Source organism: Chiloscyllium punctatum, chromosome 15 (assembly GCF_047496795.1).
Source record: "Chiloscyllium punctatum isolate Juve2018m chromosome 15, sChiPun1.3, whole genome shotgun sequence".
NCBI classification, from domain to species: domain Eukaryota; kingdom Metazoa; phylum Chordata; class Chondrichthyes; order Orectolobiformes; family Hemiscylliidae; genus Chiloscyllium; species Chiloscyllium punctatum.
In genome coordinates, this window is record NC_092753.1 from 57,934,834 (window position 1) to 58,079,012 (window position 144,179).

At 41.2% G+C, this 144,179-nt stretch overlaps 1 protein-coding gene across 5 annotated transcripts; it reads left to right on the plus strand.

The window, feature by feature from the left end:
• Positions 1–17,485: 17,485 nt before the first annotated feature.
• mab21l3 (mab-21-like 3) lies at positions 17,486–80,309 on the plus strand. 5 transcript variants are annotated; one of them, XM_072585206.1, is made up of 8 exons: positions 17,486–17,616; positions 29,496–29,665; positions 34,376–34,516; positions 43,008–43,079; positions 46,804–47,095; positions 54,013–54,194; positions 78,008–78,202; positions 79,563–80,309. In XM_072585206.1, exons 2-8 carry the CDS (start codon positions 29,618–29,620, stop codon positions 79,794–79,796), a joined length of 1,164 nt encoding a protein of 387 aa, XP_072441307.1. In that variant the 5' UTR covers positions 17,486–17,616; positions 29,496–29,617; the 3' UTR covers positions 79,797–80,309. The 5 variants fall into 5 exon arrangements, with proteins under 5 accessions (XP_072441307.1, XP_072441306.1, XP_072441309.1 ...); XM_072585205.1 differs by lacking the exon at positions 17,486–17,616 and adding an exon at positions 28,797–28,899; XM_072585207.1 differs by lacking the exon at positions 17,486–17,616 and adding an exon at positions 28,917–29,301.
• Positions 80,310–144,179: the final 63,870 nt, after the last annotated feature.

A 144,179-nucleotide genomic window follows, 5' to 3' on the forward strand; every position in this document is an offset into this window, starting at 1 on the left:
TCCTGGAGCTTAAAGTGACTATTTTCTAACACAACATATGGCATAATCATCGATAAGAGAAAGAGAGCCTACATTTCATCTGTCATACTGGATTGCACTGAGCTTTCAGAAAGGAAAAGAACTGTCTTCCCACACAATGTACCACTTCCTTTTATTACTCATATCTTTGTTGTCTTCACAAAGTGATTGAATTAACTGGAGTTTAACTTCAGTTTTGAATCTGTGCAGATGGTATGCTCTTGACAGAATTGACTGCTATCCCTGAATTTGCACCAGAATCTCTATGAAAGAGCAAGCTTATACAAGCTATGCAAATGGACAGATTGTCAATGGCAGGTTCTCAGACTAACAATTTGATCAGGCCCATTAGCGGGTCCAGAGATCATGATGTATAATTGCTCAATGTCTAGTTGAATTGAGGCAGAGAGCATATAAATATTGTGCTTCCTGCAGATCTCAATGTCTGTGCTGCACAGTCCAGAGTATAATGGACTGTGGACTGGCTGCATGCTCAGTAAAGGGCCTGGGTGTGTACTCTTCTAGCAATGACTTAAAACTACCCTGTTCTTCTTAAAGGCAGCTGCCCCTGTCAAAAAAGAGGCACACTCATCTGACAGCAGCAGCTGGAGCTGTGTAGACAGGCTTTGAAAAAAGGAAGGAGGTTGTAAATGTAACATCAAGCCAGAGACAGAGCATCCTTGTTGATGTTTTTTGATGTAGCACTTGATGCCTTGGTTGTGTATAGATGATATGAAGTGCATAAATGAGGGTAGTTTATAGGGAATTCAGTAAGGCCTTTGACAAGCGCCAATATGGGATATCTATTAAGAAGGTAAAAGTATATCAGATCCAGGGTAACTGGGAAAGCTGGATTCAGAATAGGCTCTGTGGCAGGAGACAGAAGGTGGTGTTAGAAGGCTTTTTGTGTGACTGGAGCCTGCTGTGCACTGACATACCATAGGGAACAGTGCTAAGTCTCTTATTGTCATTTACATAATTTATTAACAAACAATGTTGGGGTGGAGTAGGTGATGGTAAGTAAGTTTGTAGATGACACAAAGGTTGGCCAGGTGTTTGACAGTGAGGAAGGTCTTCGGTTACAGGAGAATATAAATGGATTGGTCAGGTGGGCAGATCAGTGGCAAATGGAATTTAATTCTGTGATGCACTTTGGAAGAAGGATCAAGGCATGAATATGCTCATTGAAAGGCTGGCTACTAGGAAGTTCAAAGAACAGAAATGCTTTGGATGATTGTTGACAGATCCTGTGAGGTGGAAGGACAGGTTAACAGAGTAGTTAAGAAGGTATACAGGATATTTGCCTTTATCAGTAATGATATAGATTATAAGAGCAGGGAGATTATATGGGAGCTGTACAGAACTTTGGTAAGGCCACAGCTGGAGTACTGTGTGTAGTTCTGCTCACCACACTATAGGAAGGATATGATTGCACTGGAGGAGGTGCAGAGGAGATACACCAGAATGTTGCCAGGGATAGAGCATTTTAGCTGTGAAGAAAGGCTGTACAAGCTTGGGTTGTTTTCTTTGGAGCAAAGATTTTGGGGGGGGTATTGGTAGAGATATATAGGATTATGAGCATGGACCGGATGAGTAGAAGGCAGCTTTTCCCCATGGTTGTTAGGTCAAGAACAAGGGGACACTTTTTAAAGTGAAAGGCAGGGGGTTTAGAGAGGATTTAAAGAAAGCTTTTCTTAACCTAGAGGCTGGCGATGGTCTGGAATGATAGTTGAAGCAGGTAATCTCACCACCTTGACAAAGTATTTGGATGAACACTTGAAATGTCATTTCATTCAAGTCTAGTGTGGAAAAATGAGACTGGTGTAGGTATTGGTGTATTTTTGACCATACAGACTCAATGGGGCAAAGGTCCCCTTCCTTGTGGAATGATTATTTGATGAAAAGGAAGCAAGGTAAAGGTGGAGGTGAAGAATTGTTAATCAAAGATGGCATTTATGCAAATAATTAGAAATGACCTTGGCTCAAGAGATCAGGTTATGTAATCAGTTTGTGTGGAGATGAAGAGTAGTGGTGTAAGAAATTATTAATGGGAGTTGTCTACAGACTCCTAATAGTAACCACAATTTGAGACAAAGCATACAAGAAGAAATAGTGGGTGCCTGTGATTAAGGACAAAGCAATAATCATGGATGACTTTTATATACTTATATAGAAGAAAATCAGATTGGCACGTGACCCTGGATGAGGAGCTTATTGAATGCTTTTGAGATAATTTCTTAGAGAAGCATAATTCTGGAAATGACCATAGAGCAAGTTATTGGTGTTCTGTAATGTGACAAAATTATTGAATGATCTCTGAGTAGAAGTACCCCTAGGTCACAGCAACCACAATAAGATTGAATTTTACAGCCAGTTTGAAAGGGAGGAAAATGGTCTAAGACTTGTATTTTAAATATAAATAAGGACAATAATGCAGACTTTAAAGATAAACTAGCTGAAGTGAACTGAAATACTAGGCTAGGAGATAAATCAATAGAGGTACTGAGGCAGACGTTTCAGAATACCAAAAATAAATATGTTTATACTTAAAGGCAAATTCTAGAGGTTAATTAAAGAAATTAGGGACAGCATAAACTTAAGGAAAAAGCATATAATTGCACAAAGATGAGTGGCATGTCAGACTGGTCAGAATGGCAGAGTATGACTAACAGATTAAGCAAGAAGAAGAAATTAGAGTATGAAAGGAAGATAGCTAGTAATGTAAACATGAATGACGAGAGCTTTGATGAGTGTATAAAGAGTAAGTAAAGTGACATGTCGATCTCTAGAAAGTGATAATAAGTAGTTAAAAGCAGATAATAAAGAAAAGGCAGGTAAAATGAACAAGTATATTGCTTCTATCTTCAGATCAGAGGATACAAAATAAATCCAGTGATAGTGTAAATCAGGAGTTGGGAGGTGATGCTAAGTAAACTGATGGAGCTGTCAAGTTTTCAGGTTCACATAGACTTCAGTCTGGGGTCTTAAAACAGATGGATACTGAGCTAGTGAATGCATTGGTGTTAATCTTCCAAACTTGCCTCAATTGAGGAAATGTTTCATCAGAAAGGAAATTGCCAAATACAGCCCATCCTTTCAAGAAGGGATTGTGCCAGGAAACTATAGACAGGTTAGACTGATGTCTGTCATGTGGTTAGTGTTGAGATTGATCATCAATTGTAGCTTTACATTTAGAAAAACTCAAGATAACTGGGAAAACTCAGTATAGTTTTGTGAAGTGGACAAAGGGGAGCCAGTAAGTGTATTGCATTTGGGTTTCCGGAAGCCATTGATTAAGGTGCCACATCAAAGTTTACTGCAGAGACTAAAACCTCATGGTGTAGGGAGTAACATATTACCATAGATATATGATTGGCTGACTGATGCAAAACAGTATATGCCTACATGGGTTTGATTGGCATGATATATTATGTTGCATCCTACAGGAGTGTTCTGGAGCCTCAATCATTTGCAATTTACATCAACAAGTTAGATGAAAATAACTAAGTCTGCAGATGACATTAAAATAAGTAGGAAAATATTATGTAAGTAAGACATAAGGTGCAGGCAAATATAAATAGATTGAGTAAGTGGACAAAGATCTAGCAGATGAAGTATAATGTGGGAAAATGTGAAGTTGTTCATTTTGTTAGTAAGAATGGAAAAGTGGACTATCTCTTAAACTAAGAACAAATGTTGAATTTTGAGGTGAAGAGGGATTTAGATCTTCGAGTGCATGAATCAAAAAAACTTTAGAATTAGATTCAGTTACATAATGAGAAAAGGCTAATGAGATGTCAATCCTTATTGCTCGAGGAATTGAACATAAATGTTATTCATGCTATCACATCTCAAATAGTGTATGTGGTTTTGATCTCTTTAGTGAAGGAGAGATTGTCACAGTCGAAGGATACTGGGTAGAACATTGAGGACTGAGATGTGAAGAAACATCATCACTCAGAGAGGGGTGAGCCTATGGAATTCACTATCACAGAAAGAGTCATGACCAAACTATTGCATGATTTCAAGAAGGAGTTGGATATAGCATTTGGAGCTAGCAGGATCAAAGGATGCTGGAGCAAAGTCAAAATGAGCTATTGAGTTGGATGATTAGCCATGATTATAATGAATGGTGGAACAAGCTTGAAGAGCTGCTCCTATTTGCTATGCTTCTTTATTTCTATGAATGATTGGTTTGTCTTCTGGGGATGGTACAGTTCAGGCTGGGGTTGTTTCCACTGGAATTTCGAAGAGTAAGGAATGACATGATTGAAGTGTAGGTCTAGGGGGCGCTATTTTAAAATTGAGGCTCATTATTTTAAGACAGAAGTTAGGGAAAAAAATGGTCAGATGGGCATGACCCTTTGGAAATATGCATCAGAAAGTGGTGGAAGTGTGCCATTAAATATATTTAAGGCCTATGTAGATAGATTCTTGTTAGTCAGTAGAATCAAAGGTTGTCAGGAGTATTTGGGAATATGGCACTTAGCATTCAAACAGATCAGCTATGATCTTATTGAATGGTGGAGCAGATCTCAGGTGCTGAATTGTCTAAATCTGCACCTCTTTTGTATGTTTGTATTTGACCATATTTCCCCATTGAGGGGAGACACTGGTTCTGCAAGATGTACAAAGTTTCCCTAACTTCTTTGTCTTTGTGTCTCGGAGTTGTGGTGTGCAGGCCCTTGATTTTGAGGACAGTGCATCCTGGTCTTTGTTGTTTTAATTTGGATGTCTGCTTCTTTAAGCCATTCAGAATTATCCACTAAGACTGTGACTCTGGCCCCTGTGTCAAGTTTAAATTCTCCCCAGAATCCTTTGATTTCCAGTTCTATTGGGCAGAATGTTGTATTTCTCTGAGGATATTTTCAGCTTCAATGTCTATATTTTGATTTCTGACATTCTGTTTGTTGGAAGCATGGTTTAGCCTTCTTTCTTTCAAGGACTGCAGTGATTCAAGAAGACAGCTCACCGGCACCTTCTCAAGGGCAACTGAGGAAATTCAATAAGTGCTGGTCCTGCTCCCACATTGAATTAAAAATTAAAGCAAGATAGAAGTTTAGATTTGTGGAACTGTTTAAAACATTGCCACTGCTGGACATCTAATTCTGCAATGAGGTACTGTGGTGCCACATCAGGATTATTTCAAAATGGTTGAAAGGGTGGTTCTAGATCTTTCAGTTGCTTGTGTGGGATTTTTCATTGGTTTCTCAGTGAAGAGCGCTCCCAATTTTGAGCTCACATAGTTGATAAATGCCTTGGAACCTTAGAATATGGCACAATTCCGTTTTTGCAGCTTTACCCACTTCATGTGAACAGCTTGCTCGAACGTTAAATCCTCTCTAATTTGCAGGAAATATTATCGGAGCTGAAAAATGTGTTGCTGGAAAAGCGCAGCAGGTCAGGCAGCATCCAAGGAGCAGCAGAATCGACGTTTCGGGCATAAGCCCTTCTGTCTGACCTGTTGCGCTTTTCCAGCAACACATTTTTCAGCTCTGATCTCCAGCATCTGCAGTCCTCACTTTCTCCTAAGAAATATTATCACACTTGAGAAAACATGCCAAGAATTATAACAGACATAAATTAAGTAATCTTTTAAGCCTTTGTAGCTGCATCTATTTATTCGTCTGTAGGAGCCATCTGTAAATGAATTAATGGATTCTCCTGTCCTCTGCCTTCTTTGGTTGAGCCAGACTTATCCCGATGCTGAAATAAGCATTAGATATACCCAGAACTTCATCATAGGATGTTGGGGTCTCCTTATCTCCTTGCCTCCCCATGCTTTGTTAAGAAAGCATTTGGTGTTTTGGCTTTCATTTACAAGGGGATCAAATTTAAGAGCTGCAAGGTTTTGATACAGCTCTACAAGTCCCTGGTGAGACCACACTTGGAATATTGTGTCCAGTTCTGGTTGCCCTACTATAGAAAAGATACAGAGGCTTTGGAGAGTGTGCAGAGAAGGTTTACGAGGATGCTGCCTGGACTGGAGGGCTTGCCTTATGAAGAGAGAATAAGTTTGAAAATTTCTCTCTGGAGAGAAGGAGGAAGAGCAGTGACCTGATTGAGGTATACAAGATAATGAGAGGAATGGATAAAGTTAATAGCCAGAGACTTTTCCCCAGGGCAGGGTTGACTGGTACGTGGGGTTTTAAGATATTAGGAGAAAGGTATAGAGGGGGTGTCAGAGGAAGGTTCTTTATGTAGAGAGTTGTGAATGGTGGTGGAAGCAGAGTCATTAGGGACATTTAAGCAACTGCTGGACATGCACATGGATAGCAGTGAGTTGAGGGGTGCGTAGGTTAAGTATTTTTATTTTACATTAGGATTAACTCTCGGCACAACATCATGGGCCAAAGGGCCTGTTCTGTGCTGTACTTTTCTATGTCACCATCTGCTATGGGCCCAATGACATACAGAAGAGTACAGACCTGGGGTTTCAGTGCCTTGGATTGAAATTATTCAGTGCTCTTCAACCTTGCAGTTCTCTTGCTGCCACCCTCCGTATTTCCGAATGACCAGAGAAGTGGTAGTGGCTGTTAAAGTAGTTTTGAACATCCTTACTGGTACGCTTTGTGGCCCCTTTGTTTTCTTTGCTTCTTTCTTCCTTGCGATGTCAAACTTAAATCTTTAAATCCATGTTTCTCGGTTTCCACCTGTGGGCTTCAAATCTGTGGCATCACTTATTCTAAACTCTTGTCTCCCACGCCGGCACCATATTCTGACATCATTGTCTTTTTGTTTCTTGTGAATCTTAGCTGATCTAGATTTCTGTTACTCTGTAAGTGACTTTGACATAAGCTGGTAGAGTTTTCTTTAATGTATTTATTTATAGCTTTTTACATCGAAGACCTCATAGTAAGCAATGTGACTACCCCATTCTATATGGCTGACCTTCAACATGGACCCCTATGATTATAGCATTATTCATTCATTGGGTATGAGCATAACTGTGAATCCGTGCCTCTACAGTAAGTCAGGCCTGATATTAAAAATCCTTTCACTTCTTGTTCTGTATACGGCTTCCTTTCTCTGTTTCCCGACTTCCACATAGCTATTGTTTTGCAGTCCAATAGGGATTATAATTTATATACGTTGTATAAGTTCCGCTGACAGAAAGCTCAAAACTCCTCTGACCTCCTTGCCAAAATCCAGCTCCCTTCAGAATCCCTTTTGAATTCTTCCAACAATGTAAAATTGTGTAGTGGCAAAAATGATTCAGTACTTCCAGTAAAAATAATAATTGAGGCCTAATCTTCCCACTCATCCTGTATACTTCAAATGGTGCTGCAGTGTAACCAGTAACTTCATTTCCATGTATTACCGGTGTTTTATTGTTTCTTTCCCATACTCTTATGGCGATCCCTTCATATAGTGGTATTGGGATTGATTGTTGCAGTGGACCTCATGCAGCTGAGCATACATTTACCGAAAACGTTTATTAGACGCAAGTAATAGGACTGACAAGGTCCAAATGTGGGTAAAGCACCAAATCAATATTAAGCAGTGCTTCTGGTCGTGGTTACCCACTTTACTTTCTACTGGGAAATTCATGGTATTCCCTATTATGGCACATCACACTTGGGGCTGTGCTGGGATTGGCTGAAAGCTAGACAGTCTGGATTAATGCAATTTCGTAACAAATGTCAAGTTGTAGAGCCTTCTATGTTCCCTTTACAGTTCAGAATTGAGCTATATAAACCCCGATGATGTTTTAGCTCCTTGCTGATTCCAGGGATTGATTTGTTTTTTGATTGACACATATTGTATAGTCTTGACTATAGATAATTGAGTGCTTACATCATTGACATGTTACAGATATATTTATTCAGTATTTATGCAGCTTGTTCTCTTTTTAATTTTGTCCTTTAGATATCGCATCAAAATAATAGTGTTCGGGGTTTCTGCTGGTTGGAGAGAGTTTGGAGCACAGTATTGATCACTGTGACTGTCATGTCTAGAGGGCTGGAAGTGATTGATTTTTCAGTGCTAGTGTGTATTAATAGCTTTGATCATTATGCTCAAAAAGATTGACCACTCAGCTTCCGAACAAACTGTTAGTGTTGTGCTTTTACATACACAGAAAAATCATCAGATGAAGAATTTCCTAGTTTTCAAATGACACTTCTCTGTACATGCACGTGACACTTAAGCAAATTCAATTTGATTCTCCTCTAGAAACACAATCAAAAACATTGAATCATTCAATACTTCTGGCAAGCGGATTCTTAGATTGTCTATTCCTTCTCATGTTTTGGATTGTTAAAGATCTTACATTCAGCAAATTGGAATTAAATTGTAACATCCATTTGCAAAAGTAACCTTGCCACTGACCTAGAACTATTAATTGCCCATGCCAACCTCAGCAATGTCATTCTCAGGTAACTCTGAGTTTATTATTATTGTTAGATCTTAATTGCCAATGTGGAAACATGACTGAGTCAAAGAATCAAAAATCTAAGATCATCATTGGTGTACCTATTCCCCATGGACTGCTAAAATTCAAAAATGCTGATAGTGCTGGATAGGTTTGTGCCACTGAGGCAAAGAAGGGATGGTAAGGTGAAGGAACCTTGGGTGACCAGGGATGTAGAACCTCTAGTCAAGAGGAAGAAGGAAGCATACTTAAGGTTGAGGAGGCAAGGATCAGACAGAGATCTAGAAGGTTACAAGGTAGACAGGAAGGAACTGAAGAATAGACTTAGGAGAGCTAGAAGGGGGCATGAAAAAGCTTTAGCAGGTAGCATTAAAGAAAACCCTAAGGCATTCTACATTAATGTGAGGAACAAGGGGATTGCCGAGTGAGGGTAGGGTCAATCGGGAATAATAGAGGGAACTTGTGCCTGGAGTCAGAGGAGGTAGAAAGGTCCTTAATGAATACTTTGCTTCAGTATTCACTACTGAGAGGGACCTTGTCATTTGTAAGGACCAGGTGAAACAGGCTGATATGTTCGAACAGGTTGATGTTAAGAAGGAGGATGTACTGAAAATTTTGAAAACATAAGGGTAGATAAGTGTCCTGGGCCAGACCAGATATACCCAAGGTTACTACAGGAAGCAAGGAAAGAGATTGCTGTGTCGTTGGCAGTGATCTTTGCATCCTCACTCTCCACAGGAGTAGTGCCAGATGATTGATGGGTGGCAAATGTTATTCCCTTGTTGAAGAAAGGCAATTATTGGAGAGGATTCTGAGAGACAGGATTTATTGTTACTTGGAACACCATAGTTAAATTAGAGATAGTCAGCTTGGCTTTGTGAGGGGCAAGTCATGCCTCACAAGCCTTATTGAATTCTTTGAGGATGTGACAAAACACATTGATGAAGGAAGAGCAGTGGATGTGGTATACATGGATTTTAGCGAAGTGTTCCTCATGGTAGGCTTATGCAAAAAGTAAGTAGGCATAGGATATAGGGAAATTGGCTGTCTGGATGCAGAATTGGCTGGCCCATAGAAAACAGAGTTGGTTGTAGGTGGAAAGTATTCTGCCTGGAGCTTGGTGACCAGTTTTGTTCTGCAAGGATCTGGGATTCTGCTCTTTGTCATTTTTGTAAATGATTTGGATGAGGGAGTGGAAGGGTGGGTTAGTAAGTTTGTCGATGACACGAAGGTTGGTGGAGTTGTGGATAGTGTGGATGACTGATATTGGGTACCTTGGGGTCCATGTCCATAGATCCCTCAAAGTTGCCACTCAAGTTGACAAGGTTGTTAGGGAGGCATGTGGTATATTGGCTTTCATTAGCAGAGGATTGAGTTTAAGAGCCATGAGGTTATGCTGCAGCTCTACAGAGCCCTGGTTAGACCACACTTGGAATATTGTGTTCAGTTCTGGTCACATCATTATAGGAAGGATTTGGAAGCTTTAGTGAGGATGCAGAAGAGATTTACCAGGATGCTGTCTGGACTGGAAGGCATGTCTTATGAAGAAAGGTTGAGGGAGCTAGGGCTTTTCTCGTTGAGGTGAAGAAGGATGAGAGTTGACTTGATGGAAGTGTACAAGATGATGAGAGAAATAGATAGAGTGAATAGTCAGAGACTTTTTCCCAGGGCAGAAATGTCTCTCATGGGGAGGCACAGTTTTAAGGTGACTGGAGAAAGGTTTAGGGGAGATGTCAGAGGTAGGTTCTTTACACAGAGAGTGATGGGTGTGTGCATTGCACTGCCAGCAGTGGTAGTAGAATCAGATTCATTAGGGATATTTAAGTGACTCTTGGATAGGCACAGTAAAATGATGGGTATGTTGGTTAGTTTGATCTTAGAGTAGGACAAAAGGTTGGCATAACATTAAGGGTCGAAGGGCCTGTACTGTGCTATACTGATCTATGTTCTATGTTCTAATGAAGTTCACCTTCATCATTTCTAGGGCAATTAGGAATGGGCACCAAACACGAGCCCAACCAGTGATGCCAACATTTCATAAATGAATGAAAAAAGCAGATTTAAGGAACAGCTTACATTAGAGCAGAAAGAGTTATAAGACTGAGGAATTGGAGGATTATAAAAATATGACCAAACCAATGTTTAAGGAAGAAAATGTAATAGGCATCAGTTTTTTTTTGGAATTCAGAAAAGTGAACATCATGAGAATGGTAAAATAAAATGTAATTGATATAGAAGTTTAGCCATGATTTTATTTAATGGTGCACCAGGCCTGAGGGACCAGATAGTTTATTCTTCTCTTATGTTTTAAGCTCTTCTGCTTTCAGTCTGTCTGGAGTGGCAATGCTCAGAAAACCTGTTAACAAATGTGGAAACTCAACAAAACCATCACTTGTCAATACAGCAATTCTCAGTATTAGATTGCTCCATTTTAAGTCTTTTTGCATTAGTGTAAGTCGGTTAACAAGTCCTGAATTTGCATTTGGCATTAGGAGAATTGTTTTAACATTGTTTACTGGAGGATTGCACTGCCCATCAGTGTCATTTTAACATGACCTCTCCTGCTCACTGGGCCTTCTGGACACACAGCTGCTCTTCCCTCTGTCTGACCATTCAGGTTACTATTGACCTTCCCTTTTGCTGAATCTTCTTTTTGAAAACACATCTGGTTACTGTTGACCCTGTCTGTTGCTGCTGTACGTCCCACTTGCTGTCTCTGCAAATTGTAATACCTTTGTAGTACTGCAACTCCAAATAGTTCTTCTGCTTCTTGTTAATCAACTCACCAGTGCTGGATCAGATTCAGGATTCAGGAGAGGGAGGTGGAAGATTCTGCTTGTCTCCCTCTCACAATCAGCTGTGACTGGGAGAATTGGGTAGGGGGAGAGATATCAAATAGGAGAGGCAGCAAACCAGAGGATAGGGCATGGGAGAGATGCAGAGGATCAGAGGATCCAAAGCTGAAGAACTAGCAAGCCAGTGGTAAGTAGAAAGTCAGTGTAGTTTTATTTTCAAAAGTACTGTACTTTAGAAATTATTTAATTTACCAGCATAAGAATTTAACAACTCAATTATTTCAAGTTGAGAAAGACTGCTGACAACCCTGGGAAGCTCTCAGTAACATGTGCAATACATGTTCACACAGTATTCTGCCAGTGCTGAAGAAAGCTCATTCCATTCCGCTCACTCATAACAACTGTGCTTATTTGGGCTCACATTTTTATACTGGCAGGACATTTCACAAAGTGTGCATGTGCAAAACTTTCCACGTGAGCAAAAGAAACCTTTCAGACGGTGTCAGGAAACACAGTCTTCCATTTTACAGAGTATTGAATTTTAATGTTTTCATTTGATCCTGCAGAATCTAACTATACTTCTGCATTAGTTGCAATGGAACAATCTGATTCACTTAGTGTTGATACGTTGAAAGTTGCACTTTTCAGGAATGTAACTATAACATTAAGTGAGGATTTCCATACTGACCTGTTGCCTCATCTCCAATGGCCAAGGCAACCCTGCTGGGTCCATGATGAAAAGTCATGGACAGGGCCCTCAGAATCTCCAAAACCCAGTGGATACCAGTCAAAAAACATTCCAACAGTCAGAGTAAGCATCTAAGCTAACAGTCTGTCCCTTTGCAGAAACCACAGGAAACAATAGAAAGTATTAGTTAAAAATTTGTTATTCACTAGGAATGTGAACATGGGTGTTTGGCATAGAGATGGACAATAAACATTGGCCATGCCAATGATGTCCATACCTTAAGAATAAATTTAAAATCTTACGGTTTTGTGTTTCTGTTTTCATGGTGTTAAACAAGCAACACTTTCTAATCTTTCCTGTTATTACATCCAGAAAGCCAGCTCCCTGTTTTACTTGTTTCAAGGTGAATGCCAAGTCATGAGAGGAGTCAGTGATGCTGCTGAGAGACATGATGTGGAAGTGGACAGGGTGAGAAGTTACATGACACCAGTTTATAGTCCAACAGGTTTATTTGAAATCACAAGCTTTCGGAGTGCTGCTCCTTTATCAGATGAAGGAGCAACAATCTGAAAGTTTGTGATTTCATATAAACCTGTTGGACTATAACCTTGTGGCATGTGCCTTCTAACCAGCTGAAAGTCAGTTTTGAATGAAGTTGGGAGGGCAATGGTGGAAAATGGAATTACCTTTCATTCATTCTTTGTTCTAGTCAGATTAACTTGCAAGCTGGCAGCTCTGGTAAACTGGGCAGCATTTCTGGGGTCTGGAGCTGTGCACTCTATCTTCATAACCAAGTTCCTGCTCTGTGCTCTATAAGTTAAAGATGAGCAATAAGCCCTTTTTGCAGTGCCTGTAGCTGGGCAACGGTGTGTATGATAGAGAACAGCATTGCCATTTTAGATATACATGTAGCTAAGTACTGAAGGCATCTGTCAACTGCTAGAGCCTCACCTTCTTCATTTGAATGGCTTCTTCGATTGGTGAACATGTGACTCTTGTAGCTTTTCTGTGACCTAATAGTGGACAATTAATGGCCATTTATGAACTGCTTCCTGTCTGCTGCAATTTTGAGGTCAGCTAGAAAAGATCAAGGAGGAGGGAGAAGCTGGTAGGTTACCCTGCTTGGCTGTCATGTAGGAAAACAGAGGACTGTTTCCTTCACTGGCCCAATTATCCAACCCTAGATATTTTTTCCCACTGACCTCCATCATTCCTGACTCCCACCCCTTGAACGCCTTTCCTTTCCAAAAACAGGAGGACAATCTAATCTGGCCAAATACCAGCCCATCAGTCCATTTTTAATCTTCAGCAAAGTGATGGAAGATGTTGTTGGCAATGCAATCAAAAGTTATTAATGCAGCAACAATGTTCTCCAACACTTAGTGCACATTCCAATAGGAAAACTTGACTTCGGATCTCATTACAGTCTTAGTCCAAATATGCATAAAAGAATCGAATGCCAGAAATGAAGTGAGAGTTAGCGAGTTTTGAGAAGATTTGTAGCTCACATTGAGGTTCTGGATGTAAGTTTATTCTCTCAGCTGGAAGGTTTGTTTTCAGATGCTTCATCACCATACTAGATAACATCATCAGTGAGTCTCCGGTGAAGCGCTGGTCATAGAGTCATAGAGATGTACAGCAGGAAACAGACCCTTGGGTCCAACCATGCTGATCAGATATCCCAACCCAATCTAGGCCCACCTGCCAGCACCCGAACTATATCCGTCTAAACCCTTCATATTCAAATATCCGTTATGTTCCGCTTTCTATTTATGTGTTTAGGTTTCCTTGGATTGGTGATGTCATTTCCTGTGTTGGTAATTTCACTTCCTGTTCTTTTTCTCAGAGGGTGGTAGATGGGGTCCAAGTCGATGTGTTTGTTGATAGAGTTCTGAGTGGAATGCCATGCTTCTCGAAATTCTCGTGCGTGTTTCTGTTTGGCTTGTCCGAGGATGAATGTGTTGTCCCAGTCAAAGTGGTGTCCTTCCTCATCTGTATGTAAGGATACTAGTGATAGTGGGTCCTGTTCATTAGTTGATGTTCAAGTATTGTGGTAGGTTAGTTTTCTGCCTGTTTGCCTAACATAGTGTTTGTTATAGTTCTTGCAAGTATTTTGTAAATGACATTCAATTTGTTTTTGTCTGTATAGGGTCTTTTAAAGTTCATTAGCTGCTGTTTTAGTGTATTGGTGGGTTTGTGGGCTTACGTGATACCAAGAGGTCTGAGTACTCTGGCAGTCATTTCCAAGATGTATTTGCTGTAGGTTACATCCATGAAGTGAGAGTGAATATCCTTGACACCAGCAACATTTGATCAACTGAAAAACTTATGGAATTCTTATGAAATTCAAGTCAATGAGAATCAGAGGAATAACTCTGATTGGCCTCTATCATTTTTAACACAAAGGACAATTACCATTTTGTGGCTATGTTTGCTGAGCTGGGAAGTTGATTTGCTGACATTTTGTCCTCTGCCTAGGTGACAGCATGAGTGCTTTGGAGCCTCCTGTGAAGTGCTGCTATACCGTGGCTGCTGGAATTTATTTGATTCCATTCTTGCTATTTCCTGATTGCCAGTTCCGGTTGTTCATTGTAGTGGCCAGTATCTAGGGTCACGGTCTATGTGCTTGTTGATGGAGTCCATGGGTGAGTGCCATGCTTCTAGAAATTCTCTGGCTGTCCTCTGTTTAGCTTGTCCTACGATCATTAAGTTGTCCCAGTCGAATTTATGATCCTTGTCATCTGTGTGTGTGGTTACAAGGGACAGCTGGTTGTAGTGTTTAGTGGCTAGTTGGTGTTCGTGGATCCAGATTGCTGGTTATCTGCCAATTTGTCCTATATAGTGTTCCATGCAGTCTTTGCATGGGATCTTGTAAGTTATGTTTGTCTTGTACTGATGGGTATAGCCATACACATGGACCAATTCCGGAACTACAACAATGAACACCCAAACACACACAAGAGAAACTGCATTAGGACCCTATTCAAAAGGGCTACAAGACACTGCAGCACTCTCGACCTACTTAGAGAAGAAGAAGAAGAAGAAGAACACCTCCACAGAGTATTTACTAAGAACGGATATTCCCGCAACTTCATCTGCAGGCACCTAACAGACAAAAAATTGTGAAGACAACATACCACGACCTAACTCAATAGCAATGCTACCTTACATAAAAAAGTCCCAGAACTAACAGTCAGACTTCTCCACTCACTGGGATCCATGACAGCCCATAAATCAACAGGCACGCTCAGACAACAACTCACCAAAACAAAAGACTCAATATCCATCATTACTAGACAAACATAATTTACAATATTCCATGCAAAGAATGCAGAAAACACTACATAGGACAAAGAGGCAGACAACTAGCAATCTGCAACCATGAACAACAATTAGCCACTAAGCGCTACGGCCAGCTGTCCCTAATAGCCACACACACAGATGACAAGGACGAGAAATTCAACTGGGCCAACACAACGATCCTATGACAAGCTATACAGAGGGCAGCCAGAGAATTTCTAGAAGCATGGCACTCATCCACAGACTTCAGCAACAAGCACAAAGACCTAGATCCAATAAATGACTTGGATGAAGAAGTGGAAGGGTGGGTTAGTATGGTTGTCAATGACACAAAGGTCAGTAGTGTTGTAGATAGTATAGAGGCCTGTTGCAGGGTACAACAAGACATTGACAGGATGCAGAGCTGGGCTTAGAAGTGACAGATGGAGTTCAATTGGGATAAATGAGAAGTGATTCACTTTGGAATGTCGAATTTGAATGCTGAATATAGGATTAAAGACAGGATTCTTGGCAGTGTGGAGGAACAGCAGGATCTTGGGTCCATGTACATTGATCTCTCAAGGTTGCCACAAAGTGGATAGGGTTGTTAAGAAGGCATGTTTTGGCTTTCATTAACAGGGAGTTTGAGTTTAAGAGCCGCAAGGTTTTGCTGCAGCTCTATAAAACCTGGTTAGACCACACTTGGAATATTGTGTTCAGTTCTGGATGCCTCATTATAGGAAGGATGTAGATGCTTTAGAGAAGGTGCAGAGGAGATTTACCAGGAAGCTGCCTGGATTGGAGGGCATGTCTTATGAAGAGAGGTTGAGTGAGCTTGGGCTTTTCAAACTGGAGAGAAGAAGGAAGAGGTGACCTGATAGAGATGTACAAGTGGTTGCCAAGGTAGGGTTGTATGGTGTTGTGCTCGAAGGAACAGACATTTCCGATAACATTTTATGAATTCCTACTCTGGAAATAAAACCAGTCTGACTCAAGGTTGGGACACAGACAGACTCTATTGTCACAACTTTAATTCATTGTCTGAGCTGAGATGTCACTTTTTTTTATAAAACCTTACGTGATCTCAGGAGTGTAACTTAGAAGTTCTGGGATTTACATATTAATGAGTCGAAACCTGCAACCCATTCTAAGTGATTAAAGACTTAACAGCAATCTAGGTTTATTCAGTACATTGCATCACTTGTTTGACACTTTGATCTTTTACTATAAATTCTGTGTCCTCTGATCCTGCCCTACTTGGCCAAAAATCTTTCAAGATATGTCCCTTACTCCTGTCATTCATCACGCCCCTATCACTATTCATACTTGCACTATTCATTCCCATAACGTTTGTATTTCAAGGTACGATAGTCGTGCCAATATTGTGAAGAGTGAGAGAGAGAAAATATTAAAGAGAGTATCAAGAGCATTATGGGCTATACAAGGTGGGTTGTATTGTGCTGCAGTGACTAAAGGGGATGCTGCTAGTTATGACAAGTATGCATTCATTGAAGCATTTCAAAACCAAAGGTTCGGAATTGAGGGAATGCTGTGAAAGGACACCATCAGCTCCTCCTCTATGAGTTATATCAGCGAGTTGCTCGCAGCCATGACAGTTCACTGACGAATTTTAATCTTTCAATCAACATTACAGACAACAATTTATCTCGCCACAGCTATATCGCTCTATGTGAGGGTTCACACTTTGAAAATGATCATGTTTCCTCCATTATAATGAAAACTTCACTTTAAAAGCATTTCATTGTCTGTAAAGCATTTTTGGGACATGCTGAGATTGTGAAAGGCAGTATAAAATGGAGGTCTTTGTATTTTCTTTTAAAACCTGTATTAGACTAACTCAGATTTTCCTGGCCTCCATTATATGTGCTGTCCATCAATAGTGCTGATATTTTAAGATAACTCACCAATTTTTCACCTTGGTTATGCCTAAAACTCAGATGAATTTCTACCCCTTTGTTTCATTCCCATATCAGCGGCTAGCTTTCATAAACACAATATATTCTTACAATCTTTGTTGAGGTTATTAATGGATTTTAGGAACAACTAAGGCCTTTGGGCTGGTCCCTGGGGAACTGTGTTGGTCACAGCTGTCCAATTAGAATTATTACCACTGGCAATCCCCTTTTGTTTCCTATTATTGAGGCACTTACTAATCCAATTTACATTTTTAAATGACAGCTGCCTGCACCATCAGTAATATAACATAGATTCTGGGGAGGGAAAGTATTGTTTCAATTGCTCAGATAGTAAAAGCTGCTGAAGAGTTCTGCCACTTCTGTTCTCTTCCTCTGAGTGTTCTGAGTTTAAATATAGCATGCATATTCAAGATGTACTAAAATATGTCAATCCTGTGATGTAAATTAAATCGAAGTTAAAGCAACTGCTGGATTGATTTTGAATCCAAGGGATGAGTAAGTGGAAAAGAATGAGTGGACTGGCAGGTAAAATACAATATAAGGATTATTTGGACTTCTGGATATCAGTATTATACTATTGAACAGTTAATTCAAATGTGACATACGTTCTATTAGTTTCAGCACTCACAAAAAGCCTCTAAATTTGTTTGCATTGAGACAGGTTCAGATGATAGGTTTAATCTCAGTATGAGTGTAATCTGTTCTCTAGAAATCACTATGTAAAGGTGAAGTATAGTCCCAGAGAACCTTACAGCAAGATGACTGGTGGTGAGTTTAATCTGAGGGTTGCAACATCTCATGTGAAGGGCAAGGTGGTAACCTTCATGGTAACCTCAGTTGGTGCAGGAATTGATCCTACCCTAGTGGTATCACTCTGCATTACAAACCAGCCGTCCAGCCAACTGAGCTAACTGACACCTAGATAAAGGCTTTAAGAAGATTCTCACCTTGACCCACTTTGAGATTATAAGGACTAGGAAAGAAGTAGCTGAATAAACACCAAAACAAAATATTCATTCATGAGACGTGGGTATCATTGACAAGGTCATTGTTTATTGCACATCCTTAAGTGCTTTTGAGAGGGGGTAGTAAGCCAGCATCTTGAACTGCTGCATCTGTAATGTTATTAATAAGGGAACTCCAGGAGTTTAATTCAGACCCAGCGGAGGAGCAGTAATGTGGTTCCAAGTCAGGATGGTATGTGGCTTGGAGGGGAACTTGCAGATAGCGGTTTCCTTTGTATCTGCTGTCCTTTTCTTCTGGGTGAAAGAAATTCAGGTTGGAAAGAGCTATCAGTGGAACCTTGGAGAATGGAATTGAACATTGCAAAATCATACCCATCTTATGCTGGAAATAAGGCCACTTATAACACAGCTGAAGATGATGGAAACTAGAACATTACCCTGAGATATACCTGGGTAATTTCCTGTGACTGAGATGCTTAGACTCCAGCACTAGAAATATTATCCCTTGTTCAAGGTTTGTGTAAAGATATCTAGGTCAGGTGCTAGCTTCTGGAGTTGTGGGTATGTTTGCTGAGCTGGGAAGTTGATTTGCAGATGTTTCGTCCTCTGCCTATGTGACATCTTCAGTGCTTTGGAGCCTCCAGTGAAGCGCTGCTGTACTGTGTCTTCTGGAATTTAGTTGGTTCCGTTCCTGCTCCTTCCGGTTGCTGGTTGTTTGTTTAGTGGCACACATGTACGCACGCATACACACACACACTCTCTCTCACTTGCACACACACACACATATAGTCTATGGGGTGAATTTGTATTTGCAAATACATTCTATTTTTTTCAAAAACCACACAATCTATGAGATCAGACAGTACATGAGCACAATCATCTTCCCTTCACTCCAGTCTGCACGTAATCTCTTTCTTCTCTGGCTGATCTTCCTCTGTTTGCCTGTGTATCTCTGTCAGCTCATTAATGGCTGAATGCAGAGGCTCAACTTCTCATCAGGGCCCTGCAATCCTCCGAATGTCTTCTCTAACTGCAGGCTTGTGTCAGTGCTGTGTTCACTAAAATGGGACCCTGAGCCTAGTCCAGACAAATGACCTGTTAAGGTGAATATCTCTACAGTCTATATAAGGGGTGGGGAGGAAGGCCTACGCAATACATTCTCTGAGAATCCCAACTGGTCCACTTCAGAGATGTGATTTGGGGGGTTAATGAAAATGGGTCTGAGGGTTGGGTGCTTATGTTATTGTATCTTGGGATCTGGAAGTTGCATAGAGAAACAAAGATTTGTTAGTGTTGCAAACTGCCATCCTACCCAAGTTTTCATTAAGACATTGGTGCCTGATGTGCAGCTGGCAGTAGCAAATTCAACGTTTTTTCACTGGATGGCAATAAGTGTGCATCCTCCCCTCAGGACAGGTACCTTGCTAGTATATTCAAGCTTGTAGACTTCCTTAATACTTGCCTTGCTGCCTGTGTTTTACCATCTTGTTGGTCACCTGTGTTTCATTCTGGAATTTGGCTTGACCTTTGGAACTACATTTCCTGCCCATGTGCCAAATACTTTTTGGTGCTATAGACTTTATAGATATCATAAAGAAAAGGCAGCTTTCCAGTCGGTTATAAATCATATCTGTTAGAGATTTTTCTACTTGGTGCACTTTGCTGACTGAAACAATAATGTTGGCTGCTCCTGAAGCATGTGATTGTTATTGGTTTGCCACTATGACTTCATACCTGTGTCTATCCTCAATGATGTATCAATGGTATGGCCCTTTATCTTGCCCAAAAGATCTTTCATAAAAGGTTTTTTTTCTTTAGAAATGATGACTAACTCAATGAGCTAACGAAGGATATTATTAATTGGCGAGGGTGCAGAAAAGACTTACCAGCATGCTGCTGAGACTGGAGGGTGTGAGTTATAAGGATAGGCTGAATGTGCTGGGACATTTTCACTGGAGCATAGGAGATTGAGTAGTGATCATATGGAGGTTTATAAAATCACGAGAGGCATAGAAAAGGTGAATAGCAAAGATCTATTCCCTAGGATGCGGAGAGTTCAAAACTAGAGGGCATTATTTAAAGTTGAGAGGAAAAAGATTGAAAAAAGAACCTGAGGGACGTTTTTACACAAAGTGTGATTCGTCTGTGGAATCAGCTACCAGAGGAAGTGATAGATGCAGGTACAGTTACAATAGTTTAAAGACATTTGGATAAGTACATGAATAGGAAAGGTTTAGAGGGATATGAGCCAACTGTAAGCAAGTGGAATTAGTTTAGTTAAGATTATGGTCAACATGGACAAGTTGGACTCTATGATTCTATAAGGCTTTTATAGATGACCATTGTTGTTATCATGGTGTGAATAGCTACATGATAATGCTACCGTAGTCCAAAGAGGTGTTTAATCTTGTGTGACAATAGTGATGGTCTTTCATAACATAAGGAATTGGATCAGAAACGGGGACAGAAGTTGGGACCCCAGTGCTGCTTCGTATTAGGTCCCTGCTCCCATCCCTGGCCCTTGACCCAAGCACAGCTGCCCTGCCCCTGACCCCAGCACAGATCCCAGTCTCTAGATCCCTGCTTCCCAGTTATTGAACCCTGAGGGACTTGCCTGTCTTGAGTATTACCATCGATATCATGGTATTGAAGAATCCAACCGACATTTTTCAAAGAAATGAAGAAATATGTGCAGGAATAGGAACCCTCATGATTGCCACTCCATCTATTAAGATCATGGCTATTCTGCCACAGGTCTGAATTTCTATTTTGTACCAGCTCTGCCAACTCCCTGATATTCAAAAATGTATCTGTCTCCTCTTTTATTTTCAGTTAATCACCTCTTCTCAAGTCCCTGCAGTTCTTTTTCATTCACTCATGGAACGTTGGCATCACTGGTTGGCCAGCATTTATTGTCTGTGGAGAAAGTGAGGACTGCAGATGCTGGAGATCAGAGCTTAAAAATGTGTTGCTGGAAAAGCGCAGCAGGTCAGGCAGCATCCAAGGAGAAGGAGAATTGACGTTTCGGGCATAAGCCCTTCATTCCTGAAGAAGGGCTTATGCCCGAAACATCGATTTATTGTCTGTCTCTAGTTGCCCTTGAGAAGGTGGAGGTGAGTTGCCTTCTTGAACCATTACATGTGCTGGAGTTAGACCTATAATGTTGTTAGGGAGGAATTTTCTGGATGTGAATCCACTGACAGTGCTTCAGACATCAAGATAACAGGGAAAGAATTCCAAACATCCACTACCCTCAGACCCCTTCAGATCTCATTTTCAAATGAATGCCCTCTAATTTTGTACTAAGTCCCCAGTTTGAAATTCACACTCATGGAAACATCTTCTCAACACCTACCCTGTCAAGCCACCTGAGAATCCTCTATGCTTCAATAAGATCAACCCTCATGCTTCTAAATGGTAATGAATAAAGACCTAACTTGTTTGACCATTCTCAGTTAATCAATCTCTTCATCCCAGGAATCAGCCCAGTGATCCTCTTTAAACTGCCTCCAATGCAAGTATATCCTTTGTTTTAAATATGGGGAAAAACTGTACACAATACTCCAGTTGTAGCCTTATCAACTCCCTGTGCAGTTGTGACAGAACTTCCTTGTTTTTAAACTCCAAACCCCTACCAATAAAGGCCAAAACTCCATTAATTACTTGCTGCACATGTACACTAACATTTTGGTTTCACACACAAGAACACTCAGAGTTCTTTGTGCTGCATTATTTGAAGTCTCTCTACATTTAACTAGTAGCTTGCTTTTTGGTTCTACCTACCAAAGTTCATGATCTCACACTTTCCTACATTAAACTCCAGCTGCCAAGATTTTGCCCACTCTCTCAACTTATCTATGTCCCCTTGAAAATTCCTTCTGCCCTCAAACCCTCTCACCTATTTTTATATCATCAGCAAATTGGATAGATTGCACTCTGCCTCCACCTCCAAGTTGAGGCTCTAGGACTAATCTTGTAGCATTCCACTGGAGACATCTTTCCATCCTGACAAAGACTCATTAATCCTAACTTTCTACTTCTGTGTGTTGAGCGATCCGTAATCCATTCCAAAACATTACCCTCTCATTCTGTGAACTCCTGTCTCATACAAAAACCTTTTATATGGCCCCTTAATAAATGTCTGCTGAAAATAGAATACACGACATCACTTGCTCCTCTTTATCAACTAGGCTTGTTTTACTATCAAAGAAGTTAATAAATTTGTTAAGTATGATTGCATCTTCATAAAATCATGCTGACTGTGTTTGATTGTGTTAAGATTTCTAAATTCCCTGTTATTTGTTTTTTTAATAATGGACTCCACCATTTTCCAAATGATTGATGAGAGCCTTATAGTTTTGTACTTTCTCTCTCCTTCCCTTCTTGGACAGGGTGTCACATTTCCAATCTACTGAAAAGCTCCAGTAAGATCTGAAATATTTTGACCAATGTTTCCACTTTCTGTGCACCCACTTCTTTTAAAATCCTTGGGGGCAGGTGATCAGGTCCTGACAACTTTTCTGCCTTTAGTCCCATTTGTACATCAAGTACTTTATTCTTCATAATGGAGACTTTACAAAATCTTTCCTCCAATCAGGCCGTTCTTATCTAATATCTTTAGGATGATTACGATGTCCTCACCTTGAAGACCACCCAATACTAAATATTGGTTTAAGTTATCAGCAATGTCCTTGTTCTCCATTATCAATTGCATTCTCCAAGCGTCCCACACTTACTTTAGATATTCTCTTCTTATATACCCATATAAATTCTTGCTGTTTGTTCTTAAATTTCTTACCAATTTACTCTCATGATCAATATTTTCCTTCTTTTATAGCCTTTTAAGTATCTGCCCCTTGTTCCTAAAATTTCTCATTCGTCTGATCTGCTAGTTTTTGCCATTTTGTGTGGTTTAAACCTGTTAGTGTCCTTTACACATGCAATCATGCTGAACGTCCAACAAATGTATATTTCATTTCATTTCAAATAATTAGTGGCAATTTTCAACAGATTGTTGCAGATGAAATACCTGCAAAATTACTAGATGCTAATATCATTTGTTTGCAATTTTGAAGGCAAATAATCTACAAAACCTAGGAAATCTTGCAATCTATACTAAATATGGAATTCTGATTTTGTTACTGCATTTGAACATCAGAAGAAAATTCAAAGAAGCGCAGCCCAGATAAAAGTCTTGAATTAGTGAATTTTGAAGTGAGAAAGTTTTTTTTAAGTTAATTGTGGAGTAAAGAGTGCTTAAGGAAATGGAGTGAAGGTGATCAAAGTTTCAATTTCAGAAATAATTACTTGCGTGGAACCAGAAAGTAACTGATGAATATAATTCTAGTGGAAATGACAGCTAAAAAAAGTTCACTTAAGGAATTGTCACATAACCAAATGAATGAAAACTTAAAGGAAGTAGATATAGTATCTGAAATAACTGAACAGATATATAGTGTTAAGGTTGGGAACGTAATGCTGAGATGATGAAAATGTTTACTTTCAGTCATGACCATGGGTTAACTGACTGGACAATCTCGATGAATTGAATAATTTCCCCACTAATTACTAAGACCACTGTACCATTTCTACAAATCAATTTGATGATCAGCTTTAAATTATTGTTTTGATATCTTCTATTCCATAAACTGATTTACGAGAGATAAACCTTGCAACTATTTGTCTTGTCCTCAATACAGACTGGTTTACATTGCACTAAGTAACAAAGTGATGACATAAATCAGCTTTTTAAAGGAAGTTTCAGGGAATAAACTTTCTCCTTTGCAACTGAATACATTTATAATGTGTATATTATTTTATACATTATTTGGGTATACATTATAAATGCATTCAATTGCAATGCACAAATTTTATATATATATATATATAATACATAGATAAAATAATTTTTGTTCCATTTTTGCACATGCATAAAATTTTAGATGGAAATTGAAGAAAACAGTTTGCTTTGAAACTGTATTTGAAGAAAGGAAGTATTAGGAATTATTTGATAGTATGTAATTGTGGAGAGGGAAGGAGTTTCCTAATGTTGATAATCTAGCAAAGGAGATACTGACCTGAATGTTATGCTTCTTCCAGATAGCAAGCAGAGTAGTGGCTTCTGTATAGACCAAGTAATACAAGAGTTGCTTCAAATTAAAATTGAGGTATTGTGACAGTGAGGATAGAATCCACTTTATATAACTACAGTTGCATTATTTCTTCTGCTGACCATCCCACTATATTGCTCTTCTACTGTGAAATTACAATTGGAGATTGAACTTCAAATAGTAATATGTATAACAATTCATTAGTATGTTATTAATGTATAGATTGAACATTATCACCCACTGGATATAGGTTTGCTCACTGAGCTGGATGGTTCATTTTCAGATGTTTTGTCACCATACTAGGTAACATCTTCAGTGAGCCTCTGGATGAAGCACTGCTGGTGTTTCCTGCTTTCTATTTATATGATTGGGTTTCCTTGGGTTGGTGATGTTATTTCCTGTGGTGACGTAATTTCCTATGGTGATGTCATTTGCAGTTCTTTTTCTCAGTGGGTGGTAAATGGGGTCCAACTCAATGTGTTTGTTGATAGAGTTCCAGTCGGTATTTCCAGAAAGGAATGAATTAACAATGAGATACAGCTCTTGAATTTCTTTTCCTAACTATATTCATTTCAGTACTGACTAATTCCTGTTTTTTTTAATCATTCCATGAGCTTGGCTCAACCTAGACAAGTAGTCACTGCCACCTTAAATCAATGATTTCCCTTTCTTAAAAATATTTTAATCATGAAAGGTCCCAGGTATTAAAATCAGATGACGTAAATGTAAAATTGATTGTCTATTTTAATCATTATTGTAACACTATCGCACCATGAGGAACAAAAGCAAATGTTTCTCCCTTGCAGTTTTGGTGCAAGGTAGTTGTGAAGCAACAATACAAAAATGCACATACATTTTTCATTCACTCCCTTCATTCTAATCTGCATTCTAAATCTCTTTTGGGAATAGCAACTGGATTTGTTCCCTGAGCTGTGCCATTTTTCCAAATTATAACTGTTCACTGCCCAGTTCTTTAACCAATGTAATGGATTCAAACATGTTGTACAAATGTGATTTCCAGGAGTACACCAAATTAGTCTGAGGTTTTCCTCCTGTAGGGTGTCCAGTCTAGCATCATGGATGTCACTTATATCAATTTGGATTGCACCTACTGAGGTTTGAAACTTCATTTTGTTTATTTGATGTCCCAATGGGTAATTCTGTTTTTAACCTCACTGGTATGCCCCCGGTGGTTACCTTCAGTGGTGTCTGCTGTGTGGTATGTTCCCTTTCCTTTACCCCTTGTTTTAGGATTGGGTTTTCCTCTAGCCTGTTCAAATTTCCCTGGAATACTATTGGCATCAGGTGAATATTCCGTTTCTGTTATACTCTTTGTGGCTAATCCTGTAAGTGAGGCTTCACTTACATTTCTTCCGGGCTCTTTAGATCATTCCAGAGGGTCCTCCTGTATATCTACCACAAAGATATCTGTTAACCAGAACTCAGGCCCTGTCCTGTTGTCTCTTGTCACATTCATCAATCCTTTTTTTCCCCTCCTTTCATGGATGTCTTCTTCAGCCTCTGTCCTGATCCTTTTACTCCTGCTGGCCTGTTTAATTGAAGTGATCCATAGTGAGCTACCCCAAACCTCATGGGTTTTACTGCCCCTATTGGGCTTTTGAGCCTCTCTCAGTACCACATGCCTCTGATTTAATTCAAGTGACCCTTGATAAATCCAGCCCTCACAGGTTTTCCCGCCCACTGTCAAGCGTTTAAATGTCTTTCAATTTCTGCCACTTGCTGCCGGCTCTCTTCAGCATTTCCAGTCTCCCTGAGTTACTTTGTCTTGTTGAAGGGATATATTTTATGACCAGCCAAATTCTTCCCCAGTAATCTATCTGTCCTTGACATTGGCAAACTTGCGGCTACCACACATTACCAGATCCGCAATTAGTCCACTCTTTAGCTTTAAACTTTAACCAGTGGCATCTTTAAACTCTTTGCTGCAAGATCTTTTATCATCACACTGGAATCTTTTATATTCCCCACTAGTAAGGGCTGTGAGTATCTGATGCTACTTTCTCTCTCTTTTTTTTAAACAGGCAGTGGTCACTATTTCTTTGAATCCAAAGCTATCTTGGTCAACAGTTAAGCCTGAGCAGACACACTCTACAGATTGAATTGAATTGAATTTATTGCCACGTGTACCGAGGCACAGTGAAAAGCTTTGCCTTGCGAGCAATACAGGCAGATCACAGAGTTAGGTCGCATAGATAACAAATAATAGGTAAACAGCAGCGAAAACAAAAACACAGGCACAGGCAAATGTTAAGAATTTGTGAGTCCATTCAGTATTCTAACAGCAGTAGAATAGAAACTGTTGCGAAACCGGCTGGTGCGTGTGTTCAGGCTTCTGTACCTTCTCCCCGATGGTAGAGGTTGTAGAAAAACATTGCCAGGGTGGGATGGATCTATGAGAACGCTGGCAGCCTTTCCTTGATAGCGGACCTGGTAGACAGATTCTATAGATGGGAGGTTGACCTTTGTGATTGTCCAAGCTGAGTTCACCACTCAATCGTCTCCCATCTTGAATGGTACAGTTCCCATACCAGGTAGTGATACATCCAGACAGAATGCTCTCGATGGCGCTCCTATAAAAGTTGGCAAGGGTATTCGCCGTCATGCCAAGTTTCCTCAACTGCCTGACGAAGAAGAGTCATTGATGGGCCTTTGTAACCAGTACATCCACATGAAGAGTCCAAGAAAGTTTGATGTGGATGACCACTCCCAGGAGCTTGACACTCTTCATTCGTTCCACCTCTGTGCTGTCAATGTGTAGGGGAGCCTGAGTAACATCCCATCAAAAGTCCATAATGAGTTCCTTGGTTTTGCCGGCATTGAGAGCTAGGTTGTTCTCAGTGCAACGTTTTTCCAGGTCTTCCATCTCCTGTCTCTAGTCTGTTTTGTTGCCATCTGAGATTCAACTGACTATGGTAGTGTCATCAGTGAACTTGTAAATGGCAATAGTCTGGTATTTGGTGATGCAGTCATGGGTATACAGTGAGTACAGTAGGGGGCTCCAGTGTTGAGTGTTAGTGTGGATGAAATATTGTCCCCAATCTTCACTTAATATGACTGTGAGTCAGGAAACTGAGGATCCAGTTGCAGAGAGTGATGCTGCCAGACCTGCCGGTTTTTCCTAGAACTCTGTGTTTGTTTCTGATTCCCAGCATCTGCAGTTTTTTGTGTTTATTTAGCTGAGCAGGCACTGACTACTTTTAATGTTGCAAACTGCAGAATGCCAGAACTAATAATTTTTCTTTATGTGCCCTGGCTTCCTTCAGGAGAAAGTGAGGACTGTTCCTGAAGAAGGGCTTATGCCCGAAACGTCGATTCTCCGGCTCCTTTGATGCTGCCTGACCTGCTGCGCTTTTCCAGCAACACATTTTTAAGCCCTGGCTTCCTTCAGTAGAAACACTTGGGTGGTAAAGCACCTGTTTCTCATCCAGTGTACTTCTTCAAACAATCAGGGAAGTCCTATTTTCTTTGCCTGGCTTCCCTTTAGTCTCCAGCTATCTCAGGTGTATATCTCTCACTTTATCTCTGTAGGTCTGTGAAAGTTTCCAGATCCCAGCTCGCCTAAACATACGGGTGTCTCTGTGAACACCCGGTCATTAGTCAGAATGACTTCCGATACAGACATCGCTATCCTCTTCCTCTGTATATACCCAAAAGGGAAAGGAGATTGAGTTTCTGAACTCCAAGCGTTACCATAAAGGCTTTCATAGGTCGTTTCAATTTTAAATGCCCACACACCCTGGTGAACTGCTTAAAACCTTCAAATTCCAGGTTTACCTAACCAGAATGTTTCCTAGGCCTGTGGAATTTTTGACAATACACTTCAGGCAATAACTGATGTGCACGTAAAAACATCCCTTTGATTTGTCATAGTCAGTGGCACTCTCCTCAGGCAAGATGAAGCAAACGTCTGTAAGTTTTCCCTGTCAATCTGCTTGGCAACAGAGGTGTCTAATGTTGAATTAGCCACTTTAACTGCTGTGCTAGAGATCAAAATGCATCCATCTCTTCCTCATCCAATGTATGGATTAAATGGGTAAAGATGAATACTTCACCAATTCAGTTTGAGTTGGGTGTGGTTCCCTCACCACAGCTTTGCTAAGAGAGACTCTCTTCTCACTCCTGCTGTTTCAGTTGGACCACCTTTTGCTCCATGCCTCTCCGAGAATTCTCTCTTTTCTTTCCTTTTCTGCATTTCTTCCTTTTCTTTTACTTCCCACTAGTTTTCGCTTTCCTGGAATACACTTTCCTCTTTTTTTTATTTTGGAATTCTCATTCTGTGTCTCTCATATTAATTCTTCTATTGATACCTTCAGCTAGCTAGTTCACCACCCAGTTTTGCAATTTCCAGCTTTTTGAGGAGAACCACGACTCTAAATACATAACCTGTCTCCTTGGAAATATTAAAAGGTATTAATTGTTTGGAAATTATTCGATATTCGTCTACAAAAGCTTTAAAATCAAATGTGAACGGTTTAACACTTTAGTACTGGTCTGGTCTGAATCTGCACCTAGTCACGGCCGGGATGGACATTTCCCGTTGACTGCCTCTAGCTCGGCGACTGGTTTAAATGTTTCGCCGGCGCTAGGACCTCGTGGAACTTAATAGACAAGGAAGTGAAAGGGTGAAGCGATTGCAGGGAGAGCCTGGAGTGTTTGTTATTTGTGGATGTCCGAGTAGCAGCAGAGAATAGTTGCTATCTACACGGTTTACGGTAAATCTGCATTTGACCGACTTGTACAACTAAATAGGGACAATTAAGCAGTGAAAGGCTGGAAGCTAGAGAAACGTTTGATCATGAAAAAGGGAGAAGGATCACTATAATAAATGAAGAGGACGTCTTGAAAAGTGGAAATGAAGGAAGTATACTTACAAGTTTAAAGAAAAGAAATGGAGAAGACCAAAATTTAGAATTAATAGAGGGAAACAGTAATACACTGATGGGAAATAATCAGTTGGAGGGAGCGAAAAAAATGTGGACAATAAGTTGAAGACAGAAAGAGAAAGGGACGGCGAGGGAAGCGGTGAAAACTATAAAAATAGTGGCGACAGAAAAACCTCAAACGAACAGATGAGGCGTAGAGGGCTCAAGTCAAACACTGGACAGAAGGAAAAGGTCATAGTGCATTTTGTGTTTTCTGTTGCAGGCATAAATGGAAGAGATAGGGAAAACTCCAAAATTGTGAGGGAGGAAATAACTGTAGTTACAGAGCAATTCCAAATCCCTGCAATTTTATTACGGAGGACTCTATAGGAATAGAAAAATGGACGTGAGAAATTGTAACAGTTTGAGACTTTTTTTTTCTAAAGGAAGAGTCAGCGAATGAACAGTTCGATGGGACGACGGGGATTTAACCACAAGAACACAATCGGAGTTTATAATTGAATAGCAGGACAAGCAGAGGGAGAACAAGTGAAGAGCTCTGACTGAAATGGTCGAATTTACAGAAGAGGATCTGGTCTTTTACCTACTGAATCAGGTTGGTGGAGATTGTGTGAAATGAAATACAATGAAGTCAACGCCAGGGAGAATCAACACCATTCGTATTAAAAAAAACATATTTGTTAGTAGCCAGAAAGCCTAAATTAATTACTGACGCGATTATTTAGATTTATGACTGACATTTTCACCCTCCACCTGCTGAGTTTCCATCCATCAGAACTGTTCTGATATTTTTAGTGTACCTTTTTGGAAGTGTGTCCTTCCAGGCTGAGTCCTTATTTGTAGTTTTTCTTCATATTTCACTACAAATTTGTAGCATCATAATCAAATGGGATTTATGTTCTCGAATTGCAGTTTGCATTCAACAGTCAAAAATCTCAAGAAACTTCACAGTAGTGTAATCGGATCAAAATTGACAACGTGCATCCAAAAAAAAACCTGGTCAAAGAGTTCTGAGAAGCATCTCAAAGAAAGAGGCAAGGGGGGGAGGTTTAGGGAAGGAATATCAGAGCTTAGAGGCTGATGGCATGACTACCAACAGAGGCAGAATGAGAATGCATGCAAGAGGCCAAATCTGGGAGGATTGCAATGTTTTTGGAGGCTTGTAGGGCTGCAGGACAGTGGGAGGGGTGATGTCATGGAGGGATCTGAATAGGACCGTGGTAATGTCAGCTAGCTTGGATGATTGATCAATGGTATTTGATGCACATTAGGATCTGGATAGAGGAGTATATGATAGGTTGTAAGTGTATGGAGGATGGAAGATGGGATACTGACCGTAAGCATGTTAGAGTAATTAGCCTGGAGCTAACAAAAGTCCAGGTGACAGTTTTATTATGAAGGTGGAAGTAGGTTGTCTTGTTGATGTGGAGGATATCAGCTTAGCAGCTTATTACAGGGACAAAGAAAATATTGAGGCAGCAAACAACCTGCTTCAGTCAGAAACTGTGGCAAGGCAGGGGAGTATCGGTAGTTGGAAGAGAGTTTGTCGTGGGAACTGAAGGCGATGGCTTTGGCCTTCCTAATGTTTAATTGGTGGAAGTTTCAACTCATCCAGTGCTAGGTCAAATCTGTCACCTGCGCCAACACATTTTGCCCCTCCCATACTAAAACCATCTTCACTTACAGGATCCTTATCCCTTTATTCCTTTCCCATTCATGTGTTCGTCCAGGTGTTTCTTGAATGCTGCTATTGTGTCTGCTTCCACCATCTCCTCTGGTAGTGCATTCCAGACAGTAGATGAAATAAAGGTAGGAAATTGGAGAGGCTATGAATCGATCCTAGGGATCTCCAGAGATAATGCTATTGGAGCAGCAAGAAACCATATTCAGGGTGTTTCTGGTAACTGGATAAATAAGATTGGTGTTTCTATTTGTATGGAAGAACATAATTAGACGTCAGCCATATAAGATAGCTCACAAAAAATACAATGGGGAATTCAGAAGTCTCACCATTACACAAACAAGTGGTGAAAATAGATTCTTAATGAGCAAGAGTGTGAAAGATCAACAGGGGTAGACATTAACCAAGTCAGCCATGATCTTATGAAATAGCAGATTCAAAGGGTGGAGTGAATACATATAAGGGAGAAGGGAAGAGAAGGTTATGTTGCTCAACTGGAGCATTATCCATTGGAATGGACCACATAACCTGTCTTTGTTCCATATGTCAAAAATAATTGGAGAAAGAAATAGCACTTCCATTCAACCAGGCAGTAGAAAAGAGGCATAAGCTTACTCACTGAGTGAAAGTCTCCACTCAAGGAGGAATGGTCAAGAAGGATGAAGAAGAATAGTCCAAAGGTAAACAAGAAATACTTGTAAGTGAACATACTGATTACACTGACACTTCATTTTGAAGTATACAAGATGAATTGGATCAGTATGTCTCATTCACCGGTTTTGCTGGCTTTTCCTTCTGGGAGTGCAGTGCAATTTGTGACTTTACTCCAGGCTGTTTCACTACTGTGGCAGGAGTAAAAACTTGATCAGAGAAATTCAAAGTTTTAAGTCACAGGAAAGATTGACACTCATAGGTAGTAACCTTAGAACTGGACATTAACAACTGCTTCATCTAAAGATGGGGAGAAGAAATCTGCACTTGTAATATTCAGCTACATTTTCTCAAATCTGGGAGACAAAACTAATGTTTTTTAAAAATTAATATTGAATTACTGTGGACAGTGTGACCATTCCATACACGTGTTTTGGTAACAAAGGCTTCTAAAACACTCTCCCTAATCCTTGTTAGTTTTCTCCCCATGTGTCCACATTTATATGTTTTGTCAAAACCTCTCTCTTTTGGAAATTTTCTGTAACTCTTCAGCAATTGTTGATCATTTGATCATTTTACTGAGTTAACTGTGCTATGGATGTGAAAATGCTTCATGTAAACATGGGCCAAGTTGGAACACACTCGCTCTCGCTCTCTCTCTCTCTCTCTCTCTCTCTCTCAGTGGTTCTGGGATACCAGTGTGATTTATAATTGTGGCTGACATTACCTAGTTTTTTGAAGGTGGTCAATGGATTGTTGATTTGTTGGGGTCCTCACCGATGGAAGTACCTATATCATGTTCTTTCTTACTGACTGACTGTAAAATTCATTGGAATAAACCATGAAGACTTTCATTGGGTGTGGAGTAGAGGCTGTGAGAATGATAAGAGGAATTAAGATTTTGAATTTTATCTTTTTTCTCCACTGCTAATTGAATGCAAGTAAGTTTGCTTATCTTGTTAAACAAGAACTGTAATGTAGCTCATTAAAAGTAAAATTGTCAATAATGTCCATATTGACTCAATTTTATTGTTGCCATTCCAGTTAAATAGGTTTATTGCTTGGACCTTATTAAGATTTAAACAATATTAGAATTCAGAATATGGGGTATTCTTGATTTCAGTGCATGGGCAGTCATTAATTGGTTTTGTACGTTGAAAATGAGGTGGTCAATCTGCTACAGTATTGCCTAGATAGTAAGAAAATGTTCCTCTTGTCTCCAACTGCCTGCCTGCCGAAAACACTTTGTTGAACTAACTTTTTTTTGTATGCAGGAACCTTTCATCAGCTTCTGGTCCAATTTCTGGAATGTTTCTTTATGTCCTATGGGTGAAATCACATTTTGGATGATTTGAAGTTTATTGAATCTAGTTTTCACCATTTGACTTACTATATGTTTCCATCATCCCACGTTCTGCAAGCCTTTTGTTTCCCAATGCCCCAGTGAAGTAAATGGTGTCAAATCTAACACTGATCTTGCTGCATTTTACTTTAATAAACAACACTTTCTATCCTGCATATGTGTAAAGATCATTGAATTCTTTAAAGCCAGACTTATTTTTGTCCTCTGCTCCACAATTATGGCTGCAACTTTGTCAGTACACTTTTGTTCAGTTGTCTCCAGTTACCACCTCCCTCCCTGCTTTCAAAACACTTATCAGCTCTGAAACAAACACGGAGGATGATGGAGAAACTCAGCAGGTCTGGCAGATATGTGGAGAGAGACACAGAGTTCATGTTTTGAGTCCAATAATGCTCACGTCTTTGATCCCACACCTAAATCCCCTTCATTGTAGTCTTTCCCTCATTGGGTTGATATCCTCAGTTTTGGCAAATATTAGAAACATTTTCCTGCATGTTGAGAGTGCTTTTAAAATTCAATTTATATTTATGAAGTTGGTATTTGAGCAAATAATGAAACTATTTAAATTGAAAGACGTAGCTCCAAAGAATCTCTCACTGATTAGTTTAATAATGACTAATTCATTGTTAATGTGTAAGTAAACTGTAACTTTGACACAGAGATGTGTACCTGCATTGGGAACATAAATAAAATGTGTTAAATTGAACTGTCAATAGTAACTTATTCATAACATAAATGGTACCAAGTTGAGCAGCTCCTGAGGCAACAAGTTGCTCTGCTAGGCTACACTGTCCAGTACATCACAATCATGCTGACAGAAGCATCTGAAATGGTGAGAATGTTTGTTTGTCTTTGATTTTAGAAAATGAACAGCACTTTTTTCTAACAATGCACATCGTTTGAGTTAAAAGCTACTGTTTATTGCGTGGGATCCTTCAACATCTGAAAGTGAGGGAGTTCCGATACACACCTATAGCTGGAATTTTCTGTCCTCCCAATATATTTTTCTGATTTTTGTCTTTTGAATGTTGCCTACTGGTAGTCAGGAAGTGCAATGGATAATAAGATAATAGTTTTGTTTTGTTTTCTAATATTTGTAGAAAAGTTTTTGCGGTCTGTGTAGGTGTGGAACTCAAGATTGTCGACAGTTAGCCCAAAGATTCTATCCAGATTAATCATTTATAGCATGGATAATTTTACACCACTGAGGTGAGACGAGAGCTAAAGCAGTTGGGACAGAGTACAGTAAGTTAAATGTGCATTTGGCCTATGTCTAATTTGGGATGACTTATTTGGGTGTGGAAAGCAGGCTTATAGCAAATCCCCTGCTATTACTTGGCTTGAGTACATTTTTGTGATTTTCTTTGTAATTGTATTGTACTCTGCGATAACAATCTGTTTGCTGTAATTGTTATCAGCCAGGATAAAGTCATGAAATGGTGGTCTAACTTGTTTAAAATGTAAGGTGTGACAACACAATATGAAGACAATTGATTCAAAGGATCATATTTAGTTCATGTTTAAAATATGTGCAGTAGCATTCTTAACTCAGTCATTTGGCATCTTGTTCAGAAAAGTGCTAGATTTGACTTAACAAATGTAATCATTAGGTGGATCTGCGTCGTCGGCAAGTTTCAAAGACTGAAGAAGAAGTTTATGCCATAGTTCAAGAACTGACTTCCGCAATCAGTGCAGAGGATAGCCGCTTCCAGCCCATTTCTCATTCCGGAATTAACAATGAGAACATTAAGGTAATATCTCGGTTAGAATCTCTGCTCGCTTGTGAAGTTCCATTAATTTTAACAGTTCATATTGAAGTTATATTTTAAAGTTTTTACAGAGCATCACATCAATAGCAAGTTGATTCTCAAAGAAGCTTAATCTGTTAACCATCTTTGCATATACTTATTTAAGTGGTTGAGGTTAGCTTACTAAATTTTAAAGATTGTAATATCTATTTCTTTGTATTTTAAGCGATAATTATGTATTAACAAGGTTATTCTTTAGTTCCATGACTCAGTTACTTTGTGCTAGAAACAGTTTTCATTTTTTGGAAAGGACGCAGAAGAATCACCAGTTCATTGGACCCTATTTACACTTGAGAATAGAAGCCATGTGCTCCAAACAATTAGCTGCTGGATTTAATTTGAGGACAGCCCATGACCCAAACAGAATTAGCCTCATTTGAGAGGAGACTTTAGTAGTTTTTAAACTGGTAACTCAGTGGCTTGATGCAGGAAATCATTCCATCATGGAGCAAGTGAAAAATGAACTTGGTATTCTGCCTGATTCTTAATTGATCATGGAAAGACATTATGATGTGTGTGAGGAAGATAATGGAATTCAACCATACCAGTAAAGAAATTGTTGGTTAAAAGATCAATTTATGGAAGTAGCATGCTGAGATTTGATTTAAATGGACAATGAAATGTTTAAAGAGATATGGGTACTCTTCTATATATAGATCTCCACACAGTGTTGAAACAGTACAGATCATGCCTTGTGTTGTATATTCTCATATGATTGCTGTTAGAGTTGGCACAAACCACATGGTTCTATCAGTATATGTTACCATGTAAAGGATGATTGTTGCATATTGCTGCCACCAACCCTCTTTTGTCTTAGGCTTATCTGGTGATTAATGGTACAGGATACACTATTGTCGACAGAAATGGCACTATTCACAGAGATCACCAAGTTTTATTGCATGATAGCATTTTGTACAACTGCAACTAGTCAGGCATAATTCAGAAGGCATTGGGGAACAGGTACAGTTACATCTATTCCATCTGAAAGCTAGGTTAGGACTTCTTGACTCAACTCAAGTACCAGGCTGGCAGGCAATGCTGATCCCCAGGTCAACAGCAACTGGCAACCTGGAATTTGACTGGTAAATCCTGTACTGCATCTTTTACAAGCCTGGATTGAATGTTTGACTGGTTTAATTGACTACCCACCACATGTGGAAAGCCACTGTACTTCTTCCATATGGCCCTGCCCCCTGCGCCCCCACCCCCATGTAGCAGATTGATGGTGGGGAACAGGAACGCAGGCAATGGTGCTAATTTTAGAAGCTGCCTATCTCAACAGTGGCCCCAAAAGCTAAAAATTGAGGCCCCAGTCTTTATGGACCTGCTGTTGCAATTCTTCACTTTGAAACTCTAGAATTTAAACAGGTTAATTATTTGCCAAGTTCTGCAACAGTCTGCAATCACGGCCACTTCGCATTAATTTAGATACTGAGTGTAAGGTTGGGATGTCTTCCCTGTTTCAGGTGAGTTTAGCATTACATTAGCCCTGTAATGTTCTGCTTCATAACCTGTACAAGTCTCCACAATGAACGCCAATTAGTTCCACACCACCTTACAGTGTTCCTGCCCACTCTAAGTACATTGAAACATGATGCCATTCCTTCTATTAACTCTGCATAACTTAAACTGGAACATGACAATTTCTTGACACTGTTATAAAACCCTTCTTCCTACATCATTTAATATAAGGAATTATACTCTATGTTGAGATATGAAAGCAAACGCTTTCAGATCATTCCGTGTTGTGATAGACTTAGGTTTCCGTAGCTAAATGAGTGTTGAGAAATGGTTTCTCTCAGCTGTATTCATTATTTTGAAGTACCATCAATAATTCATTGGAATTTGTGCCATATCTTTATTGTGTATTTTTGTTTGGATTATGCAATTGAATTTTACAGTTTAATTTCTCCAACGCAAAAGGAGAAAGCAGGTCTGGCGGCATCCGTGGCAAGAAAGCAGAGTCAACATTTCGGGTCCAGTGACCCCCCTCCTTTGTCCAGTTTGCCCTGACTCTCAGTGCCTAGTCACCTTTGCAAACGTTGTTCCTGTCCTTATTCTGACGTATGAGTCCAGTCTTCAGCTGTGTGGAGACAATGAACATCCTGTCTGCAACCATCCACATTTTCCCTCTGATAAATAATTTGCATTCTTTCTGAAATGAATCTTGGGCAAAAGAAGCCTTGTCTCCAGGATGGAGAGAATAGTTTTACTCCAAAGAATAGCTCGGCCTAGGGATGGATCATTGCAACAGAGTTTTGGAAGGATTAGAAGGAAGAAGATGCATTAGGTGATCTCTTTATTTTTCTGCCAGAATATTTTTGCAAATGAAAATGAGATTTGTGTGTCACTTCAGCTTTCATAGGCGTTATGACTAAGTTCTGTGGAAGGGGATCATGGAGAACCTTTGCAAATAGCTTGATAATCAATACATAAAGTAGTGTGAATAATTAGTTTGTTATACATTCGTGAGTTTCAAAGTGAAAATCTGATCTAGCTGTTTAAAGTCAATCATATTTTGTGTGTTAAGTGAGTCTTTCACTATCAACATAAATAAGCTTTTAAAAAATTGTGACTTTGCCAAAAGCAAGAACAAAGGTCTTCTTTTTCATTATCAATATCTTAAATGGTGAGAATGAAAGGAAAAGGAAAAACCAACAAAAATACTGCAATTCTCGAACCATGACTTTCTTCTCCTTGGAGGTGGTAGAAAGAGTAAATACTTATGTGGGCTGACCCCAGAGGGATATACCACCTCAACAATTATGCTGTAGGTGAGCAGGTAACCTTCTGGATCTGTAATAATTAATGTCTTTAAATGGACAATTAAAACCCATTCAAGGGCTACAAATCGCCACTAGTCACCAGTGGAAACCAGGACAACCTGCCTGCCTAGGGGGCAGGGGAAGGAAGTCTCCTTTCACTCCCAACGTGGAAACAGTTGGGGCAACAGAGGGATTTGGAGGGGATTGTGGGTGCTTATAGATCTGAAAGTTTTCTTTTTTCCAAACTTAGACTGATTTAAATGAGTCGTAGAGCTGAACAACACGGGAACAGAACCTTCGGTCAGACATCAGATAGTACTGGCGGCTTGGTGGGTCAAATAATGTTCACTTGTGCTACTATCTCTCAGTTACCCTTCAACCACAAATTAAAGTGCGAAGCATTACAGACTGTGAGGAACCAGGCAACTTCATCTCCCTAAAAATGGGTCTTAAGCACAAAATAAATGGCGGCTTTTCTTTCAATTATTGAAAATGTGAGTGTTACAAAAAGTCAGAAATCAGTTCTATCACAGGTACAAAACACATTCAGGTGAAAGAAGCTCAGAGTACTTAGCTGATCATTGGCTAGAATCAAATCATTAACATGCCTTAAAGTAAATATTTAGCTGGATTGACTGCATGTGATAAAAGTAAACGTTCACCGTAAAAACAGTTCGAAAGATGACAGATGTGGATATAAGACAATTTTTGAGAGAAAAATGTTTACTACAAAGGAAATATTAAAATAAAAGGAGGTCAACATCAAATAACTTCACATGGAAAGAGGAGAGAAGTACAAGATAAAATGAAAGATAAAACATTATTAGCAAAACAAAGTAATGGGGGTGAAGCTACAAATATTGTAAACTGAAATTGAGTTAAAGAAAAATTATTCTTCCTTGGATTTTGGAAACTGTTGTGTAACCAATTTGAGTTGGTACAGAACCTGCTGAAATGAAACTTTCTGCAGTGTAGCTGGTGTGATGTTTCCATTAGTTTCTCCTATCCCTTCCCCTAGGGTGATTGTACATTTGACACCTCGCCATGTTCCAGCTAAATAATTATTTTCAAGCATGATAGAAGCAATGGGTTTCTAGCTAATTATCTCTCAAGATACTTTGACCCTCCGATTAGCTCTTTTCAGCTGAGTGCATTTGACGTCTATAGTAGCACTGACTCCTAATCACTTTTCTTAGAATCAGTTTGGTTTGAAATAAATCAAAATCTTCTCGAACAGGTCAGCTAACCCGGTGCATTCCCTCCATGCTGATTGTTGGCTGCTACTGTAATTATTTAGGGTTTTGCATGAGCATTTTCAAATGGGAGCCCACATGCAAAATGCTGTGCCCGTGGATAAATGAGGAACACTGCATATGAACAGTTAAGGTTTTTTTAGAAAATAGCTACTATTTATGTCACAACACATCTTTCAGCCTCTTTACAGTCTATTTGAGTCCCACGGTGGTCCCCATCTCCCGTTTTTATTTAAACACTCATTTTGTCTTATTTGCACAGAGGAACTGTGTACATTTCTGTCTTTATATTACTTACTGTTTCAAGATCCCGGTGCAATCTGGAATCGGCTGATTGGGCCATGTTCAAACAGGCCGCAGGTACCTTGGACGAGTACGCCATCACCGTCACAGACTTTATCAGCAAGTGTGTGAAGGACTGCATACAGTGGAAGTCGATCTGGCTGTTCCCCAACAGGAACCCTGGATGAATCAGGACATACAGAACCTGCTAAAACCCAGGCATGAACCCTTCACATCAGGAGACCCACTCAAATATAAGGAATCCAAATATGACCTTTGCAGAGCCATTAAGACAGCCAAGGACCAATACTGATCCAAACTAGAGACCCAGGCAGACACCCAGCAATTATGGCAAGGACTGAATGACATCACAGGTTCTAAAAAGAGACAGTGCAAGATAACAGACAATGACATATCCCTCCCAGATCGTGTCAACGCCTTCTATGCTCACTTTGAGCAGAATTTCGGTGGAGAGGTAACACCTATTCCGACAAGTCCTGATGATCCTATCCCAACAGTCACTGCATCAGAGGTCAGATCAGTTTTCCTTCGTGTGAATCCAAGGAAAGCGATGGGACCAGATGGAGTACCAGGCTGTGCACTCAGAGCATGCGCAGATCAACTGGCAGAGATCTTCTCGGACATCTTCAACTTCTCCCTGCAGCAGGCCACTGTCCCTGCCTATTTCAAGAGGGCCAACAACATCTCTGTGCCTAAGAAGACTCATGCAGCATGTCTCAATGTTTACCGTCCAATGGCCCTAACTTCGGTGGTCATGAAGTGCTTTGAAAGGCTGGACATGGCATTAATCAACTCCAGCCTCCCCACTACTCTTGACCCACTCCAATTTGCCTATCGGACCAACAGATCAACGTCAGATGCCATATCACTTGCCCTTCACTCCTCCCTAGAACGTCTTGACACCAAGAACAGCTATGTGAGAATCCTACTCATTGACTATAGTTCAGCCTTCAACACTATTATCCTATCGAGACTGATTACTAAATTTAGTGATTTCGGACTAAGCCCCACTCTCTGCAACTGGGTCCTCAGTTTCCTGACCCACAGGTCACAATCAGTGAAGGTTGGGGACAATATTTCATCCTCACTAACGCTCAACACTGGAGTCCCCGAGGGGTGCATACTGAGCCACCTACTGTGCTCACTGTATATCCATGATTGTGTCACCAAATACCAGACTAATGCCATTTACAAGTTCACTGATGACACTACCATAGTCAGTCGAATCTCAGATGGCGATGAAACAGACTACAGATAGGAGGTGGAAGACCTGGAAAAATGGTGCACTGAGAACAACCTAGCTCTCAATGCCGGAAAAACCAAGGAACTCATTATTGACTTTCAGCGGGATGTTACTCATGCCCCCCCTACACATTAACAGCACAGAGGTGGAAGAGTGGAGAGTGTCAAGCTCCTGGGAGTGGTCATCCACAACAAGCTTTCTTGGGCTCTTCAGGTGGACGCACTGGTTACAAAGGCCCAACAATGTCTCTTCTTCCTCAGACAGCTGAGGAAATTTGGCATGATGGCGAATACCCTTGCCAACTTTTATAGGAGCTCCATCAAGAACATTCTGTCTGGATGTATCACCACCTGGTATGGCAACTGTATCATTCAAGATCAGAGACGGTTACAGAGAGTGGTGAACTCAGCCCAGACAATCACAAAGGCCAACCTCCCATCTATAGAATCCATCTACCAGGCCCGGTGTCAAGGAAAAGCCGCCAGCAATCTTAAAGATCTATCCCACCTTGGCAATATTTTTCTTCAACTTCTACCATCAGGGAGAAGGTACAAAATCTTGAAGACATGCACCAGCCACTTTCGTAACAGTTTCTACCCTACTGTTGTTAGAATACTGAATGGACTCACAAACACTTAACATTCGCCTGTGTTTTAGTTTTGGCTGCTGTTTACCTATTATTTACTATCTATGCTACTTTGCGAGCTGCCTGTATTGCTCACAAGACAAAGCTTTTCACTGTGCCTCGACACACGTGACAATAAATTCAATTCAACTCCACTCAATTCAATTCAATTCAATTCAAGTTGGTGCTTGTGTAACTGCTGAGGTCCCACATTTAAAGAACCTTGAAGTTCCATTTTCAATAATCTGACAAAGGACAGTCAAAATGGAAGGGATGCCTAGGGTCTGATGCAGGGTGCATGGAAGGAGGTGAATGATTGACATCTTCAGACGTTCTTGCATAATTACTAAATATTGGGTGAAGTTTGATCCCCCTCGAGGTTAACTAAGAAAACTAGGGATGATGCTGCCTTGTAGCTATGTATTGTAATGAGCAATTTTACTACTGACTACACTTGCCCTCATTCCATCAAATAGGTGCTCAATTTGCAGGGGACACAAAACTGGGGAAATAATGTGAACCATGAGAAGAACAGTGATAGCTTCAAGAAGACGCAAACAGGCTGGTGGACTTAATATTTAAACTCACTAGGTAAAAATACAGTAGTTGAGATGCTATAAAAAAGTTTTTGAGCACAGCCCAGACCATCATGGAAGCCAACCTCCCAATCCATGGACTCCTTAAAGTCCTGAAGAAGGGTTACTCCTGAAACGTTAACTTCTCCATTTCCTAATGCTGCATGGCTTGCTGTGTTCTTCCAACCTCCTGCTTTTCTACCTTTGAATCTATCACCTGCATTTTTTTTTGTCTTTAACCAAGTTAGTATCCAGTCTTGGGCTGACAATTAGCAAGCAACATCTGTGCCAAGCAATAATTAGCATCACAAAGAAATGATGTAACCATCACCCCTTGATATTCAATAGTATTACTATTACTGAATCACCATATATCTATCCTAGGTGATACTGTTGACCAAAATTTGAACTGGACTTGCCATGTAAGTATTATGGTTACAAGATCAATTAAGAGGTTAAGAATCCTGCAGTGAATAACTCACTTCCTGACTCCTCAAGGTCATGTGTGTGATGAAATACTCCCACTTGCCTCAATGCAGTTCCAACAACACTCAAGCTTGACACCATTCAGAATAAAGCCCACTTGATTGGCACCGCATCCACAAGCATCTACTCCCTTCACCACCAATGCTTAGTAGCAGCAGTGTGTACCATCTATAACATTGATTGCAGAAATTTACCCAAGTTATTGGACAACACCTTCCAAACCCATGACTACTTCCATCTAGAAGGATAAGGGCAACAGTTACATAGGAGCACCACCACCTGCAAGTTCCCCTCTAAGCCACTCGCCATTCTGACTTGGAAACATACCACCGTTCCTTCACTCGCTGAGCCAAAAATCTGCAACTCCCTCCCTACTGCATTGTGGTACACATGCACGAAAAGAACTTCAGCAGTTCAGAAAGACAGCTCATTTCTATCTTCTCAAGGCTCACTCAAGATGGGCAATAAATGCCGGCCCAGTCAGTGACACCCACGTCCAATGACTACATTTTCTTTCAAAAAGATGTCTGCTAGAGAGGATTTGCAGCTATCCAGTTCCAGTCTACATGACACTTTGAGCCATTGTCAGTGTGAGCAGCCTTCTTCCAGTTGATCAGACCTTTCTGCCATTATAAGAACTGTCAGGAGTCATTTAAGTCGATGCTAAAGATTTGAGATGAGGGGAATTTCTCTGGAGTTGGCTCTCTACAATTAATAGCGCAGAGGAACAAGTTGAAATTTTATTTTGTGTGTTTTGAGATCATACTAATTGTTTTCCATATTTAGTTTGACTTGTTAAATTCCTTTTGTGTAATTAACTTCTGTTTTTATAAGAAATTTGCAGCCTGTTATGAACATGTCTTCATGACTAAGCACCACCGTAACTAACTAACTAACTGAGAAAATGCTCAAGATCTATTATTCCACATTCCATTTGGGAATCTGACTCCTCCAGTAGTATCATCAGCTGGGACCATATCAAACTGCAGTAATATTTGAATTCAGATTGTTTGCATAAAACAATATTTTGGATTAAGTATTCTAATGATTTTTTTTTAAGGTCTCAGTGTTTTCAAGATGCCTTGTGTTCTCGATATTTTTCAGTTTTTCTGGTTCTCTCTTTTAAATAATAGTCTGAGTTCACTTTTCTTTTTACAGAACATTGTTTTATTGTTTTTTTCTAGGACCAATTGGCTGTAGTGGCTAAATGGTCATCTATTCTAACAGGGAAGCGAGCCCAACATGCTTCTATCCAGGTACACATCATAATGATTCGCTCTTCCATACTTGCATTCCAACACTTTTCCATTCCCCACTTTCCCAATCCATTTCCCAATGCATCATTACGCCCTCCTGTCACTAGATATGTAACTTCTCTCCCTTGCTGATCCAACTCCAGATTCCACTGATATTTTCCAAGTTCAACCTATCGAAATAACTTTTAAAAATAATTTTCTGCCATTTTGCATAATAAACTAGCCACTTGTGTGAAACTGAAATATTTTAAATATATCATGTATCGTTTCTTCTGCCTCAGTAAAAATAATATTCTGTTACTTCCCAACATGCTTCTTTGTATGTTTTTGGGTGACAAACAAATGTTGTGAAGATTGTGCTTGGGAAAACCCAAACATTTGTACACCACATCCATTGATGAATAGCTTGCTTGTGGATTTATGTTTCTTTGACAGTTTTGAAGTACAGTATTGTAAGTGTGTGTTTCACATGGTTTGGGACATCAAGCTAAACAGCCAGAAGTCCAATCTTCCTGCAACATTTCAGGTCTTATAAAACTCATTGACAGTAATGGTGTTAGTGCATGATTACAACATAATATTATTACTTTGTGAGAATAACTTGCTTGAATATACTGGAACTTCTAAATTATTAGTTAATGCACAATTGTAGCAAGAATGGGATCAGAACAGCCTACAAAGAAGTCCATAGCAAAACCATATTTTTATATTTTCAGTACAGTGCTACAGCAGATCCTACTCAGTATGTTTCATCAGGCATCGACTCTGCTGACATTATTTTGACATAACACTGTATGGCACTGTGTTACATCAATATCACATGTTCAGCATGTGCCAGAGGCAAATGTGGCAAACACACTGCATGTGCTACAAGCAAATGGCAATGTGTGAAAGTCAAAGGGGAGCAGTTCTTAGTGGGGTGAAATGGGAGTACTGTCAGGGGATACTGCCACAGTCAAGGGACTTGTCCAGTTCCAGTTTGGCCACTTTCAGGTACCAGAGTCTGTCTGGACATTCAGTCATGGTCAGTCATACTGGTCAAGTGTAACTAGTGCAAGACTTAGTTGGGGTGCTGTGGAGACGTCAGCTTGGCGGATGGATCAATTGGTTGTGTACTGAGTATCACATCCAAAGGGTGAAGGGGATAAATTTCATTTATGATTGTTTTACGCTCTTAAGCCAGAGACAATAAAATATTGTCTGATTTACTCCTTTCTGTTTGTATACTGCTGATCCTTCTTCTGACAGACAGAAGATGTTTTCCAAATTCTGGTCTGCTATTCCCATTTTTGAAGTATACCCATAATAAAATCCTCCTAAGTGAAATCAAAGTTGATATTTATTAACAAAACATTCAAAATATAGGAGGATTGCCTTTTTACTCCATTCTCACCATCAAGAACTTGGGAAAAGTGAAGAGGACAGGAGAGGAGATATGTAAGAAATTACAAGATTTGGTAAATCACTTAAATGAGCTACACCTTCCCAGAAGTCCATGTCTACTAATAGTTTCCTTGATGAGCTCACCACAGTAGTGTTCCTTCTTGCAAGCAAAGTGTTGGCTTCTTTCTAATCAACAGCTTGAGGACAGAGGCAGAGGGTGTGCAACAGGCTGCTAAATCAGCATAGAGTCCTGGTCCCTCAAGTTCAGCAGCAACTAGCATAGAATCATAGAGTTATATATTTAAGTGATTCAACCGACTTCAGTCATGTGACAAGAACAGGCATTTCGGCTGTTGATCACCCATCTCAGTGGGCTAATTGGAAAGGCACTAAGCTAACAGTTTAGCTTTACCTCTGCTGTTAGAGGTTCTACAGCGAGCCACCAAGACACTTGTAAAAGCATTAGCGCTCATTTCGTAGCTCTGTATGTTTTCCTTTGTCGAATGCTGGCTGGGAGCAAATGCCTCATCTCTCAATTCTTTGTATCAGCTTCAGCCAGAATGACCATATAATGCAGGGGTTCAGAAGCTTTTGGAAATATAATCATGTGATCAGCCTCAGCCATTTTATAATTGTCCATTTTTAAAAGAAACAGAATTTAAATATGAAAATAGAAGCGAATACAGTTTTCTTTGGAATTTCTCTTCATGTTCTCTGGCCATGACATGAGACAAAGGAGGGCATTGAGTATACTGGAAGAGAATGGAAAGCAGTTAGTGGTGATATGCAAATAGCTGAAGTGGTGAGGTGTACCGAGTGAGTGAGTACTAAGTGCAGAGGGCAGGAAGAGTCAGAACTCATGAGGATGAGTAGATGAGAGCTATTGAATGAGCATAACATATGCAATAATGAGAGTTGCAGTCCATGAGACTTGGTGAGTTGTGTGCTTAGTGACAGAGTGAGTGGTTACCATGTGGGTGTGAGGTAGAGGAGAAAAGATAGTGGAACTTACCCTTGGGGAGGGCAAATGATCATTGACCTCCTTTCTGTACTTATGGGCATCATTTACAATTTGGTTGTATAAGGGCTTAGTGTGGTGGTGTGCAAGTAAAAGGACTGTACTCCCCTCTATCCCATGTGCCCAGACCTCCAGGTTCCTGGATGTAAATTTGCTCGCTGAGCTGGAAGGTTTGTTTTCAGAAATTTTGTCACCATACTAGGTAACATCATCAGCGAGCCTCCAGTGAAGCACTGGTGTTAGTGACCCAATTTTTATTTATGTGTTTGGGTTTCCTTGGGTTGGTGATGTAATTCCCTGTGGTAATGTTAGTTCCTGTGGTGATGTCATTTCCTGTTCTTTTTCTTAGAGGGTGTTAAATGCAGGTCCAAGTCGATGTGTTTGTTGATAGAGTTCCAGTTGGAATGCATGGAATAACGGAAATTCCCCAACAACCAGATTACAAAATAATTGAGGTGAAGAGCAGAGGTTGTGTGAGAGAGGTCATTCTAAATGTTGATGGACTGCACACCATGAATGCTTCTCACAAAGGACTTTGATTGAAAATAGAAAAATTCCACTATTAGCTGTATTTCGGTTATCATCAGTTGAACACACGATAAAGGATGCTACACCATTATATTCTAATTCTTAAAATTGGATCTCCTGAATCAGGTTATAATCAAATAAACAGTGATAATCATCACAATAAAGTACATTCACTTCGAAGTCGAAAACAATGACTACTTGAGTGAGACGCCTTGAGATAGCAGGTGCTGTAACTTTATCAGAGTCAAGAGTCAATGCCTGGTAAAGTGTAGAAAATTGATGAGAGAACATGTCAACAAGAAACTAGTTTCAGTGTGGAGAAGAATCATTTTATTTTAGATGGTTCATTTTAGATGGTTCCAGTATACTCTCTCATTTGTCTCTGGTTTTAAAAAAAATCATTTTACTATACTGCAGGCACACATTGATCTAACTTTCCCTTCCAGTTTACACACTGCTATTCTCTGATTTAATTATAATTTTACTCCTCACAAACAAGATATTGATCATTAATGACATTGGTGTCATTCACATTAGTGTTTTTGCCTGGAGTTACTTCTGTCAGCTGTGCAGTCTGATGATCTGTTCCTGAACAGATCAAACATACTCATGCATACACAGGCAGATAATAATTATTAGCTGAGAAATTTTACATGTGCTTTGCAATCATCATATGTTCACGATGTGGTTAATTACAAAGATGAACGTTTTTTTACTGTGTGTTCAAATCTCCGTACTTACTATAATGCCTGAAAGGGAATGTTAGTGTCCAAATGGTGTTTTAATTTCTCTCAGGTTCAATCACCAACACAGTTTTTCATTATGGTTCCACTCCGAGGTCTGTCAGCTTACACAGAACGGAAAGTTCGCCAGTGGCGCTATTATACCTTGACTGGTTCCAAACTCATCTCGCCAGTTCAGGAGCCTGAGAAGTTGCATCAATGGTTGGAGGTGGACCAGTTCCTTAAGTCTGCTCAGGAATGGCACCAGTCTGATGTGACTATTGAAGGGGATATTGTTCCTTCTAAAGTTGTTGCAATGTTTAAAGCTCTGCTTGAGAAACCACTTCAAGCCTCTAACTTTCGTGGTAAGTAAAGGATCAGAACCATCATTATAATTTGAAACACAGGCTAAGACCCAGTGACCTTGAAAAAAGCTGCACAAAAGGCTTAGCAATCTCTGTGTAGTTTCCCCTCTAATCTTGTTAGTTTAAAACCTGCTGCAAGTCCATCTTAGTGGCAGCAACGTCAGCAAGCAGATGAGGAACATATTAAAAAGATGTATTCACACACACAAAACAGAAAGGGCATCATGGTGGCTTGGTGATTAGGACTGCTGCCTCATAGTACCAGGGATCCTGAGTTTGATTCCAGCCTCAGGTGACTGCGTGTAGTTGTCATGTTTTCCCTGTGTCTGCATGGATTTCCTCCACGTGCTCTGGTTTCCTCCCAGTGTCCAGAGATGTGCAGACTAGGTGGATTGGCCATGCTAAATTCGCCTGGTATCCAGAGGTGTGTAGGCTAGATGGATTGGCCATGCTAAATTCCCCCAGTGTCCAGAGATGTGCAGGCTAGGTGAATTTGCCATGGGAAATGCAGGGTGACAGGGATAGCATGGGAAGTGGGTCTGGGTAGGATGCAGTGTGGACTCGATGGGCTAAATGGCCTTCTTCCACACTGTAAGGGTTCTATGATTTATGAAAGGTGAAGGCATTGATTCCCTTCACGTTTATTTTACTTTACAGATACTCAAATAAATGACTATGATTGTTTGAGATAGAAACTAAATAAAGATATCCTCGTAGAAAAGGAATTTTTAAAAAACATTTTACGCTGAAAGTTTTTGCTATGCAGAAATTTGATATTCTGAAAATATAAAATTAGCTTTTCAAGATCGATAAATGTATTTAATTGTAATTATGAAATTAGTATATTATTAAATCTTATTCAATGAGGAATAACTTTTTCAAAGGACTTTACTGCAGAACTAACTTTGTTAAATAATGATTGCAATGGTGATTGCAGTCTGTGGGAACCTCTGTCGAGAAGCATAGACTTATTGACAGTAACTTATGAATCTCTGTGTTAGTCTGTGCATGCACAGTTCAAAGTTGCTGTCATTCTCAGAGCAACTAATATGTATGATTCTTTAAGATAAGTTAAGATTTTTATGATTCAAAAAAATAATCAAACCTGCTCATCTGAAGTAAAAGTTGCTGATTGTGATGGCTAATGTGTAGGTGGTATGGTCAATATAGATTGATTATTTTATGTAGACTGTACAAATGTTAATCAAATGTACAATAACACTCAAGAATTTCAAAAAAATCAGTTTGTCTAGATATTATCATATTGCTGTTCATGGGAGCTTGATAAATTATGTAATTTGGATGCTGCATTTCTCACATTTCAACAGGGGGTCCATAGAGTCAGAGTCATAGAGATGTACAGCATGGAAACAGACCCTTTGGTCCAACTTGTCCATGCCAACCAGATATCCTAAACTAATCCAGTCCCATTTTCCAGCATTTGGCCCATATTCCTCCGAACTCTTCCTATTCAAATACCCAATCAGATGCCTTATAATTTTTGTAATTGTACCAACCTCCACAACTTCCTCTGGCAGCTCATTCCAAGCACCACCCTCTGCCTGAAAAAGTTGCCCCCTAGATCCACTTCAAAAATATTGACATAATCAGCGGTCATGAAAAGGACTATATAAATGTAAGGCTTTATTTTCCCATTTCAACTCAATGTTGCAGCTTAGAATGTTGTGGAGGTGTATCTGTATCTGATCAGCTCACAAATGACTTTGGTTTGACATCTGAATGTTTGTTAATTTAATTTTATACTAATTTTCATATATGCTGAACTCAAGATGTGCAGAGCTAACTAAGACACAACATCACTATTGAAAAATGTAAATTAAAAGTAAATGATTTGTAAGTGAAAAGGAATTATACCATGATAACAAAAGTACAGATGAAGGAATGATTTATACTGTAATTGAAAGTGACCTCATTGTTTTGAGTTAATGATGTGGTGCCAGGTTAAACTATGATATTTTGGTCTTTGTCAAGAAAACTGCTGTCATCTGGGCAGTACTATGAATGGCATTAGGTTAAGAGCTAGGGAGGGGATAATTCATACAAGTTTCCTACTTGATCACTTGCTGGGAAATGCATGATTATGGATATGCGGTAAGGCGATAACTGGACTGAGATCATGCTTGCTATGATAGAATATCATGCATACCCCACTTATCGGGGAAAATTTGAAATCAATGAGAAAGCAGAACAGGAACCAAATCTGTTGCTGCTTCTTTTACTCTATTGTCAACAGTGAAAGTGATCTGCTTGCAAGTATGATCACTGTGTGGTTTTTGGCACCTGTAAAACCATGTACTCACATGAGCTAGCACCTTCCGGAGAGGAAAATATATGGAGAAAACTGAATAATTGCTGCTGAAGGTGACTTTAGTAAAATTATGGTAGTTCATTGAAAAGATATAGTTATAGAGATGTACAACATGGAAACAGACCCTTTGGTCCAACTCATCCATGCTGAAGGATAGAAAATCAAAACACTGTTTAACTGGAAAGAGGCTGTAGAAATGCATGATACAGAGGGATCACAATGTCCAGGGACACAAATTACAAGAAGTTAGTATTCAGGTTCAGCAAATGATTGAAAAGTCAAATGGAATTAAATATAGAAGTAGGGACGCTTTGCTACAATTGTAAAGGGTGAGACCACAGTTGATCACTCATATAGTTTTGGTCGTCTTACATCAAAAAAAGATGTTAGAACCATTGGAAGCAGTTCAAAGAATGTTCTCGAAACTGATTCCTGGAATGAAGGTATTATTTTGTTAGGAAGCGTTGATGACCTGTATCTTTTGGAGTTGAAAAGGATAACAGTTGACTTTGTTGAAACTATAAAATCTGGAGGAAACTTCATAGGATGGTGCTGCAACGATGGTTCCCTTGTTGAAGTGTTTAGAAGTAGGGACAACAGTTTAAAAGTAAGACTGCAATGAGGATGAATGTTCTTCTCTCAAAAAGTTATTAGCTTGTGGAATTTTCATTTGAGTCACTGAATATGTTCAAGGCTGAATGAGACAAATGTTTGATTTAGAAGGGTGTGGAAGGTATTGGGGAACAAAAAGGAAAGTGGAGTTGAGGATATAATGAGATCAGCCCTGATCTTGTTGAATGGTAGAGCAGGCTTGGGGACCTATTCCTGATCCTAACTCATGTTCGATTTTATCAGCAACTGGAGAGCTGCCACTTGGAGAGGAAACCATTAGGAATTCTCGGGCAGATTCCCAGTGGGTTCCAGGATGTTGGTTATGATTTAGTAGGAGGTGGAAATGCAACCACTTTGGTGACCTCTTCTTGGCCTTTGGGAGTAAAGAGGTGGGACAGGCCATTCCTACAGTTAACTTCTAGATATGCCCCAACACCATATTCCCAATTGCTGGCATCTTCCTGCCTGCCTCCCACTTATTGACAAAATCTTACCCTGTCTTTAAAGGTGCCTCAATGTGGAATATTCCTCCTCCTCATCCTTCAGCCCCAGTAATGACCACTTCCTCAGGGTCCCTTTGCCTGCCTGCATACATTTCAAGTCCCATCAGTAGAACTCCTCACATGGTAGAACAATTCATACCTAGGTTTAATGTGATGTATATTTGCCAAGTTGGTCAAAGGTCTTAAAGTTAATATGGGTCTTGGAACAATAACTCTGCACAGACTCACTGAGACAGACTTTGGCCGGTGAGTCCTTGCAAATGTGAAAAGATTTGTAGCTCAGGTTGAGGTTTTGGAACTCAGCGAGCTAACCTATATCCAAAATCCTTGCAAATGTCCCATGTGCCTTAGGAAAGTAAGGATGGACAGCATATGGGAGAAATGAAGTTTTTTTTCCTGTGACACTACTCCCCCAAGCACCAATGTTCTCTACCCAGGGAGATGGTAACTGTAACACTCCTCCACTGGCAGCTGCAAGCAGCTTACCTCTTACATGTCCCCTACCTAGAAGTCATGCTTGTGATGTGATTTCCAGGCAAGGAATCTGCCAAAGCAAATCTCTAAGCTTTGGACACCTTGGACTTGAGGAAGTAGTAGCAGTCTCACAAATAGGGCAAAAAGCCAAGAAGGAATGGTAAAATCTTTATTGGATATAAGGCTGTTATGGTTGAATAAATTGTTAAGCAAAGTAATGTCTGCAAAAAGTATCGCAGTGAATGGAAAGCACTTTGGGAGTTTAAAATTGCAATTCTATGTGACCTTGAGGAGGTCACAGGACAATGGAAGTTATCGGGTGAGAAGAGCATGGGCAATACAGTGAGGGTTGTAAGGATGTGATGATAATTGAGAGTATAGGCCTAGAGAAGAAAAAAAGGCCTCCACTCCCAACGGGTAATCAGTGATTGTCAGACTACCATGTGAATATTAGGCAGGAGTAGATTCCACCACCAGTAGTTTGAGAAGAGATCCTTTAAACTGTCAAAAGATATTCATGATTTGCTATTAACATTCAAGTCAAAATGTTCAAAGTGTAAAAGAGCAAAGATAGTTGACTCCATAACTGAAGAAACCATTAGCGATAAAGTGATGCTTGTTTACTGATGAGTCAAACTCAATATCCCAATTGTGCTCCAAAAAGCATACCAAAAGTTTTATATGAACAAGTTACAATACAAAATGATATTACTGGATCACATAGAAGGTTATTGAGTGTCATCTTCTCATGAAAAAGCTGCTTTAAATTATATCGTTCATAACTGAATAACCAAGTGGTTTCCATACAGAATGCTGAGCTATTCAAAATGTATGCATGTTCCCCCATCCATCGCTTTATTGTGTTTAGATTGTATAGTGTTTCACTAAAGTAGGCCTGCAGTATGTTTTGTAGGAGGCCTGCCTATATTCCTGGTTACTGTCTTGTTGATTCACAAACCTCTGTCTGCCATGACCAAAGTAAAACACCAACAATATCAAACAGGTTAATGGGTGTAACTCCAGGAAGATAATGCTTTTCAGTGGATTGTTTGCTAAACCCTGTTGAGAGATAAAACGATTCATGCATTAGAAGTCTGTATTGATCAATCTCAATTAGGCTAGTTACTGAAGGAATACCTTACCTGCAAACAGATACAATGATATCATTTTAAATAATGGATAGGAGTTTAATGCTGGGTACTCAGTCCACAGTCCTCAGCTCAGTCCAATTTATACATTGTTTCTAATTGAAAATTGCTAGTAGAAACAGTTGGTGGTTTAATGCAGGCAACTGTAAGGACCTGCTTCAGTGCATTTAGTTGATTTGAGCAATTGGTTTAACTAGGTGAATATATTGAGTTTTGGAAGCAACAATTCCAAACCATCAAGGGAAATAAGTGGCGTTTCAAATGCCTCGAGCTCCAAGCCGTTTTGTTTGAGTAATCGCCGAGTTACGTTGCCAACAATACACCACAGAGTCTCCAGAAGGAATATGCCAGTGGAAATGCTGCCAATTACACACTGACAGATGGAAATTCATTCCGGGTGTGTATCTATGCATGTGGGGCCAGATTGTTTGGCATCTTGCAGATATCTATTAGTCACCTGTGGTGAGAACTTTCATAACACATAAATGTTGCAGTTGATTAGTTTCTTGTCAACATCAAAGTTTTATGCTCTGCTTCACCATCAAACCGAGCAAGTAGGGATGAGTGGCAAATCTTAACAGTCCTGAACCAAACTGCCCTGGATTATAATGCAAAAAAAAGATTAAATTTGGTACAATTAAATTTGGATTCAGCTGAATTATTCATTATTTTTAAAAAATCTAACAGGGTGCACAATGGGGCGAAATGGTGCCTCAACATGTATAACCTAAGTTACAAAAAGAAATCCTTGTTGAAAAGTTATTGAAAGTGCATCTGTGTTGAATTCCTGACAATTTTGTGACATAACCTGTAAGGAAGCACCATTCAATAATAAGACTATTAAGATTTGCACGCTGATTATATCCAAAATCTTATCCTGCTTTGACGCCCATGTGCAAAGATAATTGAACAGAAAAATCTGACCTTATTTTTCCAATAAAAATATATTTGAAAAAGATTTTTTAATATTACAAGTACCAAATAATACAATTCAAAACAATACAAAAAAAACCCATGTGGAAAAACACCCCAACCCACCCTCATGTACAAATGTATAAACATATATAGAAAAGTAAAGTAAAGAATAAAAACCCCAAACTGGCTATTTAACTAAATAAATAAATAACCAACGCCAGACTAATAAAAAGTAATAACTCAGCCCAGAATCTGACTTTTAACTTATTGATTGTTGCTCAGATAGTTCTCCTGTAACACTGTAATTGTGATCCAGCAAAAACTCGATTTAATAGAAAATTGTTTAATAGAAATAATGGGACCAATGGGAAAAGTGGGATTAAGGGCAGACCAGCAAAAAAATATCACTCACAATCACTCAAAAATCACCCAAAAGTCTAACACAAAGTACAATACAGCCTAAATGAAGGTTGAAATCATATTTACTAATGAAACAAAAGTAAATTTAACACAGCACATTTAAACAATGTAAGAGAGCTTCTCTCTGTATAGTACCTCTCATAGCTGTGTCGGCAGCTGACATTGGTGCATGTGCACATCAGCGTGGAGATTTCAGTGTGCACGTTGCCGCATGTGCCGAACAAAGCCCTCAAAATGATAGATTGCTGCTGGAATCGCGCTATTGCCAATAGACGTAAGCATTCTCGAAAATACTGTTCCCTAATTCTTATGGCCAAATCACACTGCTGAGACACGCTTTATCCCAGAACTACCTGTAATGACGATTTCTCTCTTCTGCATTTTTTTGTCTGCATTCTCTCCCTCCCTCTCTCTCTCCACCACTTTCTTTGTCCTTGTTTCCCTGTCTGAAATGATAATGATGCCTCCAAACATCAACCTACCTGTTGAACAAGAAAAATTCTGTTCTATCCACAGGAAAGATCAATGTTTTGGAAAATGTTGGACCTACCATACGACTTGCTGTGAAAACAACAGAACAACATGTTGAGGTGGAAATTGTACCAGCCATTGAAATTGCGAACCATTGGCCAAAAAAAGCACGTTGGCCACGGTTTCTGAAAAGATGGCCATCAAAAGAAAAGGCTCGAACTGTCAAGGTATTAGAGAATACGATGTAACAAATCGATAAGAAATCTGTTTATGTTAGGGATAGGAGAAAAGAAGATACATGTCAGAAAGCTGAAGGACTTTTTAAAGAAAAATTAAGTTTGATGTATGTTAGATGGAATAGCCCTTTGGATCTTTCAGAGACATGGCTATGCATGACAATAAGGATGATGCATCACTTATAATGAGACTGCCCACGAGCTTTATTAAAGGATTAGTGAGAGACAAACAGGAATAAAACAAGTTTACAGAAAGAAGTGGATGATTAGTACATTGATTTGAAGGTAGCTGCTTGTCCTTGGCTGAACTGCAATGGGCCCAAAGACAGAGGGGAGAAATTTGTCTTAGGTAGTGGCACAAAATGGACACTATCTGGTCAGCCAACACTGTCTAATGTCTAACCGCATTGATTGCAATGAACTGAATATTAGGAATTGTGTGTAGCAACAGCCAATCTCATACTGTACATTCAACAATGCAGATTGAGACAAGTTCCTACCTCAGAAGTTTAGTTTGAACATTGTATCAGAATTTGTAATGATGTGTGGCCCATTTTATCTTTGAGCAGTTAGAGAGAGTCCTAGAGATGTACAGCACAGAAACAGTTCCTTCAGTCCAACATGTCCATGCTGCCCAGATATCTTAAATCTAGTCCCATTTGTCAGCATTTAGCCCATATCCCTCTATTCATGTACCCATCCAGATGCCTTTTAAATGTTATAAAGCCTCCAGCTACTCATTCCAGACACGCACCATCCTTTGCGTGAAAAAGTTGCCTTTTAGGTCCCTTTTAAATCTTTCTCCTCTTACCTTAAACCTATGCCCTCTAGTTTTGGACTCATCCACTCCAGGCAAAAGAACTTGTCTGTTTACTCTATGAATGCCTGTTATGATTTTATAAACCTCTATAAGGTCACTTTTCAGCCTCTGATGCTCTAGGGAAAATAGCTCCAGCTTTTTTCAGATTCTCCATTTAGCTCAAAATCTCCAATCATGGCAACATTCTTAAATCTTTTCTGAACCCTTTCAAGTTTCACAACAACCTTCCGATAGGAAGGAGACCAGAATTGCATGCGGTATTCCAAATGTGGCCTAACCAATGTCCTGTATAGCTGCACCATGATGTCTCAAATTCTGTAGTCAATACTCTGACCAATAAAGAAAGCATACCAAATACTGCCTTCACCATCCTATATTACCTGCAACTCCACTTTCAAGGAACTATAACCCTGCACTCCAAGATCTCTTTGTTCAGCAACACTCCCCAGGGCCTTACCATTAAGTGTCTTAATCCTGCCCTGATTTCTTTTCTAAAATGCAGCACCTCACATTTATCTGCCAGTCCTCGACCCATTGGTCCATCTGATCAAGATCCCATTGTGATCTGAAGTAACCTTCTTCGCTATCCTCTCCACCTCCAACTTTGTCATCTGTGAACTTACTAACCAGGCCTCCTATTTTCACATCCAAATCATTTATAGAAATTACTAAAAGTAGTGGACCCAACTGATCCACGCGAACACAACTGGTCACAGGCATCCAGTCTGAAAAACAACCTTCCACTACCATTCTCTGCTTTCTACCTTTGAGCCAATTCTGTGTCGAAATGGCTAGTTCTCCCTGTATTCTATGTGATCTAACTTTGCTAACCAGTCTACTAGGAGGAACCTTGTCGAACACCTTACTGAAGTCCATATAGATCATATGGATCATATAGTGCTTTCTTAATGAAGGACTTTTGCCTGAAACCTCAATTTTCATGTTCCTCGGATGCTGTCTGACCTGCTGTGCTTTTCCAGCACCATATTCTCAACTCCATATAGATCATATCCACAGGTCTGCCCTTGTCAGTCTCTTCCTTACTTCTTCAAAAAGTCAATCAAATTCATGAGATGTGAATTTTTTAGATCAGGTTCCCTACAGTATGGAACAGGCCCTTCGGCCCAACAAGTCCACACTGACCCTCCGAAGAGTAACCCACCCAGACCCATACCCCTACCCTATATTTACCCCTGACTAATGCACCTAACACTTGCATAATTTAGCATGGCCAGTTCACCTGACCTGCACATCTTTGGATTGTGGGAGGAAACCAGAGCACCAGGAGAAAACTCACGTAGACAGGGTGCTCTGTCTACTCCACAGAGTTTGCTCTGCAAACTCCACACAGTCACCCAAGGCGGGAATCGAATCCAGGTCTCTGGCACTGTGAGGCAGCAGTGCTAACCACTGATTCATCGTGCCACCCTACGTATTTCCCACGCACAAAGCCATGATGACTATCCCTAATTAGTCCATGCCTTTCCAAATACATGTCTTCCCTCCAACAACTTGCCTAACACTGATGTCAGGCTCACTGGTCTGTAAGTCCCTAGCTTTTCCTTACCACCCTTCTTAAATAATGAGACCATGTTAGCCAACTTCTAGTCAGCTGACACCTCACCTGTGGCTATCGATGATACAAATATGTCAGCAAGGTGCCCAGCAATCACTTCCCTAGCTTCCCACAGAGTTCTAGGGTACACCTGATCAAGTCGCAAGGATTTATCCACCTGTATGCATTTTAGGATGTCCAGCACCACCACCTCTATAATATGGACATTTTTCCAAGAGGTCACTATTCATTTCCCATGCTCTCTGTCTTCCATATCCTTCTCCACAGTAAACGCTGATGCAAAATATTCATTTAGTATCTCCCTGTCTCCTGTGGTTCCACACATAGGCTGCCTTGCTGCTCTTTAAGGGGCGTTATTCTCTCCCCAGTTACCTTTTTGTCCTTAATGTATTTGTAGAATTCCTTTGGATTCTCAATCCTGTTTGCCAAAGTTATTTCATGTCCCCTTTTTGCCCTCCTGATTTCACTCTTAAGTATACTCCTACTGCCTGTAGACTCTTCTGGGGATTCACTCAATCTCTGTTGTCTATAGCTGACATATGCTTTCTTCTTCTTCTTGACCAAAACCTCAATTTCTCAAGTCATCACCATTCCCTACATCTACCAGCCTTGCCCTTCACCCTAACAGGAACATACTGTCTCTGGACTCTCATTTTTGAAGGCTTCTCATTTTCCAGCTGTCCCTTTACTTGCAAACATCCATCCCCAGTCAACTTTTGAAAGTTCTTGCCTAATACTGTCAAAAATGGTTTTCCTCCAATTTAGAACTTTTAACGTCTGATCTGATCTATCCTTTTCCATCACTATTTTAAAACAAATATAATTATTACCGTGTAAGTCATTTAATATTATATAATTTTAAATTTGCAGTAAACTGATTATTTTATATTAAATGTGTATTTGAAAGAGGAGAAATGTTGTTTCTGAACTACAGTTACATTTTGAGTTAATGGCAGGATAGTATAGTTTAAGAGGTTTCTGTTGGAAAGCACCAGAAAGATCATTCTCAAAGTTTTTCCTGAAATAATAACTGAACAACCTAAATAGTACAAACTGCAAAAAAAAAAGTTTTACAATAAACTTTTCCTGCTTCCTATAGTGAAGTTGCCCAATGAGTAGCTAAACCATACTGGTTTGTATGCTACAATTGGCCTCAGCTGCTGTGATAAGGGGAGAGAAACATTAGTTAAGGTTCCTCATTTTGATTACCCACTGGCGCTATGCGTTCAAAGCGTGCACACGTTTGTAGAGGAAGGAAAGGATCAAACCTGGCATAGATGCATTTCCTCTCTACAATCTCTGTGGCAAGAACTGGGCTCAGACATGTTACCCATCCAAGGAGGATCTAGCCAATTTACACCTATTCAGGGTGATAAACCACATGACCCCTTCTCCTGCACTTCCTCCCTGTAGCATGTCTGAGGAGGTCCTCAGCTAAATGGAGGACACCAGTGACCATGAGGGGTCGAGGTGTACAAAGCAAAGAGGAGGCCGTGTGCATGGACAGCAGCCTAGCTTTCCTAACAGGAAACTTGGAGGGGTTTCCTTTCCAGCACTTGGCCTATCCCACTTTCTTACAGACTTTTTCTGCCATGTTTCTTTAATTCTGCAGGGTTCCTGCCAGCCACCAAAGTGAACCATGTTCCTGGTGGCAGTGCAGAGGCTGCTTTGATGAGAAGCAGCAGAAGTGAGAAACACTGTCTTTAATGTCACCTAATTTTGCTTTTCTGTTTAAAAAAAACTTTGCCACTTTCTTGATGTCACTCTTAAAGTGTAGTGCTGAACTCTGCAATGTTTACAACTCCGTTTACTTCATTATGTATTGGTGAAGAAGTTGGGACTTTAATCAAACCCACAAGAAGCTAAAATAGTGATAAATTTCTATTAACTTGAAAGGCATTCCAGACTCATTCCTAATGGGACTCAAAATTGATGATGGTGGCTGTATTTTATTCCAATGGTAATTGAGATCTGAATGTAATTCTTCTGTGAGACAGCATTTGAGAAGTGAAGGAACTATATAATAAAATTCATTGAACTTAGTTAATTTTGCCAGATCTTCAAGGTAAGTCACTAATTTTTAATGTTTATGGAAGTGTCCACAAAGATAATTTCCATGGGTTTGGCTCAGTTGTTATCTTTGTCAGACAATACAATCCAGTTTTTAAAATATTCAGTGATGCAGGACAAAGGACAAGTTACAATACAAAGGAATATTCCCATCTGACTGGGCACACTCAGGAGTTAAAGAAACATTCCTGTCATTCTCAGTACAGATAATTTGGAGTGTGTTATGAAGGAGAATTATTATCCAGCAGTAATGGTATTAAGTTCAGTTTTGATTGCAACAGTGTCTATGACGTCTTAAAAATTTGAAGCAATTCTTGAAAACATGTTAAAATTTACTGCACTGCACTGCATATGTTTATCCAATGTTGTAGCGTCTACCACTGTTGCAGGCAGGGCATTCCATGCCACTACTATTCTCTAAGTAAAGAAACTACCTCTGACATCTGTCCTCTATCTATCATCCCTCAATTTAAAGCTATGTTCCCTCATGCTTGCCATCAACATTCGAGGAAAAAGGCTCTCACTGTTCACCCAGTCTAACCCTCTGATTATCTCTTATGTCTCAATTAAGTCATGTCTCAACCTCCTTCTCTCGAATGAAAACAGCCTCAAGTCCCTCAGCCTTTCCTCTTAAAACCTTCCCTCCATACTAGGCAACAGCCTAGTAAATCTCCTCTGAACCCTTTCCAAAGCTTCCACATTCTTCCTACAATGTGGTGACCAGAACTGTCTGCAATACTCCAAGTGTGGCCACAGCAGAGTTTTGCATAGCTGCAGCATGACCTCATGGTTCCAAAACTCTATCCCTTTACTAATAAAAGCTACCACACTGTACGCCTTCTTAACAGCCCAATAAACCTGGGTGGCAACTTCCAGGGATCTATGCACATGGACACAAAAACACTCTGCTCATCTACACTACCAAGAGTCTTACCATTCGCTCAGTACTTTGCATTCCTTACTCCTTCCACAGTGAATCACCTCACACTTTTCCACATTAAACTCCATTTGCCACCTCTCAGCCCAGCTCTGCAGCTTATCTCTATCCTTCTGTAACTTGCAACATCCTTCGGCACTATCCACAACTCTACTGACCTTTGTGTCATCCACAAATTTATGAACCCATCCTTCTATACCCTCATCTAGGTCATTTATAAAAATGACAAACAACAGTGGCCCTAAAACAGATCATTGCGGTACACCACTAGTAACTGAACTCCAGGATGAACCTTTCCCATGTCTTCTTTCAGCTAGCCAATTTCTGATCCAAACCACTAAATCACCCTCAATCCCATGCCTCCGTATTTTGTACAACAGCCTAACATGGGGAATATTATCAAATGCCTTACTGAAATCCATATACACCACATCAAGTGCTTTACCCTCATCCACCTGTTTGGTCACCTTCTCAAAGAACTCTAAGGTTTGTAAGGCATGACCTACCCTTCACAAAACCATGTTGACTATCCCTAATCAACTTATTCCTCTCTAGATGATTGTAAATCCTATCTCTTATAACCTTTTCCAACACTTTACCTACAACTGAAGTAAAGCTCACTGGTCTATAATTACCAGGGTTGTCTCCACTCCCCTTCTTGAACAAGGAACAACATTTGCTATTATCCAGTCTTCTGGCAGTGGCGACATGAAGATCAAAGCCATAGACTGGGCAATCTCCTCCCTGGCTTCCCAGACAATCCTAGGATAAATCCCATCAGGCGCAGGGGACTTATCTTCATGCTTTCCAAAATTTCCAACACCACCTCTTTGTGAACATCAATCCCATCCAGTCTAGTGGCCTATATCTCAGTATTCTCCTTGACAACATTGTCTTTTTCAAGTGTGAATACTGACGAAAAGTATTCATTTAGCGCTTCCTATATCTCCTTTGACTCCACACACAACCTCCCACTACTGTCCTTGATTGGCCTTAATCTCACTCTAGTTATTCTTTCATTCCTGATTTACCTATGGAAAGCCTTAGGGTTTTCCTTGATCCTATCTGCCAATGACTTCTCATGTCCCCTCCTCACTCATCTTAGCTCTCTCTTTAGGTCCTTCCTGGCTAATTTCTAACTCTCAAGTGCCCTAACTGAGCATTCACATCTCATCCTAACATAAGCCTCCTTCTTTCTCATGACAAGAGAAACTTCCTTAGTAAACCACAGCTCCCACACTTGATCACTTCCTCCCTGCCTGACAGGTACATACTTATCAAGGGCCCGCAGTAGCTGGTCCTTGAATAAGCTTCACATTTCAATTGTGCCCATTCCCTGCAGTTTCCTTCCCCACCGTATGCATCCTAAATCTTGTCTAATACCATTGTAATTGTCTTTCTCCCAGTTATAACTCTTGCCCTGCGGTATATGCATATCCCTTTCCATCACTAAAGTAAACATAACCGAATTGTGGTAACTATTGCCAAAGTGCTCACCTACATCCAAATCTAACACCTGGCTGGATTCATTACCCAGTACCAAATCTAATGTGGCCTCGCCCCTTGTTGGCCTATCTACATGCTGTATCAGGAAATCCTCCTGCAGACGTTGGACAAAAACCCATCTAAAGTACTTGAACTGTAGTATTCCCAGTCAATATTTGGAAAGATAATGTCCTCCATAATAACTACCCTGACACTCTCTCTCCTATCGAGAATCACCTTTGCTATCCTTTCCTCTACATCTCTGGAACTATTTGAAGGCCGATAGAAAACTCCCAGAAGGGTGACCTCTCCTTTCCTGTTTCTAACCTCCGCCCATACTACCTCAGTAGACAAGTCCTCAAATGTCTTTTCTGCAACTGTAATACTGCCCTTGACTAACAATGCCAGCCCCCCCCCTTCTTTTACCATCTTCTCTGTTCTTACTGAAATATCTAAATCCCAGAACCTGCAACTACCATTCCTATCCCTGCTCTATCCATGTCTCTGAAATGGCCACAACATCGAAGTCCCAGGTGCCAATCTATGCTGCAAGTTCACCCACCTTATTCCGGATGCTCCTGGTGTTGAAGTAGAGACACTTCAAACCAACTTCCTGCTTGCTGGTGCACTCTTGCAACTTTGAAATTTTAATTTGACCTCACTACTCTCAACCTCCTATATACTCAAACTACAATTTAAGTTCCCATCCCCCTATTGAATTAGTTTAAACCCACCCAAAGAGCATTAGCAAATTTCCCCCTCAGGATATTGGTACCCCTCTGATTCAGATGAAGACCTATCCCAAAAAGAACCCCAATTATCCAGGAATCCAAAAACCTCCCTCCTGCACCATCCCTGTAGCCATGTGTTCAACTTCTCTCTCTCTCTCTCTCTCTCTATTCCTCACCTCGTGGCATGGGCAACAAACCAGAAATAACAACTTTTAAGGATTCTTTATCCTTTCTACGTTTGAAAATCCTGGCTGTCAAACCAAGGGAAAAAAAGCCATTGCCTACACAAAGGATTTATGTAGTGACTACCGCACAAGAGTCCAGGAGATTCGAGAATGTTTGGAATTGGTGACAAAGGAATAGGGGGAAATTGTGGCTGGAGCCACTGAGATGGTTCAGCCGGAGCAAATTGTTGCTCATTCAGGTTTAGGTGTTGGAGAAAACATTCTGATAATACAGAGGCATACTAAGGGAATTAATAAAGGGAATTAAGGGAAGTAGAGTTGGTTGCATTTACTGTGCACATGGAAGCTGTGAACATTACTGCCAAAAATCAACATGTGGATGAGTGAAAAGAGGGGGCCAAGCATAGGTTTCTAAAGATAATGTGCAGAACCTGATCGACCACCTTTGGTGATGATCTGACCGTGAATGGAAAGGTAACCATGGAAACATAGCAATGGTAGGTTCATTGAACCAAGTAGTTGGATGACTAGTTGACCTTGCTATATGCTGCAGGAATGAGGAGGAGGATAAAGAAAGAAATAAAGTAAAACTTGATTTTAAATAGCATTTTTCACAATATCAGGATGTCCTAAAACGCTTTATAACCGATTAAATACTTATTGAAGTATAGTTGCAATTGCATTAAGAGAGCACAGCAGTTAGAAACCACAAGTATAATGTATACCTGCTGACTTTCACTTGTGATACAACAATTTATCCTGTAACCATCCCTGTGAGATGTACAAATTGGATCTTGTACGTCGCACAGTTGCCTGTCTTGCAGTGATGAATGAAATCTTAGCGTCCAGAGATAGATTATCTCTTAGTGGGAAAGAAAACGTAATGTATAAAAGATGGTTAATATTATACCTAAACAAACAAGATATTCTTTCTGACATTCCACTATGGATCTTGTCTTCCAAGAGCAAATAAAAAGACTGATTATATGAGTCTGATCTTCTATTATCCTGTACACTCATCATCTGTTATATGCTAATGTGTTGTTTTCCAACATCTTTTTATCAGTTTTTTAGTGCTTAGTTGAAAATTGATTCTTAGAGCAAATTCTGAGCCAAATATCATTTGTATTTGTCCTGTTCAGAGGAAAATTAGTTCAAATACTTTGGGTGGGGAAGACATTAATTAAAGGCCAAAATGAAAATGGAAGGAGGGAGCAAATAGAGATAAGAATACAGCATCAGCAGAAGCAATATATTGAAGCCTAATTATCATTTTTAGCTTTTTTAGGTTTACGGTTATTACAAAAATAAACTTACTCCTAACATCTAAGTTCCCTTAATAGTGTTTATAACCACTAGTGTGCAAACTTTAATTCTTAGTGTGCTTAAATCAGCAGGCTTGCTAAGAATTAAAAGCAGATTTTTCGCAGTTTAGTGCCACATTTAGAGCCTCAAAATATCCAACAATATTCTGCTACCCACCTAGGAATAATACACACAATGTCACTGTATTGTTGTTTGATTTTAAAATGCTCTTATATTTCACACTTGTAATGAACGTAATTAAAAACCCATGGAACTCCATCAGAATCCTGAAAGTATGCCGGCCCTATTATACATACCAAGTTCCATGGGGTTTTTTTCTGCTGGAAACAGCACAGGATTTTCCAGATGCTGTTATCGCCACCTTATACAAGAATAAAAGATGATAAGTCGGATTGTAACAACTAGTGAGGGATCACCCTCCTTTCTGTTGCCAAGAAGATCCTGGCAAGAATACTTCCTACAGGCTTGTGCCTGTCACTGCAATTGAAACCCACCCAGAGCCAGTGCAGTTTCACAACCAACACAGACACGAGAGATATGCTACTTGCACTCAGACAAATACAAGGGAAGAGCAAGTCAAAACTCTTCATTTTTGTCGACCTTACCAAGGTATTTGATACAGTAAGCAGAGATGGACTTTGGATGCTGTCCCAGGTTCCTAGCCATAGTAAGACAATTTCATATTGATCAGTCCGAGAAAGTCAAATAGAACAGCATGTTCTCACATCCTTTATGAATCACCATTTGCAACCATCAGGGATGTACGGTGGCCCTAACCTTATTCACAATCTCTTTAGCCTGATGTTGCAGCAGCCATTGGAAGATCTTATAAAGGCCATTAATGCTCACTTCCGGACTGATGGAAGGTTTTGCAATCTCCAGAATTTTCAGGCCCACGCAAAGAACCATCGTCCGTACATTTCATGTCATTGGTGAGTCTAATCTGCTAACCCCTAGTCCGTCAGACCTGTCATGCATAACCACATCATTCTGAAGCAGCACAACCATTAAGATTAAAAATCATTTTAAAGAAGATGTAGGCCCTGCAGCCCAAAAATAACATACGTCACCAGATATTACCTTGGGGGGAACTAAGCTGAACGCTTTCAGGCAATTTACCCAAATAGGGAGCATTATTTTCTCTGATGCTACCACAGACAAGCAAGTGGGCAATAGGCTGTTATGCATTTGGATGCCTTGAAACAACCACAGTCTTGAAACACAGAGTAAATACTATGTGCAAAGCCATAGGCCTTACTTTCCTTCTATGTGGCGCTGAGTCATGGGTCTTGTACTGCTGATGTGCACATCTTCCCGTTTGCTTCCACCTGTGCTACCTCCACAATATCTACAAGATCCACTGATATGACCACATCACCAATACTGTAGTGGTGGAAACAATGACCAGCCATTATCCTGCAAATTCAGTTGTATTGAGTAGATCGTGTTGCCTGGATGGACAGCAGCTACCTACCCAAGACTGTGTTGCTTTAAGAGTTAACCGACCCCACAGAACAAAGGGCCCCTTCCAGACATTTCACGGGCTGCCTTAAGAAGTCATCCTTTGTGTGCCACACTGACCATTACAAGTAGGAAGTGTAGGCCATAGGTCAGGATTCTGGAGTGCTTCACATGCCTTTGAAACTCAGCAAAGAACCAGCGTGCTAGGGAAAAGGAGGAAGAGAAGGACAGAGTCAGTTGTCACCAGCAGTGATTCTGCCTTCACTTGGAGCCACTGTGGGAGAAATTTGCCTGTCACAGATAGGCCTGGCTAGCTATAAGAGGCTGCAACCGATAAGTAAAATCTTCCTGAAGAAATCCTGAGAGAGAGAGATTTAACTCCATGTTATATACACCCATTTCAAATATACGTCCAACTGACTCATACTGAGATAAAAGTTAAATACTGCAGATTCTGGAGATCTGAACAAAAACAGAAAACCCTGGAGGACTCAGCAAGTACGGCACCTTCCAAAGAAGATTCACATTGGTGTCAAAGTGTTAACTTCGTTTTTTTCTCTCCACTGATGCTGTCGGACCTGCTGAATTTCCCCAGCACTTTCTCTCTTTATTTTCTGTCTGAGGTCCTTAATGAAATCTCTGGTCATCATTATTTGTTTTGTTCAATTGACGGGATGACTGTGGATATTAATTCAGATTCTCCAAAATAACCAACGATAAAATGTTTCTGATTTCTGTGCTGACTCTAAACAGCATTGTAAGATTTCTCTTTCCAACCTGCAATCTTTTCACAGTTTATATGGAAAAGTGCCTGCGCTTAGACCAATAGGCCAGATATTTTTTAGAACATGTACAAAATTTTTAAATCAAGATAAACTCATGCATCAGTCATCAAGATTTCTGAGTACCGGGGTGAGACCTCGGTAATATATTATATAGTAAAATAGTCTCAATGTTGCATCATGCATCCAACCATGACTCTGTAAATAAACACAGAATGCTGGAGAAACTCTGCAGGTCTGGCAGTTTCTGTGGAAAGAGGTACAGAGTTAATGTTTGAAGTTCAATATAACTTCTTCAGAACTGTAAATATAACACTAGGTAACCAAATGATGACAGTGGGGTCACATTTAAGGTGATCCAACAGCTATAAACTGAACAGGGAGGAAACCCAAACTGTTGAAATTTTCCTTCCTACAAGTCCACCAACTCCCATTTACAGTACTTGCTGCAGTTCCCAGATGTTCTGGTTGTTCCTTGATTCAGATAATTAAATCCCACTGATTTGAATTCTCCTCCTCAATATGCCATCTTTATTCCCTTCCTCTCCTTTCTTCACTTTGCCCGCTTTCCTTTTACAGCCCTCATCCTTTCCTCTCCTATTCCTGCCTTCCCTCTATTCCCCATCACTTCCTGCTATTTCCCTCCCACTCCTCCATCTCTAGCTTTTTTTGTTTTCACTCCCCTAATTTCCTCCCTCCTGTATCTGTTCTACCTTGCCCATGTCTTTCAATTCCCTTTTCCTTCAGTCCTTTCCCATTCGTACATACCTCTCAATCTTTTTCTCTGCCTTGCTCTGTACATGGATTCCATTATGCTTCACTATCTAACCCAAACCTTGACTTGAACAGTTCAAATTGGTATTCACTACTTGTGTCATTTGAAATCAGCGAGTACATATTAAAAATCCAGTTGAGTTAAACCTAGCTGGCGAGGAGTTGAATTCACAGGACAGCCAGAATGGCAGATATTGATTAAAATTAGAGAGACTGTCTGAACCAATATGTTGTAAACAATGAAAGATACTGTGACCATTGAGATCATTGACACTCATTGCTGCTCTGTCAACTCCATTAAGTTAAGCCACAGGGCTGATTGCCAAGTCAGCTTTGAAAGGCCAAGTGCTGTGAAGAAGGAGAAATATGTCAGACAGCAAAGAGCTGTGAAAAGGATGGAACGCAAGATGGGGACGAGGAAATTAGCTGCAACCAGAACAATAATTTACATTAGTCCCTTTAAATGTAAAATGTCCCAAGATGTCTCTCAGGAGTGCAAAGGGGAAATAGCGTAACTTGTTGATTATTTTTGAATAGTCACAAGCTATATTGATTAAAAATAAGGAATTCCAGTCAGAGTTATGGTTCTGTTTAATTGTTCACTAGAACCACCGAAGCTTAATATTTGGTACTTTTTAAATGCCAAACTTGCAAAATTCTCCATTGAGCTAGGGGAGACAACAAAAATAGCAAGGGCCCACTTTTGACAACTTTGGGTCTGTCCCATGGTTGTCACTGGCTGGAAAGGGTTGCTCCAAAACAACAAGAAGAGTGCACAGGTTCTGACATCTGCCAGTTTGGATCTCTAATTTAATGCTCGCTCTCAAACGTGCACAGCTGAACATTTGTATAAGGGAGCCCAATCCCTACGAGCACTATTTTAATGGAGCACTATTTATCTCTCAAGTGATATGTTCTTAATTTTCTTTACCTATTGCAGGTTAGTTAAAATACAGAGTACTGTACATTGATTAAATGATAGGAGTTTTTCAGGCTTGAGGGAGTGGTGTAGTTCTGGAAGGACTTAAAGCAGAAAACACGACGCTGGTGTGCAGTGTGGAATTGACTCTGCTACCTCTTTCAGCCTGACAGAAAGGCAGCAGAGAGGAGACCCTTTTTGCAGGGGCTGGAGGAGGAAGCAATCGATACATTAGTGAATCCTTTGTGGCTGGAAACAAGTATTTCTGTTCGCTTCATTGAATCATAGGTAGCGGACATGTGTAGGTGTCTGGATAACAGGAAAAGCAACTTTTGTGTGAGGGAAGAGGAGGGGGTTGGAATCTTGGCCAGAATCCGAGTACTCCCAATGACCTAGGAAACCATCAATTGAACCCCTGTTGCAGAGGGCTCCACATTTCAGTGGGGAGAAGTTTCACAATTGCATAGGGTTCCATGTCCTCCATGTGTAGCTGGTTCATGACTGTACACAACATCATATTGGTGTATTTCTGGCAGTGACCACTGTGTTTACAGCCTATGTCAATTTGCAGTTCCTACCATCGATTGGCCACCATGAGAAACCAGAGAATGACTGCTTAGCTACAAAGTATATCCAAGTCTACATACAGTTAATGAGTGTCTGTATTGCCCAACCACAAACATCCAGTGCTCCTACAGTGTCAGCCATTACATCACCAGAGGAAATTATGTCACCACATAAAATGACATCAACAATTCAAGGAAACACAAACATAGAAATAGAAAACGGGCTACACTACCAGTGCTTCATTCGGAGACTCACTGAAGATGTTATGTAATACAGTGACAAAACTCAGCGAGCAAACCAACATCAACAGATGGTTATTTGAACAGATCATCATAGAATCCCTAAAGTTCAGAAAGAGGCTATTTGGCCCATTGAGTCTATACCAACCCTCCAAAGAGAATTACACCCCATCCCTGTAATTCTGATTTTTACCATTGCTAACCTTGGACACTACATTGAAGCCATTGAGCTTTTCCTAACATTATATTCAAGTCTCTTAGGACAGTAACCTGTCCCTGTTTCCTTCAGTGTTTATTTTGAGGACTTGTTATGGAAAGATTACCTCGTCCTTTTTACCCCCTTCATTAATCAGTTGTGTTCTGCTCTCTTGTTCACACTTCTTCTGACTCAGAAGCTAATTCTAGCACCTGCAGAAGATGACCTGTCCTGTGACTGATGCAGGAATGCTTTAATTGGTACTTGCTATGTGCACACCTGGGCCCCTGGTGAGCTACTCAATGTGTTTATCACTGGTCACTATCTGGGGAACAGCAGACAGCTCAAAGCCAACAGGTCTTAGGTAAATTTTAGTCACAAGTGTTGGTTTGGTTCATTTTTGCAAGCTTGAAGCAATGTACATGAAAAATTTGTCACAGGGGAGTTCCATTGTTCCATTCTTCTTGCTCCTACTGATATACAGCCTGTTATAATGCAGTGTGAATCAATCCCGTAAAGAAAAAGTGGTCAGACCATTTAAGGGAATGATTGACCCCAGTGAACCCAAGACAATATTGATGATGTACTTAAATGCAAAGCATCATATCTGTGAAACAGGTTTATTTTTTGTTGCTAGTCTTTTTTTTACAAAAGTCAAGAGCTTGTTTTAGTACACAATCACAACTCAAATTTTGCAGTTGCACACTATCTCTTGCACATTTCCAGCTCAACAAGTGTATGCTCATAAGATTGCTGCAAGTCCAATATATCCAGCAAAAAGAAAACAAGTTTTGAGAATCCAAGCAAATAAGACAACCAGTAACTCCTTAGCCAGTTAGAGTTGGAGATTGTGATATTAACAATACAAGGATTGAGAATAAAATGTCAAGTATATTGGGTGAGTTCAGTAGCAGGTCAAAGATGCTCTGTTGTGCTAGTGTTGCTATCTCTGAGGCAATAGGCCTGGGATCACAACCCACCTGCTTCATGGTGTGTGAGAATGCATCTGAACAGGTTGATTTTAAGGAAGGTAAAAAGGCCAGGTCAGGTACGGTGAGAGGAAGGTTGACTTAAGAGAGAGAAAACAAGTCAAAAATTATAAAATGACATTTTTAGTTCATACCATACATATGCAAATACACTAAGCTAATGACATTCAATGTGTTTAAGTAGTGAGTCAAACAATGAAACAACATTTTCACAAAGCACTCTGGAAACAACTTACAAGTGCATCTGTTCCTCACCTTAAATTGCTGCATGATTCCGACACACATTTGTCTTTTTGGTGTTTGATAACAAATTTTGGCTCATTATTCAATTTTTCTTTTGATCTCATTGGAATGAATCATTCCCTCAACTAAAGGACAGCACAGAAGCAGAATATTCACCTTAACATAAGAGCAGTTGTAAGCCATTCAGTCCCTTGAACCTATGCTACCATTCAATTGGAGAAACTGAACCTTAAAGTCATTGATCCATGTTGTTTCTATACACTTTAATATCTTTACCTAGTAAAAGCCTTTCAGTCTTAAATTAAGAATTATTAGTCGAACTAGCATCTACTTTTTTTTTAATGGGAGACAGTTCAACACTTCTACCACCTTTTGCATGAGGAATTGTGTCCTAACTTCTGGGTGGCCTGGCTCTTACCTTGAGTATGTGTCCCCTTGTCCAGGACTTTCATATCAGTGGAAGAAGTTCTCTCCATTTACTTCATCAATTCCATTTAAAAGTACCTTGATTGAGTCACCCATTAGCCTCCTTTGTTCTGGCAAGTATCAAGCCTAGTTTACATAATTACTTCTCATAAACAAATAAACCCTTAGAGCCCTGGTAACACACTGGCATTCTTTCTGTATTATAGCATCCTTTCTGAGGCTGGTATATAGTATTCCAGATATGAGGTTTTATCGGGGCTTTGCGTGGTTACATCAAACATTGTTTCTGTCTGCACTCTCACTTTTTATTCCAGCTCTCTAGCCATTAAGATTAATATTCACTGAGCTACATTGGTGAAAAATTGTACCTGACTATTGACTTTTAGGCGTCTGTGGTCACAGGCCCTTAATTTCCTTGGATCTCAGTGTTTCTTTTTTTCCACATTTATATGATATTCAGAATGATACTTTTCCTCCTCTAAGCTGGATGGTTTCACACATGTTTCCATTTAATTCTGCATGTCTCCGGTTTTTTCACTTACTTAATTTATCAGTATCACTTCGGCATCTTATGTTCCTTTTGACACTATTTAATACACTACTGCTTTTTGGAATCAGATTAACCGTGGATATATATTAGTGTCGCTGCTCACAACCTACTTCCCATTGTACTTCAACATATCCTTTTATTCTTTCCTCCCTTATGTACTTCTTCATAGGACATAGGAGCAGAAATAGTCCATTCAGCCCAGCAAGTCAGCTGTGTCATTCAACGGGATTATGGCTGATCTGATGATTCTCAACTCTACTTTCCTGCCTTTTCCCCATAACTCTTGATCCCCTTACTGATTAAAAATCCATCTCAGCCTTGAATGTACTTACCAGCACTGCCTCAACAGCCCTCTGTTCAGAAAAGAAATTCCACTTCATTTCTGTCATAGATGTCTGACCCTAATCCTCCAATTACTCGCTCAGGTCCTAGACTATTCCACAAGGACTGTTCCATCTTTCCATTTCTACCTTGTCAATTCCCCATGAATCTTGTATGTTTCAATAAGCCTCTCAATGTTCTTTATTCCAATAAGTATAGGCCCATCTTACTCAACCTCTTCTTAGAAGACAGTCTTGCCATACCTGGTATCAGCTTAGTGAACCTTCTCTGCACTGCTTGTTTAGATAAATGGAGACCAACACTCCATTTGTGTTCCCCGTTATGTGCTCAAGTTGGATGTTAGATTTTTGTGATTCATGGAGAAGCATTCCCAAGCCCCTCTTCTGTAGCTTTCTACATCCATACTCATTTAAATAACATCCAGCTCCTCTATTATTCCTGTCAAGGTGCATAACTTCCATCTGCTAAGTTTTTGTCCACTCACTTAAACTGTCTATATCACTCTGCAGACTCTGTGTCATCTTCAACACTTGCCTTCCCAACTATTTTTGAATCATCCATAAACATGGCAATAGTACATTCACTTTCCTCATCCAAGTCAATAACATATATTGTAAATAATTGTGGCCCCAACACTGATCCCTATGGCATTCCATTTGCTGCAGGTCACCATCCTGCAAATGCCTCTCATATGTCAACTCTCTGCCATCTATTAGTTAGCAAATCATCTATTTATGATAGCATAGTAATGGTAAAATCACTGTAGTCCCAGAGGACTACTCTCCCATTAAAGAGAGATAACTGATGGTGATTTCACCTGAGGGCCACCACCGCCCAAGCAAAGGGAGAGGTTGAATGCCTTGTGGTAACCTCAGCTGGTGAGAAAATTGAACCCATACTACTGGTTTCACTCTCCATCACAAACCAGCTGTCCAGGCTACTGAGCTGACTAACCCCACTAATATACTACTACCAACACCATGGGCTTTTATCTTATTAGGCAGCCTAATGTGTGATATCTTAACAAGCACCTTCTGAAAATCTAAATATATTACATCTACTGATTCCCACGTATCAATCCTGCTTGTTACCTTTTCAGAAAATTATAGTAAATTTTCATGTATGAAGCCATGCTGACTGTTCTTAATTATGTAATGTATTTCTAAATACTCTGCTACTACATTCTTTATAATAGACTCTGTCAGTGTTCACCTTTCCTTTGTATTAGTGCCTCAACTCTATGATATCAATGTCTCCATTCTAACCACTTTTTGGTAGTTTTGCTTGAATTCTTGATGAAAAGTTTTAGTGTCCCTCTCTTGCCTCTTGCATGTGGGTCAATAAGTAATATTACAATGCCCATTAACCAAACAAACCAAATTTACCGAATGACCTCTGAATGAATAAATTGCCAAACAAGACTTCCCTTTTGTAAATTTAACATAAATTTAGTCTCAACACAAACTAAAAAGCAAATCACAGTCAGTACGAATTTAAGTGCTAGCTTTCTGTGCAATTTTCCTCTCTGGCATGTGGGAGGAGTAACAGTGAGTACTGTGACAACATTGGTTGAAACTGAGGAAATCAGATTTTCAACTTTGAGAATAATTTCCCATTTTTCCCCTTAGATGGCAACTTCTGAATCTTAGCCTTTAGTGCCAACTAACCTCATGCATTTGCATCTCATTAAAGCCCCAAAATGCCCTGTGTATAATCCCACTTCCAATTCCCCTCTCATCTACTGGATAACTAATCAGGCAAATTTGCAACAGGTAAAGCAGAGTGTGGATACCTGGCAACTGCAGCCATCGTGCATCAGGTTCTTCTGAACAATATCCCTGCTTGCTCTTTGATCAGCATCCTCCTCAACCCTTCATCCCCATGACTCCATATTGGAAAATCACCAGTCTGACTACATTACAAACTTGTTTACATGCTCTGGTGACCAACTCTGGTACAACATCTGGCTTTCAACACTTGAATTTGGAGTTGACGGACAACTATGACATGAATGATACTGCCAGGCCTGTTTACATACTAGGACAGCCACGCATCACATGCTTCTGCACAGGATGCATTTGCACTGACAAGGACACACAGATCTCATTTTCCTAGTTTGATTTCTTAGCTCTCGCTCACACTAGCACTTCCTTAGAAGCTGCCAGCTCCTGTCTACTTCTTGTTACTTTCTTAACACACAATGACTTTAGCGCTGTGTTACAGGCTGCCTTTGATTTAGATTGCTTTTTAGTGATGGAGGAGCAGAAAGCTTGTGCCAATGGGGACACAGAAGTCAATTTATTAGTCAGACGGGCTGGATACGTCGTTGTTTGACACCATGCTAAATGAACATCTGAGTGCTGCACATTCAAGAAACTTGTCTGGTGAACAGCACAAGCAAATGGCAATGTGTAAAAGTCAAAGAGGAAGGGTCCTCAGTCAGGTGGAGCAGGACTATGGTCTGTCAGGGATTACTGTCAGTGTCAGACATGAGATATGACACCACTGGGGGAATGGAGGTTGGTTGCAGTGAGTCCCGCAGGTCAAGTGCAAGCAGATCAAGGATAGGAGCTAGGTCAGGCAGGATGCTGTGAAGACATCAGTTCAAGGGGTGGGCCAGATTTACTTGTAATGAGACAAAAAGAAGGACTGAGAATGTTGGAAGTGGATGCCAGAGCATTTAGTGGTCATGTGTGTGCTGGACAGCTGGAGCAGTGTCTCCACTGAGTGAGTAGGAAGCACAGAGTGCAGGAAGGGTCACTAAGTTGTGAACATGAGGTGGGTGTGAGCCCTTGAGTGTATTCAATACTGCAGGCTGTACTTCATGAACAGTGACAGAGCTACTGCAAAGTCCTGGGTGAATGTCTTCAGCAACATGCCGAACAGCTTGAGTGCCTAATTAATACAGGAAAAAGTGGAAATGTGTCCCAGAGTATGAAGGACTGGACACCATGAAACTCACTCGCCAGCTGTAAAAGTGAAAATTCATCCCACAGTCATTGTATCTATTATTCTAACTTACGCACACAGGTTTTAGGCATTCCACCCTCCCATACGGTCCTAGTTTCAGCCACATATTTCTTCCAAATAGTGTCTGATGGAGCTGTAACATTAGGAACAAGCCATTCAAAATTGGCCTTGTGACAGGAGACAGAGGGTGATGGTTTAAGGCTGTTTGCGTGACTGGAGCCTGGTGTGTCATGGCATACCATAGGGATTAGTGCTGAGTCCCTTATTGTCTGTGATATTCATAAATGAAGTAGATGAGAATGTGAAGGGATTGATAAGTAAATTTACAGATGACACAAAGACTGGTGGTTCACAGTGAGGTGGAAGGTGTAAGGTTACAGGACGATATAAACAGATTGGATAGATGGACAGATCAGTAACACACTGGAACTTAGTCCTGATAAATATGAGGTGATACACTTTGGAAGAAGTAACAAGACACAGAAGTACTCATTAGAGGAAGGTGCCAAGAAGTTCAGAGATACAGAGGGATTGTGGGTTGCTTCTCCACTGATCCCTGGAGGTGACTGGACAGGTTAATAGGGCAGTTAAGGCATACAAGATGCTTGTCTTTCAATGGTAATGTTGATTATAAGAATAGGGAGGTCATGTTAGAGCTGTACAGAACTTTGGTTAGGCCACAGTTGGAGTACTGTGTGCAGTTCTGTCCCGCACTATAGGAAGAATGTGTTACACTGAAGGGGTGCAGAGGAGATTCAACAGGATGATGCCTGAGATGAAGCATTTTAGCTGTGAAGAGAGGCTAGATAGGCTCAGGTTGAATGATTTGGAGCAGAGAAAGTTGAGGGGAGACCTGATAGAAGTATATAAAATAATGAGGGCCATAGACAGGGTAAATAGAAAGCTGCTGTTCTCCTTAGCTGAAGGGTCAATGAAAAGGGTGTATAATTTTAGAGTGAAAAGTCGGAACTTTAGAGGGGGTGAAAGGAAAAACCTTTTCAACCAGAAAAAGGAATGCCCTGCCTAGGAGGGTAGTTGAGGCAGGAAACCTCACTACCTTTAAAAGCACTTGGAAGAACTCTTCATAACATCCAAGGCCATGGGCCTAGTGTAGGTAGGAGTATATTTTTGGCATGACAAACTCGATGGGATGAAGGGGCTGTTCTGTAATTTTTGATTCTATGATTCAATCCATTGTAATTCATACCAAATTTTGACTTGTCAAAACTTTTAATGTTGAATTGTAGTTCATTCTTCAAAGAAGTTTATGAAAAAAAAGTAAAATAAATGAGCAGATTCCTACAGTTGTAGCCTATTTCCACTAGAGGTTGTCAAAGGAAATCTGTAGAAATCTTTGCTACGGACCATTTAAAGAACTGCAAAGATGTTTGGATTTCATGATCCAAATGCAAATTAAAGTAACAACTAAAATAACATGCTTTTATTGTCATTAGTATTTTTATTCTAATGATACTTACAGTTATTGAATTCTAGATCCTTCACTTTTATCGTATGGATCACAAATAGGTAGTTACTAATAATTGGATCCAGAACTCCCTCTCTGACTGGGTTACCTCACTGTTAAATTGAGGAAGAAAGAATTGATTCATTGGTTGATATTTCTCAGCTTTTCTACAACAGTCAATATCAAGATTTTCGCAGTTCATGTTGATTATTGGCATTCTGTCTATCGTCTTCACTTCTGATCTTACAATGGAGGGAAGATCTTTGAAGCAGTTGAAGATATTTGGGCCTACAACACTACCCAGAGGAACTCATGCAGATATATCATGGAGCTGAGATGACTGACCTCCAGCAACCACAACCATCTTCCTTTGCACTAGATATATGATTCCAACCAGGAAGAGGTTTCCCCTTGATTCTCATTTATTCTTTTTATGCAAAGATTCCTTGATGCCACACTTGGTGTCCAGTGCAGTCACTCTCACCTCACCTCTGGAATTCAGCTCTTTTATTTATGTTTGAACCGAGGCTGCAATGGGATTAGGAGCTGAGTGGCCCTGGCAGAACCCAAACTGGGGGCAAGTTATTGCCGAGCAGGTGCTACTTGATAGCACTGTTGGAAACACTTTCCATCACTTTACTGATGAGTGAGAATAGATTAATGAGGCAGTAATTGGTTCAGTTGGATCTGTCCTTCTTTTTGCGGTTCACACCTAGGCAATTTTACATATTCTTAGGTAGATGCAAATGCTGTAACTATACGGGAACAGCTTGGCTAGGGAAGCAGCAATGTTCTGGAGCAGAAGTCTTCAGACCGATTGTTAGAATGTTGTTGGGGCCCATAGCCTTTGCATTATCAGGTCACACGTATGGAATCATACCTTATCAACAGTATCAGGATGTTGTTTGATAAGACTGTGTGTTCTCCCAATTTTCCCAATGACTTTAGGCCCCAGATATTGGGAAGGGGGTTTTCACAGGGTTAACAAGGCTGCGTTTGTCTGTTGTATGCATTGATTTAGGTTCTTGCTTCTACTTTGGTCCATTCCTTAACCCTGTCTTTGTTTACGTAGAAATAGCTCATGTTGTTGGACATTGGTTCATGGAGGATTTGTTAAATTGAAGAATGATGGGAATCTCGCAGGTTAAGTAGTGCTTTTCCTGGTGAATCCTTTACTTGTGAACCAAATGTTTTGTTCCACATCGTGCATTAAGAAATTGATTGTATAATTAATTTCAATGAATGCAACATGGTGGGGTTTCTACTTAATTAAGTTGATTCTTTATTTTGGTGCAATTTGCCTGTCAGTGGTAGAATCCCTGCAAAAGTCACAAACTTTTAAGCTCAAATGATGCTCAATAAAAAGAAGTTTCAATGATTTGTGTTGATTTGGAAAATATTGCAATAGAAGCTAGCTTTGACTATAAAACTGACCACCACCCCCCCCCCCCCCCCCAATCCTGGATAATAAGTCACCATTGGGAGTTTCTACTAATTGCATTAATTTGCAGAACTCTGAGGAGATAAAATGTTATACAATTGTTTTGGCACTATTACAGTAATGCAAACGTTTTAAAGGTTTAAAGTGCATGTTTATTTCAAGTTTATTTAAAAACTGTTCACTCTGTCCTTTTAAATGTCCTTTTAATTTTCTAAAAAAAAAGTCGGTTAGCTCAGTTGGCTGAATGACTTATTTGCAATGCAAAGTGACACGAACAGCATGGGTTCAATTCCCAATTCAGCTGATGATAGTCATGATTTGGAGGTGACGGTATTGGACTGGGGTGGACTTTGTCACCTTCAGCTGAGGTTACCATGAAGATTGTGCCTTCACACCTTACCTCTTACCTGAAGCACAGTGACCCTCAGATTACACTCACCACCAGCCATCTCTGCCTCTAATGCGAAAGCAGGACGATGGCAACTTTACCTTTCTTTTCAATCATTTAAAATTAGGTTACTTGTCCTTTTTGTAATAGATCTGTTTTCAGCTGCATTAATTGAACCGTAATAAGCCACCCCTTTTCAATTGGTAAAAGAATATATTTCAAAACATCCTTTTTCAGAAATACTTCAAAACATATGAATTATGTGAGAGGTTGTGATCTATGACAGTCTTTGTGTTCGGAGAAATGTAACAAATTTTGAGCTGAAACTTGGGATGAAAGTACCCATGGAGTAACGACAATGGTGTTTCAGAACCTGCCTTTAAATGGCAACAAGGCTACAGCTTAACCATAAGTCATCTTTTAGCAGGACAACCCCCCACCCCCTCCACCGCCACTATGATGGTCTGGCAGATATGGCCTTTTTTTATAATAAATGTTTAGGAAGTCTTCAAAGTATATTTAACCTGACGGTGCCCTCAAATTCACTCCGCTTTCTTGGCAGCTCCTACTTCTGATGATGGGGCTGCTGATCTCTCAACTCTAGGAGGGTCTTCTGTTGGGAAGCTAACCACTGGCTTTAATTGGATATGGTGGCTGCTTCCAGGAAGCCACTGCTGGACTCCTGCATTCCTGACTTAGAATTCATTGGGATCAGGACCATGGAACCAAATTGCAGTCGAATACCTCTGCAATTGTTCCTTTTCCTACATTTATTCAAAAATAGTGAACCAGATTTTTGTTTCCTGCAGTAAATATAACAAGGGAGGGAAGTTAAAATCCTAATTCTTGAATGTTAAAGTCTATTTAGCAAGCGTATTAGAGATCTGCTCTTTTCACTCGCCAATGCTTTCTATCTTGGTAGTCCTTTGGATTTAATTTATTGGCAAGATCAAATTACCACTGGCAGCTTTCATTCACACGTGCCGAACGAGAACTATTAGAGGATATGGATGAAGATGGAGGCTGCCGCCTGAAGTGTTTACAGGTCATCAGAAAGCTGAAAGAAGATTATTGGTGTCCTGGAAATAAACCAGTCATTACATCCTATCACCTACAGGTAAGAAATATGCTATGGTTTACAAGGCAGATTGCTTATAATATTAGTATTGTATTGTTATAACATTCTCACAGTCTTTGCTTTATGATACATGGATTTATAAAGCACGGGAGGTTGCGTTATGGCTTCCAGATTAATTATTGATAAGTTGCAAATGTTGGAATCACTGCTAAAAATATATGGTAAAGCCATCACATAATGAGATAGTTTCCTCAGATCTTTAATCACGCCTGAATCAGGATCAAACACTAAGGATTCAATTATTAACTCTGTATTTATTTCAAATTGCCTTTTAATCTTCATCCAGTTTCTTCATACCATTGGAGAAAAACATAGTGCCATGACTGCAAAATATATAAACAGTACATGCTTAAGTCATCACTCCTGTGCTCATTGATCTATATTGGTTGTGAGTTAAGCTTCAATTTAGAATTACCATATCTCTACAACCCTCTGAGATGTCAACATGGAATTACTTCTAGCTTCTTGGTCATCGTCCTATCTTAATCACTTCACCACTAGTCATTGTGCCTTCAGCTGTCAAAGCCAGAAGATCTTCAATTCTAAATTTCCACCTCTCCCTATTTCTCTCTTCTAAGGCACTCATCAGAACTTATCTCTTTCTTTGAGCACGCTTTTGGTCATCCATCTTAGTATCTCCTTATGTGGCTCAGGGTCAAATGTTGTTTGGTAGTGTCCCTGTGAAGCATCCTGGGAAATTTTAGTACAATAAAGGTGAGATTTAACTTTATGTTGATTGACAAAGAATATTTGAGCTAAGCTACAATATGTTTGTTACAATATGAGGTGGATAATGTTACTTTTTTTCTGTCTTGAAAAATAATAATTGATGAAATAATTGGATCACGTAGTCCATAATTGTAGCCTATCTTTTAGTAGGGCAGTCAGTAATAAACACTGAAGTTTTAAAGTGGGTGAGTGAATGTGATTAACCCATCTCCAGTGTTGTGGATTGAACCTCCCATTGGAGGTTTTTATGCCCTCTGTCGACTCCTCCACTACCCTACCCCCAGTCCTAATTGCAGGCTGCGGACTGGACCAAAAGGGGAGCAAAAGTCCCATGCTGTTAAGTTCCACAGTCAGGGAAAACCCAGACCTCAGGACTCTCAGATCCCTGTGCATAAGCAAATTAAAAAATCTCACTAGTGTTGCCAGAAGCTGTACCTAATATACTTTTGCCAACTGATGGAGATAATAGTTGAAGATAGCATTGGTTCTTCAATAGGTTGAATACAAAATCAGCAATCCATGTTCAACATGATGAAATCTCATTCATTAGTTCTGCACAGCAATATAACTGCATTAATGAATTGCTAAGTGCTTACTTTCCCTTTTCCAGACACTTCTGTTTTGGACCTGTGAGAAATATCCACGCTCTAAAGATTGGAAAAATTTCCAGAAAAGCTTTCTGCGGTTGGTAAAGAAACTTCAGAAATGTGTACTACAAAGATACCTTCGACATTACTTTGTGAAGAGCTTTAACCTGCTTAAATATGCTAACACAAATGAACTGGATATTACATCTCAGAAAATTAATGATTTCTTAATAAATCCTGGTGTGTACTTCCACTAAAATCCACTGACACCTTAAATAAACTGCGAGCTCCAATGTGCCAAAACTTACTAACTTTTCAAGACTCCCCATGTTTTACCTGAATGAAAATTGAGTTATGAGCTAATATTAATACTGTGGAAAGAACATGAGTGGAAAGAACATGAGTGGAAAGAACTGTAAACAAATACCATGCAAATATTTGTACCAGATTTCTTTCTGATATTTTAATGGAAGTGGTAGTCTCCATTAAAATTTGGGAGAAATAAATTTAAAAGGACCATGTTCTGAATTCATAGAGTAAAATTGCTGATAGTGCTTCTATCCCATAATGTGCTTAAAGGATTAAGTACCTTAAGATTTTTCTTGCTGTGTACTTTAATGCCTTAAAGAATAATCGCATTTTTCAAATTAATTTTTTATTTGTTCCTGCCATGTGATACTCATTTTAAATATGTGTTACTTGTAGCTATTATTTAATGTTTAATAAATTGTTCAATTAAAAAGGACAGCCAAATGTCATTACACATTATACCTCAGCAAAATCTCACTAAGTTAATGGTAATTTCTTTTATCTTTATTAAAACATATATTTTCCCAATTGAACATCTTGTTTTAGCCTTTGGATGCTTAGAATTCTTTAGTAATTCAACTTCTAAGTTAATTCACAAAGACAGTAAAACTAAACAAATACCAAATCTACCTCTACAGCAATTAAGGATAAAGATAAAGTGCCCAATGGTTCATAAACATCCAACCTTTGTAAATCTATATGTCATATAAAGTGGTTCCAGAATTCAACTCACAAGTGGTCAGCGGCAGTTTTATCATCTTTTCGCAAAGTGTTTTCTGATTCAGAATGATCACTTACACTCATCCTCTGACCAGGATTGTGTTTAGTCTCCTTGGTCACTATCCCCTGGGACCTGTCTGCCCCAGTTGGCTAGATAAACTAATGCCTGGCAGGAAAGAATATGTGCAGTCTCTTTCAAAGTCTACCCCCAGCACAGACACAATTGGCCAAAGAACCACTTTCAGTGACATAAATTTCCAAAATGTTTATGTTCGTTTAGGAAACTCAAAGAAGAAAGGGAAACTGCTTTCCTTGAGCATTTATTGGTGGTGACAGTTATCCTTTAATGGTGTTGTGTAGAAAATTCCTGCCATTTGTCCAACAATGAGGTAGAAACTTTATCCAAGACAAGACAGAGAGAGATTGGGAGGGATCTCTGGTATGATTCTATTCCCATGACATTGCTTTTCATCTCCTTCTTAGTAATAAAGATTACTGGAAAAGAGGATATATTGAAGTAACCTTGATGAGTTAGTATATCCTGCAGACTGTTTATTCACCCACTGTGTGCTGGTGATAATTGTGGTCGAAACTGAGTCCCTTAGCAAGGGCATCAGTAAAACAAGCTGCACTTTCCTGGCTGGTGTCAAGGTTCCTCCATGGTATTATGGCTACACACATCCAGATAAATGTTTGGATATCTCTCAATAACATTTATGGATATATGGTGATGTCATGTAATAAAGTTCCCCTTAATATAAACAGACACTTTATAATTTGTTTCCACAATAGTTTGTTTAACTACTGATATATTGAGTGAACAACCTTGCTGAGTAGCTGCAAGCTCACCTTAACCCACTCCAGACTATTATGGCAAACTTGAAATGGTTTATGACCCTTGAACAGAGCTTGATAGTGTCAGAATTTACTAAAAGCTTTCAGCGTGAAAAGGCAGATTTTTCTAATCCGCATACTTCTGCAGTGAGAGAACATTCAGTTTCACTCAACTTGTAATTTTAACTTTTCTACCATTACTATTATTTATTCTGGAATTAGCCTCCACGAACAGAAAAGAATGAAAATTCCATGATTTACTTCAGTAGGTGGTTAAACTGTAGCCAATTAGTATGTCATCCAGTTTTCAAAAGGTTTCTATGGTATGAAATGCCAACAGCTTGTTTGGACCAAAACCAAAACATACTCTACTAATTAACACTTCAGTGTATTCTGTGATGAACTTTGATCATGAGATTTGCACAGAGGTGTGGTACACTCATGAGATCTTTCTTCATGAGGCTGGATGAACTAAATAATTTGTTGAAGTGTTTATGTTGTCACAATAAGATAATTACTGTGTCATGATACAGCATCTTGAACATATGCTATATTTGAAGCATCATCATATGTTCCTAGAATTTTTAATCTTACATGGTCTGTGGGCCTGCTTGGCAAGGCCAGCATTTGTTTCCCAGCCCACGGTGGTTAGCACTGCTGCCTCACTGCACCAGAGTCCCAGGTTCGATTCCAGCCTTGGGCGACTGTCTGTGTGGAGTTTGCACATTCTCCCCATGTCTGCGTGGGTTTCCTCCGGGTGCTCCTGTTTCCTCCCACAGTCCAAAGGTGTGCAGAGCAGGTGAATTGGCCATGCTAAATTGCCCATAGTGTTAGGTGCATGGGTCTGGGTGGCCTACTCTTCGGAGGGTCGGTGTGGACTTGTTGGGCCGAAGGGCCTGTTTCAACACTGTAGGGAATCTAATCTAACCAAAAAAAATTGCCCTAATGGAAGCTGGTGGTGAATCACCTTGAGTCATTGTATGGTGCAGGTATGCTCACAATGCTGTTAGGGAGTACTAGAATTTCACTCTAACAATGTCTGTCATTAACCTAATACCTGCCATAGGGATGATGTTAGAATCTATTATAAAGGATGGAATAGCAGAGAATTTAGAAATATGTAATAAAATCAAGCTGAAGTTAGCACGGTTTCATGACAATGAAATCATGCCTGTCAGAATTATGAGAGGGGGTAACAGGCAGTCTAGATAAAGGGACGCCAATAAATGCAATGATGTGGAGATGCCGGTGTTGGACTGAGGTGGATAAAGTTAAAAATCACACAACAGGTTTATTTGGAAGTTCAAATGTTTGGAGCACTGCTCCATTATCAGTTAGCTAGTGGGGCAGGATCTGGGGCACAGAATTTATAGTAAGATATCAAAATGTCATATAAGTGATGCAAAGTATTGAACAAAGCTAGATTTTTGTTAAATCTTTAAGCACTTAGAATGAGTGGCAGGTTTCGATTCATTAATATGTAAATCCCAGAACTTCTTTCAAGTCGCATTCCTGAGATAACTTAAGGTTTCATGAAAAAAAGACATCTCAACTCTGACAATGCATTAAAGGTGTGAGGTTAGATTGTGTCTGTATTCCAGCCTTGTGTCTGACTGGTTCAATTTCCAAAGGAGGAATTAATAAAGTGTCACATGGACTGACGGCCAACAGTGTGCTTTTTGTACAAAATAGAATGTATCTACAAATAAATGCAATATATTTGGATTTCCAAAAGGGATTCAAAACGTTACTGCACATAAGGCTACTTAATAAGAGGGGAATATATGGTGTTGCAGTTGGAAAATTAGCATGGACAGTGGGCTGATAGAAGAGAGCGAGTTAGGATATGGGGGCATTGTCAGGATGGCACTCTCTAACGTAGTGCCACAGGGATCAGTGACAGGGCCATAATAATTTACAATATATGTTACTGACTTGAATACATAGAAACATAGAAAATAAGTGCAGGGGTAGGCCATTTAGCCTTTCAAGCTTGCATCACCGTTCAATGTGATTATGGCCGATCTAGCAACTTCAGTATCCCATTCCCGCTTTGATGGGATTACATGTGCTATCATCAAGTCTGTGATGATACGCAAATAGGAAGGAAGACAAGTAGTGAGAATGACACAAAGATTCTACTCAGAAATATGGGTAGGTTGCGTGAGTGAAGTGAAAACTTAGCAGATGGAATACAATCTGGGAAAATGAGAGATTTTGCTCTTTGGCTAGGAGAATAGGTGAGCTAAATATCAAGTAAATGGGGAAAGATTACAGAAAGCTACAGCACAGAGGGGTTTGGGGATCCATGGCACAAATCACAAAAGCTAGAATGCAAGTCCAGTGGACAATGGGGAATGGAGTCTAAAAATAGGAAGGTCTCACCAAAATTTTAGAAGGCACAGGTCAGACTACACCTGGAATACTATGAACAGTTTTCGTCCCCTTGTCTTAAGGAAACACTAGCAGACCAGGAAAAGTTCACTAGGTTGATTCTAAGTGTAGAGGGATTTTCTTATGAGGAAAGGTTGAGTAAATTGGGCTTGTACTCATTGACCAACCTAAGTAACCTCACTTCATAAAAAAAATCCAATGCCAGTGGATCTTTCACAAGATGCACACAGACCACAAGTGAATACAGTTGTAAAATTTTAATTGTACAATCTGTATAAATCATTTTTATGTCCTATGATATTCATAGTAACAAACTTTGCTGTTGAAGTGTTCATTAACCAATACTATACCTATAAAATCTAAAAGCCTTTAACCAGTGATGAATTGTTGATTCTCGCTTTATCACTCAGTTTGATATGTTTTATATTCAGAGTTAAAGGTGGACTGCAGATAATTGTGTACAGAAAGCTGATACTCCCATCCAGTACTGGGAGGGTATGCTGTACTGTTAGAAGTGCCATTTTGGGAGACATGCTCAGACAAAGTTAGAAATCACACAACACCAGGTTATAGTCCAACAGGTTTATTTGGAAGCACTAGCTTTCAGAGCGCTGCTCCTTCAGGTGATTGTGGATTTCTCCACAACCACCTGATGAAGGAGCAGCACTCCGAAAGCTAGTGCTTCCAAATAAACCTGTTGGACTATAACCTGGTGTTGTGTGATTTCTAACTTTGTACACCCCAGTCCAACACCAGTGTTTCCCAATCATGCTCAAACAAGACTTTGTCTACTCATTGTCAGGTGTAAAAGATACTGTGAACACTATTCTGCAGAGACATTAGGGGAGTTAGCCTCAGCCTTCTGGCTCAGACTTATACCTCCAATCAACATCATGATAACAGGTTCTCTGTTCATTATCGTAATGCTGTTTTTGCTATGTGAAAATTGACTGGTCCATTTCCGACTTTATAATTGACGTCTCAAAAGTATTTGATTCCATTTGATTTATTGATGTCACATGTACCTAAGTACAGTGAAAAGCATTGTTTTGTGAGCAGTACAGCCAGGTCCTTAGAGCAAGGAATTCAAAGTTACGGCACAAAGAAGGTGTGCAAAGCAAGATCACCATCAGCAAGATCAACATTATTTGAGGTTAGAGAGGTCCATTCAGCAGTCTAATAACAGGAGAGAAAAAGCTGCTCTTGAACCTGTGGTGTGCATGCTCAAGTATTTTGTTTGCTGCAAGGTGACCACCCAAAGTTCTGGAAGATAATTGCAGCCTTTTCTTTACTGGTGCTATTACTTCTAAAGAATATGGTTAAAGCTGTAACAGTGTAAACAGAATCTTGAAAATGCTGAAAAAGAAGCTTCGTTATGTTTGGCACTGCAGTCAGATCCTTTGTTTTGTCAATATTTTGTCATGGAGTGACATTGGAAGTTTTTCAAATATATTGTACAGTTTTCAACAGTGAAAATTGGTCACCTAAATGTGAGATGCCATCATGTAGATAAGAAATAATAAAGCCTCAGACCCAGGTACAGACCCAGGTAAAGAATGTGGCAGACGTGCATAAAGTATACAACCTTATCTATTCTTTCAGACTTTCCGTTATATCTGTTGTGGCATCTAACAGAGTTTAGATGTCCTGATGCAATGGAATATGAACATCATTCAACAGTTCACACAGTGTCCTTGGCAATGGATGTGTATATAGGTGTAAGTTTGCTCGCTGAGCTGGAAGGTTTGTTTTCAGACGTTTCATCACCATACTAGGTTACATCATCAGTGAGTCTCCAGTGAAGCATTGGTGGTATGGCCTACTTTTTATTTATGTCTTTAGGTTTCCTTGAGTTGGTAACATCATTTTCTGTGGTGATGTTGTTTCCTGTTCTTTTTCTCAGAGGGTGGTAAGTGGGATCCAAGTCAATGTGTTTGTTGACAGAGTTCCGGTTGGATGTGTATATGTATGGAAGTTACAAAATGGAATTAAGCCATTCAGACAGAGCTTAACCAGAGACTGTTGGCATTTGTCCATCACATGACCAGATAGTCCTCATTATATTTACTCTAGTTGTTTTCATGTCACATAATCTCCTGCTTAATCTGCCAACCTAATTCAAGCTGAAATGTTGATATAAAGAGTGATTTTAATTCCGCCTGCCTCCTGGAGACAGTTAAAGTTCCCTTGCTGCTGGTGCGACCTGAAGAAGCATACTTTCTCATGGCGAATCAGGTTATGTAACAATTACTATGTCCTCATAAATGAATACAAAAACTTATTTTGATTAAAGCAACAAACGTAAGTGTCCCATTCTTCTGTGTTGCAACAGCCAAATACTAATTTTAAATGTACTTTTAGTGAGGAATTTGGAAAAAAAAGTGTTAAAATAAGACTAAGTTTTTTGCAAGGTTTGTAGCTCAGGCTGAGGTTTAGGATGTAGGTTTGCTCACTGAGCTGTATGTTTGATAACCAGATGTTTCATTACCTGGCTAGGTAACATCATCAGTGTTGACCTCCAAGTGAAGCAAAGCTGTTGTCTCCTGCTTTCTATTTATATGTTTGTCCTGGATGGGGTTCCTGGGGTTTGTGGTGATGTCATTTCCTGTTCATTTTCTGAGGGGTTGAACATGCAGAAGGTGGTACGTGTATGGAATGAGCTGCCAGAGGAAGTAGTGGAGGCTAGTACAATTGCAATATTTAAAAGGCATCTGGATATGAAGGGTTTGGAGGGACATGGGCCGGGTGCTGGCAGGTGGGACTAGATTGGGTTGGGATATCTGGTTGGCATGGATAAGTTGGACTGAAGGGTCTGTTTCCATACTGTACATCTCTATGACTCTATGACTTCATTGTACTTCTGCTCCATGCATTATCTAATGTCTTGCACACGCTAAAGTTACACTCAGTTGCAGCAAACCTAGTACCAGCAAGAATAAAGAGAATTTCCACATCTCATCACACTGGCATAAATGTGTTTGGGTACCCCCAAGAAGACAAGGCAAATCTAGCATGGTATGAATTAGTATTAGATTGGAAACAGGTCATTCGGCCCAACAAGTCCACACAAACCCTCTGAAGAGCAACCCACCCAGACCCATTCCCCTACGCCTAACACTATGGGCAATTTAGCATGGCCAATTCACCTAACCTGCACATTTTTGGACTGTGGGAGGAAACCAGAGCACCCAGAGGAAACCCACGCAGACACGGGGAGAATGGGCAAACTCCACATAGACACTTGCCTGAGGTGGGAATTGAACCTGGGTCTCTAGCGCTGTGAGGCAGCGGTGCTAACCACTGTGCCACCATGCTTTCCGTGAGTTGTTCATGAGTTACACCAATGATTTGGAACCAATTTTTTTTTGGAATGGCAGCTAGTGGCAAGTGGTGTCCCGCAGGGTTCAGTGCTGGGCCACAGCTGTTCACTTTATATATTAATGATCTGGATGAAGTGACTAGGGGAATTTTGGCGAAGTTCATGATGATACAAAGTTGGGCGGACAGGCAGGTAGTATTGAGAAGTGGGCGGCACGGTGGCACAGTGGTTAGCACTGCTGCCTCGCAGCGCCGGAGACCCGGGTTCAATTCCCGCCTCAGGCGACTGACTGTGTGGAGTTTGCACGTTCTCCCCGTGTCTGCGTGGGTTTCCTCCGGGTGCTCCGGTTTCCTCCCACAGTCCAAAGATGTGCAGGTCAGGTGAATTGGCCATGCTAAATTGCCCGTAGTGTTAGGTAAGGGGTAGATGTAGATGTAGGGGTATGGGTGGGTTACGCTTCGGCGGGGCGGTGTGGACTTGTTGGGCCGAAGGGCCTGTTTCCACACTGTAAGTAATCTAAGTAATCTAATCTAAGTAATCTAAGGTGGGGAGGCTGCAGAAAGATTTGGACAGTTCAGGAGAGTGGTCCAAGAAATGGCTGATCAAATTCAATGTGAACAAATGCAAGGTCTTGTACTTTGGAAAAAAGAATACAGAGAGAGACTATTTTCTAAATGGTGAGAAAATTCATAAAGCCAAAGTACAAAAGGATCTTGGAGTGCTAGTCCAGGATTTTCTAAAGGTTGATTTACAGGTTGAGTCCGTGGTTAATAAAGCAAATGTAACATTGTCATTTATTTCAAGAGAGATGAAATGTAAAAGCAGCGATGTGCTACTGAGATTTATAAAGCTCTGGTTAGGCCCCATTTAGAATACTGTGTCCATTTTTGGGGCCCACACCTCAGGAAGGACCAGCGGAGGTTCACACAGATGATCCCTGGAATGTTTGGCCTAACATATGATGGATGGCTGAGATCTAATAGAAACTTACAAGATAATGCATGGCTTAGAAAGGGTGGAGGCTGGGGATTTGTTTCCATTAGGTGGGGAGACTAGGACCCTTGGGCACAGCCTTAGAAAGGGTCAATTTAAAATGGAAATGAGGAGACATTTCTTAAGCCAGAGAGTGGTGGGCCTGTGGAATTCATTGCCATTGAGCTTAGTGGAGGCCAGAACATTAAATGTCTTCAATTCTTAATCTTGCAAGGAATTAAGGGCTATGGGGAGAGTGTGGCTAAATGCCCATCAGCCATGATTGAATGGTGGAGTGGACTTGATGGGCAGAATGGCCTTACTTCCACTCCTATGTCTTATGGTCTTAATTTGCAGTTGCCAACATTTGGGACAAATTACAGTCAAATTACTGGCAAACAAATTACAGAGATTACTGCACTTGCAGAATGGGCAACTAACTGGCAAATTATGTTCAACACAAATACATGCAAGATAATACATTTTTAAGGGGAAAAATAGGGCGTTCACTTATTACTTGGAAGAGTGTGTCTCAGTAATGAGATGAACAAATGATCCTGGGTACAAAACACCAGTCACTGGAAGTTGCACAGTAAGTTAGAAAGGCCACTGAAAAGCAACAAGCCAAGATACAGGTGGGATAGAATAAAAAAGTAGAGAAGTTGTGCTAAACTAGTTTCAAACCTTAATTAGACCAGGAGAAAGTGAGGACTGTAGATGCTGGAGGTCAGAGTCGAGAGTGTGGTGCTGGAAAAGTACAGCAGGTCAGGCAGCATCCAAAGAGCAGGAAAATTGACGTTTCAGGCATAAGCCCTTCATCAGGAATGAGGCTTGTGAGCCAAGGGGGCAGAGAGATAAATGGGAGGGGGGGTGGGGCTTGGGGAAGGTAGCTGAGAATGCAGTAGGTAGCTGAAGGTGAGAAAGGAGGTGATAGGTCAGAGAGGAGGGTGCAGTGGATAGATGGGAAAGATGATGGACAGGTCAATAGGGCAGTGCCAAGTTGGAGGCTTGGGACTGGGATAAGGTGGGGGGAGGGGAAATAAGGGAAATGGTGAAATTCACATTAATCCTATGTGGTTGCAGGGTCCCAAGGCAGAAGATGAGGCATTCTTCCTCCAGGAATCAGGTGGTTAGGGTTAGGCGATGGAGGCGATGGACCTGCATGTCCTTGTTAGAGTGGGAGGGGGAGTATGCAGCCAAGGGGCAGTGGGGTTGGTTGGTGCACGTGTTGGTGTCCTGTCTCCCCAATATAGAGGAAACTACATTGGGTGCAACGGATACAGTAGATGACATTTGAAGAAGTACAGGTGAATTTCTGTCGGATGTGGAAGGATCCTTTGGGCCTTGAACAGTGATAAGGAAGGAGGTGTGGGCACAGGTTTTGCACTTCTTGTGGTGGCAGCAGAAGGTGCTGGGAGTGAGGTGTGGACTGGTGGGGGGGGGGGGGGGGGGCGTGGATCTGACAAGAAAGTCGTGGAGAAGGGTCTCTCCGAAACACTGATTGGGGTGAGGAGGGAAATATATCCCGAGTGGTGGGGTCTGTTAGTAGGTGGCAGAAATGACGGAGGATGATGTGATGTATACAGAGGTTACTGAGGTGGAAGGTGAGGACCAGGGAGGTTCTGTCCTCGTTACTAATTATGGTGTGCAATTCTGATCATCATGTTATTAAAAAGAAATAAGGATACAGAGAAAATTGCAAGGATCATACTAGAAATGTATGGATATAAGTATTAGGAAAGGACTGACAGACTGGGTCTCTTTTTCTTTTTAAATAAGTTTGGAATTTTACCTAATGAAGGTTAGTAAACTTATGAAAGATTTTGTCGGAGTTGTGCTGAACAGATATATAAATCCAAGTCTTTATTTAACATTTCTTGCAGTAAATGAATAATATTCCTTTCCTCTATTGTTTAGATGAAATAATAACATGGATTAACTCTATAAATGGTGTGCCTGGGAAAGATTGTTGAGACATTTATTTGGAGCCTATTATAATTTTTCCTTCAAAACGTCAAATGTTACATAACTGCTGTACTCCATTTTTCCAGTAGATGGCAGTTTGTGCCAGGACAAAGGCACCATAGGCTCGAGTGCAATATATTGGAGAACCTTGCAACAACTCTCAGAATAAAGTGTGTGTCAGGCAATCTAATATATATAATTTCAATAGTAGATGAGGTACATAGAAAGTCTGCCAATACTGTTAATCTCCAGTGTCTTTACTGAGCTATTGAGGATATGCATTCCAAGGTTAGCAGTTTGTTCACTTAAAAGATTTTGTAGGCTGGAGAACATTATGTTTTGGAGATGTGCATACACATAGGAATTCTAAACATTGCTTTTGATAACCAACAGCCTCTATCCATTTTAAATTTGGGAACATCCAGTGAAAAAAATGCTAATTAACTAGGCATTTGGAAAGCAGGTTTCAAATATTTATTGGATATCAATTTGCATTAATTTACATTTTATAAAACACATTGGAATAAATTGGACATGCTAGATAGTTAAAAGTCAAATTATACTGTGTACCTTCGCCTTTTAAACAAAAGGAAACCATTTTTGAAAGTCACGCGATGGTGACTAATATTGGCACAATTTAACACAGCTTGATTAAGTTTTTATTTGATGGGAATCTTTTCAACCTTGACAGAGTCAGAACCAAGACTGAAATGACCATCCTATATATCCAGGACTGACAACATCTGACCACATGGCAAGCACTGGCCTCTCAATAATATCAGCAAGAACAAGACTGTCCACCAGCCTCCTTCAGACAATATCTACATCACCAGCTATTGTTATTGAGGGGGGTAATTTAAAAGTCACTGAAACCTTCTAATACCTATGCAGTTATATTTTTCAAAAGGTCACTACCAGTGGCACCCTGTACAGCCATCCAGACATTACACAAAACATATCTTCAACACTCCTAGAAGGATAATGGAATTAGTCTTCAATGCTGTTTTTCTCACTATCCATCTAGACTGCAGTGAGACTTTGATCACTGTCTAAAGGCATAGGTAGCTGGTGAATCCTTCAGCATGTCATTGAGGACACGCAGAGACAAATAGGACCAGTATCCTCATCAAATAGAGTTCCTCCAGTATCATAACCATGGTCACGTGATGTCAGATCCACTATTTTAGACACCAAATTTGCAAGCCAAATAACCCAAACAGATCCTTTTTTCACAACTTAAGGTAGTGCCTGATCTCAGGCTGGATAGAGAAACTCTGAAGTCCTTGATGCAAAGGCGACAAATTGACATCAGTGCTGGTGGCAAGTTGGCACACGTCATGACCTGTGAAGGTGCCTCATTTGATAAGCCACAACAGAATCAGTGCATAAACTCTGCGAAGGGCTGGAAATAGAAACAGAGAGTAGAACCCTTTCTCCAGAACTCCCTCCTGTGAATCAAGGCAATACCTCCCCTCTCTGGCCAAAGCCTTTGGATTGGCTTGTTCATTCACCTGAGAACACACCAATCATAAAACCCTGCAGGTATCATCCTCATTGTGAGGGACTATCGATGATAATGACAGTGATAAATGTTCACGTGAAAGGCTCAAAGCTGTGGAAATCCTAGACAAACTTTAGTAAATGTGAAATGAATTGCCAGTGAGCTAAAAACAAGTGCCTGTTGTGTTTTTATGCCAAAGGGGGAATGTACTAAATATGGTACTAAAACTCACTGTTAGAACCACAACTGTTTCTAACTTAAATTGATGACACACTATAAAGTGGCCTGAATCCCATTTTCATTATTTTTGTTTCAAGAATGGAGCTAAAAGCAAAATCCTACAGCTGCAGCCTTGATGAATTTCAAAATCATGTCACAGTACATAGTGCGTCAGCCATAGTGTGCTTATGTCACTGACTGGAATGTGGTAAACCTTCTGCACAATTACACAAATGAAATGAAGAATTATTGTTAGAAAATGGGCAAGTATAGAATTGATCACTGAAGAGCTTATGCCAGTCCAGACTACTTAAAATATTTCCGATGGGTCTGCCCTGAAGGCTGCATTTCGTGGAAGTAAACTGTAAATTAGGTTCAGTTTGAAACGAACTTGATTTATTCTTAGCAGAATAGGACCATAATTGTAGTGTTGTCATTTCCATTGAAATGGTTTCACTGGCCTGTTTGTGTTTATCTGTACTAGTAAAACCACAATCAGCTTTTTATAGTTATGTAGGGCGAGGTGACAAGTTACACAGTCATTTTCTAGAAAAAGGCTGTGCATGAAAAGGAAGCCCTATTCTCAGTCCATTACTGAAACTTCCTAACATAGGTACCTCCTGATCTGAGGCTGCAAAATATGTTGATTTCCTAGATTTTCAGACGATTGTGAATGAGTTTTCCTGTCAGTTTGAGTTTCATGTTTCTTTCAGGATGAGAGGAGGTCTGTAATGACAGTCTCTTATCAAATAAAAAGAGTAAAATATGAACGTGTATTAACACCAGATAGGAGTTCTACCATTGCCCCACATTAGCTATATTAAGTATTTTATATTTTAAAGAGCTGCTTCGTATGCAAACTATTTTTTCTTTTCCAATTGGAAGTCATTTAACCAAGTTTGCAAAAGTAAATATTGTGGTCACAGATACTAAACTTTTATTTTATATTATTGGTATTTATGAAAAATGAAGACCTGGTTCAGCTGTAATTAGTTACCTGATCCCTGGGTAAATGTTAGATATTTAGAACTGTCTCTTTGAAACAATACAGAAGCTTTATTTGTTCTGCTTTGAAGTGAAAAAGTACTTTCTCAACAAGTTCCCGAAAGAGTGTTGTGGATCCGCAAGCAGGCCACGCCGCCATTGGAATTGCCAATTGTTCAGTTCTAAAACATGATTCTAATAACATAAATTAGGTCAGATGGTGTCTAAGTCCATTGTTTTTGCAAAAGTGCTGCAGTCCCTAGGGGTAAACCATTAAAGGAAAAGTTTTTTTTCCATTTAAAGAAAGAACAATTCTGGTCATTGTAATCTGTGAAAACAGGATTTGACACATTTTTTAAAATGTGGCAAAATATAAGAGAGCACATTTCATAGCTTACCAATACCACATGCTGCCTATTTCCTTGGTGTCTAATGTCGTGTCTTTGTGATGAATATACAGGAAATTACACTCCCTGCGAACTGAAATGGCAATGTAATAAATGAAGTGACAGAGCAGGTTAGCAAATCCAGCATTAATAGAATGTAGTGATGCAATGGTGGAATTCAAGTATGTGTATAAACTGGTGGAAAATTCATATTTTTAAATGCCTGAAAGTTTCAGAAGCTTGATTTTGAAAGTGTCAAATGATCTGTTCATACCAAACTTTGCTTCAAATTGAGTCCTTATCTCTGGGTTCCTGCAATAAAGAATGTTGTCCAGTTTATAGTGTTCAAACCTGCTTCACAACATCAATAACATGGAAATCCAATCAATGTAAAAGAGACCAATCATGTATGGCCAATTTTAATATTGCCCTAAATATGTTGTGGTGGATTTATAGACAATTGTTGCAGAAGTAAGGTAATGCAGCAGATGGAAGATCAGGCAAGACTTTAAAATACATACAAACATTGCACATCTCCAGCATACCTTGATTATGCATGCCCCAAAAATGTATGTAGGGCTATTGAATTTCTACACAAGCAGGTCGACTCTATGTCATATTGAAAGTAGTTGTTAGAGCAATTAACTTTCTGATGACAAGTATTTTATTTGTGTGAAATATTACCTCTCATCTATAATACTTTAAAATATTAACAAATATTGTAAGTAACCTTAGCCTGATCAGTGTTTTGGCATAATTTTTCTCAGGATGTGGACCACACCAAGAACGTGGTACTTATTGCTCATTCCTCATTGTCAAAGTAGCAATTGCATGTACTGCTGTGTGATTGAGAGTCTATTTCAGTTGCATTGAGTCACACAGCAAGTGGGCGTGGCAACTAAGTTACTTTGCATGGAGGCGATTAGTGAGCTATTTAGGATTATATCACAACTCAGCAGCCTTTATGAATATTTGTTCCGGTACTAGTTCCAAAGTTATATGGTTTACTTTCAAAATTTGGTATGGTGGGATTTAGAGGTAACATGGAGTAAACAAATCCAGTGCCATAACCACAAACATACTCTTCACATTGCTGTAGTCCTGGCACAAGCCAATTTATAATAGTTTTTGACATTGCGCACAATCCCTTCTTATTGAATGCAGAGCAGGCTCATTGTGTCAAATAGACTACTCCTGCTTCCAAAGCTTATATTCCTATGAACATAAGTTCATACTCTCAGTGGGGATGGGGGAGAAAGAAAACACAAGTGTGGGGGGAAAGGAATTCTCAAGTGAATGATTAGGGCATGGTGTAGGCAGGTTCAAGTGAGACAATCACAAGGGCACTGGATGATTATTTCAACAGAAACGATGTACAGGGTCATGAGGAAAAGGTAAGAGGCTACCACTAAGTTAATCAGCCAGGAGCTCCACTACTGATCACTATCCAAACATTCTTGTTGAAATGTGTCCAGATGTATATTGAGAATATTAAACTTGAATGTGATGCTGTCTGCAGTTGAATAGTCTGCTAGCATTCACTAATTATGATTAGTCCGAGAATAGTCATAAACAATTCCTGTTTCCCTTTCCCATTAACAAGATTGAGTCAATGGTTCAAGCAATGAACTCACCATCACCTCTCAAGAGCAACAAGGAGTGGGTGTTAAATGCTGACCTTGAATGGACACATCCCTGACTGAACAAATTTGTAAAAAATTTGACAGTCAATACTTTGCAATGCTGGCCTTCCCTAATGCAGTGCAGACATAACAGCGTCATTAGACGGCAGGGAGTGCCTTATAGAGCTTGGATTAAAGGCACATTGTTGAAGTTGCATGGCTTTGCCCTTCATCTAACCTTTGGTGTAAGTGATTCAGGAATGCATGCCATCAACTCCAACATGGAAAGTTTTCCATTTCCTGGTATGATATGCAAAATTCACTGAAACATGAGAACAGAAATTTAAAACCACTCCAGAGGGTTCTGTGTAAGAGCAGCCTCTGTTGTACACGTTGCTTTGCTGCATGTTCAGCTTCAGTTGGTTTGCAATGGATCATTGAAGTGCATGATAAAGAGTATTGTTTGATGTTGACAACTTGTGTGTTAAACCTGCTGCCAACTAAAATATAGAAATCTTTTATTTCCTTTTATTTAAATGAACCGTGATTATGAAAAGCTATTTGGCAAACTTTTTGCCCAGGGAGGGGAGAAACCCATGTGTCATCCTGATCATAATTATTGTTACAGGCAAGTAAGTGTAATAATGGAAAAATATAAAATGCTGGAAGCATTTCACAGGTGTGGCAGCATCAACAGAGAGCAAGAAACAGGGTTTTAATATTTCTGTGTCCACAGATGCTACCACACCTGCTGAGGATGCCTAGCATTTCCTGTTTCATAGAATCCCTACAGCGTGGAAACAGGCCATTTGGCCCAACAAGTCCACACTGACCCCCTGCCCCCCCCCCCCCCTGCTGAAGAATATCCCACCCAGACCCATTCCCCTACCCTAGTAATGTAGATTTCCTCCTGACTAATGCACCTAGCCTACACATCCCTGAACACTATGGGCAATTTAGTAAGGCCAAATCACCTATCTTTGGACTGTGGGAGGAAACCCACACAGACACAGGGGGAGTGTGCAAGCTCCACACAGACAGTCACCCGAGGCTAGAATCGAACCTGGGTCCTTGGCACTGTGAGGCAGCCATGCTAACTACTGAGCCACCTTGCTGCCCTATTATATTTCACATTTACAGCATCCACAAGAGTTTGCTTTTGTAATGTTGACCAGAAAAAGACAATGTTGTCAAGGAGAATACAGAGACACAGGCTACTAGATGGGATTGAGGTTCACAAGGCAGTGTTAGCAATTCTGGAAAGTGTGAAAATAGATAAGTCCGCTGGGCCGGATGGGATTTATCCTAGGATTTCTGGGAGGAAATTGCCGAGCCTTTTGGCATGGTGCGAGAAGACTGGAGGATAGCAAATGTTCCCTTGTTCAAGAAGGGGAATAGAGACAACCCTGAAAATTATACACCTGCGAGCCTTACTCCTGTTATGCATAAAGTTTTGGAAAAGGTTATAAGAGATCGGATTTATAATCATCTAGAAAGGAATAAGGTGATTAGGGATAGTCAGCACGGTTTTGTGAATGATATGTCGTGCCTCACAAATGTTATTGAGTTCTTTGAGAAGGTTACCAAACAGGTGGAAGAGGGTAAAGAAGTTGATGTGGTGTATATGGATTTCAGTAAGGCATTTGATAAGGTTCCCCGTGATAGGCTATTGCACAAAATACAGAAGCATGGGATTAAGGGGGGCTTCGCGGTTTGGATCAGAAATTAGCTAGCTGAAAGAAGACAGAGGATGGGAAATATTCATTCTAGAATTCAGTTCCTAATGGTGCACAGCAAGAATCTGTTTTGGATTCGCTGCTGTTTGTCATTTTTATAAATGACCTGAATGAGGGCAGAGAAGAATGGGTTAGTAAATTTGTGGATGACACTAAGGTTGGTAGAGTTGTGGATAGTGACGAAGGATGTTGCAGGTAACAAAGGGACATAGATAAGCTGCAGAGCTGGGCTCAGAGGTGACAAATGGAGTTTAATGCGGAAAAGTATGAGGTGATTCACTTTGGAAGGAATAATAGGAATGCAGAGTACTGGGCGAATGGAAAGATTCTTGGTAGTGTAGATGAGCAGAGAGATTTCTGTGTCCATGTACATAGATCCCTGAAAGTTGCCACTGAGGTTGATAGGGTTGTTAAGAAGGCACTTGGTGTGTTAGCTTTTATTGGTAGAGGGATTGAGTTTTGGAACCATGAGGTCATGCTGCAGCTGTACACAACTCAGGTGTGGCCACACTTGGAATATTGCGTACAGTTCTGGTCACTGCATTATAGGAAGAATGTGGAAGCCTTGGAAAGGGTGCAGAGGAGATTTACTAGGATGTTGCCTGGTATGAAGGGAAGGTCTTATGAGGAAAGGCTGAGGGACTTCAAGCTGTTTTCATTAGAGAGACGAAGGTTGAGAGGTGACTTGATTGAGACATATAAGATTATCAGAAGGTTAGATAGGGTGAACTGTGAGAGCCGTTTTCCTTGGATGGTGATTGCTAGCACAATGGGACATAGCTTTAAATTCAAGGTTGATAGGTACAGGACAAATGTCAGAGATAGTTTCTTTACTCAGAGTGTAGTAGGGGTGTGGAAAGCACTGCCTGCAACAGTAGTAGCTTCACCAACTTTAAGGACATTTAAATGGTCATTGGATAGGCATATGGATGAGAATGGAATAGTGTAGGTTAGATGGGCTTCAGACTGGTTTTACAGGTCAGTGCAACATCGAGGGCCAAAGGGCCTGCACTGTACTGTAATGTTCAATGTTCTATGTAACAAAATGATGTGTTTTTTTTAATGGTATTTGGTCATTTTTCATTTTAAAACAATATCATCTCTTTCGCTAGAATTTTGCTTAGTCTCTTTTGTAAACGTGCAATTTTAAAATAGAATAATATATGGACAACAAGGTTTGAAGAGGGTAGTGCAGTGAATGTTGTTTACTTGGATTCTATTAAGACATTTAATAGGTTCCACATTACAGATTCATCGCAAAACTTAAAGCCAATGGGATACTGCAAAATGTGGTCAGTTGGATATAAAATTGGCTCAATGATAGAAAACAGGGTAAATGTTGTCGACAGGTTTTGCAAATGGACAGTGATTTCTGTTGGTGTTCCATAGGGCTCAGTGTCAGGGGTGCCCTGCTTAATATAGTGTAGGTTAATGATTTGGAGTTAAATGTGGGAGGCATACCTGGCAGCATTTCAGATGACACAAAAAATTGACCAGGTTGTTGATATTTAAGAGGATCACTGTCAACTTTGGGATAAAGTCAATGTTTTTGTCAAATGGATAGAAAAGTGGCAAATTGAATTCAATCCAGGGAAGAGTGAGGTTATTTTAGTTGGTGTAGGCAAACAAAGCAAGGGAGTACACAATAAGTGGTGGGGGGGATATTGAGAGGCTTAGAGGAGTGGAGAGACTTTGAAGTTTAGTCCATTACACAAATGTTGGCAGGGTTTGAATATTGCAGCTAAGTGGGAAGATTGGAAAAGGTAGGATCATTTCCCTTGGAACAGAGGGGGCTACAGGTAACATTAGAGCTGTGCAAAATACTGATGGACTTGGATAGATTAGACAGGGAAGACCTGCCTTCCCTCGCAGACTAGTCAGTTAGCAGGGAGCACAGATATAAGATGATTGCCAGAAGGATTAGGGGGGACATGAGGAAAATCATTTTCACGTCGATGGTGATAGGTGTCTGGGATTCATAGAACATAGAAAAATACAGCGCAGTACAGGCCCTTCGGCCCTCGATGTTGTGCCGACCGAAGCCTACGTAACCTACACTAGCCCAATAACCTCCATATGCTTGTCCAATGCCCGCTTAAATGACCATAAAGAGGGAGAGTCCACCACTGCTACTGGCAGGGCATTCCATGAACTCACGACCCGCTGAGTAAAAAATCTACCCCTAACATCTGTCCTATACCTACCACCCCTTAATTTAAAGCTGTATCCCCTAGTAACAGCTGACTCCATACGCGGAAAAAGGTTCTCACTGTCAACCCTATCTAAACCCCTAATCATCTTGTACACCTCTATCCAATCTCCCCTAAACCTTCTTTTCTCCAATGAGAAAAGTCCCAAATGCCTCAGCCTTTCCTCATACGATCTTCCTACCATGCCAGGCAACATCCTGGTAAACCTCCTCTGCACTCGTTCCAATGCCTCCACATCCTTTCGATAGTATGGCAACCAAAACTGCACACAATACTCCAGATGAGGCCGCACCAGAGTCTTATACAACTGCAACATGACCTCAGGACTCCGGAACTCAATTCCTCTACCAATAAAGCCCAGTACACCATATGCCTTCTTAACAGCACTATTTACCTGGGTGGCAACTTTCAAAGATCTGTGTACATGGACACCAAGATCCCTCTGCTCATCCACACCACCAAGTAGTCTACCATTAGCCCAGTAATCCATCTTCTTGTTACTACTACCAAAGTGAATGGCTTCACACTTAGCTACATTGAATTCCATTTGCCACCTTACTGCCCAGCTCTGCAACTTATCTATATCGCGCTGTAACCTGCCACATCCTTCTTCGCTGTCCACAACTCCACCAACTTTCGTGTCATCCGCAAACTTGCTCACCCAGCCTTCAAGCCCCTCCTCCAGGTCATTTGTAAAAATGACAAACAGCAATGGTTCCAAAACAGATCCTTGTGGAACACCGCTAGTAACTGCGCTCCAATATGAACCTATACCATCAACTACTACCCTCTGTCTTCTTCCAGCCAGCCAATTCCTAATCCAAACCTCTAATGCACCCTCAATGCCACACCTCCGTAGTTTTTGCATTAGCCTGCTATGGGGTACCTTATCGAACGCCTTGCTAAAATCCATATACACCACATCTACTGCTTTACCCTCGTCCACTTCCTTGGTCACCTTCTCAAAGAATTCAATAAGGTTTGTGAGGCATGACCTGCCCTTCACAAAACCATGCTGACTATCCTTGATCATATTATTCCTATCCAGATGTTCATAAATCCTATCCCTTACAATTCTCTCTAAGACTTTGCCCACAACAGAAGTGAGACTCACTGGCCTATAGTTACTCGGGCTATCCCTGCTCCCCTTCTTGAACAAGGGGACCACATTCGCTATCCTCTAGTCTTCTGGCACTATTCCCGTTGACAACGATGACATAAAAATCAAGGTCAATGGCTCCGCTATCTCCTCCCTAGCTTCCCAGAGGATCCTAGGATAAATGCCATCAGGCCCAGGGGACTTATCTATTTTCATCCTTTCCAGTATTCCCCAGATCTCTTCCCTACGTACCTCAAGGCCATCCATTCTAATCACTTGTGACTCAATATTCACATCAGCAACAGTGTCCTGTTCCTGAGTGAGTACTGACGAAAAGTATTGATTTAGTGTCTCACCAATCTCCTCCGCCTCCACACACAACTTCCCATTACTATCCTTGACTGAACCGATACCTACCCTAGTCATCCTTTTATTCCTGACATACCTATAGAAAGCGTTTGGGTTTTCCCTAATCCTACCAACTAAGGACTTTTCATGTCCCCTTATCGCTGCTCTTAGCTCTCTCTTTAGATCCTTCCTGGCGACCTTATAACTCTCAATCGCCCCCAACTGAACCTTCACGCCTCATCTTTACATAGGCCGCCCTCTTCCCTTTCACAAGGGATTCCAATTCCTTATTAAACCACGGCTCCCTCACAAGACCCTTTACTCCCTGCCTGACTGGTACAGACTTATCAAGGACACCCATTAGCTGTTCCTTGAACAAACTCCACATATCATTTGTGTTCTTCCCTTGAAGCCTATTTTTCCAATCCACGCATCCTAAGTCATGCCTCACCGCATCATAATTTCCCTGCCCCCAGCTATAACTGTTGCCCTGCAGTGCACACTTATCCCTCTCCATCACTAGAGTAAAAGTCACTGAGTTGTGGTCACTGCCCCCGAAGTGCTCACCTACCTCCAAGTCTAACACCTGGCCTGGTTCATCACCTAGAACCAAATCCAGTATAGCCTCACCTCTTGTTGGCCTGTCTACATATTGTGTGAGGAAACCCTCCTGCACACATTGGACAAACACTCGAGCTATAGCTTTCCCAGTCAATATCTGGGAAGTTAAAGTCCCCCATAACAACCACCCTGCTACTTTCACTCTTCTCCTGAATCATCTTCGCAATATTTTCCTCTACTTCTCTCGGACTATTAGGAGGCCTGTACAAAACTCCTAACAGGGTGACCTCACCTTTCCTATTTCTAACTTCCGCCCACACTACCTCAGATGACAAGTCTTCCTCCATCACCCTTTCTACTGCTGTAATACTATCCTTGACAAGCAATGCCACACCTCCCCCTCTTTTACCCCCATCTCTGACCCTACTAAAATATTTAAACCCTGGAACCCTGGAACCTGCAACAGCCATTCCTGTCCCTGTTCTACCCACGTCTCTGTAATGGCCACAACATCGAAATCCCAGGTACCAACCCACGCTGCAAGCTCACCTACCTTATTTCTTATACTTCTGGCATTGAAGTATACACACTTCAAGCCACCTTCCTGTTTACAGACACCCTCCTTCGAGATTGAAGCCATGTTCCTAACCTCCCTACACTCAAGGTCCTGTACCCTAAAGCTACAGTCCAGGTTCCCATGCCCCTGCAGAGTTAGTTTAAACCTTCCCAAAGAGCACTAGCAAACCTCCCCCCAAGGATACTGGTGCCCCTCAGGTTCAGGTGTAGACCATCCTGTTTATAGAGGTCCCACCTTCCCCAGAAAGAACCCCAGTTATCCAGATACTGGAATCCCTCCCTCCTACACCATCCCTGTAGCCACGCATTTAACTCTTCTCTCTCCCTATTCCTCGACTCTCTATCACGTGGCACGGGTAACAAACCAGAGACAACGACTCTTTTCGTTCTAGCTCTGAGCTTCCAACCTAGCTCCCTGAAAGCCTGTCTAACATCCTCACCCCTCTTCCTACCTATGTCGTTGGTGCCAACGTGGATCACGATCTGGGGCTGCTCCCCCTCCCCCTTGAGGACCCGGAAAACACGATCAGAGACATCACGTACCCTTGCACCTGGGAGGCAACATACCAATCGTGAGTCTCTGTCGCCCCCGCAAAACCGCCTATCTGTGCCCCTCACTATTGAGTCCCCAATAACTATTGGTCTACCTTTCTCCACCCTTCCCTTCTGAGCAACGGGGACAGGCTCCGTGCCAGAGGCCTGAACCTCGTTGCTTACCCCTGGTAAGTCATCCCCCCAAGTATCCAAAACGGTATACTTGTTCTTGAGGGGAATGACCGCAGGGGGTCCCTGCACTGGCTGCTTCCTCCCACTCCCCCTCACCGTCACCCATCTCTCTATAACTTTCGGAGTAACTACTTCCCTAAAGCTCTGATCTATGACCACCTCTGCCTCCCGAATGATCCGCAGTTCATCCAACTCCAGCTCCAGTTCCCTAACACGGTCTTGGAGGAGCTGGAGATGGGTGCACTTCTTGCAAGTGTAATCAGGAGGGACGCTAATGGCTTCCCTCACCTCATACATGTTGCAAGAGGAACATTGCACTGCCTTCGCTGTCATCCCTCTAAAAGAGAAACTTTAAAAACTAGATCTAAAGAAACAAACAAGCAAAATGCAGCACTTACCTGCTTGTCACAATGGGTCTTATTATTAGGTTAGAGGAGGAGGGCGGGTGGGAGGCTCTACCTCTGTAGTACCTCGGGTTCCTCGCCTGCACGCTTTTATAAGAAAAAAAACCTTCCCAGGTAAGCTAGCGCGACACCAGCTTCCGGGTCCGCTAGGCACTTAAAAAAAACTTTAAATTTTAGCCGTTAAAAAAACAATAACTGGACTATACCGTGACTTAAAAAAAACACCACCAGACAGCCGTTACTTGTTCCGCCGAGAGAGTGAGCAATGCCACACCTCCCCCTCTTTTACCCCCATCTCTGACCCTACTAAAACATTTAAACCCTGGAACCTGCAACAGCCATTCCTGTCCCTGTTCTACCCACGTCTCTGTAATGGCCACAACATCGAAGTCCCAGGTACCAACCCATGCTGCAAGCTACTCACATTGGTGATAGAAAGTTGGTGCAGATCAGGTGTGGGAAAGTTGGATCAGAATGAGTGCTAGTTTATTCAGTTCATGTAGACATGATAGGCCAAATGGCTCTTTTCATGTCTGTAACTTTTCTATGGTTCCATAATGCTACTGAGGCTTACAGAACAGGAAAATCCCAGCTGTGATCCCTTATCTTTGCTATGTTATCTAAAATAACACTAACAGACCAATTTTACAGCTGTTCCATCTGTAAAACTGTAGAATTATGGAGTGCACATCAGAGATCCTGCTCTCACAACTGGACACTGCATGGGGAGGCAAAGTTCTCATTGCCATTCAGCATCTCCTAATCGCTGCTGATATACAAGGATTGAATAGCTGGTGAGGCTAACATTGAGCTTGATGTTATTGTGTTGGCAACACGTCAGCACTATAGGCTGAAATGAAAATTGGCCACTAAGGTCAGGTATGGGAGGATGTTAATAGCAATGTTATGATAACCCAGTGGTAGGGTTAGGATCAGAGTTCGAGTTAGGGAGACGTTATTAAGCATTATCTTGACAAAAGTAAAGAAAGGTGGAGATTGTTTCAAAAGCAATTGTTTTAAATTTAATCCTGATAGCAACCAGTGTCACTTTTGGAGTTTCAGCAGTGGATATCACGTCAGTCAGTGACCACAGACATGCACTTAGATGAATCATGCTTCCTGAAGTTTGTCAACTTTATATAATATTCACCTTCCCTGTAATTATACAAAAGCAGCTCATTGCAACATTAATCTTCAGTGATGATGTTTTAAACAGATTTAGAATATTTCCATGTGCAGAACATTGCAGCACTGTCACTGCAGGTTTGCCGCAGAAATCTATCTTACTAAAAATACTGCAGAAGTCAGAAACAATTCCATTAAAAACAATGATTTTGTCAGTTGGCTTTTTACAGTTTCCAGTGGGGTATATTTGGGTCCATAGGTGCATAAAAAAGCCATTAAGGATATAGACCATGAAACATATCTAGAACTTCCTCATTTCATCCAAGGCAGTGGGTAGAACAGTAAGATTATCAAACTCCACAGCATTTACAGAAGTATCCTGCATAATAATATCTACCTACTTATGTAAATTGCTGAACAGCATCTGTTACACTCCATCTGTTAAATTCCACCCAGCACATTCTATCCACTTATTCTTTGCAGCACACTCTGGGCATTATATTCCACCCAACTCATTCTGGATGTTTCTCTTTAAAATGCAAAAATGCACAAAGAAGAGAAAAGTGGTTCTCTACATTATAGTGTTTGCACCTACAACTAGAAATATCCAAGAACATGCCAGTCTGCTAAGCCCATTTCCCCAAACAATAATTAAGTGCTGGGTGGCACGGTGGAACAGTGGTTAGCACTGCTGCCTCACATCGCCATAGACCCGGGTTCAGTTCCCGACTCAGGCGACTGACTGTGTGGAGTTTGCACATTCTCCCCGTGTCTGCGTAGGTTTCCTCCCACAGTCCAAAGATGTGCATGCCAGATGAATTGGCCATGCTAAATTGCCCATAGTGTTAGGTAAAGGGGTAAATGTAGGGGAATGGGTGGGTTACGCTTCGGCGGGTCGGTGTGGACTTGTTGGGCCAAAGGGCCTGTTTCCACACTGTAAGTAATCTAATCTAATAAATTCACCTCAATATACATTTAGAATAATTTCCCATTAGAAATATCCAGGCATTGCACTAAATGGATAAACCAAGCTAGCGGGTTATGAATGAGGAACATTATTATGATTGGATTAGATTACTTACAGTGTGGAAACAGGCCCTTCGGCCCAACAAGTCCACACTGACCCTCAGAAGAGCAACCCACCCAGACCCATTTACCCCTTCACCTAACACTACGGGCAATTTAGCGTGGCCAGTTCACCTGACCTGCACGTCTTTGGACTGTGGGAGGAAACCCACGCAGACACGGGGAGAATGTGCAAACTCCACACAGACATGTGCCCGAGGCGGGAATTGAACCCGGGTCTCTGGCGTTATGAGGCAGCAGTGCTAGCCCCTTATAGATCAGTTAAGTTTATAAAACTATATTAAAAAAAACTTTGAATTTAGAATCAGCTCCCAACAGGGAAGTGCAAATTTTGCCAAAATCCCACACCAAATAAACTGTCCAGAAAAAGCTCAATGGAAAAATGAATTAAATTATTGCCAATTCCCTCACATCAAAGGGGCTCATCTAAACAATCATGAGAATTATCATGCTTACAGTACAATTGGCTCTTGTAAGGAAGCCTTAACAGAACTCTCAACAGCTGAAAGCTGGCATCAGGTTATTGAAGCCAAAAGAAAGGCCCATCAAGTTTCTCAGACAAATGTAAGCAGTCGTGTGATGCCCTTTTTTAAATGCAGCATTAATCCCTTAAAAGTTGAAGGAATGTCTTTGAATTGCTTTGTCAAGTCTAGGAAGGACTTCAGGATCCCCCTGTGGTCATGTAGCTTTGGGCACTGTGACACTCTATGTATCAGGACTGTTGTATCGGATGTACCTTTACACATCTGATCAGTCTAAAATATTCTCCTAAAGATTTGGGACAAGTTGTAGGTCCTTCACCATGGGTGCACATGAGATCCACTCCCTTGCGCGTCTGCCAAAAAAAAGTTCAAGTTGTCCCAGCACTTTTCCTTTGTTTCTGTCAAGGCTCCTACTCTGGAAATCACTGGAATGTTGGTAGCATTGGGACAAAAAGCAGAAGGTCATCATGGAACCCTGTAAAGTGATAACCAAGTCTCTCAAAAATGAGGACACCAGAAGTAGTTGCTGCATTCTGCACAGAATTGGAAAGGTAGAGTCAATTTTAGGGAAGTGACAAATTACTTCCCTGAGCTGAAAGGATTATCAAGGAGTTGCGACACCAAAGGTCAAAGTATCAAAAGCACACAGATGAATGGCAGTGCCAAAACTATTGGCATTAGCTTTTCTGACTAGTTGAATGAAAATTGCACACAGACAAATAAAGAGATATTGCAAAATAGCCTCAAAATGCCACCAGTTAGTATGGAATTCTTTAAATGGGGCGTGTCCAGAAGCCTGCAACTATACTGGAACAAATAACAGAAAATCAAATAGCTATCTAAAAGACTCTATCAAACCTAATTTTAATATGGAAACTGGTAAGAATTTCTGACACCAATGTAAACCCAGACAGAAAATTCATTGACTCTAATGGGTAGAAGCTGAAAATGCGTTGCTGGAAAAGCGCAGCAGGTCAGGCAGCATCCAAGGAGCAGGAGAATCGACGTTTCGGGCATGAGCCCTTCTTCAGGACTCCTTGGATGCTGCCTGACCTGCTGCGCTTTTCCAGCAACACATTTTCAGCTCTGATCTCCAGCACCTGCAGTCCTCACTTTTTTCTAATGGGTAGAAATCTGGTACAAAGAATCTCTGCTCATCTACCATTTGGTTACACCCTTTTGCAGTTGTTATTATTATTTATGGGGAAGCAAAGACCTAGTGGTGTTATCCCTTGATTATTAATCCAGAAACTCAGCCAAAGCAGATGTTGAAATTTGATTTCAATGAAGAATCTGGAATTAAGGATCTAATGATGACCATCAAGTCTTGTCAATTGTTAGGAAAAAATATCTGGTTCACTAATGTCCTACATTGACCCCAGGTCCACAGGAATGTGGTCAACTCCTAACTGCCCTCTGGGGTAGTTATTAGAGGTGAGCAGTAAATGCTGACCTAGCCAGAGGTGCCCACATCCCAGAGTGAAGAAACAAAAACCAAATTCAAGCAGAGGAGAAATTCAAGTACCATTTTATTTTAAAATAACTAACTGCAGACTGCATGTTTAGTAAAAGCTGCCATATGTATGTATTTTCAGTAGATGTCAGTATTCACATAAGAGAAATATGCAGGTCAATCACAAAATTCCAGGTCTGTGCTGAAGCAGAAACAAAATACACATAATTCCAACCCAGTTAAACCTACAAAGTGCGCTTTTTTTGACGTTTAGAAACTAGCTTCAAACCTGAGAGAGCTGTCCCAAATACTAATTAAGCAATAGCCTTAAAACGCTGTGTTCACAGAAGCACATCTATCAGCCAACATCCCAGACTTATCGTGATTAATCCATGTATGCTATGTCTCACTGGAAATCCAACGCCATCAGAGATGGAAGCAAAGTGATGCACTGTCAGGGTGGTGGAAATGGTGTCATGAAGGTGTGCTGGTTTAAATTTGGGAAAGAGGAGTGAGGTAAAAAGGCCAGAAACACCTTTCCCACCCCAGAGTTATGGCTTTTCCTGTCACATGCACAAGCAGCCCCCCAAGCCACTGTAAATTTACTGAAGACCAGTGTTGCAAGGCTTCATCCCCTTTTCAAAATCTAAGTGTTCTAGTAGCAAACTAATTCCATGAGGAAAGTTCTCCTCACTAGTGTCCACTTATTCAAGTTAACAGGTGAAGCTCTGCACTGCTCCTCGTCTGCTTTCATTTCAACTTCCAAATTTTTAACATGACAATTCTTGTTCATTATCAATCCTGAGCCCTATCTGCTGCCACTGCTCTGGGCACTGAAAGACTGTAAGTTGTGAATAGGAATTCTTGAGATGTGGAGGACCAGGAGGGTGGGACAGTTTGAAATGAATTATTGAATCAAGGGCAGGAGGAAAAGAAGATAGGCATAAACTGAGGAATAGAGAATAAGAGAGTCAGATTGAATTGAAGAGTATGAGAGAAAGTCAGCAGTAACTGGTTAGTTGGTGGAAGGAGAAATGGCCAAAATTAAAAGAAGGGAGAGGAGTACTAGTATAAAAAAAGAAAAAGATGACATAATGTTGTGTTACCTTCATAGAAGGGAATCCCTACAGTGTGGAAACATGCCCTTAGGCCCAACAAGTCCACACCGACCCTCCGAAGACTACGCAGACCCATTCCCTTACCTTATTACTCTACATTACATATCCCTGAATGCTATGGGCAATTTATCATGGCCAATTCACCTGACCTGCACATCTTTGGACTGTGGGAGGAAACCAGAGCACCCGGAGGAAACCCACGCAGACACGGGGTGAATGTGCAAACTCCACACAGACGGTCGCCCGAGGCTAGAATCAAACCTGGGTCCCTGGCACTGTGAGGCAGCAGTGCTAACCACTGAGCCACCTTGACCTTGAATTACGGGGATTAATGACCCCTGGGAGAAGGGTAAGAAGAGTGCCAATGTGTTTTAGGAAGACAGGTGAGGAATTCATTAGGCTATTGGTTCAATCCATCAATTTATGCACAACTCTCCCCATTTTTTTATGATTTCAATCAATCATCTTAACTTGCTGTTCCCTTTCATACCTTTCTAGCTTCTCTCTGCATACGTCTATAATATTTGCTTTAACCACTCCTCAGTAGCAAATTCCAAATTCTCACCACTCTAGGTAAAGAAATATTGGACGTCTGGTGACTATCTTATCTAAATGTTAGGGTGAATCAGTTTTGTAAGGTGAACACTTGATGAACATGACAAAAATTATCAACTGAACAAATAATTGTGAAACTGCTTCAAAGTGCATATACAGTATATAATTATACTGGCATATAATTTCTCCTAAAAAAAACTGAAAATTCTGGCAACTTTTGAAACAATTTCCACCATATAAATAATGGAAATGTGGGCATACTACTTCGACAGCTAATATAGGTTTGTGCCACATTGCACTTTCAACAAAGCTATAAGACCAGTAATCTGTATTTTTATTGCACTTCGAACATAAAGTCACATCTCAACAAGCTTCACAACAGGTGGAGGAGGCAGTCAGAGTAGAAGTCAGGAATTGTGGCTTGAAAGATGTTTGAAAGGATAGATTTAAAAGCAAACACTAAACACAGGAAGAAAAATGTGGCTTACAAAAGAGTTTCAGTAATTAGAAGCCAGACAGTGTTGACTGCTCTGCACTAGTGGAAATTTCCATTCCTCAGCACTCATATGCTGCTTGCAAAGATTGTTATAACACTGAGGCAGAGAAAAAAAAGTTGCATAAGAGATTTTCAATATTGGCCCTGTGTAAAAGTAACCTCTGACTGCAAAGCAACATTGCTTTGTTTTGTGCACTAGTTAGTTCAGTTTTCTAATGGTTTACTGAAGCATGCAGTAAAGGGCATTGTTTGATGGTGACATTATAATCTGCTTCAGATTAAAATATAGAAATCCTGTCTTTCATGGTAATCAAGCAGCCAAGCAGAAGTAAATTCCCTCTCTTCACTGAATTCTTGCGCTGGCGGTCGATTCAGTGCCAGAACTGAATGACTTACTGCAAACACTGGAGTCTTACCTACTGCTAACTGAAAAATAAAATAACTGCAGAATTATTTGTACACCAGTGACACTAATACAAGGGACTCAGTTTTAACTCACTTCACCTATGCTATTAGCTCTGTTATTTCTGTGTCTTTGATTACAGACCGAAATGGGAAAAGGATTGTTTTAAAAACCAAGGACTTGTGGAAGAGATTGCTAGATTTTTAAAAGCAAGCTACCAGCACTTAATATACATGCTGTTCAGACTGAGACTGGTTAGCAAGGTTAGATCTCACAGAATACAGGGAGAACTAGCCATTTGGATACAGAGCTGGCTCAAAGGTAGAAGACAGAGGGTGGTGGTGGTAGTGGTGGAGGGTTGTTTTTCAGACTGGAGGCCTGTGACCAGTGGACTGCCACAAGGATCGGTGCTGGGCCCTCTACCTTTTGTCATTTACATAAATGATTTGGATGCGAGCATAAGAGGTTAGTAAGTTTGCAGATGACACCAAAGTTGGAGGTGTAGTGGGCAGCGAAAAGGGTTACTTTACCTCAGATTACAACAGGATCTTGACGAGATGGGCCAAGGGCTGAGAAGTGGCAGATGGCGTTTAATTCAGATAAATGTGAGGTGCTGCATTTTGGTAAAGCAAATCTTAGCAGGACTTATACACTTAATGAGGTAAAAACAATGACTGCAGATGCTGAAAACCAAATACTGGATTAGTGGTGCTGGAAGAGCACAGCAGTTCAGGCAGCATCCAACGAGCAGCGAAATCGACGTTTCGGGCAAAAGCCCTTCATCAGGAATAAAGGCAGTGAGCCTGAAGCGTGGAGAGATAAGCTAGAGGAGGGTGGGGGTGGGGAGAGAGTAGCATAGAGTAAAATGGGTGAGTCGGGGAGGAGATGAAGGTGATAGGTCAAGGAGGAGAGGGTGGAGTGGATAGGTGGAAAAGAAGATAGGCAGGTTGGACAAGTCAAGGAGACAGTAACTGAGCTGGAAGTTTGGAACTAGGATGAGGTGGGGGAAGGGGAAATGAGGAAGCTGTTGAAGTCCACATTGATGCCCTGGGTTTGAAGTGTTCCGAGGCGGAAGATGAGGCATTCTTCCTCCAGGCGTCTGGTGGTGAGGGAGTGGCGGTGAAGGAGGCCCAGGACCTCCATGTCCTCGGCAGAGTGGGAGGGGGAGTTGAAATGTTGGGCCACGGGGCGGTTTGGTTGATTGGTGCGTGTGTCTCGGAGATGTTCCCTAAAGCGCTCTGCTAGGAGGCGCCCAGTCTCCCAATGGTAAGGTCCTAGGGAATGTTGCTGAACAAAGAGACCTTGGAGTGCAGGTTCATAGCTCCTTGAAAGTGGAGTTGCAGGTAGATAGGATAGTGAAGAAGAAGTTTGGTATGGTTTCTTTTATTTGTCAAAGTATTGAGTACAGGAGTTGGGGGATCATGTTGCGGCTGTACAGGACATTGGTTAGGCCACTGTTGAAATATTGCATGCAATTCTGGTCTCCTTCCTATCGGAAAGATGTTGTGAAACTTGAAAGGGTTCAGAAAAGATTTACAAGGATGTTGCCAGGATTGGAGGATCTGAGCTATAGGGAGAGGCTGAACAGGCTGGGGCTGTTTTCCCTGGAGCGTCGGAGGCTGAGGGGTGACCTTATAGAGGTTTACAAAATTATGAGGGGCATGGATAGGATAAATAGACAAAGTCTTTTCCCTAGGGTCGGGGAGTCCAGAACTAGAGGGTATAGGTTTAGGGTGAGAGGGGAAAGATATAAAAGAGACCTAAGGGGCAACTTTTTCACACAGAGGGTGGTACGTGTATGGAATGAGCTGCCACAGGATGTGGTGGAGGCTGGTACATTTGTGACATTTAAGAGGCATTTGGATGGGTATATGAACAGGAAGGGTTTGGAGGGATATGGGCCAGGTGCTGGCAGGTGGGACTAGATTGGGTTGGGATATCTGGTCGGCATGGACAGGTTGGACCGAAGGGTCTGTTTCCGTGCTGTACATCTCTATGACTCTATAACAAGTGGAGCATGTTACTGCGGACGAGCTGCAGCTGCGGGGGGTGAATATGAAAGGAGATTCGTCTGGAATGGTGGCCACCTGTCTTCTGACAAAGGCCCTGTGCCTATCAACAACAATGTGATTGGTTCCCAGCTATCTGATCAGCTTGTGGGTGTGAACAAGATGGCCGGAAATCTCTGGAATTCCAGAAAAGGATATCTGTCCTTTCTCTGCAGGAAAGAAAAAGCCTGAACAGAAAAAAAAGTTAGTTTATCTTCCCTCACCAGTTTCTGTAAGCTATTTCTTTTTACCAGTAAGTCAGAGACTCTGAGTTGTGTACTAGTTGCTCTGTGCCTCCTGCAAGCAATATCTGGAGAAAAGAAATCAACAAACAGCAAGTCCTGACAAGCCAAAAGAATCGTTTCAGCGAATGCTGGGAACAGGGACCATTAACTCCAGGACCCAATTTTTCCATCCACCCTTAGCACCATTTTTTTCATTGTTTCTTTCTGCATGTCTGTAAGGGATGGGTTCGAGTTTTAATTAGTGGAGTTATATATCAGCATTTCATGGTTATTTACTTGTAGCTCGAGTCTATTTATTTGTAGCAAATACGAATTCTTGTTCAGTACAGAAACCTGGTGTGTGCTTTCTGTCAACCCGTGCCTTAAAAAAACCGTGTAAATAGAGGCATTTTATGTACTTTTTAATTAAACTTTTAACTTTTGTGATGACTGGAAATTAAGCCCCACTATTCTCAATGTGCTGACCCAGAGAGGCACAACAAATTCATAGATCACCATTTTCAAAAAGCAGATTGATATTTGTGAAAATTTTGAATCTACTATTTTAATCTACATAGAGTTTAGACAAATCAATTGCCCAAATGTAACCTAGAAGAATTCATAGAGTTTTCAGGAAAATTTCTTTGACCCATATTTCCGAAGCCAATCAAGAGAACACGCTAATACAGAAATTTGTCTTGAATGAGAGACTATTATAAAGCTATGAGAGAGTTGGGATAAGATAGCGGTGCATTTTCAAGATGGCAACCTGTAACTATCAAACACAGGGTGGTTAAGAAGATGTTTAACGCACTTGCCTTCATCGTTCAGCCTATTGAGTATAAGATTTGAGACATCATATTGAGATTGTACAGGACACTGGTTAGGCCTCATATGGTGTACTGTGAACAGTTTTGGTCACCCTATTATAGGAAGGATATTATTAAATTGGAAAAGGTGCAGAAAAGATTTACCAGGATGTTCTTTGGACTGGAGGGTTTGAGTTATAAGGATAGGTTTGGACTTTTCTCACTGGACCGTAGGTGGTTGAGGGGTGACCTTACAGAGCTTAATAAAATCATGAACGGCATAAATAAGGTGAATAGCAAAAGTCTTTTCCCTGTGATTGAGGAGTTCAAAATTACTGGGCGTATTTTTAAGGTGAGTGGTGAAACATTTAAAGGGGAGCTGAGGGGCAATGTTTTCACACAGAGACTAGTTTGTATGTGGAATGAACTGCCAGAGGAAGTGGTAGGTGCAAGTTCAGTTACAACATTTAAAAGACATTTGGACAGGTACGTGAATAGCAAAGCTTTAGAGGGATATGGGCCAAATGCAGGAAAATGAACCTACTTTAGTTTGGGAAACTTCATCAGCATGGATGAGTTGAACCTAAGACTTTGTCTCTATGCTGTCTTACTCTATGACTAAAGCCATGCATTAATTATATAACCACTGGTCTTGTCCAGAAGTGCTTTTGGAAAAATTTGATAGGTGCAAAGGCAACAACCAGATCCATAAGCATTTTAGCTCGATCAGCTACAGTGAGATCACATTCTGTACACTCATGTTGACATCTGCTTACAAATTACTCAATTGTTTCATCTGGCTGTTGGCACCATTTCTGAAGAAAACAAAAAACATCAACTGATGACTGTCCAAAAGTAGGCCTTAAATATATGTAGAAGCTTTCATTCTCTAACATTTTGGACTAAACTTCATTCTCAATTCACTTTACCAAATCAGCGCTTTCTGGGGCTTTTGCAAACTACCATTAATGTAAAAATTAGACATACAGTGGCATCCTGATTATTTTCTTAACAGACAGAGGGAATATTTACAACTGTTCTTGCTCCATTGAGATTGCTTCGCTTCAGTGCAGGGTTCGACATTCAGTCTTGGTTGTTGGATATGACCTTCAGCTCTGAACTCAGGCAGAGGACAGAGGACTTTTTTCATAATTGCTATTGCTGCTGTAACCTTTCAGTTTTCATTATATAGTGCCCTCTTGCTGCCCCTATGATGTGATATGGTTTTCTATATGCTACCACAAGTAACACATAGCATGAAGACTAGGGTTATTGTTGAGACAGATATCTGGAAGTTTATTAACAGTTAACTATGTGCTCTAATATGACACCTCAGGCTTACTTGTAGCCTGGGTATGGTGTTTACTTATGTTACTATTACATAATATATGTAGTAGTTGACTAAGATTTTCATAGATCAATATATTAATTGTCAACTGACCAACTAGCTGTACAGAAAATAAAATGAAGCCTTTTTATATTACAGCATCATATATTGTGGTATCATCCAGCTGTCATAGTGGTCCAGTACCTTTCTGAGATTTATGAAATTATACATCACTAGTCATCTCTTTATTACATTAAACACCATCATCACCAACTCTAAAGTGCCCACTATCAAAACCCTAGGATTTACCAAAGGCCAGAAACGAAACTAGATCAGCTATGTGAACAATATGACATCAAGAAAATGTCAAAGGTTGATAATTATGCATCAAAGGAGTCACCTCCTGACTCTTCAATGCCTGTCCACTATCAATCCACAGAGCATATGCCAAGAGTGCAATTTCCACTTGTCTGGATGAACGCAGATCCAAAAACAAGAATGAGCTTGTGCTTCAACAAGGCCTTTTTTTCATGATTTCACATCCTGTCTCTCGCCTGGCAGTGCCCACCCATGCTATTTTCATGGTGGAGGCAACCTGAGATGGAAAAGTATTGCAATAGGCAGGTTAGAAAGCATGCATCCATTCACTAGGACATTGGTCCAGGTCAATTCATGAATGTTAGATACATAGCTCATATTACCATGTCTTCTTCATAGCATCACCTCCAACTGCCCAATGACCCATCACCCAATGTCTCAATGGGCAGAAATTCATAAGCCCTATAACATGAGAAGTCTTTGAGATGCCCATGGATCTGTAAAAAAAACCCTCAGTTAAATTGTATTTTAAAAATATCCTTTTAAGAGCTTATAATGCAGTTCACCAAACACAACATTCAATCCCCACTTTACAAGAAAATGAATTAAATCTGAAGTTGTCATAAGACTGTCAAAATAAACAAACTGCCATTTACAAATCACTTTAAAAGAATATTTCTCTTTGGAGCTCATAAAACTATCTATTAAAGCAGAGGTCATGGTCTTAGTGACAGCTGTAAAACAATCCCTGCTAAGGATAATACATTAGTAGTGTTTGGAGCTCAGCCAAGCATCAATGGTAAGATTCCAATGCATTACTGGGTCAACAGAACCTCCAAATCTGGATACATTAAAACCTCTGCATTAGTGGAACAGATAGCTATCTGTTCTATTGCTTCAGAGGCTGAAAATATGAAGATCAAAACACTGGATCATACTGACATATTAAAATCCAAATCTCAATACAGTTGAATGCTGGAGAGCAGTTAATTCTCTGGAGACTTTTCATTTTCACAAGCTGATTAATTTGTTGGTAACATCTCTAAACAAAGTCCCATTATCAGTTATTGCATTAAAACAGATGCACCTTATCATAGAGCATCCATGGAGAGAGAGCAAGTGAATGTTTCAAGTCTAGGTGATTCTTCATCAGAACTAGTCATCTCCACTCAAAATGTTAGCTCTATCTCCGTGGATGCTACCTGACTTATTGTGATCTCCAACATTTGTTGCTTTCAGTACAGATTCCAGCATCTGCAGTAATTTGATCCTACTTTGTTCCTTATCATCCAATGTCTACTAATAACATGTGACATTAGCAACATTTTTCAAACTTAGCCTGTTAAAATATTCCTGACTCCAGGCTAGGGTTTCCTCATGGCTCACAACTCCACCGGGATGCCTAACAAAACTGATCTGATTCTATTAAATTATAGAGAGCTGTAATCAGTGCATCCCTGCAATCCCAGACAAAAGCAGTATTACTGGCTAACTGCACTCTTATCCTGCTCTTTAATAATGCTACATGATGCGAATGAAGGCAGGAATTTCAGAATCAGGTCCAGCCTGTCATTATTAGATCCTATCCGCCTCCATCCCAACATAGCTGGATCATGAAAATGTAGGTCAAGAAGTTTAACACTACACAAGAGAAAGAATCCTGCTTGATAGACAAAAAAAAACCACGAGTGCACAATGGGAGCAGTGTGTACCATCTGTGAGAAACATTGCAGAAACTTGCCAAAGCTACTCTGACAATGCCTTCAAAACCTGTAACCACTATCACCTCTAAAGGCTAATGCTTTAAACAGATGGGAACACCAGCTCCTCAAATTCTCCTTCCAAACCACAGGCTAGCCTGATTTAGACTTTTACTGCTATGGAATCAAAATCCTGGAACTTACTCACAAACAGCACTTTGTGAATAACTGCACCACGGAGTTCAAGAACGTGGCTCCCCACCAACCTCTCAAGGTCAAGGGCCCACAAGTTATTCGCTATGACTGAAGAAATGGAGTTTGAGGTATAACTTTGCTATTAATTAATTAAAACCATGAGAATTATGGAATTGAATCCCTTAGCACAATTGGCAATTGTTGCTCATCTCACCTACATGTTTTTCATCATTTATATAAATGATTTGGATGTGTATATGGGAGGTATGGTTAGTAAGATGACAACAAAAGAGGTGGTGTAGTGGACAGTGAAAAAATGTTATCTCGGAGTACAAAGGAACCTTGATCAGATGAGCCGATGGGCCAAGGAGTAGCAGATGGAGTTTAACTTAGATTATTGTGAGGTGCTATGTTTTGGTAAGGCAAACCAGGGCAGGACCTGTACAGTTAATGGTAGAGTCCTGAGGAGTGTTGACAAACAAAGAGACCTAGGAATTCAGGTGCATAGTTCCTTGATAATGGAGTTGCAGACATACAGGGTGGTGAAGAAGGCATTTGACACACTTGCCTGCATTGTCAGAACGTTGAGTATCGGAGTTTGAATGTCATGTTGTGGCTGTATAGGACATTGATGACATCACTTTTAGAATACTGCACATAATTCTGGTCACCCTTTTATAGGAAAGATCTTGTTAAACTTGAGAGGGTGCATAAAAGATTTACAAGGTTGTTGCTAGCATTGGAGGTTTTGAGTTATAGGGATAAACTAGGGTTTTTTTCCCTGGAGTACCGGAGGCTGAGGGTGACCTTATAGAGGTTCATAAGACCGGGAGGGGCATAGATACAGTAAATAACCAAGGTCTTTTTCTTAGGGTGGGGAGTCCAAAACTAAACAGCACAGGGTTAAGGTGAGAGGGGAAAGAAATAAAAAGGACTGGAGAGGCAACATTTGCTTGCAGACGGTGGTACGTGTATGGAATAAACTGCTAGAGGAAGTGGTGGAGGCTGATATAATTAAAGGCATCTGGACGGGTATATGAATAGGAAGGGTTTAAAGGGATATGGGCCAACTGCTGGCAAATGGGACTAGGTCAGATTGGGATGTCTGGTTGGCATGAACAAGTTGGACCGACAGTTCAGTTTCATTGGAGTCTGACATGTTGTATTGTTGGTAACGCAATAATCATGCATTATGTTCAAATCTCTTTACCTCAGGTCCATATTTACAAACTTGCAAACATCTTCACTGCTGCTAATTCACAAAGGTGTTGTTACATGGCTACACCACCTCTTGGAAACCAATGTACAGAAAATATATATCACAGAAATCTGACTACATATGGGCATTCATTGAAAACTTCTACAATTAGCTCGTATCAAGTCACGACGACTAATATATTGGTCCGTTGAATTACACTCATAGAAACTTATCATTCGTGCTTCTGTGTAGAGAAGGTGTCAACTCAGAAAAGCACGGAACAGGAACATTTCCCGGGGAGAGAGCAATGGTGTTAATGCCTCAACTTGGATTGCTGTTCTCTGGGATGGGTGTACTGGGGTGCTCAGCATGGCAAATGCACTTTGCCCACAGCATGCAACATTATGCCCGCAACATTGTGACCACCTTGACAGTTGCCAAACTGGGAGCTGAATGTGTGAGCATTCATTGCAGTTTGTTGGGGGCCCAGCGGTTTACTCAGTTCGTATGCTGCATGGAAGCAAATGGTGAGGAGAAGGAGAAAAGGATAGAAAAATACAAGGAACAAAACCAGAACACGTACAGAGAGCAAGTATGGTGCATATTGATCAGGTAGTAGTTTGAGCAAGGTTAAATTCCTTGTGACATGCTTGGATCCTGTCTTGCTGTTTTCAAAGCCTTGTCTCGCTTGGAATGAACCTACACCAGCCCTTCATCTTCTGTGATTTGCTACCAATCACTTTAGAATTCTGAATATTTGAGCTTTCTTCAAGGACTCATTAACTCCCGCACAGGGAGACTAAAGTTATCCCAAGGTTAACGTTCTAATTTTACTAGTCAATTATGCTGTTTGCCAAGAAGCATTTAAACAATAACCTGAGCTATGGATCAATGTACTTTGCACAGTACAGGTACAGAGTGCAAAATATTGATTTCTGGGTATTTGTTTTTATGGTTTTAAGGCAGTTACAGCACAGATTATATTGCATTTCCTTACTTCCACTTCTTTTAAATCACTTTAATGAGAGTGACAAGGACAAAGTTTGGGTTTGAGAACACTTCAATCAAAGTGACATTAATGCAACAAATTACTTTCTTAAAAGTGAAATAAGAAGCAAGAAAGGTCGAGAATTTCTTTCAGATACCTTGTTTCTTTAAAAATTAATCTGCTGCAAATATTTTAACAAAGTGAAGGATGTGCATACTGAGAAATGCAGCAATTTTTTTAACAGCTTACTCACGTTGAGAACCTGAAGTATGCTCGGATCAAATGCAATGCATGACATTTCTGCTACCTTAACCCGAGAGTCAGTCCTAAATCCAATTTTTCTAATTGACCTTCGGCAGTATCACCACAATATCTCCATTTTGCAAACCAGCTTCCTAGTTGTCAATGTGCTACAAGACCTGGACAACATTTAGACTTGAGCTGATAAGTGGTAAGTGGCATTTGTGTCACATAGTGCAAAGATATGATCATCTCTAACAAGACAGAAACGCACTATCCTCTCTTGAGATTCATTGGCATTACTGTTACTGAATTCACCAGGAGTTTCAATAGACCAGAATCTGAACTGCGCTAGCTATATAACTGCGCAGGGTACAAGATGAGGTCAGAGGCTGGGAGTTCTGCAGCGAGTAACTCACACCCTGGCTTCCCAAGCCTGACTGGTGCTGGAAAAGCGCAGCAGGCCAGGCAGCATCTGAGGAGCAGGAGAATCGACGTTTCGGGCATGAGCCCTTCTTCAGAAATGAGGCTGGTGTGCCAAGCGGGCTGAGATAAAAGGTGGGGGGGTGGGGAGAATTTGGGGGAGGGGTGCTGGGAATACGATAGGTGGAAGGAGGTGAGGATGAAGGTGATAGGCTGGAGAAGGGGTGGGGGTGGAGAGGTTGGGAAGAAGATTGCAGGTCAAGAGGGTGGTGCTGAATCTGGGGGTTGGGACTGAGCTAAGGTGGGGGGAGGGGAAAGGAGAAAGCTGGAGAAATCTACATTCATCCCGTGTGGTTGGAGGGTTCCTAGGTGGAAGGTGAGGCGCTCTTCCTCCAGGCATCGTGTGGCCAGGGTCTGGTGATGGAGGAGGCCAAGGACCTGCATGTCCTTGGCGGAGTGGGAGGGGGAGTTAAAGTGTTCAGCCACGGGGCGGTTGGGTTGGTTGGTGCGGGTGTCCCAGAAGTGTTCCCTGAAACGTTCCGCAAGTAGGCGGCCTGTCTCCCCAACCTAGAGGAGACCACATCGGGTGCAGTGGATATAATAAGTGATGTGTGTGGAGGTGCAGGTGAAGTTGCGATGTTTATGGAAGGATCCATTGAGGCCTTGGAGGGAGGTGAGGGGGGGAGGTTTGGGTGCAAGTTTTGCACTTCTTGCGGTTGCAGGGGAAGGTGCCGGGAGTGGAGATTGGGTTGGTGGGGGGTGTGGACCTGACGAGGAAGTCGTGGAGGGAGTGGTCTCTCTGGACCGCTGATCAGGGTGGGGAGGGAAATAAATCCCTGATGGTGGGGTCTGTTTGGAGGTGGCGGAAATGATGGAGGATGATACGATGTATCTGGAGGTTGGTGGGGGTGGAAGGTGAGGACCAGTGGGGTTCTGTCCTGGTGGCAAGTGGAGGGGCAGAGTTCAAGGGCGGAGGTGCGGGAAGTGGAGGAGATGCGATGGAGAGCATCGTCGACCACGTCGGAGGGGAAATTGCGGTCTTTGAAGAAGGCGGCCATTTGGGCTGTTCGGTAGTGGAATTGGTCCTCCTGGGAGCAGATGTGGCGGAGACGAAGGAATTGGGAATATGGGATGGCATTTTTACAGGGGGCAGGGTGGGAGGAGGTGTAATCTAGGTAGCTGTGGGAGTCAGTCGGTTTGTAGTAAATGTCTGTGTTGAGTCGGTTGCCCGAGATAGAAATGGAGAGGTCTAAGAAGGGGAGGGTGGAGTCTGAGACGATCCAGGTAAATTTGAGGTCGGGGTGGAAGGTGTTGGTAAAGTGGATGAACTGTTCAACCTCCCCGTGGGAGCACGAGATAGCGCCAATACAGTCATCGATGTAGCGGAGGAAAAGGTGGGGGCTGGTGCCAGTGTAGCTGCGGAAGATGGACTGTTCCACATATCCTATGAAGAGGCTGGCATAGCTGGGGCCCATGCGGGTGCCCATGGCTACTCCTTTGATTTGGAGGAAGTGGGAGGATTGGAAGGAGAAGTTGTTAAGAGTGAGGACCAGTTCAGTCAGTTGAAGGAGGGTGTCAGTGGAAAGGTACTGGTTGGGTCGGCGGGAGAGGAAGACGCCCTCCACCTCCTCCATGATTCTTGCTTCCCCGGCCCCCAACACCTTGTCTTCACGATGGACATCCAGTCCCTATACACTTCCATCCGCCATCACGAAGGCCTCCAAGCCCTCCGCTTCTTCCTCTCCTCCCTCCCCACCCCTATCAGCGTTCCGGAGAGACCACTCCCTTTGCGACTCCCTCGTCAGGTCTACACCCCAACCAACTCAACCTCCACTCCCGGCACCTTCCCCTGCAACCACAAGAAATGCAAAACTTGTGCCCATACCTCCCCCCTCACCTCCCTCCAAGGCCTCAATGCATCCTTCCATATCCGTCGCAAATTCACCTGCACCTCCACACACATCAATTATTGTATCTGCTGCACCTGATGTGGTCTCCTCTAGATTGGGGAGACAGGCCGCCTACTTGCGGAACATTTCAGGGAACACCTCTGGGACACCCGCACCAACCAACCCAACCGCCCCGTGGCTGAACACTTTAACTCCCCCTCGCACTCCGCCAGGGACATGCAGGTCCTTGGCCTCCTCCATCGCCAGACCCTGGCCACACGACGCCTGGAGGAAGAGTGCCTCACCTTCCACCTAGGAACCCTCCAACCACACGGGATGAATGTAGATTTCTCCAGCTTCCTCATTTCCCCTCCCCCCACCTTATCTCAGTCCCAACTCCCGGATTCAGCACCACACTCTTGACCTGCAATCTTCTTCCCGACCTCTCCACCCCCAACCCCTCTCCGGCCTATCACCCTCACCCTCACCTGCTTCCACCTATTGTATTCCCAGCGCCCCTCCCCCCCCCCTTTTATCTCAGCCCGCTTGGCACACCAGCCTCATTTCTGAAGAAGGGCCCATGCCCGAAATGTTGATTCTCCTGCTCCTCGGATGCTGCCTGGCCTGCTGCGCTTTTCCAGCACCACACTTTTCAAATTTGGTCTCCAGCATCTGCAGTCCTCACTTTTTCCCAAGCCTGACCACCACCTAGCTAGAGGGAAGATTGAGTCAGCTGGGATTATTCTTCTTAGAACACAGGAGGCTGAGGAGAGATTTGATTGAGATGTACTAAATTGTGAGAGGCTAAATGGATGGGAAGGGCCTGATCACCTTGGCAAAGCAATCGATGACTAAGGTTATACAATACATTTAAAGTGGATAGTAGAAAAATTAGAGGGGAAATAAGGAAAGTGTTTTTCAGTTAAAGGGTAATAGGTATGTGAATCTCACTAATTGAAATAGTAGCAGAGGCAGACACCCTCACCTTGTTTAAAAGGTGTTTGGATATTCAAATGCCGTAATCAGTCAAAGTACAGACAAAATGCTGGAAAGTGGGATTAAGCTGAGTGGCTCATTTTTTCACCTAGTGCAGACATAGTGGACAAAGTGGTCTCTGTCTGTGTTATAACCATCTTGTGATTCGATTAAACTATCTACAAGACATAAATCAGGCGTGTTATAGCACACTTTCTGCTTGCCTGGATGAGTACCTCTCAAGGAGCACACTAGAAACCTGATACAGTCCAGGAAAAAAGGAGTATGCTTGAACCATCACGTTAAACATTCATTCATTCCACAAATGGCATACAGTGTGATATACAAAATACACTGTAGCAATTCATCATGCTTCCTTCAACAGTAATTTCTAAACCATGACTTCAACCTTCAACCACCTACAAGAATAATGGTAAAATGAATAAAGAATTTAGGAGCATAAGCAGGCCATTTAACCCCTTAAACCTGCTCCACCAAATCAAGGCCAATCTAATTACTCCACATTCCCATCTATTCCCAATAGCATTTCACCATCCCTCCACCAACCCTGCTTATCTAACTAGCTCTAGCTTAAAATTATTTAAAACTCTACTTCCACTGCCTTTTGAGGAAGACAGTTCCAAAGACTCTGACATGCTGCAAATAAAATCTACTCATCTCTGTCCTAAAGAGATAGCTCCGCTAGTTCTAGAATTTTTCCCAATAGAAAATTCTCTGAACAACCACCTTTTCAGACCCCTCAGCATTATCTGTGTTTCAATCAAGTTACTTCTTACTCTTCTAAACTCCAATGGAAGCAGGCCCAGCCTGCCTACCCTTCCCTCATAGAACAATCTGTGCAAGCATGACCCTGAACTTCCTGTAGCTGGGCATTTTAACACAGCATCCTGCTCACATGCCCATTCAACTGTCCTCGCCATGCTGCAGTGCTCCAGCGAATCACAACCCAAACTGCGGGCACCATATCTCATTTTCAGACTAGGCACTTTACAACCTTCTGGATTTAATAATGAGTTCAACACCTCCAGATTGTGAACACATTCCTATTCCTTCCCTTTCTTTTAACTTTTCTTGTTTCCTTCTCAGTCACCATGTCCTCTCTCTCGTCCCCCCACTCCCATTGGGACTGACTGTTCTTTCCAGTCTGACAGTTAGATACACCATTGTTTGGCCATTCTCCATTCTGATCACTTAATCTGCTCCATCAACATCCTTTCTCCTCCAGCACTCCACACCAACCCATCACCCCACTTCGGGTCAGCTCTGAGGAACTGTCTTTTGGATTAGTGGTGCTGGAAGATCACAGAAGTTCAGGCAGCATCCGAGGAGCAGCAAAATCGACGTTTCGGGCAAAAGCCCTTCATCAGGAATAAAGGCAGAGAGTCTGAAGTGTGGAGAGATAAGCTAGAGGAGGGTGGGGGTGGGGAGAAAGTAGCATAGAGTACAATAGATGAGTGGGGGAGGGGATGAAGGTGATAGGTCACGGAGGAGGGTGGAGTGGATAGGTGGAAAAGAAGATAGGCAGGTAGGACAAGTCATGGGGACAGTGCTGAGCTGGAAGTTTGGAACTAGGGTGAGGTGGGGGAAGGGGAAATGAGGAAACGGTTGAAGTTCACATTGATGTCCTGGGGTTGAAGTTTTCCGAGGCGGAAGATGAGGCATTCTTCCTCCAGGCGTCTGGTTGTAAGGGAGCGGTGGTGAAGGAGGTCCAGGACTTCCATTTCCTCGGCAGAGCGGGAGGGGGAGTTGAAATGTTGAGCCACAGGGTGGTTTGGTTGATTGATGCAGGTGTCCCGGAGATGTTCCCTGAAGCGCTCTGCTAGAAGGTGTCCAGTCTCCCCAATGTAGAGAAGACCACATCGGGAGCAACGGATGCAATAAATGATATTAGTGGATGTGCAGGTAAAACTTTGATGGATGTGGAAGGCCTTGGATGGAGGTGAGGGAGGAGGTGTGGGCGCAGGTTTTGCAGTTCCTGCGGTGGCAGGGGAAGGCACCAGGATGGGAGGGTGGGTTGTGGGGGGGGGAGGGGGGGGGGGGGTGGGACGTGGACCTGACCAGGTAGTCATGGAGGGAACGGTCTTTACGGAAGGCGGAAAGGGGTGGGGAGGGAAATATATCCCTGGTGGTGGGGTCTTTTTGGAGGTGGCGGAAATGTGGGCGGATGATTTGGTTTATGTGAGGGTTGGTAGGGTGGAAGGTGAGCACCAGGGGCATTCTGTCCTTGTTGAGGGGTGGGGTCTGAGGGCGGAGGTACAGTATGTGGACGAGATGCATTGGAGGGCACCTTTAACCACATGGGAAGGGAAATTGCGGTCTCTAAAGAAGGAAGGCCATTTGGTGTGTTCTGTGGTGAAACTGATCCTCCTGGGAGCAGATATGGCAGAGGCAGAGGAATTGGGAATATGGGATGGCATTTTTGCAAGAGGTAGGGTGGGAAGAGGTGTAATCCAGGTAGCTGTGGGAGTCGGTGGGTTTGTAAAAAATGTCAGTGTCAAGTCGGTCGTCATTAATGGAGATGGAGAGGTCCAGGAAGGGGAGGGAGGTGTCAGAGATGATCCAGGTAAATTTAAGATCAGGGTGGAATGTGTTGGTGAAGTTGATGAATTGCTCAACCTCCTCGCGGGAGCATGAGGTGGCGCCAATGCAGTCATCAATGTAGCAGAGGAAGAGGTGGGGAGTGGTGTCGGTGTAATTACGGAAGATTGACTGTTCTATGTAGCCAACAAAAAGATAGGCATAGCTGAGGCTCATACGTGTGCCCTTGGCTACCCCTTTGGTCTGGAGGAAGTGGGAGGATTCAAAGGAGAAATTGTTAAGGGTGAGGACCAGTTCGGCAAAACGAATGAGAGTGTTGGTGGAAGGATACTGTTGGGGACGTCGTGAGAGGAAAAAACGGAGGGCTTGGAGGCCCTGGTCATGGCGAATGGAGGTGTAGAGGGATTGGATATCCATGGTGAAGATGAGGCGTTGGGGGCCGGGGAAACGGAAGTCTTGGAGGAGGTGGAGGGCGTGGGTGGTGTCTCGAATGTATGTGGGGAGTTCCTGGACTAGGGGGGATAGGACAGTGTCGAGGTAGGTAGAGATGAGTTCAGTGGGGCAGGAGCATGCTGAGACAATGGGTTGGCCAGGGTGGTCAGGCTTGTGGATCTTGGGAAGGAGGTAGAACCGGGCAGTGCAGGGTTACCGGACTATGAGGTTGGAAGCTGAGGGTGGGAGATCTCCTGAGGTGTTGAGGTTCTGTATGGTCTGGGAGATGATGGTTTGGTGATGGGCAGTGGGATCATGGTCGGGGGGGGTGGGAAGAGGTGTCCTCGAGTTGGCGTTTGGCTTCAGCGGTGTCGAGGTCAGTGCACCAGACTACCACTGCGCCCCCTTTATCTGCTGGCTTGATGGTGATGTTGGGATTGGAGCAGAGGGATTGGAGGGCTGTGCGTTGTGAGGGTGAGAGGTTGGAGTGGGGGAGGGGGTAGACAGGTTGAGGCGGTTAATGTCCCGGCGGCAGTTGGAAATGAAAAGGTCGAGGGCAGGTAATAGGCCAGCGCGGGGTGTCCAGGTGGATGCAGTGTGTTGGAGGTGGGCGAAGGGGTCCTCGGAAGGTGGGCGGGAGTCCTGATTGTGAAAGTAAGCTCGGAGGCGGAGGCAACGGAAGAATTGTTCGATGTCACGTCGTGTATTAAATTCATTGATGCGTGGACAGAGGGGGATGAAGGTGAGTCCTTTGCTGAGGACTGATCGTTCATCCTCAGTGAGAGGAAGGTCTGGAGGGATGGTGAAAACTCGACAGTGCTGGGAGCTGGGATCTGGTGCGGGTGTGGAGCTGGGAATGGGGGCGGAGCCAGTAACTGGAGTCGGTGCGGTGTTAGGGGGAATGGGGGTAGAGTCATGAGCAGGGGTGCTGTTCCCCTCAGGGTTCTGGGGGCTGGGAATGGTGACAGTGGGATATGTGAGGGGGCGTGTCAGCAGAATGCAGGTGAGTGGCGTTGGTGAGAGCGGAAGTGGTGACAGACACGGCAGTAGGGGTGGCGGAAGTCACTGAGTGTGTGACATCAGTGATGATGTGAGGGGTGGAAGTGATGTATGAGGAATTGTGAGGGGCAGAAGTGGTTGTGGGAGTGGTCATGATGGGGGTGGAAGTGACATCATCAATCAGTGTGGGGGTGGCAGCTGCACCAACTGCATGGCTAATGGAGTCCAAGTAGTTCAAGAGGCCGGGGGAATCTTCTGGAATGTTTGAGGAGTGCTGGTTATGGAGGTGGGTAGATAAAAGTTTGTTGTACTTACGGTTTTTGATGTTTGAGATGGAGTTGAAATACTGTTGGTTGAGAGTATGAATTCTCCTGAGGATGTAGTACAGAGTGGGTCCTGTCAGGTCCACGCCCCCCTACAACCCACCCTCCCATCCTGGCATCTTCCCCTGCCACCGCAGGAGCTGCAAAACCTGCGCCCACACCTCCATCCAAGGCCCTAAAGGAGCCTTCCACATCCATCAAAGTTTTACCTGCACATCCACTAATATCATTTATTGCGTCCGTTGCTCCCAATACGGTCTTCTCTAACATTGGGGAGACTGGACACCTCCTAGCAGAGCGCTTCAGGGAATATCTCCGGGACACCCGCACCAATCAATCACAACGCCCCATGGCCCAATATTTCAACTCCCCCTCCCACTCTGCCGAGGACATGGAGGTCCTGGGCCTCCTTCACCGCCGCTCCCTTACCACCAGACCTGGAGGAAGAACGCCTCATCTTCCGCCTCGGAACACTTCAACCCCAGGGCATCAATGTGGACTTCAACCGTTTCCTCATTTCCCTTTCCACCACCTCACCCTAGTTCCAAACTTCCAGCTCAGCACTGTCCCCATGACTTGTCCTACCTGCCTATCTTCTTTTCCATCTATCCATTCCACCCTCCTCCATGACCTATCACCTTCATCCCCTCCCCCCCCTCACCGATTGTATTCCATGCTACTTTCTCCCCACCCCCACCCTCCTCTAGCTTATCTCTCCACGCTTCAGGCTGTCTGCCTTTATTCCTGATGAAGGGCTTTTGCCCGAAACGTCGATTTTGCTGCTCCTCAGACGCTGCCTGAACTGCTGTGCTCTTCCAGCACCACTTACCCAAAATCTGGTTTCCAGCATCTGCAGTCATTGTTTTTACCTCTGATGAAGAGTCATCTAGACTCGAAACATTAGCTTGCTTTTGCTCCATGGGTATAGTGTGGACTGCAGGAACTGGAGAGTCAAAGTCAATAAAGTGTAGCACTGGAAAAAGCACAGCAGGTCAAGGAGCAGGGAGTTGAAGTTTCAGGCAGAGCCCTTCATCAGGACTGTGGAGGGGGAAGGGAGCTGAGAAATAAATGGGGGGGTGGGGCTGGGGGAAAGGCAGTTGGGATGGCGATAGGTGGATACAGGTAGGGAGTGATTGTGATAGGTTAGTGGGAAGGCTGGAGCGGTTGGTGGGAAGGAAGTTGGGAGAGGTAGGTCAGGGAAGGGGGTGGGGTGGAGAGGGAGAGCTGGACCTAGGATGAAGTGATGGGTGGGGAGATTTGGAAGCTGGTGAATACAATGTTCGTGCTGTGTGCTTGTAGGTTCCCAAGGCGAAAGATGAGGCATTCTTCCCCCAGTTCGTGGGTGGACTTGTTAAGGCAGTGGAGGAGGTCCAGAATGGACAGGTCATTGGGGAAGTGGGAGGGGGAATGGAAGTGGCTGACCACAAGAAGATGGGGTTGGTTGGTGCATACGGACCAAAGATGTTCCCTGAACCGTACCAAGAGTTTGTACTTAGTCTTCTCAACGTCAGAATCTAGTGATTTCCTGATGTTGGGGTAATCAAAATCATTAGGGCTGGTATCAGAGATATTTCTACATTATTCAGGATTCCCAGCTCAGCTGGGAAAGAGTAATTGGTAACCTGCCTTTGCTGCCAATGCCAACTGAACATTCTTACCTTGTTTTGTTCTTTGTTCTTTGAGTTGCTACATTGACCCAAGTGAAAGAACAAAGTCATTCGGAAACAATGCCTTTCAAACATTCTGCATACCCCACAGCACTTTACAAGCAATGAACTATTTTTGATGTTGAGTCACCCTTGCAATGTGGGGAGATACATTGGTTAGTTTTCAATATCTGACCAACAGCGACAAAATAAATCACCAGATAGCTTGTTTTAGTGATGTGATTGAGGGATAAACACAGACCATAAAAGTTCTGATGAGTTCTTCATGATTGCCACAAGATTTTCAATATCTGAGCAAGCAGACAGACTTTGGTGTGACATCTTACATTCTAACATTCTGTCTAACACTCAAGGCTATAGGCCAATTGCTGAAAAGTAAAACTAATGCAAATTCAGAGTAATTTTATCCGTGGAGACCCAATGTGCCAAAGGGCCTCTTTCTATACCATATGACTTTTTTGATTCTGTGATCTTGATTAAAAGACAGCACTTCTAAAAACAAAGCACTCCTTCAGTAATGAAAAGTCAGCCTTGGTCATCCGTTAATTTTATGGAGTGGAACTAGAACTATGTGATACTTTCCCAGATCCTGAATAACATGAGGAACAACATGAAATTTGGAAGGATTGTGTGAGATGTCACGTGAGGCCTGTCTCAACATTGAGATCAACAAGCTATATTTTCAATGAAATGTCAGAGATTGATATACTCTCTAGTATATGTCAAGAAGCTTATTAACAGAATTTAGTGCTCACCATTACCTTCATGATGACCTAATGTTGCCTCAAAATGTGCTGGCTCCCATTCTCCAAACCACTAATAGAAACTAAACACAAAAAGTTGCCAATTTGAAGGTTCGAGCAGGTAATTGGCAATTACCAGCTCATGGTTTGCTCTTCCTGAACTCCATCTTGTATACCCAACGCCAACATCTCTGGACACACACCATGCTGAAATACCCCTGTCTACAGACAATGACATCTGACAGGTACCAGCCTCAATTTATCATCATGGTGCATCTCTGATCCACTTACAGTATGTATCTCCACTTACTGTGCTGCACTTTGGAGACATCAGCATCCTTCATTGAAAAGCTGCTGCAAGGGTGCTGTGTGCAACGTGATAAATACCTAGTTCATGAACTGAACCAGGCAACACCTCAGGGCTGCTTGCTTGTTGCTTTAGTGCACATTCACTCTGCATCTACCTGGACACTTGTTACATCCTTGTCTTGCCTTGCTTTGCCCTTTTGTGCTTTGCTTCCGTAGCCAGAGCTTAAGGGCTTACAGTACTGGAACAGGTCACTAGCCTGGCTAGATGCTTCAAAGGCAGCACTCTACATCAAGCATGGCCAACGCAGAACATCCTCCCTCATTTACTTACCTGCCATATACATACAGGAGGATTTACAGGTTGGTAAATCAACCTGTTTGACCATATTATAAACACAATCTTCCAAGCCCCTGGCGTGGAGCTCTGGCTCATAGCTTCTGGTTAGCACTGCTACCTCATAGCACCAGGGACCAGGGCTCAATTCCAGCCTCAGGCAACTGTCTGTGTGGAGTTTGCACATTCTCCTCATGTCTGCACGGGTTTCCTCTGGGTGCTTCAGTTTCCTCACGCAATCCAAAAAATGTGCAGGTTAGGTGAATTGACCACGCTAAATTGCCCATAGTGTTCGGGGATGTGTGAGTTTGGTGCATTAGTTAGGGGTAAATATATGGATAGTAGGAATGGGTCTGGGTGAGTTACGCTTTGGAGAGTTGGTCTGGACTTGTTGGGCCAAAGGGCCTGCTTCCACACTGTAGGGATTCTATTCCACTCTAAGACCTCACTGTTGAGTCAAGACTAGGACTGACATTTAATTAATCATTCTGCAATTGATAAGCTTTGTCAAACTAGAACCTCCTCATCTCCTAATCAAAAATATGGCAACCATTCCTAACTATCCATGTGTCCAGCATTTACTAAAGTGCAAATGGTGGCATATGCATAATGCAATGTCATCGTACCTTTCATTTCTTAGTATAATGTGCCCATTATACCACACTGGATATCATAAATGTCCAACTTGAATGGCATTGGATGACAGAAGTGTTAGGTGATACTGTCTACTTTTTTTGTGTTCTAGTAAATCCAGGTTGTAATTGCAGTTGAAGAGTGAAATGCACACCTGAATCTCTCACTACATGGATGAAAGACATTTATTGTCTTTGTCTGTGTTGGATGAGTATGTGAGCAGTGAAGTTGAAGGAGCAACACCCCTGGAGTCCAAATTAAAATTGATACCATTTTTTCAGGAATTCTAATTTGGCTCAACTGATTATTGCACAGTTCTCTGGATGGATTCTGACAGTCCATGAGGGTTCAAGGTTCAATTCCTAGGGGAGTAACTAAAACACCATAATTGGACTTAGCAAATTAAAATGGGGAAGACCCTGACATGCTTCTTTGATTTATTATAGTTCCTACTGAAGAACCTTTCACAGCTGAGATTGTTTCAATCCTTGTCATAGAGCCTATTCTGTGTCATGGAAACACCTCGATATGATATGAAGGCTTGTGTGCTCTAATGAACTCCTGGGCAATACCATCGGGAGCTCTTTGGTAACAATAGAATACTCGGGGCAGAGGAGAGTAAAACATCAGCTGAATGATTTCAATCTAAAAAGCCCTCCGGGAAACAATTTATGCATGGATGTATAAGAATAAGATTAGTATCTAACTGTAATGGCCTCTATAGAAAGGTGGCCTACGAATGTGGGTGGCTCAGTGGTTAGCACTGCTGCCTCACAGCGCCAGAGACCTGGGTTCAATTCCTGCCTCAGGTGACTGACTGTGTGGAGTTTGCACATTCTCCATGTTCTGCGTGGGTTTCCTCTGGGTGCTCCGGTTTCCTCCCACAGTCCAAAAATGTGCATGTTAGGTGAATTGGCCATGCTAAATTACCCGTAGTGTTAGGCAAAGGGGTAAATGTAGGGGAATGGTTGTGGGTCAGTGTGGGCTTGTTGGGCCAAAGGGCCTGTTTCCACACTCTAAGTAATCTAATCTAATCAATCATTCATGCTTTTGTCTCAGAAATGGCAACATGAGTGAGATATGTAGTGCTATTAAACCAGCATAAGTCAATATCTTCAAGAGAGCAAGAAAGAGGAGCGAAAGAGAAAGAAAGAAGGAATGTGAGAGAGAGAGAAAGAGAGAAAGAAATCCAGCTACCCAGATTTTCTTTTTCTTTTGCACTTTGTGGAGAATCTAAACCTCAATAAAGGGAGGTTAAATATTACCCAAAACTGTGAGAAGTTTTTTTTTATTCAACCGAGGTGACTAAGGCAGTAAACTATTAATCAGAGTCACAAGGCAAAAAGTTCTGCGTAATACTGATGTGGAGTGTAAAATATTGCCTTCTGAATATGTTACAATGTGTTTATTTTTGGTTCATTCACGGGGCAATTCTATTGGAATATTACAAACCATTTTCGTGGCTGTCACAGGACTCAAACATTCAAGGAGATTTGCTTATAGCTGAAGTCTGAATACTTTTATTAAAGAATTCCATTCATCAACTGAATGGGTTCAACATCGATAAAGTTGGACCTTCAAAACACCTTTCCATTTAAACAAGGTGAAGACATTATAGATAAGGTGAGAAAATATTTCATCCAGTGTTTTGTCCCAAATGAGGCAGATAAAACCTGCCATTCAAGTTCAATATGAAGCCTCCCTGCCATTCAGGTCAAGTGTATTAATTGTTGAAAAGCTTGACCAAAATATGTCCAAGTCATCTCCAATTCAAAAACTGCATGTAGGACCAAATCATATGCAAATACTAACCTCCATTGTAATTGCCATAACCAGAGTTCATTTCGATTAGCTCTAAAGCTCTACATTAATTTAATTTTTTTTTTGGCTAAGTATCCGTTTTGATGAATTTCATGGAAGATTTCTCACAATGAAGTGTCGTAAGATTTCTCACTTTTTCTTACCAAACCCACCTCACTAACTCATTCTTATAGTCCCATCCTACCATTCACTGTTCCCAGAACAAGTTGCCCCTCACTGGATATTCACTGAAAAAACAACATCCATGGATGTCTGTGCCATCTTTAAAAGGCTACTATGTTGCCAGACAAACACTGGCATTCCAAATTTGCCCTGCCCTGCGATGGGCAGTCGTTCTGACGGTGTTAGAGAAGTGAATAATGGTGTTGTGAGTCTCCATCAGATATGTGGAGGTCCTCCTGGATGGGATGATGCAGAGGAGGGACTTCCTTTATCCAGAAGGATGGAAGAGGAGGACATGTCCCAAGATTCTGGCAGCCTGGTCCAAAGTCACAACTGAGGTCAGAGCAGTTTCCATGGTCCAGAGAAACATCAAGTCGTGCCACAAGACAGTTAATAGCCTTCTCTACTTTGCCAGGGTAAGTGCCTTCGTTGTCTCACACTCATTTTATCTCTGCTCCTGTACCTACCTCTCAGCAAGGCTCATGGTCTGCCTCTCTCTCTCTATCATCTCACCTCACCCAACCTTCTACACCACTCACCCTGCATGGCCTCTATCCTTTACCTCACTTCCCCAGGGCACCTCACCCACAATGGACAACTTGCACCAACATAGCTCAATGCATTCCTCCCTTACAGGAGAAAGTAACTCTTAACAGGTATGAAAGTCCCAGGACAGGTGGAGGGCTGCAGATATCTGTTGTCTACCCACAATTAGGAAGAGAGACCTATCCCTCACAGACAAAGACTCTGACAGCTCCTGTGGGGAATGGCGAAACATTCCCAAATAAGCAGTAGATCTCTTCATTCCACTGCGACTCTAACATTAACCCCTCTCTCAGTGTCATTCATTGCACATTACTTCTAACCATTAGCCATGAAGCCTCCCCTCTTACAAAAGGCCAGCAGGATATCTCAAGCAGAGAAAAGGCCTGCTCCACCAGAGGGCATCTACTTGATCACTGAGGAAGTGAGTTCAGAGGTCTCAGTAGAAGCATTTACCTCCTGCACATCCACCTCTGCAACCATTCCCACAACTAGCTCAAACACTGGCAGTGATGGAAGCTTCATATTTAGGAAGTTTGGGGACCACAGTCTGGTGAGGACTTCATGGAGACAGTTCTGCAGCTGCATGAGGAAGAAACACTTCAGGCAGCTGGCACTCAGAGGAGGGCTGCAAACCGGGTGAGGCCCAGGCAGGAGAAGACCCGGTGGTGTCAGCAATCAGGGACTTCACCCACACACACTCAGGGAGGAACAACAGTGGCAGGCAGAGATGTGAGAGACAATGGCCATCATTGCCCAGTAGATGTAAGAATAAACAATAAAACAATACAGATTAGGAATTAAAAAAAGTCCAAGTGAAGGTTAGCTGGCAGTACTCAGAGCAAGAGAGAGTAGCTTCCTAGTTTGCTTGTACAGCAGAGGCATTTAATGGCAGTTCTGAAACTGTAACCATAACTGTCCATACGGACTGTTGGGTCTCTAATACACACAGACAGTGACATCGCCCTTTTGTATATGGGTCATTCTGCTATAATGTGACGGTTCCATTCAGAGTATTTGAGAAGATTGTTGTGTTCCTCTGAAACCTTGCATAGAAAATCACGCTGTAGAAGCTCGTTAATAGAAAATCACGCTGTAGAAGATCATTAATAGAAAATTGCTGCACTGGTTCAGTAGAAAGTTCGCTTTAACCAAACAACATCCACAATTTGTTAATTGTGTTATAGCCCATTCGTGCTGACAAAACACATCTTATAGAAGAATGGCCTGTATCTTAGGAAGAGTAGAACATGCCTGCAGAAACTGTCTTCTTATTGAAACAGTGTTTGATAGTCAGCCTTTCATTATCTCTTCATTTTCAACCTTCCTGTTTGAAGTTGCCTGCGCTGTCTTCGAGTGTAACATTCCATGAGTCTGCACAGGACTGTCAGGCAGTCACTGAATTTACATATCCTAGCATCTTATGGCTGCAGCTTTCCCCTTTTAAAAAACACATGTTGGAATTAAAAATGTGATGTGTCTGTAAATACTTTAGGGTTCTAATTGATCATCATGACATAAACCCCAAACAAAAATGGAAGAAGTAGTGCACAAATACACTTAAAACAGGAATCTCGCTCTTCTGATTTTCCATGGATTCTTTGAATAAACATTTCTAAACAACTACTTCTCAATTTAACATGCTTTTGTGTCTTATTCTTTTCAGTCCTAAAATTCTTGTAAAAAATTATAGTTCATGGACTTTCCTCCAAGCAAAGGCTACTCAATGCTTTAGGTGAATGTAAGCATGTTGCATCCTTCAGTCTAATATTGTGTCAACCAACAAACAATAAGTTCCCGTGGAATGGAATTTTACAGAATAAATCCTTGTTAATTCACGGTCACATAATGACATTTGGCTGACAGCCTGTAAAATAATTTTGCTAAAAAAGGAACTCACTGTCTCTTCTAATTATAACATGATTCTTGTGTAATTTATGAGGCAAGTGGTATAAAATTACATACTAAATTCTCTTCTAAAAATGCAGAAAGCTTATAACACACTAGGTGTCAAAATGATACATTTTAATCTGTTGCATGGTTACTAATCATACAGTTGACCGATGGACTTTCTGGTTCACAAGTGCATCAGGGTGGGAGTTATGATGCTGACATGACCCCAGCCTGATTGTGTCAAAGTTTGCAGGATGATGTTTAATACAGTATGAGAGAAAGTGATATAGAAGAAAGATCTGGAAGAGGAAAGTAAGATATCGGATGTTATTGCTCAAAAGGGGAGTAGATGTCCAACGTTGGCTGATTACGTTTAAAAGCCGGAACTCAGTGATCATTTTCTTTTCAAAGGAGGATGCTTACAGAGCATCAGACAATGGGCACTAAGACTGATACCCCAGAATGTAGTACAAATTGTGGCTGGGTTGGAGGAATCCATTACAATACTATGATAGTTGTGTGCCGCAACAAAATCAACTACACAGCACAAAATTCAAGTCAGATCTGTAAATGAGGAATTAAGGGCTGGTTTGTTTTATAACATAGGAATGTATCACACCATAAACATTTTAGGCATCATAGAGGAAGGAAGTTGTCTTTTCCAAAACTAATAAGGACCTGTTAGAGAATCTTCCTCTGTAGAATGTGTGAAGACAAAACAGTATTGCAGCCCCAGAGTATTAAGCAAAGAAGTGCATATTGAGATAAGAGCTTCAAGGAAGTTGCAGGAAAAGTTTATCCATAATAGATGGTGGCAGCAGCAAACTGACAGGGGTCACGTCCAGTTGCATATGCTCCCATTGTAGACAAGAGTGTGCTGAAAGTAATTGGAGCTGCTGTCGCTAGGGCTATGAACAAATTCCCACAATCTGTTACAAAGTGCAGGCTGGAGATGGTGTGACCATAGACCTTCACCCCATCTCTCCCATTGTGCATTTATGTTTTCAGATACCCAGCAATAAGTCCCCTGGCCGATGGAGCTTCCTGAGGTTGAAGGGCTGGACAAAGAACAGACTGAAGAATACCCACGGTGACTTGCAATGATACTTGAAGCCAGTTGCTCAGGTATTGAGTCTTAGAGGTTGTTAAGCAGCAGGATCTGCATGTGATGAGTCACTGAGATTAAGTGGGCTGCAACAAAACCCAGAGGAAGGTTAGATTGAAGGTTGGACATCTACTTCAGGGAGTACTTGAAGCTTCTCCCAGGTGCTCAAGACAGTGTAACCTTTGCATCTGGTCTGCTTCACGCTGTTCCTCGTTACACAACTGCTCTCACTATCTGAGTGCAAAGCATATAGAATCATGCGGTGGATGGGAGTTCAAATGTAGAGTAGATACCTTTGTAATCAAGCAGTCACACTGCCTGGAAGATTGTGGAACTTAACAAATCTCTTTTTCTTTCAATGGAGAAGGTAGCACATAACCAATAGCTCAGAACTTCCATCAGTCAGCCTTTAATATCAGAACCATTACAAAGTGCCGATCCCCCAAACAAGGGGATGAAAATTATACAGGGGCTGGACTAGTGTCACTACCATACCAGGCCTGTTTGAAACCTGGCCCAAGAACTGTAATATTTTAAAGCTTATTTAGCCTCCTTTCAGTTTATTGTTATTCCTATTTCCAAAAATAACCAGTAACAAAGTTTTAGTTTTAAACAAGACTAAATTGGCATTCTAACTAATGGTGAAAGTTACTAAAAAATGATCATTATTAGATTAAATGCAGACAGAAAGATTAAAAGTAAATGTGGATAAAAATAGTTACCAAGACGGAAGTTAGAATAGTGTATCAGTATTTCAGGGGGTCGCTCGCTTGAAGACTTTCCTTATGAAGGTGAAGGTGTTTGAAAGCTTGAAGTCAGAATTCAGTAGCTGTGATATCTTTTATAGCTGAACATTTGAAGGCATTTGCAAAGGTGGAATCTGTAGATAGTGCAGATTTTGAGAGGGGGGAGGTTGTTCTTTGTCATTCCCTCATTCTGTAACTATGGCACTTTCAAACTACAGTGTACCTGGATTGTTTTGACAGAATTGAAAGCCTTTTGTTTTTGAGCAGAGAACTCTCTATTTGTTTCTCAAAAGTCTTCCTGGGGAGCTTTGTTTTAAATGGTGCATCAAACAGTCTTTTATATATATCAAATCCTGGCTGCAATTCCAAAACTATAGCATCATGGTATAGTAGGTGTTGAATTAGCACATATCTAGAACATTGTCTTACCTCTTGTCTTTTAACTAAAGTAATTAACATTAAATTGTCTCATCCATTTGTTTGATAGTTCTTATTGTCAGGTTGAGAGTGAGTTCCCCTTCAGGAGAACCATTGTCAGGGAGCTTGTATTTATCTTTGGAAATCTTTATTAAATTTCAGAAAAGTGCCTTGCAATTCTTTCTGAGTGCAGTCGAACCCCAATAATAGCTCAATCCACAAGATAGTCTTGTGACTTAGAGTCATAGATTCATAGACATCTACAGCATGGAAGCAGACTCTTCGGTCCAACTCGTCCATGCCGACCAGATATCCTAAATTAATCTAATCCCATTTGCCAGCACTTGGCCCACATCCCTCTAAACCCTTCCTATACATATATCCATCCAGATGCCTTTAGATGTTGTAATTGTATCAGCCTTCACCACTTCCTCTGGCACCTCATTCCATTCATGCACCATCTTCTGTGTGAAAAGATTGCCCTCAAGTCATTTTCAAGTCTTTCCCTCTCACCTTAAACATATGCCCTCCAGTTTTGGACTTCACCACCCCAGAGAAAAGAACTTGTTTGTTTGCCATAGCCATACTCCTGATGATTTTATAAACCTCTATAAGGTCACCCCTCAGCCTCCAATGCTTCAGGGAAAATAGCCCCAGCCTGTTCAGCCTCTCCCTATCGCTGAAACCCTCCAAACCTGGCAATATCCTTGTAAATCTTTTCTGAACCCTTTCAAGTTTCACAACATCTTTTCTATAGCAGAGAGACCAGGAGTGCACACAGTATTCCAATAGTGGCCTAATCAATGTCCTGTACAGCTGTAATATGACATCCCAACTTCTATAGTCAATACACTGACCAGTAAAGGCACACATACCAAACGCCTTCTTCACCGACGTATCTACCTGTGACTCTACTTTCGAGGAGCTATGAACCTGTACTCCAAGGTCTCTTTGTTCAGCAATACTCCTTAGGAACTTATCATTAAGTATATAAGCCCTGCACTTATTTACCTTTCCAAAATGCTGCACTTTACATTCATTTAAATTAAAATCCATTTGCCACTCCTTGGCCCATTGGCCCATCTGATCAAGATCCCATTGTATTCTGAGGTAACCTTCTACATTGTCCACTATACCACCTAGTTTGTTGTTGTCTGCAAACTTACTAACTGTCCGTCCTATGTTTACATCCAAATCATTTATATAGATGACGAAAAGCAGTGGACCCAGCACTGATCCTTGTGGCGCACTACTGGTCACAGGCCTTCAGTCTGAAAAACAACCATCCATCATCACCCTCTGTCTTCTACCTTTGAGCCACCTCTGTATCCAAATGACTAGTTCTCCCTGTACTGCATGAGATCTAACCTTGTTAACCAGTCTCCCATTAGAAACTTTGTCAAGTGCCTTACTAAAGTCCAATTTAATCACATCCACTGCTCTGCCCTCATGAATCCTCTTTGTTACTGCATTGCAAATATCTCAATCATGTTAGTGAGACACGATTTCCCACGGACAAAGCTTTCTGAGAGCCATTTTGTGAATTGCTGTACCCATTTTTTTAAAAGGTCGCCACTTTCTTTTTGAAATGTGTCGTACTATAAGTACCCCTGTCCTGACACAAAGTAGGATTCTCCAACCTTACAAATTAACAGTTCATTTCCACTTTATATTCTTGCTTAATCATAGAGACAACTTTGACCTTGGATGAGTTGTAAAATGAGTAATATCAATTTAGTTGCCCATTATAAATCTTGTCTGATTTTTACTTCTGTTGAGCATGACATATAATCAACATCAGCCATTTGCATTATCAGAAGTCAATCCAATTCAGTGGGAAATATTGTATTAAGTCAGTGTTATCGGAAAGGGTTAACTAACATTTGAGATAAGCTCTACCCATAAGAATATAAAGAACTGCTTCTAGGAGGAACTACTAAAGCTATATGAGATTGGTTCAGTAACAATAATGTGACCTTTCTCTTCGTTTGTACCTGATATATCACAGGAGATATTGTGTATCTCGGATATAATGTAACTAGCTATTAATTAATACGTAATAAACTTTATTGTTTATCGAGATTGAGACTAACTTCTGCTGAAGACTTTGATTAGTCATCCTTCCATACATGATATCAATAGCTAGAAGGATGGGTGCTGATGAAACTAGACAAACCATCTACCTCTCTGCTCGGGGGGGCTAAAGTGGCCTTGCTGCTAGTCCTTTCTCTTTAGGACTTTCCCAAAATGAGGGTGCTGACAGGAGATAGTCACCAATATCAGCAGTCTCTGGACCACTCAAGCACCAGCTCCAATTGGGGAAATCAGATCAGAGGAAAACAAGTGGTAACTTCAGGTGAAGCACTGAGGAAGTGGCAGCAGACAAACAATAACAAGAGGACAGGAGGGATTAGGCCATGTGGCAGCTGTTGTGGAAGTTAGAGCTATAGATTTGTCCTTACAAGGGCAGTGCGTAGCAAGTTGCATTCATTAATCAGCAGAAGCTCATCACACTGTCCTTAGAGAATTTTTAAAGCTCCCTGCAGGAAATGTTGGAAAATAAACAGCAGTATTGCCCTGATGTCTTAAAAAATATTTGGATGAACATTTGAAGGCAACTGGCTGAGCATGGGCAAGTGGAATTAATGTTGGTTATTGCATATTTTTGGCAGTACAGAAGGGCTTCTTCTGTACTGTCTGTCTCTATGATACCATGAAAACAGCAGCCAACCAATGTAGATGCCAGAGAGTTGAAAGTAAAGGCAGAGCCCTATCATGAGCCCCAAATCAAGAACAGCAATATTGATTTGTCACTGCGGAAACATAGCAGGGGACATTATTTTCTGTCCCACTGAGATGATATTTAGAAGGAGCAGATAATTAGGATGTAGACAGTGCGTGTATTTTCTAAACTTTCTAGTTTAGAAAACTTTCGACCAAGACCATTGAAAACTAAAAATTGAAGTAAGGACAAACACGTGGAGCTGAGAAATGAACTAACCACATTTTCTTTGGAATGTCTGTTGATAACTAGTTGACCACAAGAACACATGCCTCACATGACTAACTTGGAGTTGGGTAAGAAACAAAACGTAATTAATATGCGAGGAGCACCAACCTGGGAGGTACTGCACTAAAGATAGGACCAGACTGATGATACATAGATTATGCCGGACAGATTGGGAAGTCGGACTGATGAGTAATAGGTGAGGAGAATTTGGGGAGGCAATGGTGGTATTATCACTGGACTATTAATCCACAGACCCAGGTGATGTTCTGGAGCCCTAGGTTTGTATTCCACCACAACAGAATTCAATAAAAAGATGGAATTGAGAATGAAATGAGGATCATGGAACCATTATCAATTGTCGGAAAAACCCATCTGGTTCACTAATGGAAGGAAACTGTGGTCCCTATCTGGTCTGCCCTACATGTAACCCCAGATCCATAGCAATATGGTTGATTCTTAACTGCTTGCTGGGTAATTAGGAGTGGGCAATAAGTGCTGACCTAGCCAGTGACACCCCCATCCTGTGAATGAATAATAAAAAAGGTATTATTTATAGTTTTAAATAGAAGAGTATAAAATAGGAAATGAATAATCAGCTGTAATACTTAACAGGATATAATGCCCTTTGATTGCTCTTTTGACATATTGGACATTATACAGAAAAGGTATAAATTACAACTTTTATATGGGCTACATTTCCCATCAGTCATTGGGAAGTTGTCAACTGCCAGGTAAATCAACATATTTTGTGTTTTTCTCAAAACAAATACAAGCAAGTTTCATGTACTTCACAGGACCTGGCTCAACCTAATTTAATTTGAAATTTTATAATGGATGTCTAAAGCATCTTGATCTGATCTCAGTGTTATAACCTTCTGCAAACATATCTTCTAAATCAGTTCAAGCTTGCTCATATAATTAATTACTTAATAAAATACTTCTGAAACTGTTGCTCTCCTGCTTAACACTTGGTGTTCATTCAACCCTATTCAGTGTGTTCGAGAGTGCCAACTGCATTACCTGAACATCCGTATGAGAAGATGGGATACTATTTTCATGAACACTAAGTATTTTGGTTGATCAACATTTAGCATATTTTTGTAAAATCACAAGACAGCCAGATTTCTAAAATTTACATCAATTCTACTTGTTAAGCAGCACTTAATTGTTTATGACATTTGAAAACTAGATAATTGTCATTGGTTGCAATAAGGTTTTTTTAAGTGTAATGGATACATATTGCAGAAAGTATTCATTGCAGAATCTTCATTAATCTGTATTTTGATTTGTGTCTTTAAAATGAGAAAAAACAGACAAATACTTTCTGAACCTTATTTCAGAAACAATACTGAGAAATACATGATCAAACAAACCCAGTCATGAAATGAAGTGAAAGTGTGTAACTTATCAGCTGGAAATAGCCTCATGTCAAGTCAGTAATGGTTTAGAGGGATATGGGCCAAGTGCTGGCAAATGGGACTAGGTTAGGTTAGGATATCTGGTCGGCATGGACGAGTTGGACCAAAGGGTCTGTTTCAGTGCTGTACATATCTATGACTTTACGAGTAAGAATTGGCACTGTAAAGAGAAATATTCCCTTTCTTTTCATTCCTGAAAGCCAATCTTGTTATTCATTCATCCTTGCTGGATACACAGCTATTCACTACCAATTGAATGAACCTTAACCAATGCTCTCTGGCAAAGCACATATCAAGTGTACAGACAATCTAAGAGCACAGTTAGTTATAGTAAGTACACGAGGTTATGACAGGTCAGTACTTCTGAAACAAACTGCTGTTTCCAGTTCGGAATGTCCAAAAATTTCATATTGATTAGTCAAGAGGCATGCAATATTTCTAAATAGTTCTGGGTGAGTGACCCGAAACACACAACAAGATTAATCCTAGGCGCTAAGAAAGATTAATTGAATCTTTTACAAGCAGAGATGTTAAATCAGAAAAATTGTCTGATGTCCACAAGTTTAGCACTCAAAGAAATGAAAATAAAATGGCATTTAGACAGCAATTTTCACAAACATTGGACGTCTCAAAGTGCTTTACAACCAATGAAATACATTCAACTTGCATTCAGTGCTGTAATGTAGGAAACATAGCAAACTCCAAACAGCAATTTAATAAAGACTAGGCAAAGTATCGTTCTGGTGTTGACCAAGGGATAAATATTGGCCAGGACTCCAGGGATAACCCCTCTCCTCTTACTGAAATAATATCTTGGAGATTTCACATTCACCTGAGCAGGCTGATGGTTTAACATTTCTTCTAAAAGGCAATATCTAACAATGTAGAAGTGAACTAAAAGTGTTAACCTTCAATTTCTGGCCTTAAATTGGCATGTATCCAGAGGTAAGTGTGCTAAATGATATAGCCAAGTGCTCACTTTAGAGTTGGATTTGGTCAGCAGCAAGCAAAATGAACTCAGTAGGGCCCAAAATGTTTGTTTCCTGTGCAGTACTTCAGCCCACCCTTGCCCCAGGCCTGAGACAACATTGTCAATCCCAAAGAATAAGAAACAATTTTGAAATGATAAATAACACACCACAGACTCAACCCTGTATCCAGCACTATCACTACTAGGTATTTATGGGATTTCGGGCAAATTTCCTGAGCTTTACTCCAGGAGACTGCATATTCTTAAAGTTCAAATCAGAAAAGAGCAGAAAGGATTTCATAATATTCAATATTCACTCGGTTTATGTTCCCACTCTTCCAAGGACTAGAACTTTGATATTCCTTCAAAGCATTTTTCGTGTTGCCTTTTTGTACCTATTAATTTTCTTTGTAACCTTCTGTGCCCTTTCACTGAACTCAAGCAAACATTGCATTTATTTTGATACTGTTGTTGACTTTGAACCCTTAACCACATAAGTGGAGTCTTAGCCATTTAGAAGTGCATTCTGCTTTTGTATCATACCAAATACTTTGAATACTGTCCACTGCTTATGTGTAGGATTATTTATTAACAGTTCAGTCCAGTTGCTGCAATCAATTTATTTCTTATCCCTTTAAGATTGGCTTTACTTAAATTTAAATGTTTTTGGTTTAATTGTGATTCTTGCATATCCATCTTATTCTGAATATTTGATTCAATAACATAAATGTCACTATTTGCAAGACACTCCTCATTGTCAAATTGTTAATTAATTCAGCTTTGTTTACCCGTCATCGATTGCAGCATGGACTGTTCCCTTATCGGTTCAAAGGTTCAAAATGCATTCTAGAAATTCATAGACTTGCTACTTGAACTGTTTTGCCTTTCCGAGTGGATGTGAGAATTGAAATCAAAATTGCTTTTGCTACTCAAATCTCTCTGTTTAGCCATTCCCAACTACATCACTATTATCAGACTACCTGCTATCCTCTTGCTTCTTTTGCTGATCCTTTATTCGGTCCTTAATATTTCAACTGACTTACTGAAATCCTTTCTGTTCTGGTGACTGTCTGCATTGCATTAACTTCAGCACCGAAACAGCATGCTTGACACTGACTTGGAAGCTTTGAGGCTTAAGCTCCCCCTCAGAAGTTTAGCACATAATGTAGTTGGATCTCCATACAGCCCTGTTAGATGTACTATCTTTTCGTGGAGATAATGAACCATGAACAGCTCATCAGCTTTGACAAGTGAATGTAAATGTTCACCTGGCTCTATTTGAGAAGAACAGTGACATTCACCAAGGGTGCTAATCAAGACTTTTAATCTTTAACCAACATCACTAAAGCAGATGATCTAGTTCAGTGCTTTCCGAATCTTTTTCTGATATGACCCCACTTTAATGCCCCAGACTTAGCACAACCGAAATGTGAATACTTTGGAGTTTAAACCCAGTTTGCCAAAAACTTCTACCGTTTCTCTCTTTTTTTTGGAACCAGAGGCCAGGCTTCAAAGATCTGTTGGTTAGGCCACACCTACCAGTAGGAAAATACAGAATGAGTTAAAGAGACTTTTGCAGTCATCATTCACTCAAGCTTCCTGGAGGTCATTGCAACCTCGGAGCTCATGACTGCAGAATCTCACCTCCCATGGTTTGGGAAAGCCTGATCTAATTATTATGCTATTTCTGTTTATATGAACGCTTTGTGTGCAAAGTGTCCTGCTGCATTTCCAAAATTATAGTCATGATTACACTTTGCAAGTTAGGAGTAAAATGCTTTGGAATGCCCTGTAGTGACAAAGGTCTTATGCAAATGCATGTTTTAACGTTCTAGGTATAACTTTAATCAATCTTGCTATTTTTCTTGTATTCTCCTTTTTTTTTGTTACCACTACCTTTCCTCATGTGTAGATTTGTTTTGTTTTGGTGGGCTAGAAAACATACTAGTGATGAATTGCTGGGCTTTTACTATACAGATAATTTAAGGGATTGATAGCTAATGCTGGATGGCCAAGTTCAAATCAGTTACAATCCCATACAACTTGGAAAGCCAGATACTCTGTAAAAGTAATGGCATTGTCCTCTTGCTCTCATTCTAAAATACAAGTGATCTATAAGGACTTCAGTCAGGCGTTAGACAAGGTTCCGCGTAAAAGACTGGTTAGCAAGGTTAGATCACATGGAATACAGGAAGAACTAGCAATTTGGATACAGGACAAGCTTGAAGGTAGAAGACAGAGGGTATTATTGAAGGATTACTTTCAGATTGGAGGCCTGTGACCAGCAGTGTGCCAAAATGATTGGTGCTGTGTCCACTGATTTTCGTCATTTACGTAAATGATTTGGATGTGAATATAGGTGTTATGGATTGTAAGTTTGTAAGATTACATCAAAATTGGTGGTTAGTAAACAGTGAAGAAGATTACCTCAGAGTACAACAAGATCTCAGTCAGATGGACAAATGGGTCAAGGAGTGGCAGATGGAATTTAATTTAGATAAACATGAGGTGCAGCATTTTGGAAAGGCACATCAGGGTGGGACTTATACGCGTATGGTAAGGTCCAAGGGAGAGTTGCTGAACAAAGAGACCTTGAAGTGCAGGTTCATAGTTCCTTGA

Bases quoted from the DNA above. Each gene is read 5' to 3' on its own strand.
- mab21l3 (XM_072585206.1), top strand. From the start codon at position 29,618: ATGGTCGAATTTACAGAAGAGGATCTGGTCTTTTACCTACTGAATCAG. The intron at 29,666-34,375 runs GTTGGTGGAGAT...TGTAATCATTAG, and splicing joins TCTTTTACCTACTGAATCAG to GTGGATCTGCGTCGTCGGCA. The intron at 47,096-54,012 runs GTAAGTAAAGGA...TTCTATCCACAG, and splicing joins TCAAGCCTCTAACTTTCGTG to GAAAGATCAATGTTTTGGAA.